The sequence below is a fragment of the Populus alba genome, chromosome 17 (assembly GCF_005239225.2).
Source record: "Populus alba chromosome 17, ASM523922v2, whole genome shotgun sequence".
Taxonomy (NCBI): domain Eukaryota; kingdom Viridiplantae; phylum Streptophyta; class Magnoliopsida; order Malpighiales; family Salicaceae; genus Populus; species Populus alba.
Genome location: NC_133300.1, coordinates 19425873 through 19565382, shown reverse-complemented (window position 1 = coordinate 19565382; position 139510 = coordinate 19425873). Strand labels below are relative to the sequence as shown.

General features: G+C 33.6%; 15 protein-coding genes, 1 long non-coding RNA gene, 2 other non-coding genes and 1 pseudogene across 24 annotated transcripts; 11 read left to right on the top strand and 8 right to left on the bottom strand.

Annotated features, from left to right (window-relative positions):
* Positions 1-3706: 3706 nt before the first annotated feature.
* On the bottom strand, positions 3707-5635 carry LOC118031778 (putative disease resistance protein RGA3). The gene is made up of 3 exons (XM_073405571.1): positions 5363-5635; positions 3869-5268; positions 3707-3758 (listed from the first exon to the last, which is right to left on the bottom strand). Exons 1-3 carry the CDS (start codon positions 5633-5635, stop codon positions 3707-3709), a joined length of 1725 nt encoding a protein of 574 aa, XP_073261672.1.
* Positions 5636-7619: 1984 nt separating this feature from the next.
* On the bottom strand, positions 7620-8404 carry LOC118031770 (uncharacterized). Its single transcript, XR_004684572.2, has 2 exons — positions 7896-8404; positions 7620-7787 (listed from the first exon to the last, which is right to left on the bottom strand). It is a non-coding gene; the product is annotated as an uncharacterized lncRNA (long non-coding RNA).
* Positions 8405-9051: 647 nt separating this feature from the next.
* On the bottom strand, positions 9052-10722 carry LOC118031764 (putative disease resistance protein RGA1). Its single transcript, XM_035036258.1, has 3 exons — positions 10702-10722; positions 9463-10443; positions 9052-9399 (listed from the first exon to the last, which is right to left on the bottom strand). Exons 1-3 carry the CDS (start codon positions 10720-10722, stop codon positions 9052-9054), a joined length of 1350 nt encoding a protein of 449 aa, XP_034892149.1.
* Positions 10723-18709: 7987 nt separating this feature from the next.
* LOC118031766 (expansin-A13) lies at positions 18710-21172 on the top strand. The gene is made up of 2 exons (XM_035036259.2): positions 18710-19330; positions 20478-21172. Exons 1-2 carry the CDS (start codon positions 18816-18818, stop codon positions 20785-20787), a joined length of 825 nt encoding a protein of 274 aa, XP_034892150.2. The 5' UTR covers positions 18710-18815; the 3' UTR covers positions 20788-21172.
* Positions 21173-24359: 3187 nt separating this feature from the next.
* LOC118031773 (protein ALTERED XYLOGLUCAN 9) lies at positions 24360-26104 on the bottom strand. Its single transcript, XM_035036266.2, has one exon. The coding sequence runs from the start codon at positions 25800-25802 to the stop codon at positions 24690-24692; it is 1113 nt and encodes a 370-aa protein (XP_034892157.1). The 5' UTR covers positions 25803-26104; the 3' UTR covers positions 24360-24689.
* Positions 26105-26660: 556 nt separating this feature from the next.
* Positions 26661-31608, top strand: LOC118031776 (autophagy protein 5). The gene is made up of 7 exons (XM_035036270.2): positions 26661-27005; positions 27345-27411; positions 28391-28480; positions 29312-29399; positions 29657-29749; positions 30391-30519; positions 31111-31608. Exons 1-7 carry the CDS (start codon positions 26779-26781, stop codon positions 31452-31454), a joined length of 1038 nt encoding a protein of 345 aa, XP_034892161.1. The 5' UTR covers positions 26661-26778; the 3' UTR covers positions 31455-31608.
* Positions 31609-43884: 12276 nt separating this feature from the next.
* Positions 43885-50545, top strand: LOC118031771 (PH, RCC1 and FYVE domains-containing protein 1). Of its 2 annotated transcripts, XM_035036264.2 has the most exons (10): positions 43885-44033; positions 44144-44362; positions 45097-45183; positions 45456-45545; positions 45666-45746; positions 45841-46035; positions 46602-48662; positions 49429-49575; positions 49650-50065; positions 50159-50545. In XM_035036264.2, the coding sequence occupies exons 2-10, from the start codon at positions 44312-44314 to the stop codon at positions 50277-50279; spliced, it is 3249 nt and encodes a 1082-aa protein (XP_034892155.1). In that variant the 5' UTR covers positions 43885-44033; positions 44144-44311; the 3' UTR covers positions 50280-50545. The 2 variants fall into 2 exon arrangements, with proteins under 2 accessions (XP_034892155.1, XP_034892154.1); XM_035036263.2 differs by lacking the exon at positions 43885-44033 and having other exon boundaries at positions 44058-44362.
* A 5075-nt stretch (positions 50546-55620) lies between these two features.
* LOC118031777 (NAC domain-containing protein 54) lies at positions 55621-59793 on the top strand. The gene is made up of 7 exons (XM_035036271.2): positions 55621-55728; positions 55899-56193; positions 57270-57547; positions 57662-57991; positions 58180-58641; positions 58748-58826; positions 58935-59793. The coding sequence occupies exons 2-7, from the start codon at positions 56040-56042 to the stop codon at positions 59666-59668; spliced, it is 2037 nt and encodes a 678-aa protein (XP_034892162.1). The 5' UTR covers positions 55621-55728; positions 55899-56039; the 3' UTR covers positions 59669-59793.
* A 1926-nt stretch (positions 59794-61719) lies between these two features.
* LOC118031760 (uncharacterized) lies at positions 61720-66425 on the top strand. Its single transcript, XM_035036247.2, has 11 exons — positions 61720-62121; positions 63870-63972; positions 64117-64130; positions 64419-64637; positions 64812-64883; positions 64981-65070; positions 65383-65421; positions 65495-65599; positions 65703-65868; positions 65968-66077; positions 66165-66425. The coding sequence occupies exons 1-11, from the start codon at positions 61897-61899 to the stop codon at positions 66246-66248; spliced, it is 1227 nt and encodes a 408-aa protein (XP_034892138.1). The 5' UTR covers positions 61720-61896; the 3' UTR covers positions 66249-66425.
* On the bottom strand, positions 66402-70373 carry LOC118031761 (ALA-interacting subunit 3). Its single transcript, XM_035036250.2, has 8 exons — positions 70126-70373; positions 69565-69623; positions 69383-69457; positions 69157-69273; positions 68961-69031; positions 67315-67615; positions 66858-67147; positions 66402-66733 (listed from the first exon to the last, which is right to left on the bottom strand). Exons 1-8 carry the CDS (start codon positions 70208-70210, stop codon positions 66673-66675), a joined length of 1059 nt encoding a protein of 352 aa, XP_034892141.1. The 5' UTR covers positions 70211-70373; the 3' UTR covers positions 66402-66672.
* Positions 70374-71632: 1259 nt separating this feature from the next.
* LOC118031772 (sucrose synthase 5) lies at positions 71633-76013 on the bottom strand. The gene is made up of 14 exons (XM_035036265.2): positions 75707-76013; positions 75145-75299; positions 74868-75060; positions 74669-74787; positions 74379-74595; positions 74195-74290; positions 73941-74114; positions 73557-73840; positions 73192-73416; positions 72537-73103; positions 72313-72451; positions 72113-72192; positions 71960-71989; positions 71633-71879 (listed from the first exon to the last, which is right to left on the bottom strand). Exons 1-14 carry the CDS (start codon positions 75929-75931, stop codon positions 71864-71866), a joined length of 2520 nt encoding a protein of 839 aa, XP_034892156.1. The 5' UTR covers positions 75932-76013; the 3' UTR covers positions 71633-71863.
* A 2457-nt stretch (positions 76014-78470) lies between these two features.
* Positions 78471-78563, top strand: LOC118031779 (small nucleolar RNA Z103). The gene has a single exon (XR_004684573.1). It is a non-coding gene; the product is annotated as a small nucleolar RNA Z103 (small nucleolar RNA).
* A 102-nt stretch (positions 78564-78665) lies between these two features.
* On the top strand, positions 78666-78756 carry LOC118031780 (small nucleolar RNA Z103). Its single transcript, XR_004684574.1, has one exon. It is a non-coding gene; the product is annotated as a small nucleolar RNA Z103 (small nucleolar RNA).
* Positions 78757-79821: 1065 nt separating this feature from the next.
* LOC118031774 (HVA22-like protein a) lies at positions 79822-83742 on the bottom strand. Of its 3 annotated transcripts, XM_073405676.1 has the most exons (9): positions 83598-83742; positions 83473-83499; positions 83186-83302; positions 81649-81895; positions 81430-81492; positions 81074-81160; positions 80849-80935; positions 80481-80615; positions 80243-80406 (listed from the first exon to the last, which is right to left on the bottom strand). In XM_073405676.1, exons 1-9 carry the CDS (start codon positions 83654-83656, stop codon positions 80389-80391), a joined length of 840 nt encoding a protein of 279 aa, XP_073261777.1. In that variant the 5' UTR covers positions 83657-83742; the 3' UTR covers positions 80243-80388. The 3 variants fall into 3 exon arrangements, with proteins under 3 accessions (XP_034892158.1, XP_034892159.1, XP_073261777.1); XM_035036267.2 differs by having other exon boundaries at positions 79822-80615; XM_035036268.2 differs by having other exon boundaries at positions 79822-80615; positions 80849-80926.
* Positions 83743-89571: 5829 nt separating this feature from the next.
* On the top strand, positions 89572-93607 carry LOC118031762 (phytoene synthase 2, chloroplastic). The gene is made up of 7 exons (XM_035036251.2): positions 89572-89904; positions 90002-90710; positions 90826-90876; positions 91420-91592; positions 92067-92302; positions 92554-92746; positions 93287-93607. Exons 2-7 carry the CDS (start codon positions 90239-90241, stop codon positions 93467-93469), a joined length of 1308 nt encoding a protein of 435 aa, XP_034892142.1. The 5' UTR covers positions 89572-89904; positions 90002-90238; the 3' UTR covers positions 93470-93607.
* Positions 93608-94967: 1360 nt separating this feature from the next.
* Positions 94968-96735, top strand: LOC118031769 (glutathione S-transferase F12). Its single transcript, XM_035036262.2, has 3 exons — positions 94968-95181; positions 95546-95594; positions 96086-96735. Exons 1-3 carry the CDS (start codon positions 95035-95037, stop codon positions 96532-96534), a joined length of 645 nt encoding a protein of 214 aa, XP_034892153.1. The 5' UTR covers positions 94968-95034; the 3' UTR covers positions 96535-96735.
* Positions 96736-97127: 392 nt separating this feature from the next.
* Positions 97128-100686, top strand: LOC118031767 (glutathione S-transferase F11-like; annotated as a pseudogene).
* Positions 100687-101800: 1114 nt separating this feature from the next.
* LOC118031768 (probable inactive receptor kinase At1g27190) lies at positions 101801-104111 on the bottom strand. Its single transcript, XM_035036260.2, has one exon. The coding sequence runs from the start codon at positions 103966-103968 to the stop codon at positions 102148-102150; it is 1821 nt and encodes a 606-aa protein (XP_034892151.1). The 5' UTR covers positions 103969-104111; the 3' UTR covers positions 101801-102147.
* A 7160-nt stretch (positions 104112-111271) lies between these two features.
* On the top strand, positions 111272-120674 carry LOC118031763 (SUPPRESSOR OF ABI3-5). 4 transcript variants are annotated; one of them, XR_012168440.1, is made up of 16 exons: positions 111272-111523; positions 112312-112427; positions 112639-112679; positions 112944-113661; positions 113756-113827; positions 113924-114016; positions 114095-114174; positions 114482-114620; positions 115051-115138; positions 115230-115321; positions 115412-115480; positions 116054-116227; positions 117095-117287; positions 118406-119326; positions 119449-119743; positions 120147-120288. XR_012168440.1 is itself a non-coding variant. In XM_035036254.2 (16 exons), the coding sequence occupies exons 2-16, from the start codon at positions 112380-112382 to the stop codon at positions 120321-120323; spliced, it is 3081 nt and encodes a 1026-aa protein (XP_034892145.1). In that variant the 5' UTR covers positions 111288-111523; positions 112312-112379; the 3' UTR covers positions 120324-120674. The 4 variants fall into 4 exon arrangements, 3 of the variants coding, with proteins under 3 accessions (XP_034892145.1, XP_034892146.1, XP_034892144.1); XM_035036254.2 differs by having other exon boundaries at positions 111288-111523; positions 112947-113661; positions 119565-119743; positions 120147-120674; XM_035036255.2 differs by having other exon boundaries at positions 111288-111523; positions 114485-114620; positions 119565-119743; positions 120147-120674.
* Positions 120675-139510: the final 18836 nt, after the last annotated feature.

The following is a 139510-nucleotide window of genomic DNA, read 5'->3' as shown; positions in this document are numbered from 1 at the left end:
TGTATCAGAGATCAAAGATGATCATGACCTATCCTATCTTATGTACTTTCTCAAGAGTTTTTAATAATGATTAGTGATTTGATGCTAATTAATTTTTATTTAGGTTAAAAATTAGATTTAAAAATATGATAAAAAATAGAATAAAAAGTCCTACTATTAATAAAAAAACAATCACGAATTTTGCATTTTAGATCATATAAGAAAAAATAAATAGATTAAATATATATAAAATGTTGCCTTGGTCTACGAGTTTTGGTAGAGTTATTTTTTTTTTAATTGAACTTGACTTTATTAACATTTATTTTTTTCTTACATAGTTAAAAAAAATAGTTTTAGAAAAAAAAATATTATTAAACTTTATAAAAATCTATGGATCTATTCACAATTTTAGTATATTACAGGTTATATGACCCGCACAATGTCGTGGGTCAATTTGTTTTGCATTCAAAATGTATATATAAAAAAAAAAGCTAAGATTTAAAAGTGTTAGGTCTTTTTGTAAATTTATATTCAAGAGTCTTGGGTTTGGCTGTAACGCCTGACCCAAAAGTAATATTTATAATATTAATAATAACATTAAGCTTGCATGACCCAAGTTTTAGTGAGTCTGGCTACAATACCAGATTCAATAGGCTTGGATGTAGGTATGGTTGTAAGGTCGTGTCATAAAAGTGTGATAATTAAATAGATTAATTAAAAAAAAAAAGAAAAAAAAACCAACAACAAGAAAAAAAACTAATGAAGAAAAAGAAAAAAAAATTGAATCAACTGGGTTAACCCTTCAAACCAGGTTAACCCGTCAAACCTAGGATTTGCGTCATGAAAGTTTGATAACTAAATAAGAAAAAAGAATTGACGGGTTAATCCAGAATTAACTAGGTTAACCGTCAAACTAGGTTGACCCATCAAGTCTGGGATACGTGTCATGAAAATCTGATAATTAAATAGAAAAAAATACAACATTAACAAACTAAACTAAATGAAAAAATTAATTAAAAAGAAAAAAAGCAAAAAAAAAAAAAAAAAATCGAGTTAACTTGTTAAACCAGGTTAACCGGTCAAAACTAGAGGTTCGTGTCATGAAAGTCTGATAACTAAATAAAAAAAAACTTAACATTAACAAACTAAATTAAAAAAAAAATCATTAAAATAAAAACAAAAAAAAAGCAAAAAAAAAACCCCATAAAAAACATAGAAAAAACAAATTTTTTTTTTATAAAAGATAGCTCAATTTTTCACTGCGGATTGCACTGTACAATGCATACTGAAACACAGAGCGATTTTAATATATGTTATAATGTAATTTCTTATGCATTTTTTCTATTCTTTTTTCAATTTTTTAAACATATTTGTTTATTGATAGAATAACACGGTTGCATTTAAGTTTTGTTTTTTTTTAATTCAAAATGACAACGTTTTGAATTGCAAAGCAAAATTTCTTTTTTTAAGGGTCCTTAAGTTTGGTGTCTTTTCAAGTTTGGTTCTTGCATATTTAATTGTTTTATTTTTGGCCAATTTCAACCCTTTTTTCTTTATTTTTTTCTCAACTTCATCTTGATTGCATTACATATAGTCCTTAAATATTGATGTGTTTTTCAAATTGGTCCTTAGCTTTCCAATTTTCAATTATTTAACGAATTTCAATCTCCCCACTGATAGTAATTTTTCTCTTTTTTTATTGTTTTTTTTTTGAAATATTTTTTCTCGTTAAAATATATTTTTTTTAAATATTTAAAAAGGGTTAAAAATCGTGTTATAATAACATAAATAAACAAGATTTGGAAAGTGGATGTAAAGAGGTGAATTTATCAACGAAAGAGTAGGAGGTGGTTGTGATGGTCTAGAGAGTGAAGGCGGCAACGTCAATGATTGTTGTTAGTAGTAAGCGGTGGTATTTTTTTTTTTTTTCAGGCGGCGTCAAAGTTTGCAAGAGTGTTGCTTGCCTCAGGTAGAGTAGATATAACAGAGATCTAAAACCCTATTTTTATGACAAAATGTTGAGTTTTAAGTTTACTTTGGCATTAGGAATCCATCAAACTTGAGTCCTCCCTTCTCTCTTGGGTTGCAAGGATAAGTTCCGTTAATTGTCCGAATTGGAATGAAGATGTAATTAGAGTTAGGTTAACTTCAATAATGGGAGATTAATTTGAGAAATATTTTAATAATATGTACAAAGAAATATAAGAAACAGAAATATATCAAGTCATCTATCAGAGGCATCCATGAAGTTTCTAAAAAACTAGAAAAATTTTCTAAACATTATAAAGAAGGTATGGGAAGGGGATGTTTCACATTCATCAGAGAACATCATAGAGATTCTCCTAATGCAATCGTCGACTTTATTGGAAGAATCAAATCACTGAAATATCATAGGTTCAGCATAAGAAGCAAGATAGATCCAACATATCTACATTATACCTAATCCAAAAAATTAGCCTACGAAACAGACATAAATTCTTCAAAATCGAAAATAAACAAACGTGCACAAGCATATAAAAAAATTTGCCTAGCTTTTCACATAAAATCCTTCATTTTTCTACATGATTTCAATACCCTCTTTGCGAATTTAATTAATTAAATTCACTCAAAATCAAAACTTTAATTTATTCACTAAATCACAAATTAACACATAAATTAACAATATTTTAAATAAGATATGTTGAATAAAATAAAGAGGCAAGCCAATAATTCAGAACAACCACATGTTTATCAATTTATTGATGACAAATCATCACACACAGCTAGCCAAGAAAATTACACATAGCAGACACTCTGAGCCTTAAGCTGATCTTCATAAGTGACAAACTGTTGAAGAAGATCTTAGCCGACAGGACCCTCACAGTAGTAAACCTGAAGAAATTAGACAAAAATAGAATTTAATAATAATGTATGAAGCTCAAAGAAATTTAAATTGCTAGATGAATTAGTTAACTTTGCATTTTATCATGACATGACGTGCCTTGTCTTGTTCTTTTGCTCTGGTTAAATCTGATGGAGTTCCACTTGAACCTGTCATTCTAAAACACAAGAGGTTGTGTCAAATAAACATTGAAAAGAATTTAAAAGGAAAAACAGGAATTGAAGAATGGATAAAAATGTGAAACTAAATATGATATATTTAAATACTTATAATTCGTACCTAATCAGATGTTTCTTCACCACTGTCATCATTGGCAACCTTGATTTTAGGGATATGTTTGATCTTGGGCCAATCTTCTCCTGTTCCCCTTCGACATTTTTTGCTCAACGTTGGACAATCACTGATCTCAAGATTTTGAAGTTTTTTTAAATTGCAGATGCACTCCGGCATTTCTTTAATGTTTGCACAGTCTCTGATGATAAATGTTTGTAAGGATTCTGCAGATCCTTGAAGAAACTTTTCTGGTAAAGCAATAGTTGATGGTAAGTTATCAAACATTACAATACGAAGGGAAAGGGAAAGAGGTTGAATTTTTTCCTCATTCTTTTCTTCTATCGTCATCAAATCAAGCTCTTCAGAGTAGTTAGGCATTTTATGCTTCTTGGCAGAGAAATCAAGCTATCACATCCAACAATAACCAAATTTCGAAGACTTCTAAGACCTTGCATATCTTCGCACAAATTTTCTAGATTTTCACACCCAATAATTAATAAAGTTTGAAGAAATTTCAAGCACCCAATCCCTCCTTCTGGCAACTGCTTCTGCTCAGTAACTAGAATTAAAAATCTAAGGCTGATCATGTACCTCACATCTTTGGGCAGCTCTTCTAATGGAACACCTGTAAGCAGAGCTTGCAAGTTTTGCAATTTAAAAATAGATTTTGGGAGTCTTTTTATTTTTGTGTTATTTCCAAAATGAAGATATCTCAAATGTTTCAAGGCGCCAAACATTTTTGGAAAAGCCTCAAATTCAGCATCATCTATTAATTCCAAAGACCGCAAATGCTTAAACTCTAACAAACATTTCTCAAAGTCTGTTTTGCATGTAGGCCCCACTATACTATCTGCAAAGACTATTGACCGCACTTGATGGAAGTTGTTTGGGGACTTGGGGAGAGTTTTATGAAAAAATAAATCAGAGTCAAGAACTGTCACATGACGGGTCATTTTGGAAATTTGGTGGTTTTGAGAGCTTATGATTGAAAACTCATTTTGAGCCAATGATGATGCAAGGTCATGCATTAAATCATGCATCTTAAAGATAGCTCCAACCATCCCATCCTTATAATCTTGGAAGAAACATCTTGAGATCAACTCGCGCACATAACGCAAGCCAACATCTTCCAACTTCTCATTTGGATTTGATGATTGAAGAATGAGCCCATGTGCCATCCAAAATTGCACCAATTCGAGATCTACGAACTCGTAATCTTTCGGAAAAACCGAACAATAAAGAAAGCATCTTTTCAAGTGAGTCGGCAGTCTTTGATAGCTTATTTTCAAGGCAGGTAAAATGCCATCTCCCTCTTCTTCCCACTTCTCACTGTCTCTCACCGATTCCCACTCTTTTTCATCAGTCTTACCATACAGTTGAGTCCCTAAGTTAATCACTGCCAGAGGAACTTGCTTGCATTTCTCCACTATTTCTTTCCCAATTGCAACCAAATTTGAATGCAACTCCATTTGCCCTTCCTTGAATGCACACTTGTTAAACAACGACAGACAGTCCTTCTGACCAAGAAGACTTAGGTTGTACGCAGTAACAGTACCCATAATCTCAGCAACACGTTGACTACGGGTAGTTACTATGATCTTACTTCCACCAGCACCTTTTGATAAAAAAGGCTTCAACAACAACCATTTTTCAGCATCTTCATTCCAAACATCGTCCAAAAGAAGCAAGTATTTCTTACCATTCAAAATTCCTTCAAGTTTTTTTTCAAGTTCACCCTCATCCAAATCCGCACATCTTTCCCCAGTTGCAGATTTAATAATTTTTTGTATCACTTGTTTCAAGGAAAAATCATCTGAAACACATGCCTCCATCTTCAGATCAAAATGACTTTTTACATTTTCAGCATCACACACCGATTTGGCAAGAGATGTCTTCCCCAAGCCTCCCATTCCTACAATCGGAAGGACAAAGGGATGTGCATCATGATCAACCTTAGAAGGTGCTTCTAAAAGGCTGATGATACGTTCTTTGTCTTTGTCTCTTCCGATAAGACCGGAAAAGTTCTCAAAGGATCGGTTCATCTCTGTTTCCTCATCAATAGGCTGCTGCTCGCTGAGGTTGAACTCAGACTTAAGAGATGAAATCTCAGCTAGTCTTTCTATGATGCTCTTTATCTTATGACCCATTCTTAAACGGAATGCAATCCTATTAGAGCTTGAAAAGAAGCGCCGTACCTTTCTGCAGGTGCTCCCTGTTTGTTTTCACCACCTGCCTTCGTAAAGTTTCGCACTCGATTTCATCCAGCACGTCCTCTGCATCATACAAGACTTCTCTGAGCTTATGGAGCCAGAGCCGAATCCTGTCATTCTTTGATTGTTGCTTCTCAGCATCGGACAGCACCGCGTTGATGGCTTTCAATCTCTCTTCAAGACGTGCAAGGTCATCTTCAAGTCCCCATGCCAAACGAAATTCTTGAACAGCACAAGAGCCTAACTTCCCTAAAAGGGATTTTGCAATCTCGGTTGCAAAAGCTTCCGCCATTTTCTTTTTGAGTGGAGAGAGGAGAATTAGTTGATAGGAAAAATGATTGAGATGAGAGTGAAGTTATGTTTTCAGAATGGCAAACCTCTTGATTTCTAGCTACGAGCATGCATGTAAAGGCAACACAAACGCCTGTAATTTTTGTTCCTGACATTCCCTTGCTCTTTCATTTATCTCTTACTTTGGAAACAATCTTCCTAATTAGAATCTATCCCTTACTTGGAACTTCCTAAGCAGTAAGCACAATAGCATAAACAACCTTTGTAGAAAAGCAAGTGATCTCTCTCTCAGAATCTGAGATGATCATGACGTTTTGAAGATGATAGTGATGATGTATTGTTAATTAATTTCAGTTATGTATGTATGTTTGTATATATGATCAAATTACAACCTAATCAATCAAAAAGAATTTTGAGCTACACTTAATTTTTAATTAAATAAGATTATAAAGAATTTAAACAACATACATTTGTGATTTAACATTGAAATGGAAGGATAAACAAGAGTAAAATAATTTTGAATTAAAAAAAAAAAAAAAAAGGAATGTCACGAAAACAAAAAAATTCCCATCCTTGAAATTCCTTAGCCCTTCCTCCTCGAGTTAACCTCTCTTAAATTCCCTCGTCCTAAAAAACCATCAAAAACATTCCTTCAACTTCAATATTCTTTCAATGACAAAAATGGGTGGCTTGATTGGGGGCGGCGGCGCATGTTATCTTTGACTTATTGACGCTGTTTCCTTCATCATATAGTATATCTTGTCTGCTTCTTAATACTTTTTTTTTAGCTGTTATCTTTTTTGCTGAATGGCTTCTGAAGGTAAGAAGAGCTTAAATCTATATCATTACAAAAAAAAAATGGATGACTTGATATGTTATTTGATGTTGTTTCATATAATTTGAGTTAAGATCTCATGGATTTACACTTAGAAAAAAGGAGAATTCAGGGACGCAATTGAAAAGCTAGTTTAATTGGTAATGTTATTTGGCGTTATACCAAGTGTATTTGAGTTTATATCTCATTAGTATTGCATTACAAAAAAAAAAAAAAAATTAGTGTCATTCTTATTTATGTTAATAGTTTTTTTTTCTCTCTTTTTTTGATAGTATATTTATGTTCATAGTTGATCACCACATTCTTGTACTTTCATGATTAGCATTCAAATCCAGCCCCTGTTTGCCCTGTTTGATTGTCATAATTCTTTCTATAAAGAGCTCGACCTCATTTGCAACCAATATCTTCTATTTTCTTCATACACCATGGAGATAATCGCACTATTTGCTCTTCTAGTGAAAAAAAACTTGTGCTCGTCCTACGTTGCACCGGTTAGATTATTAATTATTTAACAAACAAATGATTTGCCTTTGATTGAGAGGCATTTTGGCATTTTCACAAGTCCAAAACGGAAGCACAACTCAGATATCTTGGTCCACAGGCCATGGAAACTTCAATTTATGCGTGGAGTTTTTTCTGAACTTCGTCGGGTAGCATCAACTACAACTTCTGTTAGCTGATTCTTGAATGATAGCAATGAAATATCAGACAGCCCCTGGAGGAACATGAAATATGGATTTAGTAATGGAAGAAGGGGATCAAAGCCTAGGTGGTGAAGGCCAGTTACTTGACATAATGTGGGAAGAACTTGACATCTCAGGTTGCTCTACAAGTCGTTGAATGGACGCTGCAGCTGTCCGACTGAAGAAGGAAGGCATCCTTGCATGTTGCATAATTAACTAGCTATATATTTGGGTGACCATGTCAACCTATGCTAAATCTACTGCTTGTGTTGAGGAATGGTAGTCAAAATTAATGATATGATGTTTTTCCTTTCTCGTATCTTGAATCAACTTGGTGTTGATCCTTGTATTTCAGAAAATATGGAATGGAACCGAAGATGATCATATTCCTCTGATGATTTTTCTAGCTAATTTCGTCGTGTTATTGCAATGCCTGATTTTGTACCAGTATTAGAACAAGCATGAGGTGATAACAACAAGATGTTCATCAATTTATTAATGAAAGAAATTATCACAGACAGCTTGCTGAGGAAATCAAGGCAGGAGGAATTAAACAATAAGGAAGATCAGTCTAGCCTCAGGCTGGTTTTTGCAAGCAACTAAACTGTTTGTAAAAGATCCGAGCTGACGGGACCCTGGTGACAAGAAACCACACCAAAGATCAACAACAAGAGAGAAAAATTGAAGAATCAAATAAAAATATAAAACTAAATATGAGAATGTTAAATTCTCATAATTCTTACCTGATTCGATGTTTCTTCTCAGATGTCATCATCGTCAATCTTGATTTTAGGGATATGAGCGATCTTTGGCCAATCTTCTCCTGTTCCCTTTTGGCACCTTATGCTCAACCTTGGACATGTTCTGATCCGAAGATTTTGAAGTTTCTTTAAATTGCCAAAGCACTCTGGAATTACTCTAATGTTTGGACAGTCTACGATAATAAATATTCCCAAAGAGTTCGTTGATCCTTGAAGAAACTGTGTTGGTAATGCTTCTGTTGCTGGTAATTCTGCCAACAGTACACTTTGAAGGGAAAGTGGTTGGATCTCTTCCTCTTTCTCTTCCTCTATTGTCATCAAATAAAGCTTTTCACAACTGATAATAAGCAATTTCTCCAATGCGGTTAGGCATTTCATGCTTCGTGGTAAGGAAATCAAGTTATTACATTCGCAAATAAACAATTTTCGAAGACTTTTAAGACCTTGTATATCTTCACAAAAATATTCTAGATTTTCACACAAAACAATGAATCAAGGTTTGAAGACACTCCAAACACCAATCCCACCTTCTGGCAACCGCTTCTGCTTGAGTAGTTAAATCTAAAAATCTAAGGCTGATCATGTACCTCACATCTTGGGCAGCTCTTCTAATGCGTCCCTTTACATGTATCCAAAGCTTGCAAGTTTTGCAATTTAAAAATAGATTTTGGGAGTCTTTTTATTTTCACGTTCCTTGTCGAAAATTAAGATATCTCAAATGTTCAAAGCCCCAATTATCTCTTCAAAAAAGCCTCAAATTCAGAATCATCCATTAATTCCAAAGACCGCAAATGCTTAAATTTTGACAAACATTTCTCAAATCTTGTCTTGCATGTAGGCCCCACTGTAGACTATCTGCAAAGGTATTGACCGCACATGGTGGAACTCATTTGAAAACTTGGGAAGAGTTGATGAAAAATGAATCAGAGTGAAGGACTGACAAATGACGACTCGATTTGGAAATTTGGTGGTTTTGAGAGCTTATGATTGAAAACTCATTTTGAGCCAATGATGATGCAAGATCATGCATTAAATCATGCATTTTAAAGGTAGCTAACGCAATCAAATCCTCATAATCTTGGAAGAAACATCTTGAGATCAACTCGTGCACATAACGCAAGCCAACATCTTCCAACTTTCAGTTTGGATTTGAAGATTGATTGAATGAGCCATGCGCCATCCAAAATTGCACCAATACGAGATCTAGGAACACATAATCTTTTGGAAAAACGGAAGAATAAAGAAAGCATCTTTTCAAGTGAGTTGGCAGTCTTTGATAGCTTATTTTCAAGGCAGGTAAAATGCCATCTCCCTCTTCTTCCCACTTCTCACTGTCTCTCACCGATTCCCACTCTGTTTCATCAGTCTTACCATACAGTTGAGTCCCCAAGTTAATCACTGCCAGAGGAACTTGCTTGCATTTCTCCACTATTTCTTTCCCAATTCCAACCAAATTTGGATGCATTTGCCCTTCCTTGAATGCACACTTGTAAAACAACGACAGGCAGTCTCTGACCAAGAAGACTTAAGTTGTACGCAGTAACAGTACCATAATCTCAGCAACACGTTGACTACGGGTAGTTACTATAATCTTACTTCCACCAGCACCTTTTGATAAAAAAGGCTTCAACAACAACCATTTTTCAGCATCTTCATTCCATACATCATCCAAAAGAAGCAAGTATTTCCTGCCGTTCAAAATTGCTTCAAGTTTTTTCTTTAGTTCGCCCTCATCCAAATCTGCACATCTATCCCCAGTTGCAGATTTAAGAATTTTTTGCATCACTTGTTTTAAACCAAAACCATCTGAAACACATGCCTCTATTTTCATTTCAAAATTAGTTTTTACAATCTCATCATCATGCACCGATTTGGCAAGAGCAGTCTTCCCCAATCCTCCCATTCCAACTATCGGAAAGACAAGGGGATGAGCATCACCAACCTTAAAAGTTTCTACTAAAAGGTTGATGATGCGTTCTTTGTCTTTATCTCTTCCGATAAGTCCGGAAAAGCTCTCAAAGGATCGGTTCATCACTGTTTCCTCATGTAAGACATGACTATCGATAGTCTGCTCGCAGAGGTTAAACTGAGACTTAAGAGACTCGATTCTAGCTAGTCTACCGATGATGTTCTTTATTTTATGACCCATTCTTAAACGAAATGCAATCATGTTAGACCTTGAAAAGAAGTGTTGTACCTTTCTGCTGGTGCTCCCTGTAGTTTTCACCACCTTCCTTCGCAAAGTCTCGCACTCAACTTCGTCTAGCACGTCCTCTGCATCGTACAAGACTTCTCGGAGCTTCTGAAGCCACAACCGGATCTTGTCATTTTGTTCCTGTTGCTTCTCGGCATCGTGCAACAGTGCATTGATGGCTGACAATATCTCTTCAAGATGTTCCAGGTCAGCATCAAGTCCCCATGCCAAACAAAATTCTTCAGAGGCAAAAGAGCTTAACTTCCCTAAAAGGGATTTTACGATTTCGGTTGCAAAAGCTTTTCCATTTTCTTTTTGAGTAGAGAGGAGAAGTGGCTGCTAAGAAAAGTGATTGAGTTGAGAGTGAAGTTATGTTTTTAGGAATGAAAACCTCTTGATCTCTAGCCACGAGTATGAATTAATAATTAACATTCATGTAAAGGCAATGCAAACGCCTGTAATTTTTGTTTGTGACTTTCCCCTATTCTTTCCTTCGCTAGCGATTAATGTATCTCTTACTTTGGAAACAAATTTCCTAAGAATCTATCATTTACTTGGAACTCCCTAAGAAGTAAGCACAATAGTATAGACAACCTTTGTACAAAAGAAAGTCATGTCTATCTCAGAATCTGAAGTGCATTTGATCAAAGATGATCATGGCCTACACGCGGAAACATGCTGATTTGTTTACTGTAGAGAGATTTCTTCCATTATAAGCTTGAGTTCCCTTTTGAACTCTGAAATTTCGCCAGACAGGTAGAGAAAATACCAGAATAATTCGTGTCAACAAGTCATTACATGAAGTCATTCATTTCCCCTCTACACGCGGAAACATGTCAACAAGTATAGAATCTCTTCAAATATCTTTTGGGCTGATGTGTTGGACTATCTGCCATTGAAGAAAAAATCTGATGTCATTCTTGTTTATCTTCATACTTCACGACATCATTGTACTTTATTAGCATCCAAATACAGCCTCAATTTGTGTGTCATAATTGTTTCTATATTGAGCCCAACATCATTTGCTACCAATGTATCCTATTTTCTTCTTGCAGCATGAAAAGAATCGTACTATCTGCTCTTTTTGTGAAAATAGTGGTGCTTCCTCTTGAGAAAACAAGAAAGAAGCACAAGAGGTGGTTTGAAAGATGACTTGAAGACAGAGCTCAAATCCAATACTTCAGTTGAAAATGCGCTGGTACAAAGGCAGTGGATTCTTGACATACACTTAACTGGCATGTGCTTGAATCTTTTACCTTTTTTATAAAAAAAAAAAAAAAAAAAACATACTGCTTCATCAACCAAACATCACTTCCACATAGTACAACTAAAAATTCCCAGTTCATCTTTATTTACTTCAAAAGCTCCAATTCTGCCATGGTTAAATACTCGTAAAAGACCAACCTATAGATGGTTTGACTTTACCCAACTCTTCGTGAACTCCTGTGATGTTACGGTTCTGAAACAAAAGGAAAACACTGTATCATAAACCTCATAAAACGAAAGGAATAAAAGATTGATCATTTAGTTCTGGAATGGATGTTGCAGCTGTGTGACAGAAGAAGGAAGTCATCCTTGCATGTTGCATAGCTAGCTATATATATTCTTTGACCATGTCAACCAATGCTAAATCTACTACTCATGTTGAAGAATGCTATAATAGTTAATTTTTTAGTTTTAGAATACACTTCATTAAAAATTGAAGGTTCTCATCATCCAAGAACTCATTAAATTCCTCCAAATTTATTATTTACAAGGCTGAGGGAGGGATGAAGTACTGTGGATAGCAGGAATAGGCGGCGGCTTTCATGGACTCACTTTGTAAAGCACCAGCGAGGTGCATGGAATCCTGAAAATTGAAGGTTGAAAAGAAGTTAACAAATTTGGTTATATGGAAAGCGTTGAGCTTGGAACTAGAAGGGAAGAACACCAAAATTATTAACAAAAGGCTGCAAAGTGATCTCACTATAAGAATTATGATTCTCGTTTTTTTATCAGCATCTCGTATTTGCAATTCCAGCTTTGAAGATGGAAAATTTGTACACTGTGTTCATCCAGTTTTAAAGGACGGTGGAAACTGTACTATCTGCTCTTCTAGTGAAAATAACGGTGCTGCCTTTGCTTGCATAAGGGAAACATTAAAGTCCTTTAATTTAAACAACTCACAAGAAGCTGCGGTTTCAAGTTGTTTTGATACAGAGTATGGCAGACAGGGTTTGGATGCATCAAACGTCAAAGGAACGGGCTAGAGGAGACAGTCACCTTTGAATCCTGCTCTTTCATAAATATATCCCATGGAAAAGAGGATCTGGTTGAACAACAGAGTTTCAAAAATACGTTTGAGACTGCTGCTGTTGCTGATATTCTTGGAATGAATTTTGAAGTCTACATTCAAAGTGTTCTTTTAGTTCTTCTAGGTGCTTGTATAATTATTAAAGATGTGTTTATCCTTTCAAGTCACTTGAATTATCCTTAGACTAGGATACATATTTGTATTGGGAACATAGGAATCCAAGTCAAAGTCCTTGGGACTTCCTCTCCTGGGAGAGTAGTATGATGTGAAAGAGTTTTGTCTTCCACCATACTTCCCTCTCCCTTCAATTATTTCCAACAGATATAGTCAGGAGCCTTTTCAAAGGTTGGTACTAAGAAATATCAGAAGTTTCTGGCATAACATTTGATTTATGGGATTCTTTTGACTTCATTTTGATGTTACAGAAATTAATGGTACTAAGGAGAAGGTTAGCGTGGGTATCATATCACCTTACCAGGCTCAAGTTCATGTAATTCAAGAGAAGATTGGAAAATTCATTTCAAATTCTGACAGAGACTTTTCTGCAAGTGTTGGCACGGTTGACAGTTTTCAGGGTGGAGAGGAGGATTTTATATTTATCTCCACTATTCGAAGCAATGAGAAAGGATCGGTGGGTTTTGTTTCGAATCTTCAACGAGCAAATGTGGCGCTGGCTCGACCAAGGTACTAATTAAGAATTAACATAACATCAGCAGCTCCCAAGTTTGTTTTTTTTTGCCTCCATTCGTATTTGAGACGAGCAAGGTACTAAATAGAATGGACTTCTTTGTTTACTTCTTAAATGAGACGGAAAGGTTGCAGAAAGTCTATCTCGGATGTAAGACAAGTTGACTGGAAGGTAACAGTGGAAAGCAAGTTCCTGTTTTGATTTCACTCCAGATCAAGAGTGAAATGATGACCTTAACTTGGGTAAGCTCATACAGAGAAGAGGTTCACATCCAATCAGAGCTCATAGGGCACAGGGAGCTTACAGGTCAATTTGAACTTGTAAACTTTTTTGTGTGGAGGCATTGTCTTTGGATATTAGGAAACGAAGCAAGCTTAGTGAAGAGATGCTCTATATGGAAGAGGATACAATTCCAAGCAATGACGATGTTTCTATAATGCTGAAGAGGATGAGAGTTTGGCACAGGCTAATATAGCTAGTGTGGAGCTAGCTTCTTTCCCTTTCTGTTGGTAAAAGAATGGAAGCCCATTAATCTCCTCCTGACAAAACAATGGGAAAGCACCGAAACTGGTGCCTAAAGTAAAAATGGTAGGCATATAAATCACACACATATATAACGCAGGCCAACATCTTCGAAGTGTTCATTTGGATTTGATGATTGAATGAGTCCATGTGCCATCCAAAATTATACCAATATGCATGTTCTTATATAATGCTTTCTAGCATTACTGGGTAGAGTAGGTAATTATAATAGAGATCTAAAACACTATTTTTATGACAAAATGTCGAGTTTAAGTTGAATTTGGCATTAGGAATCCATCGATCTTGAGTCCTCCCTTCTCTCTTGGTTTGCCAGGACGAGTTCCAATAGGCTTAACTTTTGAAGAAATAAAAGGCCAGTTGTCATTAACGACTGCTACTTTCATATGAAAAGAATCTGGTTGTTCCCTTGAGATGGTCAGTAGATCCCAGTGGTGCTTCCAAATGCAGGAGTTTAGTCTTTACACATCCTGAAGCTCATCCTTTGAAACTTCTATCATGAACAATGGCTTCACTTGGTACTAGGGATGAAACTGAAGCATCAGCGATGACTAGGTAAACATTGATCAAGGGGAAGAGAACTAATTTAGTTGTCTTTTATTTAGTTGATTTAATACACTATCAGCTACAGCTTACTTCCTGTTTTATCATTGTTAAGAAAATGGGGCTGAGCTGCTGAGGTTTTATCAATATCAGACAGCAGTGGAGGTTCAGGAAGTATGGTAGCTAGGGACCCGGCGGTGGAGCGATCGACGAGATTAAAGGCGAGGTGGTGGCTAGGATTGGCCATGCAATGGTTAAAATTTATGTGCCAACAAATATATATATGGAAAAAATAAATGTAAGATTAATATAGAAGAGGAGATCATTTTATTAGCATATATATAGTAATGAAAATTCAATATTGTGTCATCATATGATTATTGAAAACTAAAAGCGTTCTTTCTTATTCATCAAACTGCTACTAATGTCGGCCGCCGGTAGGGGATCACTCCTGCGTCATTCCTCTTCAAACAAAGAGGAAATAAAATTCTTAACATATAATAAGAAAACTCAACGTGGATATAGTACTGAATGTGTTTCCTTTTTACCAAACTGCTACTAATCCATTAGCTCCATGACCTCCATTCAAGGCGCCGGTGGCGGGGAGCTCCTGCATCGCAACTCTTTTTCACAAGGTCTGCGCCATGGACTCTGAGGCGGTTGTTGACATATGGCAGGATCCTTTTTTGGGTCACATAGTTGACTACCACCTTCCCCCATAGTTGGAGGACTAATGTATGTTTCCAATATGCCAAGGCTTTTGTAGGGAAACTTCACTACAACACTTGTATGATCATCTCTTAATTCCCTTGCCAGAGAGGGGTTCATCGTCATTAAGAGCATGGAAATCCAAAACCCTAAAATAGCCAGCTTTCTGGTGAGGGCCATCGTAAATATTGATGGTAAATCAGAAGGAAAGAATCGTCAAATTTAGATGAAAGATCAGAAGGAAAGGAAGTTTGGTCATACGATATTGAAATGTTTCCTATATATATATATAAAAAAGATGTCATAACCATTATTAGGTCAAAGCTTTCAATAGATATCATAATTAAGGAGTAATTAAAGAATTTAAGGATTTTATTTTTATTTCCGTTTTTAAATCATGCCACGAGTACCAATGTAATTAAAAATTAAATGATTTTATTTTTATTTCCATTTTTAAATCATACCACGAGTACCCTCATTGTATAAATTAAATAATTAGATTTTTAATTATAATTCTTGGGTTCTACAACTTAAACAGTTGAATCTTGAGGATCTCTTCTGATAAAATCACAAATCATTCTCAGTGAGTGGATTCGGAAATTAAACGGTTGAGATTTTTGAATCTCGAGTAATTAATAGTATTTCTACTTTAAATTAATTGATGGATATGACAATTCCATGTGAAACATTTTTTCATAGAAATTATAGCTTAATCTTGAAATATCAAAATTCATAGCTTGAAATATCATTAATATTTTGAAATATTAATATCTTGAAATATATTATATGATATTTATAATTGTTCCATCATTTCTTTATTTTGAATTAATTAACATTAATAACTTGGAATATCATTAATATTTAAAACATCTATTATCATTGATATTAATTTTATAATTAATATTATGAAATGTCTTTAATATTTCAGAATATTAATGATATTTCAAGCTATTAATGATATTTCAAAATACGGGACAGGTTAATTGCCATATTAGTTATGAATTCCATATATGCATTTAAACATGTTTTCCATACACAATAAAAAGTCTTTTGTTTCTTTTTTCTTTTTCTTTTTCTTTTTGCAAAGGCACTAGTTATAACATAACCCGTCAAGTAGAAAAAAAAAAATTTCTTAAACAATTAAAGTGTATATTTTCATTATTTTTATCAAAAAATCATTTCAATCTAATATAGCTTTAATATAAAGTGGGGTCTTAGCATATGATTTATATTATTCTTTAATATATTCCATCAGGTACTTGCATAAATTTACACTACTTTCTGTTTAATTTTTATCAAATAAATGAAGATGATAAGATTTGAACTTGTGACCGCTTAATCATCAAAGTTCTAATAACATGTTCAAAAAATCATATCAACCTAATAGTTTAAGTTATTGAGTGAGATCCAAGATATAATTTATATTATTCTCTAACAATTTTTTTTATTAAAAGAGAAAAAGAAAAATTGCATCCAAATGCAAAATTAAGCTATTAATGTTAATTCAAGATCAGACATGTTTTTCATACACAAAAAATAAAAAAAAAATTAATTTTACAATATATATATATACACATACACACATTACTCATTCTCTCCTAAAATCAAGAAGAAAGCTCAATAAAACACGAGAGGTAACTTAATTGGTCAGATTTTGAATTTTTTTTTTAATAGTCACAAGTTCGAGTCCTTTCAAAAATTCTGGAGGTTTATATAATTGTTAGTTTCAAAACTTATAAGGATTAATCGAGGTACGCGCAAATTAACTTGAATACCTATATTAATCTAAAAAAAAAAGAAAAGAAAGCTCAACAAATATAAATTATATAAAGTTTGAATTCAATATCATCATCATCATTATTGAAAAAAAGAAAACGGATAAAAGATGTCCTTTAAAATAAGTAAACCAAGGTTCGGTCGTGCATTTTGGTGTTATAATACATCTAATCTCTTGCTCGCTTTTGAGGTGGTGGCTTTTCATGAAAAAAGAGAGGGTGAGATGGTAGGCTTTGATTCGACGAGAATGAGTTAGTTAAAGTGAGTTATATAGTGTGTTTATTTTTATATTTTAAAAATATTTTTTTAAAAAAATATTTTTATTTTTATATTATTTTAATGTACTGATATTATATATTATTTTAATATATTTTTAAATAAAAATTACTTTAAAAAACAACTATTTCATAATACAAAACATGTTCTCAGTACACCAATTTTATTCATGTCATTGAGGAAATCCCAAAACTAATTGAAGTGAATAGTTAAGCATGATGTTATACATATGATGCTATTTGATAAAAAAAAAATTTAGTTAAAGAGATATAAATAAAAATATAAAATAAAATTTTCTAGAATAGTTTTGGATTGATTTATATTTTTAAAATAAAAAAAAATATGAAAACATGTCTTTATTTTCTATTTCAAAATAATAACTAAATGTAATTTTAACCTATTTTTTTAATTTTTATGTTTGAATTGATGATAATAAAAAGACAGGAATATATTCCTTTGTAATATTAAATCTAGAATCCAAGGAAACCATCCTGAATAAAGATGTTTCCCATTTTGCCCATACTTTATTTTTGTTTTCCAAAAAAGGGCCTCTTTTTCATCCTTTGCCTTTAACAATGTCTCCATTTCATCGTGCAATTCAATACTCAATGAATGAACACTTGCCCTTTTTTTTTTTTTTTTTTTTTTATTATATCTTTTATAAATGTAAAGGTAAACCCATCTTATGTGTACTTATAAATGAAATAAAAAGGAGAAAAACCTGAATTTTATTACTACTACTCAAATTTCTCTCAAACTAATTGAGTTTATTGATTTTTTTCTATCAAATATTCTCAACTAGATCTTTCCATTTAAAATTAATGTAGTTTTCAACCCAAAAAAATGTAAATTTCTCTTCAAGATTGCATTGCTTCATCTATAGTTATGAAACTCGATGTGGTATTGATCATCAAGTAACTATTTAACTTAATTTTTTTTATCAAAATAATATTGTTTTAATTTTTTTTTTAATCAAATTTTATTAAAAAAATATAACTATTTATTAGAGTTAACTTGTTAATCCATAGGTTACACTATTTAGACCTATGACTTAGGACTTTAAACTAAGTGTTTTTTTGGTAATGCATTGTTGGATGTTTTTGCACAAATATTTTTTTAATTAAAAATATTTAAAAGTAATATTTTTCTAATTATTTTACATAAGCACATCAAAACTATTAAAAAACAACTAAAAATATTTTTTACCTTTTCAAGTAAAAATTAATTTTTAAAAAGTATTTTAAAAAATAAATTAAACCACCAAAACATCTTAGATCATTTGTCGAACCAAATATCTTAACTACGACTTCATCAAATAAATAACAAAAAAAAAAAACTAAGATAAAAAAATATTAAATTTTTAATTTAAAATACCTTATATATTAAAATTACAATTATTAAAGTTTTAATTTAAAAGATTTTTGGATTTGAATTCAACAAATAATTTATATCATCTTATATCCACAATCAATTATTCAACTTCGAATGTGTTTGAAAATAATATCGGCAACACATTTTCAAGAATTTTAATTTTTTTTAATTAATTTTTTATATTTTTAAATTTTTTTAATAAAAAATTAATTTTAAAAAAATAAAAAATAATAATTAGATATATTTTTAAATAAAAAAACAAATATCACGAAATTAACTGCACTTAACGGTATATTTCTACGCTCACCCAATTTCAAATAAAAGATAGATCTTCTTGGGGGCATAAATGTAACAAAAGCAAAAGGAAACTATTAGCAGTTTAAACTTTAAAGCACACTTCAAGTTTCCACTACTCCTGTAATAAAGGAACAGAGACAAAGACAACCTCAACATCATCAAATCTTACTCAACAAATCCTTCTCTTTCATATTCTACCATCAAAAAGACAACAAGATGCCACCACCACTACTTCAAGGCCCTATTCACACTCTCCTGAAACCTCTTCTCCTCCTCTTCCTCCTCACTCTCCCCCCAACCACTACCTCCCACACCTCTTCCACCACCACCCATCCACCTCCGTACACTTACCTATCCCAATGGCAACCCGCACGCGCTACTTACTACGCAGCATCCGATCCCCGGGACACAGTCGGAGGCGCGTGTGGATATGGGGACTTGGTTAAAGCGGGATATGGAATGGCAACTGTAGCATTGAGTGAATCAATGTTTGAACGTGGACAGATCTGTGGCGCGTGTTTTCAAATCAAATGTGTTGATGATTTGAGGTGGTGTATTCCTGGGACTGATACTATTGTTTCTGTTACTAATTTTTGTGCTCCAAATTATGGGTTCCCTTCTGATGCTGGTGGAAAATGTAATATTCCAAATAAGCACTTTGTGCTGCCCATTGAATCTTTTGAAAAGATTGCCATTTGGAAGGCTGCTAATATGCCTATTCAGTACAGAAGGTAAAATCCTGAAAACCCTTTTGGATTTTGTTGTTTTGTAAGTTAAGGTTAAGGTTAAGGTTAAGGTTTCATCCTAGCATAGTTAGGCACGCAGTTTGGAACACATTTAGTGCTTTAAAATTTGAGTTACGCGAGAGAGGATTTTTTGTTTTTTGAAGAAATTTTGAAGATTTGCTTTTCTAATTCTTTCAAGATTAGAAATTTGAGTGTCTAGTTTGTTAGTTTTCAATGACTTTAGCGGCTTTTACTTCCTTCTTTCTTGCTAACATGCGTTTAGCCATTGAAAGGAAGAGTGCCAATGGGCTAGATTTAGCAATTCCATGTTAATTGGTTTGTCTTTGTTCTTCTATTCCTTCTTTCAAAATTTGTTTCTTTCAGCCTCGGTTCCTTTGAGGATGAACTAGACTGACCATTTTGAGTTTATTGTATTTAGGTTCATTTTTTATAGCTTCCATTGAAAGATTAAACATTAGAAGTTGTTAATTTTAATTTTAGAAACAGGAAGTTTTCTTGTCATATCAAAAGAAGAAAATTGTGTAATCTTAGCAACTAAGCAAGTAGACTAGGGATGGACAATCTAAATTTATTGCTTTGTGTGTCCTGATCAGTGCTAATGTGCACCCAGTCTCCTGCAAACTTAGTCATGGCATCACTTGTGGGGATGTAGTCAAGAGCACCCTGTTTTGGCTTTGAAAATTCAAACGAGTTTTTACCCAACACTATTGGTTAATTACTTGATGGAAGATAAATAAATGCATAATGGGAGACAACCTAATGGCTTGTATCAATCCTGCATCAGAAGAAGTAAAATTTTCACTAACCATAGTACGTGTTTTCTTTTGTATATGATAGTGACAATTCCTTTGCCAAAACCCCTTTGTAAGTGTCTGAAAGCTTACAGTTAACTGGCATTAACTTAGAAAATATTTCTGTTCTTTTAATTGCTAGAGCAAAAGTAAGCTCAAGAACACAGCATTTATATATACTTGAATTATTCCAGAAATAAGTAGCCTTTCCTTTCTTTTACTGATGGTACCGGATATATATCATTTAATCTGAAATCTAAATAAAGGTTCTTGAAGTTTGCCATTGTTGTTTTCAAATAATATTTTTTTCCCTTATCCTTAACTTGGCTGCGTTTGAACAGGATTAAGTGCAGAAGGGAAGGAGGGATTCGGTTTACAATCTCTGGGTCCGGTATCTTCCTTTCGGTGCTGATCAGCAATGTTGCAGGTGCAGGAGACGTAACTTCAGTGAGGATTAAAGGTTCAAGAACGGGTTGGCTTGATATGGGTAGGAACTGGGGCCAAAACTGGCATGTTAATGCTAATTTACAGAATCAAGCTCTCTCATTTGAGGTCACCAGCAGTGATAAGATGACTGTTCTTTCTTACACCGTTGCTCCCAAAGATTGGAGATTTGGACAAACCTTTGAAGGCAAGCAATTTGAGACTTGATGTACTGGCAAGAAAATAAAATGATAAATAGATGAGACCATTCTATTCCTTTTCTATTTCTATGTTGTGCTCTCCTGGTTGGGGGTGAAGGTGTATGGAGTGAGGGGTTATATCAATTTTGGTGGAAGATGCATGAATCAGTGGTTTGTCTATGGTCCAAAGGACATAGTTTGAGATGATACTACGTTGTTGTATGGTGGGTACACTAGACCCGATAAACTATGCACTCTAGTGTATGATCGAAGACGAAGACGATGGAGGGCCCAAGCCGGGTTTAAGTCTATGTTCTTGGACTTTAGTTTCAGAAGATACTATATTGTTGTAACCTGCAACTTAAAACAATGTTAAATGATAAAAGTCTGCTGCTTTCTGCTTCTCTGACCAACCCTGCCTATTTCTAGAATTATTGTCATTGTGATGGATTTGCCTTTTTTTTCTTGCTGAATTTGGTTTTATGGAGTAACAAATGGCGAGGTATGGCTAGAATCTGGGGTCTGGTGGGCTGGAAAAGGCCTTGACTTGTAGCGATCAACACTGCGAGGGTGGAGAGCCGAAGACCAGTAGTTTGGTGATGATGCCATTGCAAGTTGGATGACATGTGGTTTGGGTTTGCCTGGGTTGAATAGAAAACAGCTTATGTTATTAAAGGCAAATCTATCTTCGCGTTCCTATGTTTTTAGCAATAGTTGTCTTCCCTCAATGTGTCTTAGATTTGGTCAATTGGCATCAAAATTGAGAAAATGAGTTTACATTTAGACTCTTGATATCCCAGATGAGTTTCATGACTCGTTAGAGCTCTAGGCTTGTGTTTTATGTGGGTGTTGCCTTAAATTATATGACATGAACCATACAGTCGAGTGTGTAGACCCCGACCCATCATATGCCAATTTATTTCTTTAAAAAATTTCTTATGGTGTAAGAAAATATACTATTTAATAGGAGAATGGTCCTCTTCCCAGATGGGAAAAGAAGGAAGATCGTGGCAGTTGTCACATATCTTTATTGTTAGCAATGACAGAGCCAGATGATGTTTCTCAAGGTTATGTGGCTAACGTTACTGCCAACTTTCTTGTGTTTGATGGAATTCCTGATAGATATTTGGTCGTCCAACATGTATATATATGTCCAGGATCAAGAGTTCAATGTTTCATAATTTCCCATTTAAAATATTAAGTGACATATCTTCGTATTCAGATGCAGATCAGATAGACCAGCGATTTCCTAAGACGAAGATGGAATGGGGATTCATTGAATCCCTTTCCCATGACGCTTTTCGTGACCCTTCGAATGGCTTCCTGTTCAATGATCTTTGCATATTCGCAGTGGAGGTTTTTGTTATCAAAAGCTCTGGTAGTGTTGAGTCTTTAGTTCGTCAACGAAGTACGAACCTTAAAATGATACACTTAAGAGTGATAACTTTTCAGCTTTGGATAAGCATGCCTACTACCCTGAGGTTATTACTGTTGAAGGAAGAAATTGGTACATGTAGGACCAGTCATAAGACCTGAGGGCCTTAGGCAATGGGTCAAGTCTGTGTTCCGCCAGCCTAAAACCTAGATGAGGTCGAGTCAGTAGAAAAGACAGGCTTTTTTTTTTTTTTTTTTTTAATGTTGATCTGGTTTTTTAAAGAGCTTAGATAAACCTAGTTCATCCACCGAACTCCCTATCTATTTCCTGGACCGGTCACTGCTAGTGTGATCTTTTAACTATGTGCAAGACTACTGTAATCCTACAGCACTATTCTCTTGCTTAGATCCGTCGTATCGGTCTCCCCTCTCCCTCTAATTTCATACTGAACTTCACCAGGAAGCTGGAGTTATCCCTAGGGAGATTCAAATGCATCAGGGACACACCTTTCTGTTTATCACAGCTTGGATGATTCAGAAACTCTTCGAAACAGGAGAAACTGTACACTAAATGTTTGCTTGCTGATAATTAAGAATTAAACAAACCGCTATCACAATGAAACAACAGATTTCTGGCAATGGTATATTAACTCTCACCACTTCTTTTAACTTTCATGCAGTTGGGAATGAAAATTGGTTTAGTTCCGAACGCAAGGGGTGGGCTATCTAGTCAATGACTGTAAGATAATCGAAACAAAGCGCAATCTTGCATATGTGATAAAAGATTTCTCTCTATATATATAAAAAAATGATCTGCATCAACAGAAGTCACCAAGTCCTGTCAAGCTCTGTTAGAAAAATACCGAAAGGTTTTAGTGCTTTATGCAATCAAAGCAAATTCCTTTTCTTTGGTGTGGACGCATATGGTGCATTTGAGCTCGTATTTGTTCTGTTTTTCTTATTTCTAGTTTTGTGGCATTGATTTTTGGTTCTATGTAACCTGGTAGAACTTCAGCAGCGTATTAGCACTACCCAGAAAGAAAAAAATCAGAGATCAAAACTAAAACAAAAGTTGTTCAAATATGGTTCAATGCTTCTTATTAAAAGAGATGTGTGGTTCGGACTGCAGTAAAACAGAGGCTAGAATAATTTCGAAGAAAAAGTATTTATGAGATGTTGTAACTTCACAAAGTAGATTTCTGGCGTTTTCTACCTGGTTTATAACTTCAGAGGCTAACATATTCCAGTTTCAGCAAACGGGACGTATCATTCATGAATGAACAGGAGATTGAACCTTTCTTCTACAAGCTCATCACTACTACTCTATCGCTGAACTATAAACACTCAAGCACATGCATTGAAATTTAAACTTAAACGCCCAGGTAAACACACTCATCAATTGGGCTAAATCTAAGCTTGAGTTGTAGCAACTCTGCCAAATAGAAATACCTTAACCAGAATTATTCAAGGCATAGGTTGGGAGTTTTAGTGAAACACAAAGCAAAGACAGATCGATATAGAGGATAACCTACATCAAGCATATGCTCCACTAGGAATGCCAAACCAGATTAAACCATATTCAGAACAACCAATAAATGGATAAGATAGAAGATGGATGCATCAAGCATAGACTTGGCTAAGATTGCCAAACAAGATCAACAATAAATTGGAGCAATAAATAATATAATTGTAACAATTAAGTGTTTTGTTTAAATGGTTTTCTTAATAGCAATCGAGAGCATTAAATGCTTTAGGTTGAAATCCGACCCTGAAACAGTTAGGCCTGGCTGTTGAATTCAAATAAGTTATAGAGAGGTTGAATTTAAATAGGTAAGCAATCAAAATCACATATCTGGGAGCTGGAATGGGACAAAACAAGTGAACAAAGTGTAGACTACAAAGCTATACAACAACATTTGTTTATTTATTTTTAGTCACTGCAGACATGGCAGTAAGCAGTAACAACTAGGCTCACATTTGAGTGACCAGATAGGCATTCTTGTAAACTGAAAGCAACTAGTATCTTCTTGTTCTAATTTTAAGAACATTGTCAACTTGTAACGATAAAAATGCTACACAAGGAGGCATTTAGAAAGCCAGCATGAAAGGTTTCTCCAGAGAATTGGTAAATCAATAACAAGGGAACGGAAGAATACCAAATACGTTTATAAGATAGCTCTGAAACCATGTACACAACATTCAACTCCAGTACTAAGAAAAGCACACTCAAATCAAAGAAGACTCGGTTAACAGAGCTTTAATTGCTGGTAGTGCCAAAAAAACCATCTATTACTTTCCATACAAATCTTTCATGTCTGTAATGGCCATAGAATACAAGTATTGTGAATATTCAATATTCATTCACCTTAAAAAGAGAAATAAGAAAAAATGAATCTCAACAAGTAAGGCAAAAGATACAAACCTGGAACAGATTAAAGATGCAATACAGGAAGAAAAATCAGCCTCCTGTGTTTGTTGATCTACTACTCTAGATTAGTTCCGTAAAGTCTTTTTGTCTTTCCAGTGTGGGCTGTTCAGTTTTATTCAAATTCAAAACTATGAAGATCCAAGCTTCTGATGAGATTCAATAAGCAATGCATTTAACAGAATATGAACAGCAGCTTCATAAACAGTTCCATCATAATGCATCCCATCAATTGTACACTGCGGTCCACAATTCCAACTCAACGATTGAATATCCAACAGCAGAAGAGGACCACCATATCTGCGCAAGAGCCTACTATTATGCAGTGCACTATCATAAGCATGACACATTTCATCATTCATCTTCTCCCTCTTCTCCTCTGTATTCAACATCCCATTTATCAAAATTGGCATCCCAAGCCAAAACAGATGAGGAGATCTAACAGACACAGAACCCGTCACAGGCCCATCCGTATCCAATTCTGGTGAAAACGGCAGCAAGGAAACCACTGAACTCCTCAAATTCTCCAATGCAACATCATAATCTGATGCGTTGTTCACATGAAGCATATGCCACAACCCTGCTCCCATCACCAGAACATCAGGGTAAGTTCTATTCTGCTTAAACCCCATCATCAAACTTGTTAAATTAACAACATACGGAGCCCAAACAAAATCCAATTTCATACCAATCTCATCCACAACAATCTCATAATCACTATGCTTCTTATGCAAATCCCCCTTAATCATTCCCATCCTTTTCTCATCTAAAATCAAACTTAACAAAGATTGCACAGTCAACCGCGCTTGCGAGTCCCCTGCCACAACAACCCATGACCCATTAAGCAAATCCTTAACATCTCCCCTCCCCAACTTCTCAAAATCACAACCTTTCACCTTCCCATTTTTAGACCAATCCCATACCTTGTCATAATCAACAGTACCATCACCACTACTACTAATAAGACGAGGTTTAACATCCCAAACAACTTCATTAACTAAATTAATACAAGAATCCTCACGATTATCATAAACAACAACAGATTTAACTGAACTAACAAAATCAGAAACAGAAGGGAAATAAGGAGTCAAATGAACACCTACCGCAAGTGTAATGAAAAGGGCACCACTGAAAAACAACATCCTGTTTCTGCTTAAATGATAACCTGCCATTCCCATTGGCACAAATAACACCACACAAGCTGCCAATACTCCAATTTGTATACCACCTAACATAATTAGCATAAAATTTTGGTCTTTTTACTCTCTCTCTCTCTCTTCTCTCTCTCTCTCTCTTTCCTCTCAGATCTTTGATTCCATGGTTTGCTAATGATTCTTGAATGGAAAAAGAAATGGAGAAGCGGGTTTTTTCTTTATTGTTTAATGGGTTTGTTCTGGTTTTTGTTGCTGTTGTTGGTGCCTTGGTGGTAAAGACCAAGTGGTTTGGTGTGGGAAGATTTGTGAATGGTTAATGAAGGGAAAAGCAATGTTTTCTGGTTTATTGATGTGAATGGGACAACAACAGTTTTGTTTAGTTTTTCAGAAAATTTATTTTGATTGTTATTGATTTTTATCAAGTTATTGAACGTGAAGGAGGAATGGTTTATTATTTTAGAAATATTAAATTTCTAAAATAGTTACAAAAATTTTTATTTTATATTTTCTAAATTAAATATGTTTATAATTTTTCATTATAATCTAGAACATAATTTAATGACTATATTTTATCCAAATTCATTAATCCTTGAATTATGGGAATAATTAGTGTATTTTTTTTATAAAAAAAGGAAATTCATTATACCAACTAATTTAATTATACTGGTCAACATCAACAACTTAGTGTGTATTTAACAATTTCTCTCATTCCTTGTACTATGCATCATTCATGTATAAGCTACTTGTAACAATTAAAGAGTGCCCCAGGCTCTTTTTTTTTTTTTTTTGATTTATCATTAATTATATTTTAACTTGATCCGATCTCATCTGATAAATGTAAAAAATAGTTTAAAATAAATTTTGCATCTTAGATTCTAATATTTTTATATAGTCCAAAATTCGCCAGGCCTCGTGATGTAAAAAAAATATATATATTATATGGCCAAGTTGGGCCTTCAGATAGTTTGAGATAAGAAACGGGCTTTCAAGTTTCAGCTATCTGAAACTTGAAAGAGAAGAACTCGAGTCAGACTCAGAACAACCAAGGAAGCAAGCAGAAATCGAGATGATGGAGGCACAGAAATACGTATGGGAAGGAGCAATTCCATTACAAATTCATCTCCATGAATCAGAAATAACAAGCCTTCCACCACCATCTCCAGCATTAATCTTAGCACCTAGAATTGGTTACTTACCTCTGCTTCTTCCTCTTATTAAGCCTTACTTCTCTTCTACTCTCCCTCCTGGACAAGACACTATTTGGTTTGATTACAAAGGATTGCCTCTAAAATGGTAATTATTATAAGGATTTTGTGTGTTCTTCATTTTTTATTTTATTTTTTGCTTTTTTTGAGTTGTTTGAAGGGTGATAAAGAGACCCTTTTGAGAAAAAAGTTTTTTTTTTTATTGATTTAGTTAATATTAGCTCTAACCCATTATTTTGTTTGCGTCTTTTGTTAATTTAAGTGAAATAAAGAGCCCCTTTTGTGAGAAGTTGGTTTTTCGATTGTAGAGATTATTGTAGCTAATGGGTTTGGGAATTGTTCATTGGACTGAAATAGAAACTCAATTGGCAGAAAGTTGGCTTCTTTTGATTGATTTGGCTAATGGGTGTTTGTGAAATTTTTGCAGGTATATACCAACTGGGGTGCTTTTTGATCTTCTGTGTGCACAACCTGAAAGGCCTTGGAATTTGACGGTATGAGTCTTTTTTTTTTCTTTTTTTTTCACTGTTAGTTTGAGTGGGAAATTAGTATTAGGTTGATTGGATTGGCTTTTGTGCTGTTCGAGTTTTAGAAAGTGTGGAACTTTGAAGTTGGGAGAAGTGACTCATTGGTTATTAGCTTGTTTATGAAGAAAATGGTGTGGTTGATTGAGTTGAGTATTATTGATGGACAATGGGATTTCAACTATAGTACTTTCACTCAAAGGTTTGAAGTCCTTGGGGGAAAAAAAATTAATCTTGCAATTGATTTTCATATATAAATACGTGTTGTTTAGGATTCAGCTTTAGGACCTGCATTGCATTTAGGGGGTTTCAATTATTCTTTGCAATGTGGCCATCCCATGTTGATTCTTGTGTGTTTTCCTCCTTGCTGTCTCTACTATGATTGAATTTTGAAAACTATTTTTTGTTGAGATGCACCATGTTTGGTCAGCATGGCTTTGTTAAGGGGATCACATCATCTACTTGTTGCTTCATAGTTTCTTGCCTTGCTTTAGTGCATCTTATTGCTTGGATTTCTATGAAAAAGATGTTCCTTATTATGTGTGTGCCCTTTGCCTCTCTTCATTTTGCTGTAATCTGGCTTCTTTTTTAACAAATTTGGTTTTCTATATTCCTTTTAAGTGCCACATTTTTGTTCTATGTATCAAATTGTCTGTACATCGTTGGTTGCTTTTGAAGACTTCTTTTGCTGTCATTGGCCCTTATGACTGGTTTAGAATTTATACTCTGGTCTGTTTGTAAGTAGTTTCCTATTGCTAATTGTCTTTGCTATCATAGTTTGGTGTGTGACTAACCGTTCTCTCTTTGACCATTTAGTTCTTGTACTGATTTTCTTAATTAATAATAATGATTTTATTATCAAATAAAAAGAAAAGGTTGCTCTTTTTCCTTTTGTTGTGCGATTATTTTATGAATTATTAATTTTCAGTATTTGGTTCTATTTCTGCAGGTACATTTTAGAGGCTATCCTAGTAATTTGTTGATTCCTTGCGAAGGTGAAGAGTCTGTAAAGTGGAGCTTTATTAATTCACTGAAAGAGGTTAGTATACCACTCCTGTATAATGATATATTTATGAAGCCTGTTATCTATTCATGCAAGTTACAGTGCCTTCTTCCAAGAAAACAATCGTCGTTGGTCACTGAGCACCAATCACATTTCATTTCACTAGTTTTAAAATTGTTGAAATTTGAAACTACCTTATAGTTCGGTTTTTAGCTTCTGCTTTTTTGGGATCTGTACTATTAATTAAAACCAAATTGAATCTATGTCCCTTGTTTGTGTTGAACTAGATACTTCCTTGCATCCTTTTTGTCAAGCTATAGCCATGTTTAAGCTTGGTTTGGTGTCTTCGGAAACTAGTGGAGCTAAACTTATAGACAGGGAGAGCTATAGATTTTTAATAATTATTTTTTAACACTATAATTTGATCCACATGATCACCAACCATTGTTCATGGAGTGCCAAGTGTAAACTATCTGTAAATTGTGTTTTGAACTCCTTATTAACCAAAAGATGAGTAGCGTAAATTAACATGTAACCAAGCAAATCAGAAAAGAAAAGGATTATATTATTTGCTATTACATATGTACTGTTTTCTGCATGCACAAGAACATATCCATCTTCTTTATTAAGTCGAAGACAAGTTATTATCAAGAAGAAAAGATTTGCAAAAGAAACCACTAGTTTTTTAATCTAGCATACCATCTCTATAAAACCTGAGCTGTATTCAGAATCCTCCTTATTGGATGTATATCTGGTAATGTTTTATATATTTTAATTCATGCGCTTTTTTCTTTGATCATAACTGGTAACTTGTTAGATTTAGGGTCTAGAAGTAAAATTCCTCAACTGTATTTGGTTATGCTACAGGCAGATTACATTATCAATGGAAATTGCAAGAATGTTATGCACATGTCTCAATCTGATCAAGTGGAGCTGTGGCATTCTGTCATGGATGGTATGTTGGTCTGTTAAGCAGTTTGTCTTATACTTTGTAATGCTCTGTCAAGTGGAGCTGTGGCACTCTGTTATGCAATGTGTCTTATACTTTGTAATGGAACAAAGTGGACTTTCTATAAGTTTTTTGGGTTCCTATTAGCTTCATCCTTTCACATTAGTCCTTGTTTCTATCTTTTGGCCATTGATTACCAGGGCTGCAATTTCAAGTAGTTATAGCCTTTTGTGTTCTTATCTGAAAGCTGCACTTCTTTGCAGGTAATTTGGAGAAATATATACGTGCATCTTCAAAGCTTAAACTTGGAACAGTCACCACTGATGAGGCAGATATGGTTGGACAAGTGAAGGCAGGTTAGCAAAATCAATACTTAAATTACAGAGTTCAATGTAGGTATCTGAATCGAGTGGAACTAAGAATATGTAAATAAGCTCTTGATTGTTGTTCATTATTAAGCTTGTGGATAAAGGTGCATTGGGAAGTGGATGGGAATATGAATATCTTCTTGCATACATTATTCTGAGAATTATCTTGTCAATTCATCACTTAAATGTAGTGTGCTCTGAAGGCATCTCACCTTGACCATGGCAATTTACTCACATGTAAAATATTTGTATGTTAAAACTTGAAAGAAATGTATTTACAGTCTATTAAACTTACCAGAAAGAAATGAAGCCAGACAATTTTAAGATATGAGAAGAAATGTAGAAGGCAATAACTCATTTGTTATGTAAGCTGCAAAAGAATTTGCACATCCATCCATGCATCACATGCATTCCTGGTTTTAAATTCCCATTTAACTTCAAATCTTGAGACATTTTATAGATGTCGGACAGCAATCTTGATATATTTTTTTAAAATTTCTTTTTTAACCTCTGATTTCACATTATTGGGCTAAAAAGGTTAAAATTTTACTTTCAGTTATGCAAATATATTTCTTGTTTCTCTTGCCTCTATTGAATTTTGATTGTGTTATTGTCATAGCTATTTTCAGGTAAAATTCCAGTTAGATTGTATGTTTGGAGTGTTAATGAGGATTTTGAAGATCTGGAAGATGCACCAGAAGTTGATAACTGGGATCAAATTTCTTATATAAATCGTCCTCTCGAAATTCACAAAGAAGGTAAGCCATGCTCCCTCGTCTGCTCTGATGATTCTGCTAATTTTGAATGTAATGACTTCTGCTGATTTGTCAGACCTTTTTCCCACTGCATCAAGGGATACAACAAGCGTAGAAATATGATGATAGTTAGAATTATTGATGTCCTTGAACAGTAAGCCTAAACATACAATGAATCTGCAAGAATCAAGCATATGTTAACAGTTCGTCTACATTAACTCTTAGATTAGTTTGAGCCCTTATAATCCCATGACTAGTTTCTTGGTTAGTCAACAGCTGAAATAATTTCCAAGATCTGTCATTGTTGATTGAAATGATCAGAAATGACCCCTCTTATAGTGGTCCCTGTATTTCTGTGTGATCACTGTTTCCATATGTTTGGCGGGGAGACATTTCTGAGGTCTAAGAATTTCCTGTAAACCATAATAATGTTTAGAAGCTTCAAGCTTGTAAATCCAACTGTACTGTGTCACTCTGTTGTCATGGTTGCTTATTTTTACAATGACCTTGAATCTTCTATTTCATGTGCTGCAAAGAGATGGTGACTTTCAGTGTCTTCTAGACTACATTTTTTTCATTTTTCTTGCACTGCAGGAAAACATTTCACCCTTCACGATGCACTGAAAAATCTCCTGCCAGAATTTTTTGGGGGCAAATCCTTGATCAATGATGAACCATGCATAGAAGAAGGTGAAGATGCACAGAAGGTTTCATCAGAAGATGTAGGCAGCAGTACAGGAGCTGAAGAGGGGAAAGAAATCTTTAACCAACCTGTGGAGTCTTGCTGCAACGATGCTGAAATCAAACTCGTCCGCATCCAAGGGATTGAACCAAGGATGGAAATACCTTTCTCTTGGGTGGTGAACAGCCTAAAGAATCCTGAGCACTTTCTTCATATCTGTGTTTGTGTCAAAGTTCCAAATCTAAATGCTGCATGATAAGAATCCTTGTTTTTCCATTGAACATTTTTATAGCTTGCAATTTGAGCGAGCTCTACTCTAAATTCAACCTCCAAAGAATGCAGTTGTATATAATTGTACAGGCAGTCACATTGGTAAATACGTTATGTCACATTTGCAATTCTTCTTTTAATTATGCTCTTCATTTCTTTCAAAATTCAATGTCATCGTGGGAGATAAAATCAGAGCTGTGATATATGACAACACACAGAGAAGAATTAATCGAGAGAGAGAGAGATTATGGAAGGGGGTAGTGTCACATATCAGGTCCCTGAGATAAAAAAAAGTTCAAATCGATCTCAATCTTTCCACACATCAGATCCCTGAGAAAAAAAGTTAACATATTTTTAACTAATCAGGCAACAAAAACAATCAATTCTAACATGGCCTTCTAAACAAAAATCTAGTTGTAACGAAAAAATATGAAATTTCTGCATCCAGTATGAGTAACTATTAAACGATACATGACAACGGTGCACGCTAGAAAATGCAGGTGAATCCGTCAAATGAGAGGAGACATTTATGGTAATCAATGCCATGGGCATCGCTTGGGGGTTTGGACATGGAAACAGCATAATTTTTGTAAGGATTTGGATGAGCTAATCCTAGGAATACCCTCTGAGGAAAAGATATCAATGGAGGAAACTTCAATTCAATGAGCACATGGATCCATTAAAAATTGTTTGAGGACCTTCAATCAGCCTTAGCAAAACCTGCTTGGACAAGATGCAAGGACAAGATTGAAGAACCTGGAGAGAGAGAGAAAAGCTGTCTTTTTCAGGTGTGTTTCTCAAAAATGTTAGAAAACCATCACTCTCATTTTTCTCCCAGGAAAAGAAAGCAGCAGCACCAACCACAACCAATGATTATGAACTCAAGACTAATCCATTACCAACTTTGGAGGCCATTCCCTTCGACCCCACAGCATTCACCAACTCAACCTGAACTCATCAGTGAGGTCTGAGTTTAAAACATACATTGACGCAGCCTGAACTTGATAATTAAGATTAAAAGGTAAAAAATAGGAAGACAGAAAAGGAAAAGGGTCTGAGAAACCCTAAACGCTGTCATAAATCTCATTTAAAGAGAACTCAACAGCGAGGTCTGAGTATAATATATAATTTCGCAGGGCAGGTAGGTATAATAACAATTAAAATGGAGTCCTTTGTCCCACTCCATGCAAAGAGCTGTACATACCCCCAACCTGAGAAAATTAAAGGTACCAACAAGGATCGAGCAGAAATACATTGTCAGGCTTGAATTTACAAACAAGAAGCCTGTATAGAGCTCTAGTATCATGTTTCGTCACTCTAACACAGATCATGGAAACAACAGGAAAACAAAAAATAACAAATATAATTAATAACGTTATAAATTTGCAAAGTATCTCAATCATTTACGGAAATTAAATATTTTTTAGTAATATAATATCCCATGTAGCCCAATTCTTGTAATATACATTTTCTTCTCTCTATATTCTCTGATTTCAACTCTTTTGATAGACTGCAAAATATCCTCTGGTAGAGGGAGATAATTGGCATCGAATGGAATAATGGATGATCAAAGTTGGACAGAGTCATATCAAGTGACAAGTATGAGCGAGAGTGATGGTTTTTTCTGACATCTGAAAGCAATTTTTTCAACGTAATGTTACGGAGTCAAGTAGCATTCACTGGTGATAGATTAGTCCTTAAAGCAACTAAATTTGGCTTGGTTAGGGAGGAGACGGTGATCCAGCTTGACGACGTCCGCATTTGGTTGACCAGCTGTATCTATCCATATGTCATCTCTTCCATACATGCTAGGAGCCTGGACTCATTAGAGGAAAGCACTCAGTGCCAGAACGAATTGTCACGTTCAAAGTATAAAGGGATCTAGCTGGTGCTGCTAGTATATATCAGGGGCCAGATAAAATCATGCCATGAAATGAAGAGACAAGCTCCTGGCAATGGTACCCACCATGGAAGTACCCTTCCAAGATTTCTAAGATTTGAGATTAATGGAGGCGTGTATGGTCGTGGATGAAGCAACTTAATTCGTAGCATGCCTATACCTGTTCGTCAGGAAGAGCAATGCGATGTTTTGTAGCATCTTCCATAGGCATGTGGACGTGAAGCTTTTGAAGGATATATATCATCCCTTCTCCTTCACATGCCCATTCTATCTATGATCTTAGGGTTGGGAGAAGTTCCATTGGAGAGACCCACATGTCCCTAGCTAGTCGCCCCCTACTCCAACGTTCAAAAAAAGTCTCCTCCGTTTCTCAGAGAGATCATTCGCTGGGTCCAATAAATGATTCACAGACCAATCCAAAGGTTTTTAGGTTTATGTTCATATCCTGCCTGAATGGCCGAACCCCATGGCAGATTGATTGGTACAGGTCAAGATTTCGAAGCTATTTTATTAAGAATTAATGAAGCGAGCAATAATTGTTTTTTAAAGTTTTTTTTTATTTAAAAATATATTAAAATAATAATATTATTTTTTATATTAATATATTAAAATAATATGAAAATATCTAGAAAAAATAATTTAAAATAGATGACGCTCAAAGAGTGAATTATAAGAGATATAAAATTAATTTCAACCTCTGCTATTTAATTTATCGGTTGCCTTTTGATGCTTAAAGTTGCATCCTTATATAGCACAATTAAACTCGAAGGAGTCATTTAGTGGATAAAGAGATTTACCCCCTTTTTTATTTTATTTTTAATTTAAATTTTAGTATCAATATTTAGTGAGATTTATTTCTTTTAATACACTAAACTGACATGAAAACGCTTAATTTCTGTATAAATTATAATTTAAAGATATCTCTCTAACTGTTAGAAAAAATAAAATAATCATTCAATCAGAAAATGTTACTGTTTGTTTTTTAAGCTAGCCACGCTTTTTTCAAATAAACTAATATTTTTTATTTTATATAAATTTTTAAATGAGTTTTGAATTATTTGGATACATTGATGTAAAAATTAAATTAAAAAAAACATTATTAAATTTAATATATTTTTAAAAGAAAAACAATATCTACGAAACATTATCAAAATCACAATCACAAGATAAAATTACTGTATAAGAATCTTTGTAACCAAATGCATAAAACAATAAAGAGGGAGCACTAGTACAAAAACTAGAAGACAAATGTTCATGTGAAGTTGGAAATTAAGGATAACTTTTGCAATCCACGCATGGATCATAATAAATCTCGAGTGGACATGTTCGGTTCTTGTCATGGTGGACGACTAGCTAATATATATGTTGGTTGGTGTATAGCTTCCATGCACTAACACTCAATAATTGAGCGAGATATATAATGCTTAATTAACAATAATATGAATTAATCCTTATTATCGTTAATTAAGTGTCCAAATTAATTAAGACGTGGCTTTCCATCTTTATGGTTGTTAGAACCTCGCATCACTTTGTTAGGTGAATATATTTGTTTTCTAAACATATAGAATAAAGCTACTAGATTTGGCCTACTACATGAGTACTCCGTGACAAGATTTAAGTCAAGAGTTGTTAGTTAAATTAATCGTTACTTTAATATTTATTTTTTAAAATTAAATTAAATTAAATTAATATTATTTTTTTAAAAAAATTAAATCAATTAAATTATAATTAGATAAATTTTTATCAAGATTTAATTAAAAACCTTGCATGGTCTAGGTTTTAGATTGATTGGTTGACTTTTTTTATGCCGAGTTTAATAACTCCTTTAGCATGGATAAGCCATCCACATTAAATTAAATTTGATGTATCCATTAAAAACAAATAAAAACTTTTTCATGATCTCGTATATTCAAGTTACCCCAGATGAAAATCTGGAAAGTATAATTCATTTACTTATTAAACTAAATCTTTTGAAAGGTTAAAAAAAATATCAATGAAATTCCAAGAGGTAGCTCAACTAATTAGATCTTGGGTTTATTTTTCCAATGATCATGAGTTTGAATCTCTTTAATCTATTAGAAATTTACATAGTTAATTTTAAAATTTATAAAATTAATTAAGAATACAAATATTTAGAATATCCATAATAATAAAAATAAAAAAAAGTGCCATTGAATGTTGTATTGGATCAATCATGAGAATTAACAAAAGAAAAAAAAAAAAAAAAAAAAAAAAGGAGGAATCATCACCTCACTCTTCTCCAATGTGAAGTGTGAAGAACAGACAGACAGAGGAAGAAAGAACACAAGATTGACAACTGGGAATTGAGGAGGGGAAGACCCTCAGCCATAAATCCCATGATCCATCCACCGCCCACGGAGGACTAAAGACAAAATGGTAGCCAGAGGCCAAGCAGTAGCTCTTGTTCCTCAAGTTTGCTTGTCAATGAAAGGTACACAGCCAATTACTTGGGCCTACATCACTTTACTACTCAGATTTCTAAACCTTTTGAGATATTCAATAAAGCCCATCTCCTCCATCATTGTCCTCCTGTGCTACAAGACACTCTTCCTTTTTTACCCTTACATCAAAGTAGACCAAAAAAAGGGGGGAAATAAAAAAATAATAATAGTAAAAACTCCACTTTAACCTTTGTCATTAAAGATGAGTTAAAAAAATTAAAAAATAAATTAAATTAAGAAAATTAAAAAGAAATAACCGAAAAAACCAAACCATAAAAAAAACTGATTGAACCAATTAAAATTTTGAAAAAACAAACAGGTTCAGTTCGGTTTTGATTCTTTAAACCTGAAATCGAAAAAAACCAAACCGAATCCAAATCAGAAAAAAAATCGAGTCAAATCAACCCAAAACCGAACTGAAACTGGCCGGTTTGAACTGGTTTTGGTTTGATTTCAATTTTTTTTAAATCGAATTTAATTATATATATATTTTTTTATAAAAAAAATCTGAAACAAAAAATAATTACCTCTAATTCCCATATATACTCATAGATTCAATGCTTGCTTTGGGCAGGACTCTTGCTGGCAGTACATGACACTCTCGAATCATAGATTGTAAAAAGATTGTGGCCTCGTAAAATTTATAGGGTAATTGTGTTTGTACTTGGCATGGCCTTGGCTGAATATAGACTAAAGTCTTTCACCTGTACAATAGAACGAGACTAATGAAAATAATTAAACAAGTTAAGGGGAAAAAAAAGCACCTCAAGAAAAATATTGTCTCATTTCAGTATGTGATTGGTATTATGATACGGTGTGTTTTTAAAAAATAAAATTACTTAAAAATATATTAAAATAATTTTTTTCAGATTTTTTTTTAATTTTTGATACTAAAATCATATTTATTTGCTGGAAAATAGTTTTTTTAAAAAAAGTGAATTCCGGAAAAGTGAATTATCTTCTGATATTTGGCAATGTAATAGAAAATAAGTTGAAAAACACTTTCTAGTGTTTAGTTATGTAATGAAAAATAAGCTAAAAAATAACTTATTAATGTTTTATTTTTTTCAAGTTTATTAAAATAATGAGGAACAAATCTTTCAAATTAAAAATTTCAATAAGAATGAAATTGAAAAAAAAATTCATAAATTATCTCAAATAAAATGAATAATAATCAAAATAATATAGATCAAATCTAAAAAATAAAAAAATTGAAAGATGAAAAAATTAAAATTAAAATAATTAACATTTCATAAATTATTTCAAATAAAATAAGTAACAATTAAAAAAATGGGGATCAGATTTGATAAATAAAAATTTTTAATTAAAAAATAATAAGAAAAAAGTAAATAATAATTATAAAAATGAGAACTAAAGTTAATATAAAAATTAAATTCTAAGGGATGAAATTAAAAAACAAATATTCAAACAAAATATATATAACAATCAAAAGTTTGAGAACCATATTTGATATAATCAACAAATAATATAACATTTCTAAATTTTTCACAACTTACAGAAAATGTTTTCCGCCCAAAATAAAAGAAAAACACTTTTCTGAAAATCAAGCTAAATTTTTCTTTGACTGGAAAGTGTTTTTTGTTGATCAATTTTTCTATTGGCAAACAAACACAAAAAAGTTTGGAGAATGATTTTTCAAAAATCATTTTCCGATAAACAAACGCACTCTAATATATCAAAATCATAGGAAAACATAAAAAAAAAAGTAACATTTTAATATATTTCAAAGATAGAAAAGTCAAGGATAATAAAAATAAAAAAATACATGTTTATATTTTTAAAAAATAAAAATTCATTCCAAGCAATGACAAATTTAGTTTATATATTTATCTATGATACTTTAACGAAATAGTTTTTACCCCTTTTACATCTATTCGTTTTATTCGAAGACATTAACCCGACATAATCTAGAGGATTTTGTTTCATTGCATGAACATACATGTGTTCATAAAAAAACTAAATCTTAGTTAAATAAATTGACCTAATTTAATCCAACTTTAAATTTGACATCCCATCACCAATCTCTTCTTGATTGAAATGATTAAACCCAGGTGCACTTTGCCTGTCGAGAAGCTAAATTGTCATTATTTTCTAGTAATATAATCTTGGACGCTTGTTTTAGCTTAGACCCACAAACATTTTTAGGGTAAAATCACAGCATGAAAAGGCTAATCATCCATTTTTTTATGTTAATTATTATAACTAAAAGCCAACTAACTTTGATCGGACATAAAAGGTCTCCTTCTTAAAAAAAAATAAAATAAAAATAAAATAAAAAAACCCTTCAACTACATGTTTGGAATGAAGTCTTTAAGATTCTTGTTGACCATGCTATATATGAAAGCATCCAAAGCTCAAATGTACATCGTCTGCATGTATGGGAAATATATTCATAGGATTTATTCTATTTAGAATATGAAATTAACCTTATATAATCTTGTACCGATTCTCTTTTAATATTTAGATGGTATAAAACAGAAATATAATTATTTTTTAAAGTAATTTTTTTTATTTTTTTAATATCAATTTATCAAAACAATACAAAATACTTAAAAAACTAATTGAAAGTAGTTTTTTTTTTAAAAAAATATATCTAGGTGTAATTACCAAGTTCGTGTAGTGAGATTGAATTTTTAATGTCTTTAGAAATATTAGAAATCCTTTACCATTGAAAGTTCAAGTTTATAATTAGGTATGTAAATTAAGGTGCTTTGCCGTGTAATAGAGAGTAGTGCTCCCTGCCATAGACTTCTAAACATACGTGTCAAACTCAGCAGGGGCCTCACCGGCAAAGAGTCTTATCATTGAGTCACTTTGCAAAGTTAAATTGCATCGATTTTTTATTAAAATATTTTCATTTTATTTTTTTTTAAAAATTTTTTATGTAATCATTGTATCGGATAATCAAGTTATTAAATTATTATTATTATTATTATTATTATTTATAAACTTTCAAATTTATTTAGGATGATATTGCATAACGTATAATTCACCAAATTAATCATTATTATTTATGAACTTTCAAATTATTTTTGGAGGATATGCATAACGTATTGAGTCACGTCACTTTGCTATTATAATATCTTTGATATTAATTATTTTTTAAAATATTTTTTATTTTAAAATATTTTAAAATAATATTTTTTTATTTTTTAAATTTATTTTGATATCATCGTATCAAAACAATCTAAAAATATACATATCAAAATTAATTTTTAAAAATCAATATTTTTCAAAACAAATATTTTCAATACAATAATAAACATGTTCTTAGATAACCGCGGTAGCCAAGTAGGGTTCTTGTTTTACTAGGTATATTTTTTTTAATTTTTAAAATATTAAAATATTTTTTTAAATATTTTTAATTTTAATTTTTAATTTTTTTTTAATATTAACACATTAAAAATATTTTAAAAAGTATAACTTATTTTGGTAAAGAAAGTGATGGATTTGAGAAAGAAAATTGAGAAAAAAATAAACATTTTATATTGATTGGTTATGTTGTTGGAAGCCGTAACCCTCTGGCAATGCTATTTTTTTAAAAAATATATATAAATTTACTGGGGCTATTTTCTCAATTTTTTTTAAGAAATTACCATTTTTCAAAAACTCCAAACGATTTATGTAATAATAATAAAAAAAAAAAGAGTTTTTTTTAACGAATAGGCAGGAGAGTATCTACCAGGTGGAATCTCAAAGACTTCTTGTCTTCTCTGGATCGAGAAAATACTAAAGTGAACAGTGACCTAAAAGAAGCAAAAAAAAAAAAAAAAAAAACATCTGCTTTTGATGAGACGAAATGATTAACTTCACATGGCAATGCTTTAGGTTCACTAATATCAAGAAACTTCTTTTTATAGAAGCTGTGTCTCTTTCTATGTTGGAGCAGCGGACGAATGGCTGCTTCTGCGGCTGCGTTTTGCAGCTTTCCATTGAATTAGCTCAAACGTGAGAAGGCAGTGTCTCCTCAAAGTGATGAAATTCGATCCACAGGAGCCATGCGAGCCTCTCAGTGCTCTCTCTTTCTTCGAGAGCCATGCCATGAGGCTATAAATATAGGCCATGGAAACGTCATCTCTGGGGTTTGATTCCTTGTCACATTGAATTGAATGCTCACTTTTGTTTCAAATATTTCGAGGAGGGAATTTCAAAATATAAATAATTAAGATTATGAGCAAGTAAATCCCTTTTACTATCCTGCTGCCATTTTATATAAATAATTAGGAAAAGCTAATTATGAGCAAGTAATTTGGTTAATTAACTGTTTGTGTTTGATGGATTCATGAAACGAAACAAAATCTAAATTTAATCATTAAGATTTCTTAGTTAAAGTTTATGTAATGGGATAAGATTAATTCTTATTATACATATAAATCAAGATTCGTTAAGCTTTTCATTAAATATTAATTTAAATATTCAATAAAACCGTTTTGTTTTTTTTATTTTAATAGTGGAGATTGTTTTTATTAATCTTCACATATAAAAATTAAATTCTTTTTTACTCGTAATTTTCTAATAAAGATGCCTAAAGAAAAATGTCCATAATAAGGCTTGGAAATGTCACGTGGGGAATTAGAGGCTTTGGAAAGATCCTTCAATTTATTTATCCTGATTAAATAGAGTATTGATAAACGATATTAATGTTGTTTTATTTATTTATCAATATTACAAAACACAAGAAGCACTTCCAAAAATATCTCAAAATTTTTTGTTTCAATATTTAGATTTTTTTTATATATTTTTGTGTTTGAACTATGTTTTAAAAGTGCATAACTTCAAAAATATCAATATGTTAATATTTTTTTTAATATACTGATATAAAAAATTTAAAATAATTATTTTAATAAAAAAACCTTTATTATAACATCAAGCCTACACTTCAAAATCCTAATAGACAAAAGATAATAGAGCCATGTTTCATAGCCTTTAATTTATTTGGAAACATGCGTATGTAGCATACCTTCGGGGAGTCATTTCCATGGCAGTTGTAAGCATTACAATAATATGATGTGCTAGGCACATGCAATTTCTCTTAAAGTTTGCATTATTAAATTGAGAAGCCCTAACCCCTAGCTAGCTAGATGCAAAGTGCAACATCGACTATACTATAGTTTGATTAATTATTTTGGCCTATATACTTAGCCCACAATCTTAATTAATAAATAAATAGAAACCACTCCCAATCGTGGAGGTGTGATTATTTTTAATTTCTTCATATATTAAATGTCACATTGTGGGTTATATATAGCCTACAAATTAAGTTATTTTTTGTAGTGCTCTCCACCCCCTCTTTTTATTTAATTAGTAATGTAGATATTGTCTGCTATAGCCTATACTATGCTTAATCATGTTGATTGTCATTGGAATATTGGTTTGGATAACTTAATTATATTAAATTATCCCAATAACAAACATAATTCCACGTCAATTGGATAACTCTAATATATTGTTCAAAGAAATATAAAATAAATATATTTTTAAAATATGCTTCAAAATTATTATTTTTATCTCTACACTCTCTCTGTTTCTTTTATCTTAGAACAGTAACTAAATACTATTATGATATTTATTTATTTTTGTTGATCTCTGCGAATCTAAATATTTACTTTTTCCTAGCTATTGATAATCTCCACAGGCATTGGTTAACACAAGGTCTCTTTCAAGTATTTTTCTTGCTTCAAACAAAACATCACAAAATGAGAGATGCTTTCCAGGCATGGATGATTATCTTATTATTATTGTCGTCTTCGTCCAGAGTAGATCTCAAACGACACTCTCCCAACTTTTCGGTGCCTACATTCATAGGGCATGGCCATGGTCTTCTGGAGATCTGAAGGTGGAAAAGTTCGGAGATTCATTTCGAGAAAACGAGAGGCTTTCAAGTAGGTAGGGGCCGTAAGGGCTGGCTATCTTTATTTTTCATGATAGAGGAGGAGGAGGAGGAGGAGAAGAAAAAACGCAGCAGACAATTATTTAAATGCTGCCGTTTTATTTGAAAATTAAACAAGGCAGGCAGGGAGGAAGACCATGTGCAATGCTGCATTGTTTTGAAAGAAGCAAACAAAACAATAAGTAAAACTAAGGCCACTGTGTTGCCATCGGCATCTTCTGATAGAACCTGTGGCTCAGGGCTCCAAGCTGTTGCACACCCATAGAAAATTTGTTTATGTAATTTTACCTTACCTTAGCTATGTTTCTTTCTTTCTTTTTTATTTTTTTTTTATTTACTGCTTTTTTTCTTTCACCTATGAACAGAGCTTTTACCATTTGGTGCCCCCAATTTCTTCAATTTTTGTTGAAATAATTTCTGAATAATATAAATTAGTAACGAGGCAAAAAATTTATTACAAAAACTATTATTAGATTGTTAAGGTTTTGTTTTTTTTTTTAATTTGTTTTTCGACTTTATTTTTGCAAAACTATACTTGATTGTCAAGTAATGTTCTATATGTTATGCAAGGAATATAATAATAGTGTAGATATTAAACTCGGTCCGACATACTAGTTGATCTATATATTAAAAAAAAAAAATATATATATATATATTAAAAAAATATATTATTGGATTAATTTATTGGATCAACTAACAATCTGATTTGATTATTTTTTAAAAGAAAATGTGTAGTAAAAAAAATACTAAGGTTTGTTTTTTTTATTTTTTTCAAATATGTTTTTGCAAAATTAATTATACATGATTTATCAAGTTGAGATATTAAACCTGATTAGACATGCTAGCCAACCTATCGTCAATTTATAACTTGATTTGATTATTTTTTTTTAAAAAAATATATATATATATATATATGTTAAATAACATTTTATTAAATTAACATGTTGAGTGAACTAACAACCCAATTTGATTATTTCTTAAAAGAAACATATGTAGTGAAAAAATACAACATTAAATTAACCCAACAATATTTGATAGTATCAATACTAGAAAAACCTTAAAATGAGCACTCCTGTGTGCTGAAATCACCTGTTCGTAGCTCATTCAGTAAGATTTTGGGGACCAATTTCTTAGTAAACATCGGATTGGATCAAGAAGAGCACAAAGAGTCAAGAAGCAGTAAATGGTCCTACGTACATGGAAGTTACAGCACAGGCGTCAGAGTGTCCAGAGAATAGCTGACCTCGTTGTACAACAAACCTTGAAAGTCAGGGACGGGAGAACAGGAAGAGTACACAGTCGTTTTTCTTCAGAAATCCCGTAGAGAATTCGTTGACATCACGAGCAAATCCCTGGTTTCTCTCTACTTGGGCTGGCTGTCTCTCTAACCTCAGCAACAATGGCTGCCTTTCTCCAGCTAATTTTGGTGCCTATCTCTCCAGTCTCCATGTGACACTGTTCTAGCTGGTGACTTTTGGCCATAACATATGTGCATGTATATATTCTCAACGCTTTCATTAGTTATGTTGGAAATAATAATGGGAATAATAAAGATTTTACCTCTTTAATCGCTACATTGAATGCCAATTAATTAACCAGAACATAATTTCATGTTAAATCGAAATTTGACCTAAACCAATGCAATTTCCATAAAAAGTAGATAAAGAATTGTTCTTCGTCTTCTTTTTCGTTTCCTTTCTTTTCACCACTTGGTTTACATGCTCCTAGTCCTAAAGAAGACAGAGAATTGAAAGGCACAAAAAAAAAGCTGAGAGAAAAGGTCAAAAGAGCATATACATTTGTGCTAATATCGATAATAAAAAGAATTAATTTTTATTTTTATTTTTATTACTCTAATTAAACACGGTTATATCATTTTCGTATCTATTTTGTTTTTATGTGTAGTAAGATACTAATCAAAGACAGAGCATACTCCATCATGACTTCGAATTTAGGATTTAATTAAAAAAACATAAAAATAATTAAGAATTTACAAAGCGAAAAGAGCAAGGGAAGAAAGAAAATAGAAAGTGCAAGTGTTACGGTGTACACGTGCAATTAGCATATATTAAGATATTAAGACCCCATCTTTCTCTCTCTCTGTCTCCGTTTCTGTCTCTCTGCACGACTTACAAAGTGAACAAAAACAGTAATGGAAGAAAGAAACAACTGATTGACAGACACTGTAACAAAGCAAAGCAAAGTAGCAAACTACACTAATATTATTATTATTATTATTATTATTATTTTCTGCTACAGAACAAGAACATCCTTGTGGCATTATCTCTTTGTGTATGTCTCTCTTCTTACATTTTCTTACACACAGAGAGAGAAGCATTCCTCCCTCCCTTCTTTCTTTTTATAATAGTTTAAGTTGCTGACAGTGGTGTCTGTGAGTGCAGGCCAGCCAGCCAGTGTTATAGGGACATTCTTCTTCTTGTTCACCCTGTAGTATCTGCTACTGCTTGCTCTTGTCTCTCACTCTGCTTCTCCTGTCTCTTTCTTGATTATTATTCTTCCTCTCCGTGTGTTTCTGTGGTTTAGTAGTGCATGAAATTCTCTGCCTGAAAATGGGGGAAGAATCCTTAACTACAGTCCCTTTTGACAGAACTGTTGAGCAGGTCTTTCTCTTCTCTATCTATCTTTCTAGGTTTTGTTTGGTTTGGTTACATTTTCTTGATTTTGTGTTTCATGTATTTTCTGTTACATTCTATGGTGATTTCCTAAATGGGGTATCATAAAGGAGGCTATTTATGTGTAATTCTTCTGTTATAGATGGAAAAGAGACTAATTTTTGCCTATTTGGCATTCATGTCATTTGTTCTTCTTCTCCTCTTTCTCTGTGTTAGTCACTGTATAATTTTAAGCAGACACATTGTTTAGATACAAATATTTTTGCAGTTTCTGCAGTGTTTGGCCTTAAGGCTCTCAATGGATTTTGATTATTCACCCTCATTTTCTTTTTTCCACTCAATTCTTGATTTGAATTTTTTTTAATGTGGAGTTGTTGATGGCTTATAATCAATCACCTTGCTATAAAGTTTCAATATTTGTTTTAATTTTGCTCTTTAGCTCTTTATCAGTGTAAGAATTAGAATTTAGAATCATATATTTCTTTGAACTCACCAAATTATGCAAAAAGGGTGATGCCAAAATAATTTTTTTTAAAGATTTCCGATACATTATTGAACCGTGTACTTATGAATTTGATAGACACTGACTCGGACTGTAGTGGTTGGTTTCATCCTTTTTCTTTATTTTTTTTGTAACTTTCCTTTCTTTCTTTCTTCTTTTTTTTTTTTCTTTTTTTTATTGGGATTCAAGATCGTTAATGATTCCATGCAATGACGTGCAGGCAATCCTGGCTATGAAGAAGGGTGCACATCTCCTGAAGTGTGGAAGAAGAGGGAAACTCAAATTCTGTCCGTTCAGGCTTTCCACGGTATGTAAGCTTTATATGGAATAAAGTTGGCAATTAGTGGGAGAATTCGATCAGCTGTATGGATGCATAAATCCAGCATAATTGGTTATTTTTACTGAATAATTTTGGTTCAGTGGATCTCTCTACTTGATCAAACAAATATTCGTCCTTCCTGGTGTTAGAATAACCAATATTCGATTATTATTTCGTTACATGTTGAGGTGCATTGCTGTTTCTGCTCTGGTTTTTTATGATAAAATGATCGAAAGAATTGTTTTGATTTTGCGTTTCAGGACGAGAAGTATTTGATTTGGTATTCTGGACAGGAGGAGAAACAATTGAGATTAAGCTTAGTTGTAAAGATTGTTACTGGGCAGAGGACTGTACGTATCCAAGGATGCTCTGATATCAAGCTGTATCCCTTTATCTGTATCTAGTTGAAGTTGATGCCCTTTTACTGTTTCTATGGATGGTGATTTCACTTCTCACATTTCTATTTTCAGAGGCAGCTTCAACCAGATAAGGAGAATCAATCGTTTTCACTTATCTATACAAATGGTGATCGCGCACGCTCGCTTGATCTGGTAACTCCTGAGTTTGAGTTTTGTTATGAACAGATCACTTCTGGTTAAGATTCATGGGTTCATTAATTGTTTTTATCCATTATTTTTCACATAGATATGTAAGGACAAAGCGCAGGCTGATTCTTGGTTTATAGGCTTAAGGGCAGTGATATCCAGGTGTCACCGTTCTAGGCCTATTTGTGTCCTGAAGAACCACAGAGGAGCACAAAGTTGTGTAAATAGCCCAGCTGGGTTTATCAGAAGAAAGCACAATCTAGGAATTCTGGAGGATGACACTGAATTGTCACAGGTTTTAACATCCCTTTTTCTTGTGGTTTCTTACACAAATAAAAGAGCTTTTTTATCTTCCAAAATGTTGGTTTCATGAAAACGTCACTAGTGCTCAGAGGATATTGACGATGTTAAATTGCCTAATCAATTGAGCTTCTGTTCTGAAATGTAAGAAAGTTGCAGTGGCCTATTCTGTCGTTTTGGGGTAATTAATGAAAACAAAACTCTCAATGTGAAACAATTGAGATTTGAACATAGACTAGTAATTCTCTGAAGTACTTGATTGCTTTTGTCTGTAGGTGGTAATTACTTTGCTTATTGTGTGTTAACCTGTTCTTGTGTCCCCTGCAGTTTCCAAACTCCAAATTTATCATGATATAAAAACCTAATTATGATGCTAATTATATGGTGCTGAAAATTGATTTGGTCTATCCTATTATGACGGCTAAATACTGCTCTTTCTTTGGAGAAGTTTCATACTCTTGTTTTCCTCCTCGTTACAATTGCAACTGAAAATATGAAAATATTACAGTCTTTACTGACAAGTTTCATTTTTGCTTGTGTTTTATGTAAAATATATTGCAGGTGCGTAGCTTAAGCGGAAGTCCTACGCCGTCACTTTCAGATAGGGGTATTTCCGATGGATTGTCTCTTTCTTCTGATAGCCTTTCTTTCTCAGGATCAAGTCTTCCCCAGATGCAAAATGTGGAGGATTTGTTAGTTTCGTACATACCAAATGTTGAACCACAAAATCTCAAGAAGAATGGATCTGAGACTGCTTTCTCAGAGTTCCCAAAGAATACATGTCATAGACTTATTGGTTTGAATCATGGATCTCCACGAACAGAGAAAAAAGACATCCTAAAGGATGTTCTAATCTGGGGAGAAGGAGTAGAAGTAGGAAATATAGGGTGTGTGGACAACCAGTTCGGTTACCACAATACAAAGCAAGTGGATGCTTTATTGCCAAAATTGTTGGAATCCACCGTGATGTTAGACGTAACAAATATATCTTTAGGTAGGAAACATGCTGCCTTAATCACCAAACGAGGGGAAGTTTTCTGCTGGGGTGAAGGAAGTCGCGGGAAGCTTGGGCATAAAGTTGACATGGATGTGAGCTCTCCAAAAATGGTTGAATCCTTAGATGGTGTCCATGTGAAATCTGTTGCTTGTGGTGAATATCAAACTTGTGCTTTGACAGATTCCGGTGAACTGTATGCATGGGGTGAGAATAAATATGGTGCAAATTTGTGGTGCGAGGAGAGAAGTAGAAGCCAGTGGTTACCACGTCGAATTTCAGGTCCATTGACTGGTGTCTGTATACTGAATGTTGCTTGTGGGGACTGGCATACAGCGATTGTGTCCTCATCAGGGCAGTTATTTACATATGGGGATGGATCTTTTGGGGTTCTTGGTCATGGGAATCTTCTAAGTTTTTCTCAACCCAAAGAAGTTGAATCTCTTAAAGGTTTGTTGGTAAAATCCGTTGCATGTGGATCATGGCACACTGCTGCTATTGTGGACATAATTGTTGACCGGTTCAAGTTTAATGGTGTTGGTGGGAAATTATTTACGTGGGGAGATGGTGATAAAGGGAGGCTGGGGCATGCTGACCTGGAGAAAAAGCTTCTACCAACATGTGTCGCACAGCTTGTGGAACTTGATTTTGCTCAAGTTTCTTGTGGAAGAATGCTGACCGTTGCACTTACCAATACAGGGAAGGTCTATACAATGGGAAGCTCAGTGCATGGACAGTTGGGGAATCCACAGGCCAAGGATAAATCGATTGCAATTGTTGAAGGAAAGCTTAAAGAGGAGTTTGTTAAGGAGATATCGTCAGGGTCATACCATGTTGCTGCATTGACATCGAGTGGAAGTTTATATACATGGGGGAAGGGGACAAATGGACAATTAGGATTAGGCAATGTAGAAGATAGAAACTCTCCAACTTTGGTTGAGGCTCTGAGAGATATGCAAGTTCAAAGCATAGCTTGCGGGTCAAATTTAACTGCTGCAATCTGCTTGCACAAATCTATCTCTGTTAGTGATCAATCAGCTTGTAAAGGCTGTAGAATGCCCTTTGGTTTCACAAGGAAGAAGCATAACTGTTATAATTGTGGTCTTCTGTTCTGCCGAGGTTGTAGCAGCAAGAAGGTCATGAATGCATCTTTGGCACCTAACAAAAGCAAGCCTTCTAGAGTCTGTGATTCTTGTTTTTACAGCATGCAGAATATCACACATCCAGGTGGAGTGTCAAAACTAGAAAATCTTGGTTCCAAGAAGCTGCTGTCCCAACAGAAGAAGGCCTTATCAGATGAAAAGGAAGAAAGGGGCAGAGCAACCCCTCCAGGGCATCGTTTACAGTTAATGAGCCAGCCATCTCTGGAAATCCGACCTGGTGAAAGGAACACCCCGAGAAACCAAGGGGAAAAGCAGCAACATTTAGAAACTGCCTATTCTATTTCAGCTGGATTGCCACAATGGGGACAAGTGTCATGTCCTGCTATATTTGAATCATGCTACATAAAGAATTCTGAACTTCCTCTGGAATCAAAATCTTCCATTTCCAGTTCCTTGAATCTAGAAGAAGAATTGAGTGATTCAAAAAAGATGTTAATTGAAGAAGTTAAGAGGCTAAGAGCACAGGTAATGACTCCATTTTAGCTTTAAAATTTAATTGCTTATCTTGATGATGTTTTTTTGCCCCTCATTTGGCCACACTAACTTTCTTCATCACACACATGCATGGAAGCATTCGCGCTTCAACTGGTCTACACATCATTGGATGTGATTGAACTGTTAAGCAAAAATGTTAGCCTTTGCCATCAGCATTACTCCATTTCTTCTTTCCTTGCTGACTGTTTTTGTTTCAGTTAGCAAATGCCTTGAGTTTCTTATCACTTCTTCATGTAAGCATTACCTGTGGTGTGTATCAATATTCGATGTATATATGAATTAGGTTAGGAGCTTTCCTTCGTACTCGAGAGTGCTATGCTGCTTATGTTCTCAATATCATGATGGCTAAACTGATTTTATTGGTGAAGCAAAAGACTTTTCTGTACGGTCATTTCTATATGTGAACTTCCATAGCATCGATCTTATTATGAAGTAAAATGCTGTCAAAATTGCCTCTACTTCAGTACCATACCTGTGACATGGGACTCATCAAATGCTTAAGCATTTGTTCCTACTTACAGTAAAAACGATTTTTAGAGGCTTCTCCATGGATTTTGAGAGAGGAGAGGTTAGGGGAGAAGCAATTACAATTGAATCGTTTTGTTTTCTGTCATGAGCAAACCAGAAGCAGTATTGTTTTAGCAGAATTCCATATATAACTTAAGCTGATTCTGTAAAATGCTTTTGGCTTGAATATACTATGTTCATCTCTTCAGAGTTCTTTTGTTTTTAATAGGCTAGGAGCCTCGAGATGCAATGTCAAACTGGAAGCCAGAAGATTGAAGAATGTCAACTAACTATAGAGAAAACTTGGTTACTGGCCAGGGAGGAAGCAGCTAAGCGTAAAGCAGCAAATGAGATAATAAAAGCTTTGGCATTAAGGGTAATTCTCTTTAAGTTGCGGTTGGTCCCTTTTAAGTGTTAAACTAAACAAATGAATGATAATTATTGGTGCAGCTTCATGCAATGTCAGATAAAGTCTCAGTTAGGAAAGAAGCAAAAGATGGTGTGGATCCGTACCAGCCTCAGACTAGACCTGACTATACCGATACCCCTACACTTTCTGGTGGATTTGCCGTGTTTCCGTCAACTCATTTGCCTCTTGAAGTTAGATTTCCAAAAGACAGCAAGGTAGACAGCTTATCTAACTCTCCTACTGTGTTTTCCAATACGTTAAAGTCCATGGATGGAAGAGAGTTGTGCCATGAAGATAGCAGACCAGAGGAAGATTTACATGACACGACGACTGAACCTCGACGAAATGGAACTAAAGCGTCGAAGCATGAATGGGTCGAACAATATGAACCTGGTGTATATATAACATTTACATTTTTGCCGAGTGGAGTGAAGGGTCTGAAGCGAGTCAGGTTTAGGTGATTTTTCTGTCAACTTAATCATTAACAACATCACCATTGATTAGATACAAGATTTCTTACTAATCATTTATGCTTGATCATGTTTTGCAGCCGTAAACGTTTCGCCGAGAAAGAAGCAGAACGATGGTGGGAGGAGAATCAAGCTATTGTATACCAGAAATACGGCATTGAAGGATACAATAAATCAAACCAAAATCTGACAAAGAGCTAATCTTTGCTTACTCTTTATTATATGTTTACTTTACATTGGTTCTCACAATGAAAAGGGCAGAACTTGTATGATTTCGCCAAGGATCCTTCTCTGTGAGCTCTGTACAGATCCTAGAGTGGGTATGTTGTCAAGTTATTTTGCAAGATGAAGTTTTTGCACAAGAGGTGGAAATTTTCATGTAGTTAAAGCTCCATATAGTCTTTAAGAACTCTCTTGTCTAAGCCATCCTCTGTACAGTCATCAATAAAAAGCTTCTCTCACACTTCTATAGGGATGTTGGTACAAGCTTGATCTTTAGGTTTCATTTTCCTAGTGTTTCAGAACTCAAAAAACAAATATATAGGGCAAAAAACATGCATTTTCAAAGTGATTTTTAATCGTTTCAAAACAAAAAGCACAAAGAACATGTCTTCTTCTCTATCCCAATTATCTTTGTGTCATCACGACAACCAAACATCACATTAGAGTTCCTATTTTACATAGAATGGCCAAGGTTAGACACCATTTGAACACAGACAACATATAGTTTGCGGAGTTTCATCTTCAACGGTTACATTATTCTCTTGAATTTCCTTTCATCATATTCAAAATTATGCTTCCTGTAAGAGAATTAGTATGGCATAACCATTTTCCTTGTCCAATAGTTTGAGCTCTAGGTGGAGTGATTCTTTTCCAATTATAACTAAAAGTAAAATTAAAACGTGTGCGAAAAATAATATGAATAGTCGACAATGTTTCCCCAATCAAATGCCTAGCTATTGATAGTATTTTTGTAAATTTATAGGATCCATTTATCATTACCACGTGTTGTATTTGTCTTTACACATATATTATGTATAGTGAAACGATTTCTTTACCCTTGGAATCAAGATTTTAAAGGTGGTTCTAAGGGGTGTTTTGTCTTTATTTATTTATTTATAAATTACTCCTAAAAATTTATCATATTCACTGCTGGATAAAGGTATTTTGATATTTTCACAATGATTTTTTTTTATAATAATTAGCTTTATTAAGATTTTATTTTTTGATGTACAAAAAATTACATGAATAACCTTGAGATAAGAAAAACATAAAGCTTTTTTTTAAGGAAATTTTTGGTCGTTTTATCTTGGTTATTTTGTTGATTTCATGAGAGATAAGGAGCTCTTTTTTTTTATATATATATATATATATATATATATATATAAAAAAATAAAAAAGGGTTGTTGGCACATGCTAAACATACGCTAGCTAACGAGTGAATGCCTAGCATCTTTTAACATATATATATTTTTTTGAAATTGATTTTCATGTTTTTTTTTACTTTTTTATTTATGATTTTATTTTAATTATATGCTCATGATCACAGAGTTAGTAAGTTAACATACGTTAACTAATATATAATTTTTTTTATTTTTTTTAATTTTCATTTAATAGTGATTTGTTTGATTGTTGAGTTCATAATTTTATTCAATTTATTTTTATTAATGACTTTTTTTTTTAAACTTTTTATTGGCTTTGATAATCATTTAATTGAACAAAAATAATTATTCTAAAAAATAAAATTGCTAGACATAGTTGAGTGAATAGCCCATGTTGCAAGTTTAGATATTTTAATTTTAGTTATATTTTGATAAAAATCAATTTATTTAATTAGATATGTGTATAAATATTTTGATTTGTGATTACAATTTTTTTTATATTCAAAAACACATTGAAAAAAACCTAAATATTCAATTTTTCTTTTGTTAAAAAATTATCGGAAGCTAGTGTACTACAACATGTAACTTTAAGATCTTTTTGTAAATCTTAATTTAATACAATTCATTAGAAAGATTTATCGAGCTAAATTAATGATTAGATTGTTTAACTAAACAAGACCAAATTTCACCTAATATGGCTTACCAAAAATTTAATTCAACCGCAAATTAAGTTTTGAATGTTTGAATAAATAAGAATTTTAGTCTAATAAAAATGTTTATTCCTTTTTTCTTTCTTCTTCTTTTGGAGATTGGTCCAAGAAACAACAGATTGCTTTCCCACTTGAGAAATAAACACATATAATATATTAAATAATTTATTTTTTCCTTTCCACTTTCCGGCTCTTGATTCATGTGAAGTGAGAGAGAACGAGAGACCGAAAAAGAGAGCATAGTGCTGTTTCCTTTCGGCAATAGTAATTTATTACAGAATTCATTTTTTTTTTAAATTGCATTAATTATAAAAGAAATTAATTATTTATGGACCATTTCTTCTTTAGCAATAGATTAATGATAAATTTCCGGATCATTCTATATTGATATATATATGAATGTTTTCATACCTCTTTTTTTCTTTTTCTTTTTTTAAATCATAGACGACATTTCTTTCCACCCAATAATTGTTCAATTAAAAATACTTTAAAATCCAATTTATTATTATTATGAATCAACTTACACATATCTCAATTAATTTTATAAATTTTAAAATTAATAATCCTTCAAGCCATCAAAATCTAATTTATTATAATAACTATAACCAGCTTCTATGGAAGAAAAGAATAAAGAATAATCAGGTAATAAATTCATCAAGTCTTGAGATATTTGGACTCATGTTCTTTTTCTTTCTCTCTCTTTTCCTCTTTCTTTACTCAGCTTTGATGGAAGAGCTACCCGATATTGACTCCTTTTTTAAGAGCTTGACTGGATATATATTTCTATAGGTTGATTGATTGTGTTGATTTTTTTTAATTTATTAGATGATTTAGTGACTCTTGGGTCGTCTTTCCTTAATTTGTAGTTTCTAATGCTAAATTAAGGGGAAAAACTACATCCTTCTTTTATTAATTTTTCTTTTTTCTTTATAAGAAACAAAATTAAAGGAAAAAATAAAATAAAAAAAAACTTATTTTTGAAGAAGAAACAAGTAAATGAAAAAGACAAGGAAGAAGAGTAAATCATAAATAATTAAAGCCCAAAAAGGAGGAAAAGAACCAAAAGAATGATTGGTGTGAAGGAAAAGAAAGCATGCATGGGAGAGGAGAATCATTTGTCAACACTTGCAAAAAAGAATCAGGAAGGCTACAAGTGATCCCATTTTGCCACGTGGATCCTTTTCTTCACGTGGCAAAGGCTGGCCCCACATGACCCCCTTCTGGACCCCAGCCAATCGGTCATATGGGACCAGTCTAAATTTTCTGCAAGCTTGGCAGCTAGGGAATGGCCTGCAGGTGGTAAAGTTCCAGCTTCGATCCTCAAGCTAATCCAAGAAAAAAGCTACATATTTATGTTCTGTCTATTTATTATCTTGAGATTAAAGAGATGAAGATACTTAAGAGATAAAAAAATATATATGTTTCTGAATCATTTTTATTTTAATATGACAAAAATTCTTTCCAAAACTATTTTAAAAATAAATTTATTTTTATTTTTATTTCTTTTTCTTCATCTTTCTCATTTATTATGATTAAAGCATTTCAATCTACTTGATTAACTATTTTTTTATATTAAATAAATGCTCTTTATTGATATATAGTCATTGTTGTGATTTTTCAATTTGATTGATGTGTGTACTCTAATTAAACATAATGCATTATCTAATGTAGGGTTGTTGGAAGAAATCTAAGTATTTATTTATATTATTGAACAAGATCCAACATGTTAAAGTAGTTAATATAATATTATAAATGACAATGAATAATTTTTTTTAATAAATTGATATCACGGATTTGGTGTGGGTTGGGACGTTTGAAACCTGCTTAACTTGATCCAATTCATATAATAAGCAACATTAGAAAATTCTTGATATAAATAATATTTTTCTCAGTAACTAACTAAAAATATTAATAAAAAATTAGAGAACTTTGCATTAATTTTATTTTTTATATACATAGTAACTTCTTTTTTTATCACTGGATTGATTTTGCTTTCTTGTGATGGAGATTGCATGTGGGAATATAACTAGTAAAGTATCAAAGAATAAATAATTTTATATGTCTAACTCAATGAATATTTGTAATATTCATAAAAAAAAAATTATTCCAGCTCACTCGGGTCCACTTTTTTTGAATAAATTAGATAAATAATTTATAAAATATTAGAAATTAAGTTGGTTATAATTATAAATCTAAACCCAAATCAACTATATATATCCTTCCTAGAAGTAATAATGCATATTGTGAAAGTGATATTATATTCAAGAGGGTCTCTCGAACGAATAATTACTTGTAAGATGTGTTATTTTGAAGGTGTTGGAGACCAGCAGATTGAAGCCATCAATCTCCCATTTTTTAAAAACACATAACACAATAAAATAAAATAAAAACACATCTTACATAGAAGATACACCTCGAATAACAAAAAACAAAATAACATTTAATTAGTGTATTTAATTCATTGAAAACTCTTAACAAAGAGATGTTTTAGATGCTACTTGGCTGGTAATCTCTCTCTTTCTTGGTGACTTTTTTTACCAACTTTATTACTGTCTCGTCTTTTATATCTTGAGATATTAATAAAAAACTACTCTATAAATTACTAATAGCCTAATTTATTTGCTAGAGCATTCGTTTGCTTGCTCGTCTTTTAAAAATAAATATATACCAATCGATTTACAAGTAAATGTAGTCATTTGTTTCGGCTAGTAATTAAGTTTGCTACAAATTAATTAATACTCTTCCTTCCTGACAGATCAGAGGTGGTCCGAAAAGGGAACGTGGATGAACAAGTTGCATGTCTGCTTATATATGAATCCATCTCGTCAAGATCAGTGTCTTAAATCTCCATTAAAAGAGTAATATCACCTTCCTTTAATTGTGCTGTGGATTTCTTGTACAACAATCTGAATGGAGAAGACAGAAAGAGGAGAAACCCCACCATGCATGTCCCTTTTCACAAAGGGAGATTACATCACAAACTTTAACACAACTTTTCGTCGACAAGAATTGATTCTAGCAATTTACGAAGCACATTGGATCATGAAGTAGTTTAATTAAAGAGGTAATACAGCGTGGCACATTTTACAAGGACCTAACAAGGAAATAAGCATGTGAAACCAGACAACATTTTCAGTCAAGAAATGTAGCCGAAATTCGATTGGGACAGTTTTTCGTTAAGGTATAACAGTAGATACTTATCCAACATGAAAAGGGTGGCAATGCATCAAACTATAGGTATACTGTCATGTGGAGTTGAGATTCCGAGAAAGGACAAGGACGAAGCATGGGATAATTGGAGAGATTGAGAGAGTTGAATTAGCTTGAATTGAAAGATAACAAGAATCATTTGATAGGAAAAAACAATTGAAAAGGGTTTGATGTGGCAAAACAGCACCTCCTTTTGCTTTTTCTTCTCCTCTTTTTGTTCTTATATCAAACCCCCATCCAGTTCCCTCATTTTCGCTCTCCCTCCAGCTTGTGGTGATCTTAGCTCTCTAGCTAGATAGCTAGCCATCTTCTCTGGCTTGCCTTTAGGTCTTCTTCTGCCTAGTTAAGGTCACATCTCCCTCCCTCCCATGTGTGTCTTGATCATGCACAGTACTTTAGAGTACATGATCATGACATCTAAATTATTAACGATCCTCGATTTTTCTTCTACTGTTCAATTGTTTACTTAAGAGTAGATTTCAAGACTAACTTTGTGTCTTACATTTGATTGCGTGCAGAGACTTGCTGTACAGTCGTTGATTATATTTCCAACAAGAGCTGGTCTCATTTTTTGAGAAGGAGACTGGTAGTATTTTTCACATCCATATAGATATTTCTTAATCAAGGTCAGAATAAGTTTTAAAGGAAATCAAAGAGAGATGGCTCCTGTTTTGCCTCCCGGTTTTCGTTTCCACCCTACCGACGAAGAACTTGTTGCTTACTACCTCAAAAGAAAGATCAATGGACACAAGATTGAATTAGAGATCATCCCTGAAGTTGATCTCTACAAGTGTGAGCCATGGGATTTACCAGGTATTATATCCTCCCCTCTCCATCTCATCACTCCTTTTCTGGCATCACACTTCTATATAATTTGAGTCCTCAAAAACACACACACAAAAAAAAAAACCCTAGCTCCCTCATTAGCAAGGTTGCTTCTTCATGAATTTGACAGTTTCAAAGAATGATCCATTAATTACATGAACCAAATAAAGATTGAGTGAACAGAAGGGTAAAGAATATTGAGAGAAAAGAAAATATATAAACAGTAGTTTTTTGTTATCTCTTTCTTTGTATGGTAACCTTGGCACATATATATGAGTACTGTTGTAATTAACTCTTTATTGTCTTTGATTGCTACTAGGGCAGACCATTATGAAAACATCCTAGTTTAATTTTCAGGCTTTCTTGAACTTACCTCATTCCATGTCGAAAAAAAAACCCAGCAATTTGGATAGTATGAGAATCAATTTGTTGATCTTTCATCCATCAAAACATACTGATTTTTTCATGCAAGGAAAAGAAAGTGAGTGCAAGAAGCTAACCCAAATACCTTTTCCAAAGGAAGAGACAGGGAATGAGTTCAAACACTCTTTAGGGATTCTTCTTCTTCTTTTTGTATGTTTATAAATCCATTGATCATGCTTTATTGGTAAAAGTATTTTATTAACATAAAATATACACGAAACAAATATATATTTTTAGTAGGAAAAGGAAGTGTACTTGGGACTATAAGCCATATGGTCCCTCCATCTTTAGGGTTCCTATTGTGAACAGGAAGTTGTTTTACCAAAAGATTTCCAAGTCAAAAAGCTCTTGAAGAAAGGAACATAATGCATTGGCAAGAGATATTTCTAAGTTTCCATGCATGTAATGCTTTGTTTGCATTACTTTAAAGGAATATTTCCTAGTTTTCTACCATTATCTTTTTCAATCTTCCATCTAGATGCTTATATCATTAAAAAGAAAATGTGTTTTAACATGTGTGTAAGTAGAACATGTTTAAACAGTATAATCAACATGCTTAATCCTTCAGTAATTATTGTTCACTTGACATAATTTCCATCTAAATGTGATGAATTTAACTTGATTATTGAAACAAATCGTAGGAAAATCATTGTTACCTAGCAAAGATCTAGAGTGGTACTTCTTTAGTCCTCGAGACCGCAAGTATCCGAATGGATCAAGGACTAATCGAGCTACTAAAGCTGGGTACTGGAAGGCCACAGGGAAGGATAGAAAAGTGAACTCCCAAATGCGTGCTGTGGGCATGAAGAAAACCCTAGTTTACTACAGAGGTAGAGCCCCCCATGGAGCTCGAACAGGTTGGGTTATGCATGAATATCGCCTGGACGAACGCGAATGCGAAACTAATTCCGGCTTGCAGGTGCACCTCATCTCCTCATCACCCTTCTCTTCATTTTTTTATATTTATATTTAAATTGAATGAAAATCGGAATATGATTTGATTGGTGAACTTCTCCTATTATAACTTATGCAGGATGCGTATGCACTTTGTCGTGTGTCGAAAAAGACCACAACCATCCCAAAGATCGGAGAGCATTATGTGTCTACAACATACAGAATGCCTTGTGAACATTCTTCTAGCATTGAGCTATATTCTGATCATGGAAGATCTGAAGAATTTGAGAGCTCAAATTATCCTATGCATAAGAATATAGATACTTGCTCAACCAGCTATCGTCCCATTGGATCCCCTCTTGACATCAGTGAATCAAGGAATGGAAAATGGGCACCATCCATGGATGGATTTGGCATGTCACCTTCACAATTTCCAAGTTATTCAACGATTCCTTACCCACCATCAAAGGTAAGAAATTATTCAATGTGATTTTCATAGACATAAACTAGCAAATTTGGCAGATGGACCGTGGTGAAAAAATGTTAAAATGTGCTGCAAAGATTCAATCTTTTTTCCCTTTAGAGTAGTTTAAAAGAAATCAAAAATTTTTCTCTCTTATCTTGCTGTGTTTACGTGCATTTCATTGGTTTTGGCAGGTTAATATGGCACTAGAATGTGCAAGGTTGCAACACAGATTCACATTGCCTCCATTGGAAGTGGAGGATTTCCCTCAAGTTGGACTCGCCGACATGAAAGTGACGCAACAACCTTCCATGCCAGAAAGCACAAGCACTCATCGGACTGATATTTTGCAAGAAATTCGTTCAGTAGCTCATGCATCCCAAGAATTGATAAATCAGTCTAGTTTCCAAGACACATGGGGTGGAAACTACGCCGCTACCGATCATGATTTCACTTTCATGGATGGGAAGAATGTTCAACATAATATGTTGAGTGACATGATGATGAACTCCACTAGATGGGCAGACAAATATTGGATGGACCCCAGTACAAGCAGTAGGTCTATAGAGATTGGTGACCTAGATGAAACTTTCAAGACACAGAGGATGGTAGAAAACTTGAGATGGTTTGGAATGTCAAACAATGACTTGGATAAGGTATTTACTTTTTTTTTTTTTTTTTTTATCTTTGCATAAAATTAGCATAGCATTTTCACTCCTAGCTAAAGAAATATGACCCAGTCCTTCTCTCCATCTTGGACAGAGTTTTATGGAGGAAACCAAGATTGTGCCAATAGAAAATATTTCAAGTTTCAGAGGTAGGGAAGAGCATGAAGTCCAAGGTAATTTTCCCATGCCCTTAATCTAATCATTGCTCTACTTAGTTTTTTGTTTTTTTCCCTCTCGTTTTACTGATCTTTTATTTTTATGATAACTTTCTTTACTTGCAGGAGAAAATGGACATGCTGATGACTGCATGGGATTCAATGACACTGATGATTTTTCACTTGGATTCATCAATGATGAACCTAATGATGATACCTACATAGATGAGAGTAATGTGGATGATTTGACTAGTTCACCGAGCTTTGAGGTTGTGGAGGATATCAAAGTTAATCATGGACTTTTCGTTTCAACTCGCCAAGCAACTGAGACATTCTTCCACCAATTAGTCCCTTCACAGACTGTTAAGATCTACCTGAATCCAGCGGTGGTGACCGGTAACTTCTCCATAGAGAAAGCAGACAGTACAAAAAGTTATGGAAAAGAAACAACCATCAGTGCTGCAAAGGAAACCTTCGTTGGAAGCAAATCATCAGTTCAATATCCTTGGAGGAACTTAGCAAGAAATGTTGTTTGTTTGATTGTCATTATCTTGATGCATTGTTTCTACCTAGGAGAAAATGTGGAAAATGGGAAATTAATGGATGGCTTCATGGGAAGTGGATGTGTAGGAGATGAAGGTTGTTGCCCTAGCAAAAATATCAAGCCAATGATGAAGCCTGCAGGAAGACTAATCAAGTGGGATGACAATAAGAAGGAAAAAGATTTGCTGGTTACCATAAGAGGTGGTGGAGGGAGTAAATTTGGTGTGTTTTTGAAGAAGCTAGGGCTATTTCTAACCATTTCTTTTGCTCTCTGTACCATATTGGTAAACCATATATTCCATGGCCCCTTGACTTGATTCCTGATCTTATTTTACCATCTAACAGTTGTTGATTTGGGTAAGGCATTAAATTTTGCCTTCTCTAATGTTGGAGTCTAATGTATTCTATATAATACATAAATATATACACATATACCTTTGTATTCTGTAATCTATACTTAAACTTATAGCTAGTGATTGAACAATTGTAACTGAATTTAGATTAATGGAAAATTTCTAATCTTTTCTGTCAAGTTTGATCTTATGTATATATGTCATCTCTATAGTTATTTTTGGTTGATTAATATTCCAAGACAAAAAATAATTTAAAAACAAACCCAAATATAAAAGAATGAATCTCTATATTTTCAAACTTTCAAAACATGAGACATAATAGGACATCTATTCTTTTTCTTTATTGTTTCAATTTTTTCTGTCTTGAAACTGTAAGCACCAGCTAACAATGTTACAGCTAATTCTTAGCTTATACTTCTGCAATATTCCTCTTTATGTCAAATTTAGCCTGTAATATGAAATTTGGATGCACTCATTTCACTTTCTTATGCGACTGGAATCTTTAGGACCATCAAACATTAAGGACAAAAGAAATTAAAAGTAAAAAAATGTTAAATCTGCAGACACTGTTTCTACAATTGACAGGAAAAAAAAAGAAGACTCGTCTCATTGTTTAATTGGTTCAAGAACATGAGAACTTTGTCGCTGGATCAGTGCAATGGAAAATCAAGATACATAAATGAAACACATCTATACTGCCCTTGGTGATCACATCGAGCATTCAACACCAATAAATCAACCTGTCCCGTGTATGAAGCACATGACAGAGTCATCTTGACAAGACACAAGAAGTCAGAGAGGAAAAAAAAAAAGAAAAAGGATCGAGGTTCACGCTTGTGAATGAGTGGGAGCGTACTGTGTATGGAGCCAAATAATATTCTAATAGATTTAGGCGACCAATCTATACCTAAGTCTTGAATAGAAAAAACTAATTAAGAAAGCAAGTATTAATGTCACATTACTGTATGCGGGGCTGGAGGCCTTCGACTTTAATTAATCTATTTGATCCTTCCCGTCTATGGCACCATAGCTAGCTATGGTGACCTTAGCTCATTTCATCATCAATTATTCAACCTTACATGCCATGAGAGACCCCAACAAGCTTTGAATTTGAGTGTTTAGTAGGTGAACTGTAAATGGTGTTTTTCCTTTTCTTTTGGGATCGGAGTTGCAAGTGGTGGTGAACCGTAAATGGTGTTTTTCCTTTTCTTTTGGAATCGGAGTTGCAAGTGGTGGTGGACAGCACATGGGAAGGGAACGGATCATGTCAAGATAGAAAGAGCCCACAAGTTACAAAGCAGAAGGCTTGAAAACAAGATGACAAATAGCCGATCAAGGCAAAATGGGTTCACGGGGTGACCGACTGTTTGTATTTAATTAATAAACAATAATCTATTCTTTAGTCCCTAGGCTTTAAACATGACTATAACTCAGTCCTTCATGTTCGAAAATATACAATCTGGTCCCTTCACTCCTTTTGATTGTCCTCTTGTTAAACCTTGTGTTGGTTGGCTCGGCCTGACTGGACAAACCAATAATTCATTGAATTTAGAGCTTGATGTAAGCTAGGTTTATGCCAAATCAACTTATTATATCAAAATAATATTATTTTAGTATTTTTTTTCTTAGAGAAAAACATTCAAATTGCATCATTAATTTCAAGTGTTTTTTGAAATCAAAACCCAAATCAAGACTGAGATAGATCTTATAATTCCATGAAAAAAATGCGTGTACCATTTATCAATTTAGATTAATTATTTGAGAAAAAACCAACACAGTGAGAGTTCAACACCTGTTTTAAAAAGGATGGCTGTCAACGAGAGTCGAGGAACTGGTTTATAGGTTTTCAAGCATGAAGGACTAAGTTATAACTTCATTCAAAAACCAATGACTAAAGAATAATTCACCGCTAGCAAATCCACTAACCACACATCACATGCCACGAGTTTCTCATCAAATAATTCACCTCCTTTGTTCAACTCTACTGTCGCCCACTCGCCCCCACAGCCATTAGCCCCGTGCCGTTCCAAAAGCTGCAAAACTTTTCTCTCACACAGACACAGACACCTAGGTCTGGTACATAGCCCACAATACATTATTTTTCTAATTGCTAATATACTACGAGCTAGCTAGAGCTCAACTGTTGTAGATAGAAACAGGGTTTTGTTTCTTCTTCACTGATCAATCACATCATGTCTTCTTCTTCTTCTTCGTCTTCTTCTTCTTCTTTCAGGGTCCAAATTATCTCTGTGTTGTTCCTTTGTGGATATCTTCAAGGTGCAAATGCTGCAAGCTCCGCAGTCACTGTAAGGAACATATCGAAGACAGAGGATGCTGTGAACTTCCATATATATTATGGACAGACCTTCAAAGTCATCAAGAATGTTGTCGATGGCAAGAGCTACCTTCTCATTCAGGTAAATATATAATTAACGTCTAATCTTTTTTTTTTTTTTGCTCCTCCATTAGTAACTACATAAAATTCCAAACTGCTTTTGGTGGTAAGATATCGATAGTGCTGAAGCAGCTCTTGCCACAAGTTCTTCTTTGGATTAAAATATTGGTAAAATGTATTTTGAGTTTTTCAAATTACGTTAGGTAGGATATGCAAAGGAAAGAAAGATTAACTTGTAAATTTCAGGAAGGCATAGATTCTTGTATATATCTTAGATAACTCAAGGGGTAGATTCTTGATTTTGCAATGTTATGTCTTGATAAGTATTGATGTTTTAATTATATCAATGAAATTTATCTATTTGAAAAATAAAATATTATATGAATATTCATGATCATGGTTATTAAACTTGTCCGGGTTAATTTGATTTAAAAAAAATGACAATTGACTAAATTTATTGACTTTTGAAAGAAATTCTTTTTTTTATATATAAATTAATATGATTTAAAAAAAATAGATAAATTTACTCAACTTGTAAATTAAATCTTATCTCGAATCTATATTCATATTAAATTTAATAATTATAGTTATGATACTAAAACTCTACGAATAATAAGAGCACAGGTAATTTGTTTTTAAACATTCAAAAGGATGTTTAAGTAATGGGGTAAAAGCAATCCTAATTCTTAGAGCAAGTATTATTACCTAGTTATCCCATGGTGAGTGATTCATAGGTAGGTTAATTAAACCCTAATCAAATAGTACTTTCAAATTGATTATTGAAAAATAAAATATTGGTTAGTAGTTAATTTAATTAATTAATTTAGTTAGTATGAATACCAAACAGGGACTTTAGTGTGGACCTAATTAATAAGATATAACCCTAGATTATCTAGTTAGGTTCAAATTAAGCCTTTTTTTTTTTTTTTTTATTCAGGTACACTAAAAGACTGCTGCAACTAACCCTCCAAAAAGACCACCTAGGCCTAACTCAAATTAAAAAACATGCAATAAAATAAAATAAAATATGTGCCTAAAAATTTAATTATAGTAAAGCTACATTTATGTTCTTATTTTTGGAGTCACATGGCTCCTCCACCCTTCTTTTTTTTTTTTCAAGTGAAAAAAGCACATTTAATCAATTTTAGTAATATATAAATAGCATTTGATTATTATTTTAGTATAGAAAAAATAAAGACAAATAAAATAAGTAGGACATGTTCCACACCCTTTTTGTTTTTAAAAAACACAAAAAATTATTTTATTGATGCCTTGAAGACTATTTATTTTTTTGTCCCGGTGTTTGCTCATCCTCCTAAGCATATTTTTGTTTTATATATATATATATATATATTCTTGTTTCTCGAAACACGGTCATTTTAATAATAAAAATTTATTTGAAAGTGTGATAAATATTAAGTTTTAAAGTATTCTTAGTTTAAAAATGTATTAAAATAATATTTTTAAAAAATTTTATTTTTAATATCAGCATATTAAAATAATTTAAAAACACTAAAAATTAATTTTAAGTAAAAATAAATTTAAGTTTTAAACAAATGATATTTTAGCTGCACTGTTAAACACTGTCTAAATGTTAAATTTAACATGTAGAGAATGTCACATGTCATTTGATTTTATTAAGCTTTTAGCTTATATATTATTGATCCAAAAATAAAAACAAGCCTATAAAAATATATATATATATATATATAGTAGATGATGATATGCAAATCCCTGAATCCCTTACGTACTTTCATTTGCAATTAACAGAATAATTCAAGGATGGCAACAAGAACAAAATATTGCACCTCAAGGATCGAATCATTTGTCATCCCTTTGTCAAATTATTCAGCTGATACCTATTCCTTTCCAGGTACATTCTGTTATATATTTAAAAGAAAAAGCTAGAACAGCAAGAAAAAGTGAAGAAATATACTTGGTATATTTTTTTTCATTTTTTATGCTATTTATTCAGCTCATTTTTCTTCTCATGCCATTTCTTTTTCCTGTTTTACAGTGTCCTTCTTGGAGGTGAGGATCATTGGCTTCTGTAAGTTGTAGTTATCTCATGGTCTTGATTAGGAGTTCCATAACAAGAGGTCTATATATATATATCAAGTTGTACTTCGTTGTTGTTCATGATAAAAGAGACATAAATATATTTGGTTGAAGAGATAAAGATAGAGAAATAAAATAAAATATATTTATGAAATATTTTAAAGTAAATTTTTGTTCTTAGAAGAAATCGGGTGGCGAATTGGCATTAATTTTTTGTTTTTTATTTTGCTATTTTTATTTGATCTTTTTATCTTTCAACAGCTGCTAGGCTTGCTAGGGAGCATGAAGGGCATTACATCAGATTCCATGGCTTCTGAATGTGCATTAAAGTTGTATGAAACAGGAGAAATAGAGATGATGAACAGGAGTGAGCCTCAACAATTCTCAGAATTTGGTGCTCATTTTATCAGTGTAACAGACCAACCACAAGCATGCAATTTTGCCAACTTTGTTCCTTTAGTAGAGGATTACCCTCTCCAGGTAATAAATGCATAATTCCTCTTCTGAGAAATGTTTTATTTATACATGTAAATTTCATTCTAGCCATTCCAAATTTTGAACCAAAGACTCCCACATTAGAATTCTCAAATTCAACTTATCAAGGCAAAGTTTGTATAGAAACTGCTGATCTAATACTTGTACTATACATGGCAGAGAGCAGAGTGGATAAAGTTCTTGGGAGTTTTTGTAAACCTTGAGACAAGAGCCAACAAAGTATATGATGCAGTAAGTATGGCAGACCACCATTGTTTTATTGATGGGAGAAAAGTATTATTGCTTCTTTTATATTTGATTTGATGAGTAAATTTTTTTCCCTCTGCAGATAAAAGAGAATTACTTGTGCCTGACTAAGGTTGCAGCAAGCAAAAAGGGTTCCTTTAAACCCATTGTAGCTTGGATGCAGTATGATAGTGTTAGTATAGCACAAGACCTGAACATGCATTTCTTTTTGTATTTTTAAGTCAATTGCGGAGGTTGTGTTTGGTGATTGTTTTATAATATAAAAGACAGAATAAAAAAAACAAAAACGTATTTGATTTGAGAAATGAAAACATGAATCTTTCTTGGTCAATTTTAAAGTGTTTTTTTTTTTTTCAAAACACAAGGTATAAGAAAGCATGCTTTTTATCTTTATTTTTTCGAGGAAATAATCAAACACTATTTCAAGGTTTTTTTGGTTATGATTGACTTAACCCTAATGAAATTGTTTTCTCTTGCTTTTCAGGGCATATGGTCTTTTACAAAGGAAACATGCAAGTTGAAGGTAACAGAGAACACAAATAATTCACCATTTAATGCTCTTTAATGTGGATGAGATGTATTAAACTTTAAAACAGTATGTAGAGGATGCAGGTGGAGAAAATATTGACAACTCTATCAATAAGATCACTTACAACACCTCAAATCCTGATGACTCCGAAGAATTACATGCAATTCTGTGTGTAAGTTCTTCTTGCTAAAAATTATATTTTCTGCTGGTTTCTAGCAATTATCAAGTCTTTCTAATTTGTCTCTGACAAGTTTTCCAAATTCATTTTCTTGTAGACTGTGGATGTAGTGATTGATGAAACGTATACTCCTGACCCTGCCGGCTACAATCAGTCAAGTTTCCTTCAAAACATAGGTGTTGATGACAATTCTTGTTTTGCTTTTATAGCAAATCAAAGCTTGTGGAGATATGATAAAAGAGTCCAAAACTTGACCACTCTTGGTAAGTGCTACGTTTTTACTTCTTCCTGTACTGTATATGTGTTTTGACTGCCCCATCTGAGCCATCTGGTGCCCACCTTGATGAATTATCAATATGAAGACTGGAATGATGGAGCAGTGTCCCAACCTCAATTGGTTTTGGCAGATCTCATCGAAGTTTTGTTCCCTGATGGAAATTATTCAACAACATACTTTAGGAACATTGCAAAGGTAATATACTTCTTCCACTATGAAACATACAAAAGCTGCACAAGAGTTTTATAATTCTGTATCAACAATTTTACTCTCAACATGCAGGGAGAAGGGATTGTAAGCATTGTTGCCACTATGTGTGAAAGAGATATCTCCACTCCCTTGGAGCCCACGATACTTTCTTGCTGATGCCTAATGCCCCCAACAGCAAACAAGACATTGATTCACTCTTTTATAATATTTGTATCAAGCATTAAATGCTACTGATAATCTTTTTATAGCTCAGCAAATAATGTTATTTAACTTGATGATTATTATGAAAGCAGAAAAAAGGCGTGGGTAGGAGCTTCAATCTACTACATAAAATGGATTTATCAAACCAGTGTCTCATCTCAATGTCAAAAGACCAAGCAAAAGGACAAAATGCAACAACGAAAATCAGCCTAACATATAATAAGTTAACAGCGTTATGTTGTTGCATTTATCAGAAAACGAGGCTCTAGATTCCTGCATGGAATTGTTAATTTGAGGCGAGGGAAATGAAACCGGTGCAGGAGAATGGCAAGGAAGTGTTTCAATGAACTTGTGAATGGACAGAACATGGCTTCAGGTTTTAATTCATTTGTCCTGATGGATTCCTGTTCCAAGATAAGTACGATGGATCACCAAGGGGCCTGCATAAAGCACATAAACCATCTCAAACACTCACGATGAATATTTCCATCAAAGCTAGAAATATTTACTGTTGTTGGCACAGAAAAAATCGAGCAATTAATAGGATTTTTGAACCATTCTCACCTTGGCTTGAACACATATACAAATACAAAGCATACTGCCAAAAACAAGCACAAGCCTCCAATAGCGATATAAGCTCTGCCCAGGAAACTATTTTTTCCACCTATCCAACTCGTGGTTGAAAGAACCAGCTTCTTTTTGCCTCCAAAACTGTAAGTATTATAATTATTCTCAATGGTAACCGCAATTGTAGTGTTAGCTTGAAGGTCCTTCTCTATTTTTCCATAAAGTTTTCTGAAGTTTGGCAGCGCTGCAGTACGCATCCATACAATAAGATCTACTTGTTCACTCAACTGTTTCAAGAAAAACCAGCAACTAGATAGATTTAGAAAGGGGAGAAGGAAAAGAATTACTTATGGAATGAAAAAAAAAGAAGAAGAAGAGGAAAACCAAGTATAATTTAATTGACAAATTATACAAAAAGACTCGAACATGCAGGGAAGAAGAGGGAGATACTTACAGGTATGCTTGGATTGAGTTTTCCACCTCCAATCAAGCTTCCACTCTGGAAATTTTTAGGATAGACATCGGAACCAAATTTATGCTCCTGGTCACTTTTCCAAGCGATGTTCTTTTTGCTGACATCTAAAACCTCTTTTTTTACCGAAAACCTGTATGTATCATTGAACAAACTCCACGCAACAAGGCCACAAGGAACAATTGGTTGCCCATTTGATGTGACAGCTTCCGGTTTGCAGGTTTCTGTGACACCTTCACTGGCCTTGCTTCGTAACTGTTTATCACTTCGACTTTTTACATATCTGTCAGCAAAATTTTCACATTTCAAATTGCAGAAGCATGTCAAAAGAACCCTAGCACAAGAAGATTCCTAAGCAGTACATTAATTACATGTGAAAAGCAAATTCAACTATGAGGAGGTTTCCACAATTAATGCAAAAATATCAGTAACTTGAAAATTTTGTTCAGGAAAAAAATTCATATCATAGCAAAGTCAGAAAACCCAACATGTTTTAAAATTTCCAAGTGAAACTTTAATTCAAACTCCTACAAATTGCATATTACCAAAAATGGAAATGGGACTATGGGCATAGATCAACAGAACAATCCAGACTCTCAAATGAAAAGAAGCAACCAATATAATGGTACAACTACTTTTTTATCGTAAAATGGTCTACTTATGTACAAGTACGCAATGCAACCCATATAAACATAGTTTAATTGCTACTCCAACTTTTACCTTGGTAATTTTTCTACTTTCCTTGCCATTCTGACAAATACAAATTCTGGGTTCTGGGATTTGTCTAAAAGAAATTTTCTGTGGTGATTTGCCATATAGCAAATTTCTAGCACCAAATTGAGGACTGAGATCTACCTTTTATAGAGAATAGCGAATGAACGATCAAGCAGAAAAAAATATAATCAAAGAGTGGTCTGTATTACTGGCAGACCATATCAACTACTGAGCTAAATTCAAATTTCAAAATCCATAAACAGCACAAGTGTGATTTGCAGGGGAATTCTTTGTGCATTCCATGTACCAGCCTAGAAACAGATGAAACATGGAAAAAGCATTTGGTTAGCAACCTTAGTTATGCTTTTGTACTTTTATTATCTTTTCTAAGTTGAGCAATCAATGGAACACTTTTGCTCTTACAAATTCCCAGTTTCATCATCCGACTTGACAATCCGCACTTTTAACGGTTTTGTATTTTTTGTTCTTTTCATAACTCAAACCTAGATAGCAGCACCAGATGTTAATAGAACATGCCAAATGGAAAAAATTAAAGACCACAACAGGTAGCTGCTCTTCAATGAAAAGCCTTGGTGATATCACGAATGACAATAGTCTTTATAGATACATATTTATGATCACAATGAAGTCAATTTTCTAAAGGTGTTAAAAGTATGTACCACATTTGAAGGTCTTTAAAGGTCCAAATCAGACAAATTAATTCAACATATATGCAATTAGCAGTTGTAACATCATATTTTCTGAGAATTGACAATTTGCTAAGAAAAAAGAGGAAAATAACATTTAAAAATATAATACCTTATATGAATAAGAAAAGTTATTGCCGAACATATACCTCACATCTTATAAGGATACACAAAAACCACACAGCAGTAAATATTTCTTCTACTCACCGACGGTGGTTCTGGTAAAAGTTATCAAGCTCATAATAGATGAAAACAGGACTTTTCATGTGCTTTGGAACCTGAAATAATCTTCAGTCAAGGCATCTTTGAAAAACAATGCAGCTTAGATTAAAAGAAGACAGACACAAATAAAAGAAGGAAGCCAAATTTCTTTAAGCACATCAAGTAAGGAAATTGGACTAACATTAATGGTCATTGTACAAGTCTTGTTAATTTCGCTGGTTTGGATATAATGTAGGCTGTTATTTCTATAATCAGGGGGAATACAATCTTTGTCATATCGCTCCACAATTTCCACCACCTACATGATGCCAGATGAGGGGGAAAAAAAAAGAGAGAGCTTCATGTTAGAGCCATCTACAAAACAAGGCAATTAGCAATATAGTCAAACAAGATTAAAATAGACTTACATGTTCTGATGCATACAAGGAAGCAAGGCCTATAGGGATAAACACAACTCCAACAACAATGAATGATGTAATGACCTGAAAACATTAAAAATAACAGTCCAAGTAATTAAAAAAACAAAGAACAGTACTACACTGAAGCAGAAGTCAAACAGAAATCAGTCGTGAAATATTCTAAACCATACCCATCCCGGCGTTAAAATAGGTTTACAAGCAGGAAGCTCTTGCTGTGTGAATCTAGAATCTGCATCCACCAAGGCCAAACAACCATATGCTCAGAAAATTCTCCACTCGTAAAACTCATTGAATAAAACAACACAATTCAGCCCATAATTTGATTTTCAAAATCCAGCACCCCAGATTAAAATTAAAACACCAGCATTTCAACAGGTGATCAACAGGTGAAAACATCAAATTTACCAGATTAAAAAGGCAATGCAGGTAATTATATATGTAAGGGACGAAAATTTTAACAAAAACCATTTGTTATTTACCCAAAAAAAAAAAACTATATCCCAGATTTGCCACCAAAAACACAATCACAACCTCCCTAAAGCAATCACCTTTACATAAACAAACAAAAACCCATTTCAAGAAAATAAAAAAGATTCAGACCTTCCCAAATACCAACAAGAATTACATAAAGGGTAGTGATAATTCAAACCAAGTCAATACAGAAACCACACAAATCATAAATTGGAACACATCGAATTATAAAAAAGAAAAGAAAGATGGGTTTTTCATACAGTTGGGTTTCTTGTTCTTTCTGGCAGAAACAGCAGCAGAATCATCCTTGCCTCCACCGCCAGAGCTTGTGGCTTCTCCTATCATGGTTTTGCGTTTTTTTAGTCTCACCAAACGAAGCCTCAACGTAAAAATAAAATATCAGTTAATATATTGATTGATATTTTTGACAAAGTGAAAGCAAAAGGACATCTTGAATTTATTTTTTTTTTCTTTTTCTTTCTCTTTCTATTTCTCCCCCAATATTTTATGATTAATTATTTTAAATTTTAGCTATTTTTTAAGGTTATTTTAGTTGTCTCTTTGCTTTTTAAATAGAAAAAAAAAATCCATTTTCAAAAATAAAAGAAAGAAAAAGAAAAGGAATAATCCTCTTTTTTCACCAAAAGAAAAGAGTTAGGTGACATGAGTAGAACCACGGTTGGATGACTTTTGGATTTTTGTTGATGTGGGCCAATTGACAGAATAATTAGACTTAGATCCAATCATGAGCCCAAGCCCAAGCCCATCAGATATATTACAATTCATGGAATTCTGTTGAGAATATTGATGCACCAAATATTTCAGTTAAATGTTGACTCAGCAATCAAACTCCAGTAAGAAGTCTTTTACTTTTATACTATTCTAGCTTCTTCTTTTTTGTGTTTGGAATAAAATTTGATTATGTTTTGAAAATATGTTTACCTTGAAAAAATATTAAATTAATATTTTTTAGTATTTTTTTATAGTTTTAATACTTTAATTTCTAAAATAAAAAAATCTAAAAAATTATTTTAATATATTTTTAAACAAAAAAATACTTTAACAAATCAACTTACACGCTATATTTTTTATTTGCAGCATGTTCGAAGACCTCTGCTATCATTTGGTCCCAAAGCTTCCATGAAGCTGAGAGCATTTCCAATCAATGCTTGCAAGGTATTTGGTGATTGTAATTACAGTTGTCCTGAATCTGATAACATTCAGAATTAGTCTTCTTCTTTTTAATGCAAACCCGTTTCTGTTTCCTGTTTCCTTGTTGCAGGGATTAAGATTATGTTCTCATTTGATTAGTGAATTTGGCTCTGAAAGCTCCACAATGACACCTGATGGTGCTTTTAGTTCAACAAGGCTCAACAATCCGTCAAAATCAATGGATTCAGCATTGTTGTCCCATGAGAATGGATCCCGAAACAGTAAGTGCTGATAGATTTAGCTAGCCTGGAAGTAAGCTATCTTGTTTTTTCAAGATGGTGGAAAACTTCTGTAAGATGTTATTGTTGAACTTGGCTCCCTACACCTCTCCTAAATGAAGAGGGAAAAGGAGGCAAAACACAGCCTGTAAGCTTGTTCCACAAGCATGCTCGACGATGAAATGGAAATATTAGACAGGGGACCTATGAAGGGCCATTGAATTTCTTGACACTGACTTGGTCAATCTTGCTGCGATTTTTTATTTCCCCTGACATTGATGAACGTGGACATACTTTATCATTTGAATGTATATCCGTAGGTATAGCTTTCGACAAGTAGGTAAACTTCTTGCTTCTGTTAAAGCACTATTATTAATCAATTGAAAACTATCTCACACTGAATTTATGAGTTGTACATATTCCCATTTATTTATTTTCTTTTCAGTGATAGACTGAAGTTGAATTGTGAAAGTAGAGGATCAAACAGAAAGAAAAAACATAACAGTTAACAACAATATCAGGGGCCACAGGATGCCTGCTATGCTGATCCATGCTTCCTTGTTACAGCTTAAGCTCCGAAAAACCTGAAAGTAGGACAAAGATGATATGAGTTCCTTTATTGCAGGATCCAAAGAAATTAGCTATTCGGGTTTGTAGTTCATACTTCTGCCATCGCGACTGAGTTCGTTTCACGCTGCATGAGTCAAAATATGCAAGTTAGCTTGCATAAAATGTTAGAAAAGTGAAAAACTTATTTTGTATAATAAAAAAAAGTACTCAGAAAATGATTGTACTTGTAGAGAATCAACTTCCCTACCTTGCACTGGACTGTGTTCTGGCTGGTGGCTCTGAGACTGGTGTTTGACCTTCTTCGGTTGGGATAGGCACGCTCTGTACCTGGAAGTTTCACGTGAGGAACAAGTGAAAATTTTCAATAGTTATTATTACTGATTGTAAGACTGTAGGCAGAGACTAGAGAGTGCTCGCCATGGTAGCATGTAAGGAGAGAGCGCATACCAGTTCCCTGAATTTAAGATTAAAGAACAACTGGATGTATCTCTGCTTTGCTAGTTTCTGCTCCTTGTTGAGCTGCCTCCAGAAACTATACATGTTACCCATGTTCAACAATTTGTTTGCATAGATCTTCCATGTATAGCTACAAAACAAAGTGAATGAGGTTTCGGTTAGTAAACATAAGCGCGCAAGAACACGAGGATGTTGTCTGCGACGAGTGTAGTTACCATTCATTTATCCGTTTCAACCCCTCCACTGAATACTTATTCCAGTGTCCGGGATCCACCTTGCACTTCTCAAAGAAATCAGCGATAATGTTGCTCGACTCATCTCCATTTTTTGGATCAATATGAAATCCTGAGATCCCATCGACGATGATTTCAGACGGGCCTCCTTGATTGGTTGCGAAGGTGGGCAATCCGCAGTTCATAGCCTCGATGACGGTGAGTCCAAATGCTTCATAGAGAGCAGGCTGCACGAAAGCTCCCTTTGTATCAGCGATACAACGGTACAGTTCTCCATTGCGCTTCCTATCGGTCTGAGCTGCTATCCATCTGATCTGACCCTTGAGTTGGTACTTCTCTATCAATTCATGCATCTTCTTTATTTCAGCCATTTCTTCTCTGTCTTTAGATTTGTTTGGATCAAAGAATCCACCAACTATAACAAGATTAACTAAACCTCTGAGTCTCTTGTTCTTCCCGTACCACTCGGTTAGTCCAGTAAGGTTCTTCACCGTATCGAGCCTTGCCATGGAGAAGATAATAGGCTTCTTCTTGTCCTCTAGATATCCGCTGTTATTTAAATAAGCTCATATAAGATGCTGGGTAGTTTTAATTGCTCTCAATGACAATCTAAAGTAAATGATTTCTGAGTACTTACATGTGTTCGTCATTGACCACTTTGCTATACAACAATTCTTCAATGTCAGGATTAAACTGCGTGAATCGACTCTGTTTCTCTGTGTGAGGGAAATACACAGATTGGTCAGCCCCGGGTGCAGCAATGTTAAACTTTGGATCAAAGACATTGACACCGGAAACAACTCTACACAGCCCTGGCAATGTGAATGCAGCATGGCTCTCATACTGTCCAGGTCTATCTTTGCTGCAATAATATAACATAGGGTTTCAATACATTTGTATAGGATAGTTTTGCTCTGATAATTAGCGGAAGAAATTTGGAATCACTTGACAAGCTACGGTTTAATATAGAATCATTCAGAGAAGTGTGGACAATTTTCTAACCTTCCTGCAATCTCTTGATATGTACTTGCTATGACGAAATCTGTCGCATTCATTGCAACTATATCAGCCATAAACTGGCATGGGAAGTGATACTTAGATTGTAATTCCTTCCACTTGACATCAGAATTTTCGTACTTTGTCTTCTCCAAAGCATGTGCAATAGTTGCCTGAGTTACCCCAAGTTTACCAGCCATGAGAGTTGCTGCTAAATTCCCATCAGAGTAGTTCCCGATGATGAGATCTGGGTTTCCTTCCATGAGGTCTAAGATCTTGGTCGTAACTTCCTGATATAAAAACAGACAAGTGCATTCAGTAATAACAGGAATCCCCAGAACATGAATGAAGAAAGATTTAAAATGAATCATCTGACGGTTCAAAATATGCCTGGGTAAACTTCTCGATATAGGGATAGACATCGAAACGTGAAACCCACTGGCGGAGGACCCTATTCTCTACCCTAAATGGCACCCTGAGGATGTTTGAATACTTGGTGCCATCAATTGCTTCGAATTCCAGGTTGCACTTTGTTCCCCGAGCATCAGGAATGAGTCGCGTGGCCTGTTTAGGCAAGAACATGATTAGACAGACTCCTGCAACCCTGATTGGATTAGTAACTCCTTGAGGGCTGGTGAACTTACCACAACAATTTGAGGTTTCACATTTAGGCCTTGTTGCTTAATCCTAAGAAGCAATTCCTCTTCCAAGGCTTTCACTTGATCTAGAATGTAGACCACCTGTTTAGAGTAGTTGCACAGGTTTGTGATCAAGAATATCAAGTACCAGTAAACTTGTTTTACTGCATTAGGGAATTGAAATTCATACCTGTCCGCCTGTATCTGGCAAACCGAGGACATCTGCTTGACCGAAGTAGCCATGAGGAGAGAAAATGACAACATTAAATACTGTTGGTAGCCTGCTAAGAAATTTCTCCATGTTCATTGGATCCGGTGCTTGGAGTACTTCTGAGAGACATCTCATTGTCTCCTTCACTCTTTCTGCAGTATCACCCCACCCCTTCTCGAAGCCCCATTCTTTGAAGCTGTGAAACGAAGAACATCAATTTCCAGGGTCTACATTGTGAAATTTCAGTGTCTGATGGCAAAAATATTCACCTTATCTCAAAATCCTGAAATGGGGTGTCCTTGGCAAGTCCTGAGAGGTAGACTTCAGCAATTATCAATGCCATCTGCAGCTTTCCGACGGTGCCGAGGGTCTCATTTATCATAAGTTTCTGCAAATTCAGAGGCATTAGAAAATCAAATATTCATGCATTGCAATCCTGAATAGAAAATGAAATTGTTTCTCTCGTACTTCTCCTTGACGATTCAGAGATAGCAAGTAATCCACCAGAGGCTGAGCATTCTCCAGGCGGCCGCTTAGCTTTGAAGTTACAAACTTTGAAACAAAATCAAGCCCATTTCCAATGGAAGAACTTAAGGTCAAGTGAGGCACAGAGAAATCAAATGCACCGAAATCGACTTCCAAAGCATTAGCATCCTTCGCCCTGCAATGACAGCAGGTTTTTTAGTAGAAATCTACAAGGAAAACCCGGTGTGAAACTGACTAGACAGAAGAGTGCATAGCATACCAGTTCTCATCATATATCATTTCTTTGAATTTCAAGTAGTCTGTAACAGTGATGCCCTCTACTGAAAGATTAGCAGAGTTCACCTTCACATATTCCCAAAATCCGGGGCTTGGTCTAATGGAAAAAGCTACATATGGTGGATTAACAACTGCTTCCTGCAAATTACATGTGATTTCTCTTAGAAAATAAAATTTCTGAAGCTGCTTGTATAGAGATGAGACTCAAACTCGAGCCCTCACTTTTATTTTACAAGAGTACCAATGAGCTACAAGCTACACATTAGTTTAGACAATATAGGAGGATGGATACAGAAACATAAAATAAATTTGTCTTTGAAATAGTTTTAGAGTAAATTTTTGTCGTTTCAAAACAATTAAGAAGAACATGGAAACATGTCTTCGTTGTCTCGGTTTTTTTTTTTTTTGTTTCTAAACAATAAACAAACTCTACATAAGAATAACATTGTACGAATTTCTTAATTTCAAGGGTAAAAAATGAAACCCATGAATGTTAAAGGATGAAGTTGTCTCTTACCAAGAAGAAAGGACCAGAGAATACAAACCTGAATGGAAAACCAAATGTCCCCTAGTAAACCTTCCAAGACCCTAGTTCTTTCAACCTGATCATCAATAACATTCTCCATCTCATCAAGTAATTGTTGAAGCTTCATTGTTCTCCTTCCCTTCTCTATGTACTTGGCAAAACATTTCTTCATGTGATACCTGCTTTGTTTCAAGGCTTCTGGCATGTTGTCAGCTATGGAGTCTGACCTCTTCAAGGTTGCCATTATGTAACAACACTTATTTTTTGTAGCAGCACAAGGTTTTGAAGGAAAGAAGATGATCACGAAAGGCTTTTTGATCAACTCTTCTTTAAGACAACCAATATATAGAGCAATGGCAGTTGTTTGATTGGTGCATGAAAATGGGTTTGCTTCGGTTGTAATCAAATGATTGGGTTTGAGACTTACTCTTTTTTTTTTTTTTAAGGAAATCGGTCGATAAAGGATAGGTGATAGAAGGGGAAAAGGAACATTCTTAGTAAAGAAAAGGAGAAGGAAAAGAAAGGAATTTTAAGAGGTGCATAGAGAGATTCTTGGTTATAAAAGAGATTAATCAAAGCAATCCTCAATATTCTTTTCTTTTCGAGTTCCTAAGATAGGAACAGGGAATTCATAGAAAAAGAAAGAGAAGGAAGGAAGGAAGGAAAGGTAGCTAAGGTCTTTCTTAGCTACATCCTCCAAGCATCATTATGGAGGATCGAGTTGGAACATAATACAAGATCAGGTATTATTCTACTGAAGATTTAGTGACAATCCAATCATCTCTAAAAATGGGGTTTTAGAATTTTGTAGGTTAATTAAATTTTTTAAATTGTATTTGACTAGTGCCTTGGATAAAAAGAAACATGTAAAAGAGACGAAAATGTATTTAGTTAAGAAAATGGAAATTAATATATAAAAATAAATATGTTTTTAGAATCATAATAAAATAATTTTTATCATTATAAAAGAAGAAGTATATAAAGAATTAGAACAAGAAATAATGAATATCAATGAAATATTGATCGGCATTATTATATTTATGTAAGAGTAAAAACACAAGTAATATTCAGGATACATACGAATCCTGAACGAGACTAGTTTTATTTTTTAAAAAATATAAAAATACTTGGATTAAAAAAAAAAAACAAGAAATAATCGATGCATCAGACACAAGTCTTATCATTTGCCAATTGCAATTAACATGTGATGATTTATTGAGACATGATGTTGGAAAACAATGGGGTTTGATATTTATTTAATTTTTGTTGGGGATTTTTCTACAAAGCAAAAGCAATGGTAACTGAGAGAAAAATAAAATAAAATGAAAAAGTTTGGGTTTAGCAAGCATATTGGTTTTCCCCTTTTTTTTTCTGCTTTTGTTATTTGATAATAAAAGTATATTAATTATTATTATTTTTTTTTTAAAAAAAAAGGAGAGAACTAGCTAGCAGCATGCACATACGAATTTTGATTATGGATTATGGATGAAGCATTGTCGCCATTAAAAGAGCTAAATCAAAATGACTGGGCTGTGAGAAATATGGAAGGTTAAAAAATAAAAATAAAAATAAAAATGAATTGAAAGAGATGAAGATTGGAAACTGGAAACTGGAATTGCAATAGTTCACAATATGATGATATCAGTGAAAGGATGTAAGCTATCTTTGGCCATTTTTATGGAGATACATTACTGGAGATAATCAATTATTTTTATTAATCACAATGAATATTTTTGCTAGGTAATAAATTAATTTAAATTAAATTGTTTTTACAGGATAATCTCTAGATTTTATGTTAATAATAATAAAATACTCATCCAATATTTATCTATGTAATACTTATTTATGCATTTAACTATCTGGATTTAAAAATTAAAAAATTTACTTTAAAATTAAACAAAATTCTAATAAACAAATTCTTGATCCTCCCCCAAAGATTCATTCGTTTCCATGGCTATAAAATCTAATGCGACCACAAAGATTTTTTTTTTAAAAAAATATTAATTCAATTAATTTGATAAGTGAGTTTGTAAACTAGTTATCTTGATTTAAATTTAATTTAGTATTTTTTTTAAAAAAATAGAATAATATTATTTTATTAAAAAAAAAATGAATCAATTAATTTGATTAGTGAGTTTTTAATCTAGCTAAACTAATCAGAATTAAATTTAATATCTTTTTAAAAAAATTAAAATAATATTATTTTATTTAAAAAAATTAATCAACTTGATTTTATTTATCCAACACATCCAAGATTCAAGTCTTAAACAGGTCGAATAACTTCTCCTTAGGTCATTCTTCTTTGGTGTGATAAGAGGCCACACGGCCCAAATTCTACTCGGTCAGTACATATGGAAAAAGCCCACTTGATCTAGGGTTTTAGCAACAGCAGCAAACCCTCCCTTCCTTTGCCTTTATAAACCACTCTTCCCTGACCTCAATTATCATTGTGCTCTCGTGTACCCCGATCCACTCTGCAGCTTCCTCAATTTCTTCAACTTCTCTTGCGCTTGCTGGTTTTTCAATTTCTTCACCTTTCATAAACTATCAAGAAATCTAATTTTTTTTCCTTGCGTCATATACTGATTACCAGCGTTTTTTACAGAGTAAACGTTGTGTATGAGCTGACGCTATATCTAATTTTCCGTTTCTGCAAAATCCCAATTAGGAGTTGATTAGATCTTTACACCACACTCTCTGTTTGATGCAGATTTGGAGATATTTTTGTGTCTTTATTAGATCTTTATTGTGAAAGGCTTTTTTTTTTTTAAATGAAGGAGAAGATGGAGGTGATGATTATTTCCCCAGATGATCGAAGCTGAACAAACTGAGCGATTTTTCTCTTTCGAGAGATCCAAGCCAGATTTCTGATCCATCTTCAACTTGATTTTTTAAAATATTTTTTAAAAATTTTATTTTTTATGTTAAATTATTGCGATTTGTAGGATTAATTAATGATAAATAATAGGATTGAACAGATGGAGATGATGATTATTTCCCCAAATGATCGAAGCTGAATAAACTGAGCGATTTTTCTCTTTTGAGAACCAAGCCAGGATTCTGATCCATCTTAAATTTCCTGATTTATATTTTTCAAAGTTTCTGGATTTTGAAAAGTTCATTACTTTTCTTACTGTTTTTCTTTTGAATAAGAAAATTCAAAGCTTTCTCAACATCTATCAATAAAAATTCCCAATTTTTTTTAAATTGCGCAGCAGTTATTTTCCTGTTGTTTGAAGCTGAATTTGAGAAATAAAGCCATGGATTTTTAGATTGAAATAAAATCAATAATGCTTTAAAATTGCAAATTGAATATAGTCTAGGTAAAAGTAATTCAGACAAGAATAATAAAAGCTGTGCTGGAGATGAGAAATGGATTGCCTTTGTAAATAAGTTCTTAGGGATTCTATCATAAGCCAGTTCTTGCACTACATTAGCAGAAATCTGAATTATCTCTAGTGCACAGCATCTGTCAGATCGAAAATGCATTGCTCTTCCAAAGACCTTTTATTGAAGTTTTCTTCATCACTGAAACGGCACACAAGAAAAAGTCAGATATTGGATACGAGAATGGCACAAACCTACGGGTAGGTGAAATTAATATACTCCAAGAAATCGTTTCCCATGTTGAATGTTCCTCTGAAAATCTGCTTGTGATAGTTACATAGGAGTTCATTATGCTTTTTCTGGCATCCAAATTCCTTGATCCAAAACCAAATTACACGTTATTCAATTGGTATTTGACTGGAGAGATTTGATAATCTGGCATGTTTCAAGTGTTCAAGAAATAAGATATGGTGATGGTATTTTTGTTCTGAGCAAGCTACAGCCAAAAGAATTATAAACCTTTCGACATAATAGGAATATCAAGGAATAAATTTGATAAGATATTTAATATTTCTGATATTTATCCTTCCAATGATAATGAGCCTAAAAGTCGAGTTTTTATAAAATTTTAGTTATCGTCCCCTTTTTTTCAAAGTCACTGAGTCAAAGGAATTCGACGAGGAGTCCACAAAGGTTCATTCATTATTCATATGCAATATGCAAAAGGACCTGACAAGAAACAAAATCTTTTGTTCTTTGTAAGCAGTGGCTATTTCTCTCATTATTTTTCTTGTAATCGTGCCTGAATTCTTGTTTTTGTAGCAGGATAAACTCTACTTTTTTCCTTTGGATCAAAGAGACTTCGTTCATTAATTACAAAAAAACAAAAGGCCGCCATTTCAAAGGCTTGCTTACATAATATCCGCCTTTTAAGTTTTTGCCTTCCGAAGCCATTTAATTTGTTTTTGTCCGGCAACAAGACACGCCATTTAATCTACAGGTACCTTGGATGATCACCGCCACCTTGGCCTCCAGATTAGAACATCTTCTGCAATAGTTGTATGAACATATTCAGTGACTCAAGCATGCCTATTTGCTCCAAGACCATCCAATGCTTGCAACGAAGCCCTGTGCCTTTTCCCTTTAAGGTGACTTTGCTTGCCATGTACACTGCTTGCATTGCAGATTGTACAAAACCAATGAGAACCTATCATCTCAATACATCGGCTCTTCATCAGGTTCCTTCCCACTGAAGCAGGGGAAACATTGCTGTTTGATGCCTGGTTCTTGAAGTTCAGAGGTTCACAAGCTTTCTTGCGTCTTTTTCCTTGAAGATGTGATTTAACATCTGTATGATTCTTGACATTTAGCTGTTCACAAGTGGCCTTGTGTCTATTCCCATGGAGATGTGAAATTAGAGCTGTCTCACTTTGGGCTGTTACTTGACATATAACACAAGTCCATACCTTTTGGACTTTCTCGGGAGGTACAATCCCACAAAGATCTCCGCCTCCTACTGTTGTTGTTGCAGTGTTTATGCTCTCCAGAGGTGGAAATGTTCTGTTTTCTGTCTGGCTGATGTTAGATTCTACCTGTCTAGCCTGCTGCCTGTCTTCCTTTCGCACAGGACCAATGGTTAAGAGAACATTGACTAACAAGAAACCAATAAAGAAATCACAGGGGGAAGGGAATTTGTGGTACTCATAAAGGGAATTTTTGAAAATCTTATCAAATAACACAAGTTCTAAAGAGAAGTTTTAGATTGTTTGGGTTGAAGCACATGCAGCTATTTTCTTTAAAAGTTCTGAAAATTTCATCTGCTGAATAAAATAACCTGCATGGTCGATGCAACTTCTTGCTTCTCTGTTACTTCCACAGCATTACCGTCTTTGAATCGAATTGGAAGCTTAGGCTGTTCCAGCTTCAGCAGCGTGAATCAAAAGATATTCAAATTTCTCATCAGGCAGTAACATTTCACAGTTCATAGTATTATTTCCAAAAGAACAGGTAGACTTTTCCTTTAAGGGTGCCCAAATTTCCAACCGTTGAATAAAATTACCTGCTTGGTTGATGCAACTTCTATCTTCTCTGTTATCTCCGCATCATTGCTGTCTTCATATCGAACCAGAAGTTGTTCGAACTTGGGCTGCATGAATCAAAAGCTTGATCAGCTGAAATAAAACCCTGTACAGCGTCACACTTAAAAACCACTATTCTACAAGAACACTGAATTACTTCATAAGTAGGACTTCTTTTCAAAAAAGGGAAAAAATCAATCAATAATAAGGAAACATGAGTTTATAAAGACCGCTCCTGCTACCATTGGTTGGTGGGTGTTTCTGCATTCCTGATCTGGCTTTGAACAAGTCACATAATGAGCCATAAACAATATGGAACTGAAATTAGCGATCTTACCAAATCCTCTGCTTCAACCGCCCTGATCTCCTTCACATCAACATCAGGCTTTGCACTCTTTTTCTGGAAGAAAGAGACAGATGTTTGGGAGGGAAGCAATGGTGAGAAAGCATGCTTTATGCACATGATAAGAACGTCAAAATTAGATTAATTCAATTGATTTCAGGTGCATGTCAAAAGATTTCCATAGGACTTGTTGCCACGAAGAAGAATATATACCGTGGAAGCAATGAGATCCTCCAAAGCATCAGGGCCATTTTCCTTCATATACCTCTTCATCTCAACAACAAAATCATCTTTCTTGAAAAACAACTCCTCCTGCTTGTTGAACTGGCAGATGATAATTGCAGGGCTCATGGATAGACACGGATTAATAAGGTGTTTATAGACATACAGAGAACCATCGAAGTAAGGCAGAACCAAGCAGCCGACGATCATTAGCTTAATGTATGGCCAGAAGGCTAGCCTGCATATAGAGAGATGCGAAAATAGAGATTGACTTGAGAGATTCAACAGTCCTCTTGTCCTCATCAAATAGCACACAGCATATTTCCCTATACCAACAATTTGAACAGATGTCCAAAATCATCTTGAAGACATCAACTTTCATTAACTGATCATTCTCAACTGTATTTATATATATCAATAAATATTAAAAAAAATTGTTAAAACTAACTAGAGATTCAATAAAACAACTAAGAGAAAAATGTATATTAAAATATTTAATTTAGTGTAGTGAGAAACTCTTCAAATTGTTTTTTATTATATGGTAATAAATTTTTTATAATACGGGTTAATAATTTAAATTCAATTAAAACATAATAATTTTCTAGTAGAGTTTCTCCTTTTTCTTATTAATTATTTTTAAAAATTAGATTTCCAAACCATGGTGTTTATTTAATAAAAATTGAAAGAAATCAGAATAAACAAAAAAATTGAAGAATTTAAAATAAGAATAAAAAAAGTATTTCTTTAATTAAAACTCCTTCATCTTGTTAATGCGTTTCTTTTTCTTTTTTTTACATTTCTTTATCAAAATAGTATTTTTGTAAGTAATAACTTATTTGAAGCATAAAATAAAGTTTTCATAAAAAAAATAATGTTTTGATAATTTTGATGTGAATAAATTAAAAAAATAATAATATAATGCTCACATGTTGGGAAATTGGAATTGGAGTTAAGTAAAATATCACAAAATATACATCTAATTTATTTGTTTTAATAAACTTCAATTTAAATGGAAAGAAAAAGATGTAGTCATTTGAATTTTTTTAAAAAAATATTGATATAATGATATTTTGAAATAGTTCAATTCATTTAAATATATGTTAAACTAGGAAACTCATGACTCAGTTTATAAAAAATATTGATATAGCGAATTGAGCATAATTAATAGGATAAATCGAGAATTATATATATCAATAACAAATATTAAAAAAAATTTTTTGTTAAAACTAACTAGAGATTCAATAAAACAACTAAGAGAAAAATGCATATTAAAATATTTAATCTAGTATAGTAAGAAACTCTTCAAATTGTTTTTTATTATATGGTAATATTTTTTTCATAATACGGGTAATAATTTAAATTCAATCAAAAAATAATAATTTTCTACTAGAATTTCTCCTTTTTCTGAAGCTGGAAAACGCAATTGAAATTCACTACTCTAATCCACAGTGAGAAGTGCAGAGTGAAAAATGCAGCAGGAAAACGGGACGCATTTTAGTTTTTCTTAAATTTCATTTCATTTAATTACCATTCAAGCTGAAACGAATGTTCAAGGAGCAAGACCACAGAAATGGAGACCCAGTATGACATCAGCTTCTGGGTGTCGGAGTTCGAATTAGTCTCGATCGCTTGAATGGAAGCACATCTGTTAGACACTCAGAAACAAGCACGAGTAAGATTCATCACTTCTTGGCTAAACAAACACCGACTTGACATTCCGAATAACATAATCTAAATTAACACCATGAGAGATTAATTGTCGAGTCATTAACATGAACAAACACGCTCAAAGTAAAACAAAGAGAGGAGACTTACAGAGGATAACCCAAACCAAAAACAGGCCTGCAACCATGGAGCAGAAACAACTGATCATCACAGACATGAAAACACAAAGCAAAGGAAAAACACGAAGTAAAGTTACACGCAGACATTGTGCATACCATGCAAGAACACCGAGGCATTTCACTGCAATTTTTAAAAGAAACACAAAAGCCATCATGAACTCAGACCTCTTTGAAATTATTCGCCACTAAGCTTACTTTTGCTCAGATTATAGCTAATAAAGAACCGTCGTGAAAGCAAGGAGTGGAAGCTTGAAGGGCGTTTTAAAGGAAAGGGAAAGTGATGTACCGGTAGATTTACGGAATGACAAATATGTCCTTACTTTGTGTGCTGTAGTTAGTCGCTTGAGTAGGTAACACTCTATACTCGACTTATTTAACTGAAACGTGTCCTTTGATAAAATATTCTTATTGATTTTGGCGAGTATCTGTAAATGATTACTCGCAGCGGGACCTCTAAGATTCCTCGAAGCATATCTATGCATGTCAAGCTACTTTTACGTCCGGAAGTTAGAGACGAGAAAATTTATTAAACTAATTAAAAAAGCAAGTATTTTTTTAAAAAAATAATTAAATTCAATTTAATCTCAGATTTTAAAAGGCAAACTAATGGATTTGAGTTTTTCATAACGGATGTGTCGCTAACGTGTCCAGGCTTTCTCATTTCATGTTTTCTTACCGAACAAGTTTTTTTTATGTAGATAAAGGAATTCCTAATGTTTAAAAGCGTGTTTGGAAGTGTGGTTGTTGTTATTTTTTAAAGTATTTTTTATTTAAAAAAGTATGTTAATAATATTTTTTTATTTTTAAAAAATAATTTTTGAGATTAAAACATCAAAATAATTTGAAAACATCAAAAATATATTAATTTAAAGCAAAAAAAAAAATTTTAATTTTTTAAAAAGTACTTTTCCACCACAATGTCAAACACCCTCTAAATTACTAAAATAAGAAAAGAGAGTGTGAGTCAGAAAAGAAAACAACAATTCTAACATGAATTGAAATATTAGATAAATTTTTTTTGAAATATTCTTGAATTATTTTTTAATTTTTTATATAAAATATTTTTAAATATTTTTTCAATTTTATTCCTGATAATATTTTACCTAATTTTATTGAATGCTTAAAAAATCATGAAAACTGTAGTTTTTGTCGAATAAATTTTGTACGTAATGAAATTGTAATTTTAAAAAAAAAAAAATTGAGTTTTAGTTGAAAAACTAGTATTTAATATTATTTAATAACACTACATAAATTAGAAGGATATAGCATGATAACGTAGCATTTGTGGAATTTGATCGCAATTCCAATTATGTTTTTGCCGTGTCAGACCCAGTTAAAAAAAATTCATTTTTTTATTTTTATTTTAATTCTGTTTTATTTAAAAAAATTAGAAGGAGATCACTTGATGAAGTAATAAAAAATTCAGTTTTTTATTGTTGTGTGTTTAAGAAATCATAAAAAATATAGTTATTTATTTCATGATGTAATAATAGTAGTTAAATCTACAATATTTAAATTAAAAGTATTTTTTAATTATTTTATAATCTCAATTTGAAAAGCATTTTTTTAACCAAACACATTAAACTACTTTTTGTCTAACCTCAATTTCAATCACAGTTTTAACCAAACATATATTTTTTCAAACCAACCTCAACTAAAAGTACTTTTTATAAAACAATTTTTTTAAAACCACAATTACAACAGCAACCACAATACCAAACACACCCGTAGGAGAGAAAATACATTGTGTGGCACGCCATTCCTTTTCTGCCTAGCTAGGCCTTTGGATGGAGTCTTTATTTGGTTGGGCTTTTAGGCCCGACAAGTTGCTCGGTTGCTAAATTAGACTAGGCCCAAAGTTGTGAATAGACAATAGCTGTCCAATCTTTGTTGTTTAGGTTGTGGCCCAACAACGACGATTGAAAAACAATTGTCCAATCTTGGTTGTGGCTTAATAGTTGTGAATGGAGAACAGTTGTCCGCCGGTTCTTCTTGGTTGTTTGGGTTGCGGCCCAAACAGTAAATAAAAAATTATTTACTGTATAAATTTGAACACGAAGATCTATGGAGTCAGAGGACACTTACTGTTGTTTTGTTTGATTTTATATTTTAAACAAATTTAACTTTTTTTTTTATTTTAAATTAATTTTTTATATATTTTTATATTATTTTGATATGTTCATATTAAAAATAATTTTTTTAGAATAAAAAAAATATTATTTTAATTTATTTTCAAATAAAAAACACTTTAAAAAAATACCCACAACCACACTTTCAAATATTCCAAAATATTTTACATGCCTTCAGGAAGTTAATAAATTTTGCGTGCCTTCAACTTTACCCTTACAGAGGCAAAAAATCCCTCCATCCTTGCCTTTATTCGAGTGAATGAAAACAAAATTTATAAATTGATTCTAAATATGATTTCATCACATTTATATTTATAGTTTTTAATCACATAAACTATAAACATGTTACTTTAAGATCGTTTATTAACTTGTTTTAACAACTATAAGGTATTAAAGAAATAAAAACAATGATTCTAATTAAAAATCTGGTGCTAGCTAAAATAAACAATAAATATATTACTAGAAAAAAGTTATTTTAATAAAATAATTAAAACGACTGCATTTTCAAATTTAATTATAACACTAAAGAATCTTATGAGAATTAAGTTTTTTTTTTATGTTTAAAAAATTCATAACCCCACAGCATAGCATGTAGATGTAAATTAGTATATTCTAAAGGAAAATACAAGTCATTCAAGAGAATGAAAGGACGAAAATAGTAATTAAAAAAAAGGTGGTCGGCTACGTGTCTAAAAGAAAATACCTCTAACCCCATGAACAATAAGGGTGGACACGTCCACAAATTCCAACAATTGTTGTCTTCATGTCCCCCAAACAGTTTTCTTTTCCTCCACAACAAGACAAAAACCTATTTAGGTTGTCTCTCATAATTTTTTGTTTTTAATTTTAAATGTTAACTTAAAAAAATATTAAATTAATATTTAGAAAAAAAATTGAAAGAAAAAGAAGAAATAATTTCAACCAACCCATTTTCATTGATATTTTTTTTAATTAATATAGGTATACGGACCAGCTTATATAAATATCATTTAATTTTTTAAATTTTATAATAATTATATAAATTTTTAGTAACTAAAAAATTAAATTTATAATTATTAAAAAATAAATTAATTGTATAAGAATTATTATTATTATTATTATTTATTTTCTTTGGAGGAGTAGTGGTAGCCTGGTAGGTATGCATAATAATATCCTCAAAGGATCTTGGGGCTGCTTTAATTGTGCATTCATCGTTTGCAACGTGTACATCTGCCCCCCATGGCCTTTTCTGCCACCCTCTTGATAACGTTATCTTCCATTGATTGGTGGATGTGTCTACGTGTCAATCTCATTTAGATTTCATTGCTCTTTTTATAGTACCTTTTTTGACCCACCAAAAAAAAAAGGTCCAAATTCAAAGTTGGGTTATTAATTTATTGGGTCAATCGGGTCAATGGTCCTCCACCCACAGCAGTAAACATCACTAAAAGCCCTACATCAAGTCAAACAGCCGTATACAATACATTATTTAAGCATATATAACAGTATTTGGATTGATCTTGTAAATATCTTTGATAATATTATTTTGGTATTTTAATTAATATTTTTGATTTTTTTTTCTATAAATAACACGATTCAGGATAATAATGACGAGATATGAATGTCTCATTTCCAAATCAAAACAAATACAAATTATATTATAATATCAGCATGTTTTTTTTTTTTTATTTCGGAACCTTTCCTACTTTTTTTTTTCCTTCAATTTTAATCAAATTTAATTATAATTAAATAATGAAAATTTTGTTTGAGGTATTTGTTTGAGATTGCATGAGTTAACCTCTTAACTTGTAATATTTATTTGAGATTAGAATAACTCTATAAAAAATAAATTGAGATAAATTATAAATATTAATTCAAAATTAATTAAATATCTAAAAATAAAATTGAAATGAAAAATAATAAATTCAATAAATTTTCTATTCATAATTTGTTAACTTGAATTCACATTAATAATGCTTAAGACATCACATGTGTAAACGAAAAAGAGTGAACATATCATAAACTAATTAAGCGAGTCTTTCTCTATTTAATTCAAAATCTTTGTTGTCACTCAATATTGATAGATCAGGTACCTGTTTTATATTGTAGAGGATTCGACAAACATTAGGGTTCCAACATGCGGGGGAAGCTCAAGAAATTTTAAATCCAATATTTTAACCACTCAAAAACATGCACTTGGTTACGCCAAGTTTTATTTTAAACATGATCATTTATTTTTGTAGAGAAAAATTTGCCCGACGCAACGTTTTTGGTCGAAAAAGACACATCGTTTAGAATCTAGTTATTATTGGTTACTGGAAAATCAAGAAAAATAGTTTTTAAATTTAAAAATCTATTTTCAACCCATTTTACTTAAAAATAACCAAACAATACCATCTCTTTCTATGCCACGTAATAACTCTTGAAAACCCAAAAATAGATTTAAAACAAAATTTTAATCCAAATTTAAAAAACTTTTCAAGTCTAGATCTAATATAACTCTCATAATCCGTTAAAGATTAAACAAAACTTACTGTTTATTGTCCAATGAAAAAGACAACAATGAGGCGTGTGTATATATATATATGTATTATATGTATATGTATATATGTATATGTATATATGTATGTATATAGAGTTGTAGTAGCCAAGTTGAAGAAGAAACACTTCCTTGATCAAACCCTAATACAACCAGCAAGTTACCCTGTCATTGGCCATGTATATTCCACGGGAAAAATACAGGCATTCAAGAAAACGAAAAGGATGAGAATAGTAATTAAAAAAAGGTGGCGGGCTACGTGTCTCAGAGAATACCTCTAACCCCATGAAGAACAAGTGTGAACACATCCACAAATCCCAACAATCGTGGTCCACACGTCACACAATCAGTTTACTTTTCCTTTACAACAAAACAAAAACCTAATTAGGGGTGCTCGATGCAGATTCTGTTTTTATTTTTGGATTTTTTTGAAATAATTTTTGGTCTGAAAATAACATTAAATTGATGTTTGTTTTAATGTTTCTTTTATGCGATTGATGTAAAGGGTAAAAATAAAAATTTTAAAAAATTATTTTAATATATTTTCAAGAAAAAATTATTTTACACCACATTTAAAATATTAAAAAATAATATAAATTATATATTAAGACTTTACTTTACAATTTAAATCATATCTTGAGATTTCTGATCTAATAAATTAAGTTTTAATGTTAAATTAGTTTTTTGATATGTTATTAAAGTTTTGATAACTAAATGATCATGAATTTAAATCTCATTATTTTTATTTATTTAAAAGAAATTAAACATAAAAGTAGTGTGTAGGTCCATGAAAATTTTAAATCTAAATAATTATTATTTGAAAAATTATATTAAAAAAATAATATAAATTATATTTTCAAAACTTATTTTAAATTATTGAATTAATTTTATTTTTAATTTTTTTTTTGACACGAAAACTCCTGGAAGGAAGAGAAAAGAAAACAATAAGAATTTCGACCTAACCCATTTCCATTGCTGGAGAAGGTGCCCCCCACCAATCAATCTTTTTTCTTTCTTTGCAGGAGCACTGGTATCTATAATAATATCCTCAGAGGATCTTCCTGGGGCTACTTTAACTGTTCATTCATCGTTCGCCACGTGTACATCTGCCCCCTCAATGGCCCAGGCCTTTTCTGCCACCCTTTTGATAACGTTATCCTCCATCGATTGGTGGATACGTCGACGTGTCCATCTCATTGAGATTTCATTGCTCTTTTCATAATTCCCTTTTTTGACCCACCAAAAAAAAATGTCCAAGTTCAAAGTTGGGTCAATGCTCCACCCGCAGCAGTAAACATCACTCAAATCGTTATACACATTAGTTCTTTGTTGCTTATGAAATGGCGATAAATTAGACTTATGTAATGCCGTCTTTTTTTTCATTTAATGGAGTTTTTGACAAGTCCATCCTTAATTGAACATATATTTTTTAAAATAAATTATTCATTAAATTCAAATCTGAGATAATATTACAAGCGACAAATACACTGCGCTTTCAAACTCAAAAGGTTTGGGTCACCAGCTTGAAACCAAATCCGGATACAAACGGGTTTATAGCCGGACAAGAACAAGAACAAAACAAAAACGTTGTCATTTTTTGTAGGAGCCTCTGGAAGGGTGGAGAGTTTGTTTAGTGGGCCGTTGTTAGTTTTTCAATTCATGAGAGGTCGGTACTTGTAAAAGAGTTGTTGTCTTAATTTATTGGTGAAAGTTCTTTGTTGTCAAGGGAGTGGTGCAAAAAAAAACAGCGAAAGAGGTTAGCTTTTTATCATCAGTTTATCATCACATAACATAATCTTTATCATCCTCGTTTTATATAGTTTATGGCTATGATTTCTTTTTTAATGTTTCAGTTACAGATAAGCTTAAACAAAGCTTCACTTGCTGGTGGTCTATAATGGGTTCATTTTGAAAAAGTTGGTTTGCTTTTCATGTGTAAGGGAAGTCAGCTAGCTACTTTTTATGAACCTCGCTTGTAAAGTTGAAGTGGGTTTATCTTGAAAAGAAGAAAACTTGTGTGTTTTGAGTGAATTGGGATTGTTGAAGGAGGTTCCCAGGAGAGTTTGGTAACAAAAAGACTAGTTTTTGAAATGACTGTAGCATTGTTTTGGGTTGGTAGTGCCAATCCAAGCACAGATGTTACCAATTGTCTTCGATTCCTGGATTCTGTCAGGGTTCTGGATTCAACGAAGTTTGGTAATTCTAGAGATCGGAGTTTGTTTTTTAAGCTTGGAGAAAAAAAGGGTAGGAAACAGGAATGGAAGTCATGCTCTGCCAATCCAGATTTGGGGTATTTAGGTGGTAGAAGTAATGGAAGCAAACTGCCTGTGATATCAAGCATGGTAGCAAGCCATGCTGGAGAAATGGCTGTTTTGTCATCCGAGGAGATGGTTTACAATGTGGTGCTGAAGCAGGCAGCTCTGGTTAAGAAAGAACTGAAGTCCAGAGGTGATCTGGATGTGAAACCAGATGCTGTTCTTCCAGGGACTTTGAGCTTGTTGAGTGAAGCTTATGATCGGTGTGGAGAAGTTTGTGCTGAGTATGCCAAGACTTTTTACCTGGGTTAGCTTCCTGTTGTTCAGTTAATGGAATTTTGATTTTTGGCTCTTGCTGGCTTTTGAATCTGTTATACGTTGTACTTGTGATTGGTTTTCTCATTTGCCTTTTGCTTTCTCAGGAACTCTGCTCATGACCCCTGAACGGAGAAGGGCTATTTGGGCCATATATGGTGAGTGATTTTCTCTTTTCACCTTGGAATATTCAGAGAATTTAGAAGTTGGAGGAGAGTGATTTCAATCCTATACAGCATACATGTGTTCTGATGGGATTTGATAATCAAATGATGAGCAAAGTATTCTGAAATAAAAAAGAGATGTTATTTTTGGGAGCTTATGAAATCATGGTGCTAATTGTGCAGCTAATTGTATATTATGTGAACCATAAGAACTTATCTTTTCCTGTCTAGGATATATGTCAAGCCTTAAGTGCTCTTTTCATGGAATTTATTTTTAAAATGTGATAATCATGTACTTGGAATTTTGAAGACAATATTTCTCGAAGAGAAATCAAGCATGCTGTGAACTGGTTACACTATCTAACACCTGATGCTTACCCTTAATATTATTCTTCCGATTCATGATTGAAATCAAGTTTGATCAGTTCTATATGGTATATGATATTCGAAGGTTATTGTCTATGAATGTAAGAGACGAAGACTCTCAAGACAGGGAATGAACCTTTTCCTTTCTTACAATGTTTTCTGCACATGTAGTGTGGTGTAGGAGGACCGATGAGCTTGTCGACGGGCCTAATGCTTCACACATTACACCAACAGCTTTAGATAGGTGGGAGGCAAGGTTGGAAGATCTTTTCCAAGGGCGTCCATTTGATATGATGGATGCTGCTCTAGCAGACACAGTTGGAAAATTTCCTGTTGATATTCAGGTTAGGCAGTACTTTCAAAATCAAAGTACTTCTCAATTGAAAAATAGTTACTCTGTTACCAATCAAAAATAATTTTGGCATTGCAAAATATCGTGCTTGCTGGCGACTTTAGTTTATTTCTATATGCAATGTGCAAGTAGCAGGCAGCTTGTATTTGAACTGTAATTTCCTTTGTAGCTGTAGATAATTCTGAGATTACTTTCCAACATGAATGTGGAGTGCCATTTCTGTGTTTATTGGGTACTCTCAGCGGTCATACTTTTCCGACTTGTTCTAGTAGCTATTGGAAACGGTTTTTTTTTTTAATCTGCAGTCATGTCCTAAAACTAGAATCTTAATTTGTTCACTTCACATGAATTCCATTACTATTTAATGTTAGTCACTTTAATGCAATGATACTATAAAAGCATTTCCAGTGATGTTGTGTCTAAGCGAGATTCATGTCTGATTTTTTTGTATGATACCTTGTTTCAGCCATTCAAAGATATGATTCAAGGAATGAGGATGGACTTGAGGAAATCAAGATACCAAAACTTTGATGAGCTCTATCTTTACTGTTATTATGTTGCTGGGACTGTTGGATTAATGAGTGTTCCAGTCATGGGCATTGCACCTGAATCACAGGCTTCGACTGAGAGTGTTTATAATGCTGCCTTGGCATTGGGGATAGCTAATCAGCTCACTAACATACTTAGGGATGTTGGAGAAGAGTAAGTGCAGAGTGTTGTCTGCTGCAAACTTGGAGTCACAATAAAAAAAAAAATACTTTGCACAAGCTGTCTAGAGCCTTCACTTTCTTTTTAGGGAGTCAATTGAGAAATAATCTAGAATTAAATGCTGCATTGAATAGTATCTTATGAACTAATTCTTGTCATGTATTTTTTTTTTTTTTTTTTCTTTGGTATGGTGAATCATCTTTTTGTATCCTTAGCTTTTCCTTTTCTGTTGACTTTGTTTGCAGTGCAAGAAGAGGAAGGGTTTATCTACCACAAGATGAGCTGACACAGGCAGGGCTTTCTGATGATGACATATTTGCTGGAAAGGTGACAGATAAGTGGAGAAACTTTATGAAGAATCAAATTAAGAGAGCAAGGATGTTCTTTGATGAGGCTGAGAAAGGAGTGACAGAATTGAGTGCTGCAAGTCGATGGCCGGTAAACAATCAAGAACTTCTATCGATATCTCAATAGCAAAATAATGAATCTTAACCTTTAGTGAACAATGGAAAAATGAATTAAAAATTAAAAAAAATGGAAATCATGAAACTAATTGAAGATCAAAAATCATCATTTGATTTTCTTTGAACACATGCACCTTAATCGACACAAAACCAGCTGTTTTCTGGTCTTTCGATGGCAATCACACACAAGAGAAGCCTGGCCAGGGAAGGTCATGGCTATTGTCCTCATTTATGGTTTTGCCCTTTTGTTTTGTTTTCGATATTTCTGTTGCGGTAAATAGGACCATGCTAAGCTTTATATATCCTACAATGTTCTCATGATTACCAAGATCAGAAATTCATCTTTTCAGCAATCGAACGATTTAGCATTGTGATCACGCCAAACTAACGGAAGGATCAGCATTTCCGACTGAGAAATTTAGAATCGTAGCTAGGATGTTCTTTCGATAATCATCGATAGTATCTTTTCCGCCTACTCTTGCTTATGATTGCGCAATGTTTTCGGATGTTGCAGGTTTGGGCATCCTTGCTGCTATATCGCCAAATACTAGACGAGATAGAGGCTAACGATTACAACAGCTTCACAAAGAGGGCATATGTGAGAAAAGCCAAGAAGATAGTTGCTTTGCCAGTTGCATATGCAAAATCCCTCATTAGTCCATCATCGCTAGTGCCATCTCCTCTGGCAAAAACATAAACTGCAATATGAACTTGAAACTCGAGTATTTTATACCTAGTGGATAAAATGGTTTAAATATTGTATTGTATACCAGCATGCAAGTATTACATTGAAAGTTAGAATGAAATTCAATTACATTTGAAGGCTTGAACCCTACAGTGAATTGCAAAGAGCGAAACAAGATCACTTGGTTAGGCATTTTGCATTTCTAGCAACAGATTGGATGGCCTTCCTCTAGTGTTTCCAGAGTAATGTGGCCTTTGCTTTTAGGTCCATGTAGAGCTAACAAGATTTGAAGATCAACACAAGACAAGTCACCAAGTGAAAGAACAAGAGAAGAAGAAGAGTGTAAAATATATCATTACCAAATTCTAAATGGTTGATCCACGCAGTACTTTTTCCTCCCTGTAGATTCCACATTTGAAACAAACGCCAGGAAATGGATTCGGGAATGTTCATCAGAAATTACTTGAATGCAATGAAGGGAAGATAATCATTCAAGATGAAAGAATTGTAATTAATATATGCTGTGTCCAAATCGGGCAAAAAGACCTTGCGTGCTGCAACGCTTACGGAAAGAGACTTCAGGTGACCTTGACCTCGGGTGTGTTTTGAAGCGCTTTGCTTATGTTTTTAGAAGTTTTTTTTAATAATTTAAATGTGTTAATATTAAAATATAAATATTAAAAAAAAATTATTTGGATATATTTTAAATAAAAGATTATTTTAAAAAGTATCTTGTATCATAATCTTAAACACACACTTTATAATATAAATAAAATCAAAATTAATATTATAAATTTGGTTCCGTCTATAACCTCAACTTTGAGTGGTGTCATGGATTGAACATTTTAATTCAGGTTGATGTGTCATAACTTAAAACATTATAATTTGAACTTTGTTTTGATGGAATTTATTTATTAAGTGTATTGGATTTGACAATTAAATTTCAGAAACTCAACCTGAAGTAGGTATAATCAAATTTAATAACATTCAATCAAATATATAAAAAAGTATTTTATATGTTTTTTTTTTATAATCTTGAACTAAGGATAATTAAAATCATTAAAAATACATTTTCATCTTTAAAAGAAAATCAATTTTACTCACGTTATAATTACTAGCTACTTATATAAAGTAGGTGTGATATCGTTTAGTAGACGATAATTTTCAAAATATATTTGGATATAAAAAAGATACCATTAATATTTTTATTAAAAAAAAAACTTTCAACTAAATACTATACATTAATGATTATGTACAATATTCATCCACGTGAACCGAAATAATTTAAAGTTCCCAAAGTTTGGCCTCCACCAACCGGTTGTTCTTGCATGTGACAACCCCCATAACCATAAAATGGGAAGAATTCATTCGATGTTGCTTTGACTTGCTTGGCAAGCCTCGAGTTCTTGTGGCAGAGCTCACGTGACAACCCCCGGCTTGTAACCAACGATATTCTTCTATAAATATGACCATATTGGGATCTGTACTGAAAATTATCTATCCTTCTTAATTTGGGAAAGCTCAAGATTCTCTTTGTTTTATTTAGTGAGTGGTAAGTTTCAGAGAATTCATCGATCATGGTTGTTAAAGTGTATGGTCCTGCCATGGCTGTTTGCCCACAAAGGGTCATGGCTTGCCTCTTAGAGAAAGGAGTGGAATTTGATCTTGTACATGTTGATCTTGATTCCGGTGAGCAGAAGCTACCTGAATTCCTCCTCAAACAGGTAGAGAGAACGTTATTGCAAGCTACTTTGGCTTGCCTCTCTCTCATGATTATTTTTTTATGAAACGATATCTTCTTATAAAAATATTTATTTATAAAAAATGGTTAAAGATGTCTTCGAACCAATTCATATGAAACGAAGTTGTGTTTCCTGATGGTATCATATATATAAAAATAAGGTTATTAATTTGGTGTATTTTTAAAAATTGAGAGAAAGGGAGGAGAATATTCGCAATGATTATTAGTTTTGTTTGTATGCTGAAATAATTAAATCATGAAAATTGTATAACTCTGTTTTTTAGAGCACATATAACTCCTTATTCGATGAATTATTGATGTAATTATTTGCATATTTTCTTTTCCAGCCTTTTGGGCAAGTTCCTGTTGTTGAAGATGGTGATTTCAAGCTTTTTGGTAAGAGTGACGGTATCATCTTTTTGTTTTTATTCTCATAAAATAATCTTTTTTTTCTTTTTATTATTTTCATCTCTAGTTTTTTATTTATTCTAGAAAATACTTTTTATGGGAATTAAGTAAACAAGTTTATTAAATATTTTTTTTTTAAAAAGGGCCATTTTTTTACTTAAATTTAAAATTATATAGAAGGAATATTACTATCACGTGAATAAAAAAATCCTTATTTTTAAATGAAGAACTTGAAAATAAAAGAAAAGAAAAAACTAATTTGGTATTCTTTTAGTTTTCTAGAAAAACTAGAAAACACGTGTTTTGAATAAAACAATTTTCATTTTCAATTAATAAATATTTCTTAATGTTTTGTTTCTGAGAATAACTTTCTGAAAAACTGAATGAATTTCCAATTTCGTTTTTCATAATTGGTAAACATCATTTAATGAATCTATAATCTTTTTTTTCTGTGGGTGTTTTCTCAAATTTTCCTTCAGAGTCCAGAGCAATCATAAGATACTATGCAACAAAGTATGAAGACCGTGGACCTAATCTGCTTGGAAATACACTAGAAGAGAAAGCTCTGGTAGATCAATGGCTAGAAATTGAAGCCCACAACTTCAATGATCTGGTGTTCAACATAGTCTTCCAAGTTCTAATCCTGCCCAGAATTGGGCAGCAAGGTGACTCCGAGCTGGTCAAGACTTGCGAGGAAAAGCTAGAGAAGGTGTTGGATGTGTATGAGCAAAGGTTGTCCAAGAGCAAATATTTAGCCGGAGATAGCTTCACTCTTGCTGATTTAAGCCACCTGCCGGCCACCAGATACCTAGTCAACGAAGCTGGATTAGGGCACTTGGTGAAGGACAGAAAGAAATTGAATGCTTGGTGGGAGGACATTTCAAGCAGGCCTGCTTGGAAGAAACTGATGAATCTTGCTGGCTTCTAGCGACCAACTTGTCGACGTTTGTTGAGCAATTTGCTTATATAATGTGTTTTTCGTTTTCGTTTTCTTTTTTAATTTGTCCTGCTTTGGTGTGAATAAAGTCATGCAAACGATGCAAGTATCGACAAAGTAAACGTCATTGAAATTAAGGATGTTTGGGCCCTATTATATCACATAAAATATAAGAAATATTGGCAAAATGAAGCTCACCTCTTCCTTCTACGCATTTGTCAATTTGTTTTTATTTGTTTTTTAAATTATGCATGCAGATTGCCAGTTATCGATATCATCTGATGCAAGTACACGCACCAAATCTGAAACCTGCCATGTTTTTCTTATACCCTGCATCCTGGCTATAAATAATCTTACAAGCTATTACCATGGCTGACTCCTGCGTACGTAGGTGAAGAGAGTATTCTCTTAAAAAACCACTGACGTCGTCCACACCATGCATGTAAACGAAGTAAAGAAATATCCCTATCACCCTTACCACGATTTACATATCACGACAACATCTCCCTTACCATTTTATTAGACTCTCTCTGCGCTTCTTTTGGTTGATCCTTCTCCTTCATTACGCTAACTTAACTACTGAAATGTCCTCTAAGAACATACGAGGGCTTGCTTTGCAGGTAACCCTCAGCTCATTAATCCATTATCGGTCGGGAAATGCCCATACCCACTTGAACTTTCCGGCAGCTTCATTAACAATAAAGCATAACAGCAATACAGTGGTCGGTTGAATTGAAATAAAAAGAGGTCAATGGTTGAGGGTGGGGTCAAGAACATGTGCTCATGCAATCAAAGGACATGAGTGGTGCCCTAAGAAGAGCCCACTGGTAGACGGTGGCCGGCCCTAGTTCTTGTGGTAGAAGTGTACGTCCGTTTTTAGACTAGCATATATCTATATATTTAACCAAAGATATTTTACTATAAATTGTATAGGCTAGGCTTGCCTTCTTAAGAAAGGAGTGGAATTTGATCATGAACATGTTGATCTTGATTCTGGTGAGCAGAAGCTACCTGAATTCCTCCTCAAACAGGTAGAGAGAAAGTTAGTGCAAGAATGCCTATACATGTAAGAGAATTATATTTATTTAATTGATAAAGATATTTTTGAACCAACTTACATGTCAATTGCAACGAAATCAAGGAAATTTTATTTCATAATTATGTTATATAAAAAATAAGATCATTTGATATATTTCTAAATTAAGAGGAAAAAAAAGGAGGAAAATGAAACAGAATTAATGATTTTAATTTTGTTTTGCAGATAATATTTAATGATTGCTTGTGCTTGTACACTGAAATAATTAAATCATGAAAATTGTAGGACTCCTTTTTTAGGGGTTAAGGCACATGAATTGTTGGTATAATTTAATATTTTTTCTACCCTTTTGGGCAAGCTCTCGTTGTTGAAGATGGAGCTTACAAACTTTTTGCTACACTATCAGATTTAATAGTTTATAATTATAATTAAGTTTATTGGCTAAGAAATAATTTAATATTTTAATAAATATAAAATATATTAAAAAAATTAGAATTAATTGGTGCGTTTCAAAGTATATGCCAAAGATTAGGGGATGCCATAAAATACGTCATATAGCAACTATATATATATATATATATATTTTTTTTTTTGATATGTCATTGGAATCGTTGCAATGTTTTCTTCTTGTTGGGGCGGTATGTGGCGTCATTGGTAAGATGGTTTGTCGTCAAAGGTGTTTTCTTTTTATTTTTTATTTTCTCTCTCTCATCCTTTTAAAAGTCATACTGGTTATTTAAAATTTCAAAGCTATTTTTTTATTTATTGAGATTTTAACTTTGATTTTTATTCTTTTAATTTTTAATTTTTGTTCTTAGCTTCTTTTTTTTTTTAATTTCAGTCTATTTTCAATTTCATCCTTCAATCCTAATTTATTACATGTTATTTTTTCCAATTTGATTTTCATTCTTTTAATTGTTTTTTATCCTTTTATTAAAAAAATTATTAGTTTTCCTCTAATTTATTTTTTTATTTCAATTTTGATCCTTATTCTTTTAATTACTATTTTTTGTTTTGAATCTTTTTATATAATGGATTTTTTCCTTCTATTTCATCCTTCAATATCTAATTGGTTGGAAATTAGACTTCATGGTTTTTCCAAGTTAACGATCCGAGTCACAAGTTTGAAAATTTGACGTGAGTTGATTTTTTTATTATTATTATTAAAAAAATTTTATTTCATCATTTGACATTAGTTTTTTTTTTTTAAATAGACTTTGTGATTTTTTTTTTATTTTTTTTATTAAGTTATTCTGATTTCATGATCTAGGCCACATGTTTGGTGGGTTAACTCGAGTTGGTTGATCCTGTTTATGGGGACGCTTTTTTTAAAAGAAATTTTAATCTTCTTTTGGTTTCATCCTTCAAATTTTATTATTTTTTTAAATTAATCTTCATCATTTTTCCTATTTAGGCTTTTATTAGTTATCCCATTACCATGATCCAGGTCGCGGGGTTTGATCATTTTACCTGGTTTTGATTGTTTTTTATGTCCTTTGCCTTTGATTTTTTTTTTTCCAGTCTCATTCTTCTATAATTGGTTTGTTGGGAATTAAGTTTTGCGATTTTTTTTTCTATTCTTTCTATATATCGGGTTATCCAACCTTTATTACCCGAGCTACAGTTTTGTCAAGCTAACTCGGGTTGACTCGAGTTTTTTTATTTTCTTTATTCAATTTTATGCTTCCATATTTATTTAGCTAAGAATAGAGCTACATCATTTTTTCCCCTTTGATTTTTTTTTTCAGTGATCATTTTTTTATTTGATTAATTTATTGTAATTTCTTTTTTATATATATTATTTAATTAAAATAAAACCATTTCCCCCCTTCTTTACAACGCAGTTGTTGCTCTTGAACATCATTTATTTATTTTTTACAAACAAAATAATTAGGCCTCCTGGTGGAGCATGGATCCACCGTCCACGGATCTAGTAAGATTCTAGGCAACCCAGTATGCAGACCGTGGTCCAAATCTACATGGAACTACACTAGAAGAGAAAGCTCTGGTAGATCAATGGCTAGAGGTTGAAGCCCACAATTTCAATGATCTGGTCTTCAATATATATATGTATATATATATGTATATGTTGTATGTATGTATATGTTTGTATGTATGTATGTGTTTGTATGTATGTATGTATGTATATGTATTCTTTCAAGCTGTGATCCTCCCAAGAAGGGGGTCCGAAAGGTGACTCCAAGCTGGCCGAAACTTAAAAAGGAAAAGCTAGAGAAAGTTTTGGATGTGTATGAGCGAAGGTTGTCTAAGAGCAAATATTTTGCTGGAGATAACTTCAGGCTTGCTGATTTAAGCCGTCTTCCTGCCACTAGATACCTAGTCAGTGAACCTGGATTAGGGCACTTGATGAAGGAGAAGAGAGAAAGTGAATGCTTGGTGGCCGGAAGACATTTCAAGCAGGCCTGCATGGAAGAAATTGATTAAACTTGCTGTTGCCAGTTATCGGTCATCTAACGCAAGTTCACATGCTAAATCTGAAACTTGCCATGTTTTTCTATCTTCTATATCCTGGCCTGTGAATGAATTTCACCATTGGAGCTTCCCTGCCCTTCTTCTACAATAAAGCATAACAGCAGCAGCGTGGTTGGTTGAATTGAAATCTACCTCAGAAGAGGTCACTGGTAGAGGATGGGGTCAAGAACATGTGCTCATGCACCAAGGACACGAGCAATGCCCCTAATCCAGGCACAGAAGAGACATATACTACTTGCATAGAAGGACGTACAGGATGTATGCATAAAGTTTGCTCAGCCCCACATGCTCGTTTGGGTTCAAAAGGCACCATTCATGGTCCCAACCAAAAAAGCCAGGTCAAAATCAATGCATATGATCCAGACAATCTTGACTTTCGAACTCACTCTTTTTCGGACAAGTATAAATGTTATCACGAGAAGGTTGTGCTTCTGAGATGTAAAAGAATCTTCTTCATCTCTGTTGAGGATTTATGAGCTTAATAAAATGAGCAGGACCACGAAGTTGGAGACGCCAGTGGAAGATTAATACGGTCACGGATTAGGGATGCAATTACTGCTGCCAAAGGTTGGTTCCAGAGGAGTTGTTGCTCCACCTCTCCAGAAGCTCACTGACACTAATGTGTTTGTGGTAGTTTTTGCAGTTGTGGTTTGAGAACAAATTGTAATTTTTCGTATCAAGATTTCAAGAGAGTTTACCTATATAACCATGGTTAGAACAAAACATAGATTCAAACACATCAGCAACCTCTAGAGGTAACATACTCCTAATTTCGAGCTTGAAGGGATTCACTTTCCATCTCCTTGTGGTTGTAAATAAATAAATCTACTGCATTGCTGCATAGTTACTGAAATAATCCAGAACCAGAACATTCAAGGCATTTTAGGAGATAGCCTGTATGGATCAGTTAAAGGTACTGGGTGTCTACATCTCCAGCTGCAGTGGAAGACTAATTTTGGGGCGACATCATCATAGCTTGAGGCAGACATTAAGGACAAGTGATATCTTAGCTCTACGATTTTTGAAGGAAACTTATCTTTTGGGATCAGTTGGTACTACGAGCAGTTGTTTCAACACAGAATCTTAAAAGGCAAGCAATAATGAGCTATTTCATTCAATAACAGTGAAACAGAGAAGGCATATCAATGGCATCAGTTTAGTACTGGAGAACTTGCTCCATTTTCCCTCGAGATCATTAAACCTTTTTGATGATATTAGAGAGTAATGGAGACACACCTTCATGATGGTTTTATCTAGAAGCCCTAATACTGAGAATTAGAAACAAAATGCAGTTCGTAAGTCTTTCGAAGCTGAAGTTTCAACTGGAAACTTGCACTAAAACTTTCAACCTCCTTCAAATCAAGCTTCTTCGTCGCAATTGCAACACCTTGTTCATTGTACTAGAGAGAAACATGATGATCGATTACATTGAGTATACCCTCTAGTCCTATTACGCAGGCATCTAGAATTCTTAAACTATGCAGGTGAATCTTCATTTGATTTGCACACGCATAATCCAAGCATTGCAAAATCATGCAAGGTGAAAATGAAAACTTTTAAGTTCATTGAACAATAAATATCAGAAATCTTGGGACATCAAGAAACAACGGATCTGATCAGACTGATCATGGATAGAACGCTTCTCAGATATGCAGACATATCAGATCCTCAACTTCTCACGATTTGGCAAAATATTAGCGTAAAAGATAACCACCCACACAAAAAAAATCAGCAAATACATGAAAATAGAATATAGAATACAGGCCATCCCTTATGTCACATGAACATAGCAACATCTTCAATAATTATGATAAAACGCTTTCCCAGTAGAAACATTCTACAAATGACAGATCAATTCAGAAGTTTTGCAGGGGGGAAATGAGAAATTTCCTAGGCTACATAGAAGGTACGGTGCCTGATGCCTCATGTAATGTACATAATTATCCAATAATCAAGCACAATGACGAGGAGCATACCAAAGTCTTCCAAAACATAGCATGAATGCAAAGATGCCAATATCCTACTATTTTTCTTCACAAGGATAAATTTTTTTTGTTCTTCTTGTTCTGCCTATGCTACTCCTTGTAATCAGGATCTTGTTTGCCAAAGATCAGTGGGAATTCATCGTATTGATCAGAGAAACCATGTTTCTCAGCCAAACCCTTCAGAGACTCGTAGACTTGGTACATTGAAGGCCTGTCCTTGGGCCTGGAAACAACACAGCTCCAAGCAACCCTCAAGAACTGCATAATCTCATCATCATGACCTTTCCCAGTTAGAGCTTTATCAATGGCATCCTTGCTTCGACCAGTGCTCACCAATTGATTAACCCAATCCACCAAATTCCCTTTGAATCCTTCCTCTTCATTATTGACATCTAAAGCTTTCTGTCCAGTTACCAACTCCAAAAGCACAACACCAAAGCCATAAACATCACCTTTCAATGAGGCAACCATTGTGCTGGAATACTCAGGAGCAATGTACCCAAACTCCCCAAGATCTCCATTAACATAAGAACTATCATTAGAATCAGGAGAACTAATCAACCTTGCCAACCCAAAATCAGTAATCCTTGCATCAAAATCATCATCAAGAAGTATCACGTTGGAACTAATATACTGGTGAATATAAGGTGGATCGCACCCATGGTGAAGCCAGGCAAGTCCTCTTGTTGCGCCAACACCAACCCTCACCCTCGTAGGCCAATCCAAAACACTAGACTGACTAATACCAAACCCACTCCCATGCAATTGAGAATATAAAGTCCCATTAGGCATATGCTTATACACCAAGAGCTTTTCCACTTCAACAGCACAATAACCCAACAATGGCACCAAATTCGGATGCCTAAGCTCCCCTAACCTATTCATCTCACCCCTAAATTGCTTCTCACCAAGTTTGCAAGCATTAAGCCTCTTAATAGCGAGACTAGATCCATCAGGCAAATCCGCCTTATACGAATCCCCAGTTCTCGTTGAAATCACAATATTCTCAAAATCAAAACTATTAGTAGCAGCCAAAATATCAGCCAGCTTGATCTTAACAATAGGTTTTTGAAACAACGTCACCTGTACTAGCTTATGTGACCTAAGCAACTCGATCCAACTAGGATCAGCACCCTTAACGCCGCCGACACCAGAACCTCTCTTTCTCTTACCTCCCCTAACAAACAGCCACCACCAAATTACAAACCCCAAAATCAATGAACCACCAGCCCCAACAACCCCAGCAACAATGATAATGCCAAGACTCTTACTACTCAACCCACCACACTTCGCTAGCGGCTTACCGCACAATCCATCATTCCCATCAAAATCATCCTTCGGAAAAGCCCCCAATTCATCCGGTATCGAACCAGACAGTTTATTAGACGCCACTGAAAACGTTTTCAACCGATCAAGGCGACCAAGACCAAAAGGAATCGAACCAGTCAACTGATTTCCACTCAAAATCAAATTATTCAAGAACTTACAATTCACAATCTCCGGCGGGATCGGACCGGAAAATTTGTTCCCGGAGAGATCAAGAGAGACTATATAAGGCAACCAGTTACAAATCTCAGGTGGGATCGGCCCTGAAAGATCATTGTTTGAAAGATCCAGTGTTGTTAAGCTATGACAGTACTTGAGAGACTCCGGTAACTTGCCTGAAAGCTGGAAAGACGATAGCTGAAGACTGATGATTCGGTTCTCCTTCTCGTTCCAGCAAGAAACACCATTGAGTTTACAAACGAAAGCAACTGAGTTGTTGTTGAAAGTCCAGGAAGTGAGTCGACTCAGTGGGTCAGTAAAGGACTTCTTGACCCCTTCAAGACAGGTGATATCATCTTCTATGGAGAAAGATAAGGCGAAGAGGGAGAGTAGTAGAGAGAGGGAAATGAGGGTCTTCTTCTTCATTTCTTAAAGCTGAGATCTTGAGGTGTTTCTAGAGAGAGATTTAGGGCTCGTTAGTAAGAGAAGGAAGAGGAAAAAAATGGATGGCCATTGATTGAGTTAGAGGGGGTTCCTATGGACATGGTGTTTGCTTTTTTAGAAGACAACCTAAGCGGTTAAAAAAGGGGGAGACTGCAAGTAATCAAACGAAATTATTTTTTGCATTGAGCGACTAAAGTCCTTGTATTTTGAACATTAGTCTAACTTAGTCCTTTATATTAAAACACCTATAACATAGTCCTTTGACTCATTTTTACCATTGATATAATAAGGGGGCGCCGTGCTGCGGTCTATATTTTGCTTTAAATATAAATTTAAAAGTATTTAATTAATTAATATATACCACGGCAGAAGTAGAAGATAAGAATTTTAGTTAGAGGTACCTAATTAGAGAAAAAATTCCAGGATGAGATAAAATTTAAAACTTTCTAGTTTTAGGGTTAAAATTAAAAATTATTGAAAGGGGTTGAAATTTTTTTTTCTTTGATCGCCGAGGATCCTGCCAGTCCTCTGGTTTGCATGGATTATACTAAAAAAAATTCTCTTAAAATCTTGATTAAAAAAAATTATATTTTTTTTATATATTATTTTTAAATTTATTTTTTAAAAATTACAACTATAAAAATATCACAATATTAAATCAAGTCAATTTTTGAATAATAATACTAAGTTAATCTCTTAAATTTAGCACCAGATTTAAGACTAAATATGAAATATATCACTTTGAATATCAGGAAAATCTTTTCTTAAAATTTGATCATTTTATTTTATTAAATTTCTCTCCTAATTTTGATGTTTCACTAGAAAGTTAATTCACCAAAAAGGTACGTGCGGGGTTAAGTGAAAGAACCAACAAATGTTATATAAAGATAATGGTAATAAGAAATCAAGGGATCAAGTTATAGATTTTCGAAACTGAAGAACCAAAGTTATAATCAAGTTTCCGCTAAGAAAACAAATAAAGTTAAAATCTAGGGTCTAAAGAATAATTTATCATTTTATTTTATCCATAGTACCATAATGTCATGACTTGTAGACAAAGTTATTAAAACCAACTCTATTTAAGGCTCCGATAACGAATTAAACAAATTAATTTAAGTTGGTATGAATAAATTTAAAATAATAATATGGCACTATTTAAAAAAAAAATTAAATTTTGACCAAATTATTAATTTATCTATTTAGCATAACGAATTTTACTCAGTTAATTATATATAATTTAATTTAAATTAAATCTAGAATTAAGGATATATCATATGATTTGTTATATTGGTTAATTTATATATTTTTTTAATAAAGTTTGTGCTTAGAAAAGAAACAAAGTTAAAATTCCTTTATCATTTTTAAATCCAGAGAATAATTTATCATTTTTAAATCCATAATACTATAGCATCATGACTTCTAGATTGACTAGGCTCTCTATAATTTTGAAGAAAAAAAATCAACAAATCAAATAAGAGGCCTTGTTTGTTTTTCGAAAAGTAGTTTTCGAGAAACCATTTTCCAAACTTTCCTGTGTTTGGTTTGTCATTATGAAAGTTGGTCAACGGAAAACAATTTCTGAGCGGAAAATAATTTCGGCCAGCGGAAAACACTTTCCGGTCAACTTTCCAGTCAATTTTAGTAAAAAAAAAAATTGACTTGGTTTTCAGGAAAGTGTTTTCCTTTTAGCTGTGTTTGTTTTCCGGAAAGTGGTTTCCGGGAAAGCACTTTCCAAACTAGTAGGAAAGCTGGTCAATTTTCCAGTAAAAGAAAAATTTGGCTTGGTTTTCAGGAAAGTGTTTTCCTGAAAAATTGAGGGGAAAACATTTTCCCGCACAATTATTTTTATAATTTATTTGCTTTTTTATCATTTTTTATTGAAATTTTTTATTTATCAAATTTGATCCTCATTCTTTTGATTGTTACTTATTTTATTTGAAATAATTTATGAAATGTTGATTATTATTATTTTAATTTCTTCATTTTTCATTTTTTTTTAATTTTTTAGATTTGATCCCTATTATTTTGATTATTATTTATTTTATTTGAGATAAAATTTCATTCTCATTCAACTTGTAAGATTTGATTATTTTAAAAACTTGAGAAAAATAAAATATAATAAGTTATTTTCCAGCTCATTTTCCATGACATGTGTTTTCCAGTAAAATACAAACATTAAAAATTTTTTTTTTCCAAAAATCTTTCCTGCAGAGAATGAATAGAAATTTTTATTTTTTGACAAATGTAATTAATATATAAAATTTTATTAAATCAAATGAATTGACTAGTCAAATTAAACTATTCAAATAAAATTAAATTGAATTATATTCAATCTCGCCAAATTTAGTAATAGTGATTTGATGTATAATGTTTTTTTTTTATTTAACTATGCAAAATAATTTCATATTGGCTTATATATCAACCAAGACATGTTTTTTTTTTTTCTTTTTATAATCTTAAAATCATATGATTTCCTAAATAGAATAACTTTATAAAATCTTATGATCATCCAATGTAACCTCGCCACCTCCTCTCCCCGTGTGTAACAACAATGATCACAACTCTATTATCTACACATACACTTAGTTTATGGCAAGTGGGAATGTCCAGACAAATAAATTAATTTCTACATCAAACAGCTGAGGTTGTGGCTAAGATCAAAAATTGATTTTAGGGGAGCTCTGTGGACTTTTAAAAGGGAAGACTTGTTGTGGGCTCATCGGTCTTGGTCGTCTTGGAGTATGGCTTACGGAGGAGGAAGAAATTGCTGCCATTTTTTCTGGTTATTTCCTAATTTGTTTTCATCTTCCAACCGGGACAAATTGATCATGAAATGAACTATATGCTGACTTGACCCCATGAAAAGGAGGACGACTTTTCTTTTTTCTTTTTTCTTTCATTAATTAGAAGCATTCTTTTCAAACATGTTTCACTTATCCGATTTGGGGGTTTGACTTGGTAAAAAGCTTGTATTATTAGGTTGTTGGATCAATTTTTATATCATCAAATCAATCTAAATTTATTTATTTTAATAAGATAATGCTTTTTATTTAAAAAACTTTTTTTTATTTTGGCCTGAGTTTAATTTGAATTTAATTAGATTAATTAAGTTACGGTTAACATGCTGATTCATTTCAATTTTCTGAGGTATTATCAAAATCAATTCAGATTAAAATTGCATTTGAAAATGCAGACCAACCCATATTTCTAACAAATTTATTTTTTATAAAAAAATTTAATTTTTTTAATATGTTTTGAATTATTTTAATACATTGATCTCTAAAATAATTTTTTTAAAATAAAAAAATAATTTTATTATTATCTTAAAAAATAATTTTAAAAATTAACTACAGTTAAACTCTAGATGAACCAAAAACTGAAATCGAGTAAACTCCCATGTTATGTTGACGCGCTTTTTTCATGGTTTTGAGTGTTGTTTTGTTGCGAAGTGTGCTCGACGAGGTTGCTGATACAAGTTCTATTGATCATACTTTTATAACCTAATCCTAAAACTTAAAAGCCCTGAATCGTGTGCTCGTCTTCAACCCATCAGGGCTCTGCAATGGTGTTTTCAAAATTATTTCTAAGACTATTGCAAATAGACTTGAAACCATTAATTCTTCATGAGATTATTCATGTGCATGCCTTTATTCATGGCCGGTTAATTACTGATAAAACCACTGGGAATCAAGTTTATCTGGGTTAGTCTTGAAACTCTACTTTCTCCTATTCTATCATCATTAATGGCGAGCCTGGTCAACCCGTCTTCTCCAGGGTATCTTTATCTTTTTATATGCTATGTTCAGAAGGCCTCCTTCGAAAAGTAGAAATGGAGGGTATCCATGGCTTGGTGCAAACGAACTGCTTTAGCACTCGCCTTTACTCCCAATTTCTGTGTAGATACACGCGCACCATTTTTTCCATCACACAAACTTATTTTCTACGCAAAGACACGACACCACGTTTTTACACAAATGCCATCGTCTCCACCAATGGTGCATGCCACCGTGGTTAACCAGTAGATTATCAGCTCCACAATTAATGTTCATCGCCTATTTCTCTGCTAATTGTATGTCTAAAGACATATAATAGTCACCACGCAAAATGGAGGAGAGATGGAGGCCACACAACCACACAGACAGAGACACACAAATCAGATTCTAGAGTCACAAAGGCATAAGAACCACACAGATACTCTTTCTCTAGAACCTCATTTGATTTTTCTTCCAATTCATTATTCTCTCTACATCTCCTGATTTAAGCGATGAAGTTTCAAAAATTCAACTAACCTAGGAATATAACTCAGATGTTAGATGATCGGTTAATTAATTAGTCATAACAATTATATCTATTTTTCCTAGTCAAGATAGTTAATAACTTATACTTGGTGCTTGGTAAACCAATGTAGCTTGTAACTAGTACCTATAAAATATCATTTTTAGTGAAGGTGAAGATTTTTTAATGCTTAAAAAAATGTATTTTTAGAGAGAGAAAATACAAGAATATTCTAAAGAAAAATGCTTTAAAAATATATATAAAATAGAGAATGAATATTGTGAATTTTTGTTCTGAAAGTCTAATGTTGTATTTATATCCATAAGTCTTGTCCATTTGTGAAGAGAATGGTTTGAAGTGTAATCTTATCCTGATAGCATTTAATGATAGATAAATATCCCTTATATTTATATTAATTTTTGATGGGAATATAGTGAGTTTTTGAAGGATTTTTATATACCTAGAAGGTGTAAGGAGATTAAGGTCCAAGATGTCAGATATAACCAAGTCCATGGAAGCTGAGTTCTTCTCCGATGATAGACCTAGGGGAGGTTAGGTCATTCTCTTAGGGCGTGCCAAGGAAATATGATTGTTACCTTAGACTCGATTGATTGTCAAGTCTAAGTAACTTGAGTCTGACAGGTTTATCAGACCCATGTTGTCTTGGACATGGCTAACAATTAGGTCTAAGTTCCCTGAGTTTGACTTGTTTGCCAGATACACGGTACTTTAAACTTAGCTAATTGCTAAATTAAAATACTTTGGGTCTAGCATATTTGCTAAATACACATTATCTTGGACTAGGCTAACTTTGAAGTCCAAGTGCGCAATGAAATTGACTGATTACCAAGTTCAAGTGCAATGAAATTAGTTGATTGCTAAGTCCAAATGTCTTGGGTATGACATGTTTATTATACCCACATTACCTCATTTTCTTGAACGTGTCTAAAAGGAATGATAACTCTGTTGGACGTTCTAAAGGAGGATGTGCATTCTCATGAACATACTAGTGACTTTGCACACTACCAAGCTCATTAATGTATAGGTGTGACTAACGCCAGATCTAGCGTGTTGGGGCTTGGCACACTACTAAATATAATTGCGATTGAGTTTGACTAGTGTTAGACCCATCGTTTCTAAAGCTTAGTACACTGTCAAGCTCCCACTCAGGGCATGCTCATTTCCGTAAGTGTGTCTAAATGAGAAGGGTGATAAGAGTTTTTTAAACTCGTTAAAATAAATTTATCACCATGTTTCCAGAGAAAATTGGTTTTCAAGAATAACTCAACACATGCATTCAATCAGAAAATCAATTTCTTATAAGTATTTTTAGGAGTTGATCAATAATCTTCTCTTTGCTGTGCTTAGACTGCGGAGGCATTGAGGATTATGAGAATGCATTGGCTCAAAGAATCAGCCTAGATAAATTGGAGTTCTTTTTTAGCCAAAATATGCAAACTTAGGTTCTCTTTAAACTATAAATAATTAAGGTAAATATTATCTATCATTTTAAAATCAATAAAAAGAAATCAAGGAATTGAACAACTCCATACCATCAAAAAATTGTTTCAATCATCTAATCAAAGAAGATGTTTTATTATTTATTCTATTCTATTTTTTTATGTATCTTGCTATATGAATATATAAACTCTACATGAGTTGAATGTAATTTATATATCAAATTATCAAGTCGTATACCTAGTTCTGCCAGCTTCTGTTTCTAACTTCTAATTGAACTCTGCTGTGATTTTGGAAATTAATCCTTGGTTCTCATTAGCCTCCCGAGACTCGATGCTTGAAGATTAGTGTTGATGCAGCAATAGGAGTTAATGCTGGCCTATGCCAAGATATGCTCTCTTTCGAGTTTAATGTTGTCCAGTATTCCCAAAAAAAAGATAAATGAAGAATGCAAAATATAATTAGGGATGAGGATGGGTGTTCACACTTGGATTTGAGTACCACTTGTGCTATGCTTGTGTTAGATAAAAATCCAAGTCTTTGGAGGAATCCTTTGTTAAAATGAATTTGTGAAAGACTAATTTATTATAATTTTTATTTAATTAAATAGATAGATTACGAGTTCGAACAAGATTGTTAAAGTTGTAATCTTTGTATCAATATATAAAAAATTTTAATAGTGTGAATTAATCAAGTTAGGTTTATTCGAACAATTACGTGTTCTATTTCCAATAATTAAATATAATGTATTCAATAAGTCTTAATAATAATATATGAAGAATCCAATATGATTTCATCTTCTAACAGCTGAAGTATTATGGTTATCAAAAGGTGCTATAGAGTTTGGATTATTCTAAAAATAAAAGAATAATTAAATTTAATTAACTTTTTACTAATAGAGAGATATACAAGAGATCAATAATAATAAAAAAAAATTTATAAGCATGTTTTTAAGTTTGATTCAGGAGTTATTTCATAGTATTCAAAAAAATAATTCAATATCATTTTATTTACAACAAAAGCTGAATTTATAGTTACAACTTCGTGAATGTCAAGTGATATGGTTGAAGAAAATTCTTGAAGAGTTTAATTTCAAGAGACAAGGTTTAAGGTAATTTTTTTTTCCGCTACAATAACTCAATAATTAAACTCTTTAAAGATTGGATAAAAGTAATCATATTGATTTGAAGTTTTACTTCTTAAAAGATCTTACAAGGGTAAGGCCATTAAAATTATTTATTGCAAAAGTGAAGAGCAAATAGTTGATATATTCATAAAGTTTTTCAAATTAGAATCGTATGTGAAGTTCAGCTTCATTATTTGGTACATGCATTCAAAAATATCTTGATTAGAAAAGTGTTCTTCATTGTTAAATTAAGTGTTAAAAATATCAATTTAAGAGAGGAATTGTTATATAAAAATCCTAGCTTAAGTAGGAATCTTTTATGAAAAAAAGATTTGTGTTAGAGTGATTTTTTAGAATCTTTATAATTAGATAATAAAATTTCAAGTTAGATTATGATAGTTAAAGAAAGATATAATTTTCTTATAAATATACATTAAGTACCAATGTAAGATAAATTTAAAAGAGTGAGAATTAATTAATAAAGCTTGGAGGCCGATTCAAATTATTCGATTTTTCTATACCTACCAATTTGAACTAAAAACTTTTAAATACCCAAGAAAATAAAAACCACACACTGATACGAGAACCGGACTTGGTACGAGAAAGAAGAAACGACGAGTCCCATCGTCGAAGAAGAAACATTTTTTTTCTGATCAAATCGCATCCACGGTTTGCCTGGTATGGACTGATCTTATTCAGCTTCAAAAATTACTATTTTTTTTTTTTTTTGCAATCTGAACTGTACTAGAGAGACACGCACATGTGTTTAGCTGATGGGTTTCTGTTATCTTAAGATTTTTTTTTATTGATACAGAGATTTTTGCAATGCAAGTTGACAGTTTTGAATTTCTTTAATTATGATGTTTAGCTGATCTGTCTGTGATAATCAATGACAAATAATGCTGCTTTCTCAATGTTTTGTTGTGTTTCGAGGGAGATTTTGGTGGTGATATGTACAATGTTTTTAAGATCGTTGCTTTTATATTTGTTGAGATGATTTTGGAGAAATGGCAAAATGGGTTTTGTTTGTTTCTTGGTTTTGTGTTGGAGTTTTGGTTTTTGTTTGAGGATTTTGTCTTTTTTGAATTTTGCAAAGTGAACTGTAATAGAAAGATTTTGAGACTTTTTTAGCTGATCACTATCTGTAATTCAAATTCAAGGAGTTTTTTTTTCTTTTATATTTGTTTTGTTTGTATAATTTTATTTGGTTGAATTTGGATGTGAGGTTTGGTTTCTGCTAATTAAGGATCATTGCTGTTATACTTGTTTTGTTGTTTTTGAGAGAATTTTGGAGGAATGGCCAAGCGGGTCATGGTTATATCATGGTTTGTGAAGTGGGTTTGATTTCATTGAAGATTTACGAAGGTCAAGGCTAATAAGAACTCGGTGTGTTGGGGGAATTATTGATTTAAGGTTGACTCATGGGTGTGACTGTTGTGTCTGTTTCATTTGTGCATATATTACAGGGAATAAAAGGAATTAGATCATTCAATCATCGAGAAAGAGCATTGCAGGGTGGTTTTGCATCTGAGAAATGGATCCTGGTCGCTATGGTCTTCAGCAAGGATGGGATAATAACAGCGTAATTGTGGTTTCCTCCTTAAAAATACTGATAAAAATGCAAGAATTTTTTAGGACTGTCCATTAGTTTTTGGGCATCATCTATCTCATCCTTAAAAGAAAAATAAGAGAAAGCTGTTGGGGGCAGTGAGGATGTGGAATGGGTTTGCCTAATCTTCTGCTACTTGATTGGTATTTGTTGCTGACATAAGCCTATTCTCTTGAATCCACAGGCTCTGGAGGGGTATGGTGCTGTCCATGAGCCTAACTACCGGTAAGTACTGCCTGATGCTTCCTGTCAGGGTATTCATGGTAAAACATTTTATTTGAAAATTTATGCAACATTTTCCTTTTTGAGTTTCATTGGTTATGATATTATTTCATGCAAGACCTTTCAAAAGCCTCTTATGCTTAGATATTTTCTAATTGTCTGCTTTGTTGTGGTTGCTGTAATCTTATTGTCGTTTATTTCTTTTTCAAGCTTTGGCTCATGATGTTATTTTCATGTCTATTCTTCCATTGAATTATTTTATTTTAGCAGGGTTGGTGGTTCATATAATAATAGGAGGTTTATCAATGACCGGTATTCAAGGGATAATGTCTACCCAAGAAATGCCTTCCACAGGGACATTCTAGAGAGGGAGAATTACCCCCCTCCTGCTGTTGATGTTTGGCCCCAATCGAGAAGGAGAAGTTATGAAGAAGAATACCCCATCGAGAAGGAGTCTAGGAGACATGAGAGACCATACTTTGATTCTTATCATGATATGGATGCTGTTCATGATCGGGATGGCTACCATAGCATCGACAGCTACCGTGATCATAAATTTGACAGGGCTTCTAGGTTTGGGGAACATGACCGTGATGATTATGCATATGATGATTATGACTATAAGTCACATACTTCCTATCAGAAACGGGGGGATAGCCATGAGAGGGATTATGAATATGGTCGCCTTAGTTATGATTCTGATTATGAAAGAGGCAGCAGGAGAGATGGCAATTGGAGGAGGCGTGAATCCCATGATCGAGAATGTGATAAGAGAGCTTTGATTCAGGGAAAATCTCAGAGTCCACATAGATGGCATGAACGATCTCGGTCTTGTGGATATGATGATCGTCCTAGATCTAGGTCCCCTCGAAGTCGAAGTCATAGCCGAAGTCAACGGGAGGACAGCTATGATGATGGCAGACATGAGAGGAATGAAAGGAGGAGGGACCGTGAAGACAAGCGTCACCCTGGTCATTATGACATGGTATGTTTTGTACAGTCTTCATGATTATTGTTTTTTACTGCCTGGTTTCATCTGTGTTGAGTGACTGGGCTTTAACAAGACCTGTCTCCCATAGGCTCCATCTGCAACTGTTGTTGTGAAAGGTCTCTCACAGAAGACGACTGATGAAGATCTTTACCAGATACTTGTAATGCTTCACTTTGCATTCTTTATCTGAAACTGTTGATTTTCCTCATTAGATATTTTCCTAACATTTAATTGCTTTTTTTTTTTGCGCCATCAGGCTGAGTGGGGGCCACTTCGCCATGTTCGTGTGATCAAAGAGAGGAATTCTGGCATCTCCCGTGGATTTGCCTTTATTGATTTTCCTTCTGTGGTATCTGTCCACCTCATCTGACAATGTTGCATCTGCTTTCATGAATGGCATTCAAGTATTGTTTTTGTTCTGAAACAGGGAGCAGCATGTGCAATGATGGATAGGATTGGGGATGATGGTCTTGTTGTTGATGGCAGAAAGCTTTTCTTTGAGTACAGGTATTTCTCTTTCCTCACAACCATGATTGTGGTACCATTATAATCAATTGTGATTTTTTATTCCATGCTAGTATCTGTGTACATTGAGCTAGTATGTTTGGTCTCACATACTGGTGAAATCCAGATAAATTCTTACTTTGGCTGTCACTGGCTTCCTTAAAACTTTTCTCCATCAATAACTGACTGATTGTAGCATTTTTTGATGAAAAGGCTATGCTAATGCCTTTGTACATATATATGGTGGCCCTGTGGTTTATTTTTGGCTTCAAGCATAACCATTATCACTTTGGATTCTGTTTTCTTTCAGCAGTAAGCCAACTGGGGGGGTAGGTGGGCCTTTTGGTCAAGATAAATCTGGTCAGCACAGAAAAATCACTGTGCCATCTGATTGGATGTGCACCATTTGTGGCTGTATCAATTTTGCAAGGCGTACATCCTGCTTTCAGGTTTTTTTTCCACCTTTTTTCCATTTGATTTTTGATAAGTTGAGAGATTATAAAGTTCTATGAATACACAATCCACTGGCTATTAGTTTCATTTGTAAGCACTATTACAGCAAGAACAATGCCCCTCAGGTGCTGAGCATGCATGTGAAGTGTTGAAATGACAAACATTATTATTTCTTGTGCTGTTTTGGAGGTTAACATGTATGTTGGAAGTCACATTGGCAGCTTTGACATGCTGCTACTTTTTGGTTTGCCTTAGTTAAATAGTGTGGACTTGTAGTTCTTTTCTGTAGAGTTTTTGATCAATGATTTTTCAGCAAATGGAAAAGAAAAAAAATTACCCAGGTATACTAGTGGATTCTATAATGGTTTAAGAAATAAGATCCATGAGAACAGATCATTGAATGGCTGCTTTTATTCTATGTTGCAGTGCAATGAGCCACGAGCTGATGATGCACCACCAGCAGATATAGCTTTATCAAATCCACCATCCTTAGGAAAGAAAGGGTTTGAGGCAGGTTGGTTTGATATGTTACTTTTTTCCTGACTAGTTTTAATACACACACACACACACACACAACTATACCTTGCTAATTTCAACTTTATCAGGTCCAACTCATGTTTTGGTAGTTCGTGGATTGGATGAAAATGCGGATGAGGAGATGCTTCGCTATGAATTTTCCAAACATGCTCCAATAAAGGTACAAAATGCTATAAAATTCAATTGGTTTTATTAGAGAATTTCTCCCTTTTCAGGAATCTTCAGATTTTTAATTGATCTTAATTTTCAGGATCTTCGACTGGTTAGAGATAAGTTTACTCATGTTTCAAGGGGATTTGCGTTTGTACATTTCCATTCGGTAAATCAATGTCATTGGTGATTGGATTTATTGACTATTTTATTCCTCTTATTTTGCTTTCCAATTTTTCTTAGTCCAAGTAATCTTTGATGGTTGTTGTGCAATTCAAATGATGAAGTACAAATTTGTTATAAACAATACATAATGACATATACATGTAAGCTTTATTAGGAGTTTTGTAAACTTATTAACAATGATTCAGAAGTATCTTGTAATAAAACTATGGAAATTATACAGCAAACTGTGATTTGGTGATGCTGTTTTTTTTTCCACCTTCCAGTCAAGGCTATCAAAATTAACCAAATTTAGTGGTACCATGGAGACTCTCAAAATTTGTATGTTGCTGATATCAACAGCTTAGCTACATAATGAATTCCCCTTTCAAGCACTTTATGCTCCTTCAAGCTTTTCTTTTTGAAAATTTAGCTGTTTGGCCTTTGTTCCCTGCAAGACCCCTGTTCTCCTTATGGAGGATTTTATTTGCTCTTTATAGAATTAGAGAAGCAATAGAAAAGAGTTGCATGAAGAAATAATAGATGCACTCTTTGTAATAATATGGTTCTTGTCTTGTAGGTTGAGGATGCTACTAAAGCCCTTGATGCGACCAATGGAACCACTCTTGAGAAGAATGGGCTGATCTTACGAGTGGCTTATGCAAAGAGCATTCTTGGCCCAGGGGCATCAGGACCGTCACAGTCAAGCAGCTTAGCAGCAGCTGCAATTGAGGCAGCGGCATTTTCCCAACAGGTATTTCATGGAACCTTTCCTTCAATTATTGCAACTTCTTTTTGGTTAAGAACTTTAATTATTGACATACTTTCAGACTTAAGAATTTGAAGGAGCAGGGAAAATCCACTCTTTTTTTTAGCAAGAAAATCTACACTGTCCGTAAACTACTTTGATATTCTGTTATTTGAAGTCACTGAAAGCTTTTTGTGAAGTGATTGTTGGTGGGAAAGTAGGAGAAAGTTGACATTTCTCGTGTTTTGTACCTTAGAAATGTAACAGATACCCCAAAGACAAGGGCCTCACTCTTCTTGGAGAAATGGTTTTGTAAAGTGAATGTTGATGAACAGAACAGAGGAAAATGATATTCTGATATGATACATCCATTTCATACCTCAGATTAACCAGTTTAGGCATTTTTTTTTTTAATCTTTGAGGCCATAGGCATTTCTTTTGATCGAAGAATAAATCTCAGTCAGATTATCAACATGTAATTTGTCATGGCAATCAGGCGTTGACAAGGAATCCACTCCATGAACTTCAGATAAATGTGGTTGGGTGTTTGTCAAGGTCCTACTTCCACCTTAATGGATTTGTGCTCAAACCTTTTGATGTTGATCTTAATGTGATTTCATTCATGCATTAGACAGTGCAGGTTTTGGTATGGTTTGTTGAATGGAGAAATACCTCCTAAGGATTCTTTTCTTGTCCCTACCAATTTTATTTGTCACTTGGAATATTACTAACTATAACTTGATATTGTTATATTTTTAGTTGCATTACTACCACCCTTTATCTTAATTCCATGTGCTTCCTTTGTGGCTTATGAATATGCTGATTTTATACATGATGATTGAATTTTTAAAATTTTATCTTTTCATATTCTAGTATGATGCTGTTGGATGGGCACCCAAGGAATATAACCCAGATGACAATCAATCTGCTGGTGGGCAGGAGCAAGCCGGTGGGGAGATTACAGTTCAAAAGGATGGTTCTGCACCACAATCTGGTTTTGTGTGGGATGAAGCATCTGGTTATTACTATGATGCTGCTTCGGGCTTCTACTTTGATGGAAATACAGGTTCCTTCTACATTTCTTGTTTGGTTTGTTTCAAGTGGAAGTGAAAGATAACATTTTGTACATGTTGTGGATCTGAGCTGTTGTTACAATGCATGTATTCAGTTGTAATTTGATCTAGGTCTCAATTACATGATGACATGTTTATAATCCTTGTCTTTATGTTAAAAGAATTCCTGGAAAGGCAATGTTTTCATTTTTTTAGTATAATTGGATAGGTAGTTGGCATGTTTCACTCATTGTAAATGCTTTGTTACAGGTTCTCTCTGGTACAAGCTGACATATATTTCATCTATGAAGTATTATAAATATATATTTTCATTTTATACCTACGAACAAGTTTTATCTGATGATACAGTTATATAGAGAAAGAGGTGGGAACAACATTCCTGTGTGGAACTTGGAAATCACGTTCATGGTTAACTGTCTTTCTGGGCATTTCAGCCTTTTTGGTAATTCAAAAGTAACAAGTTATAAGTGAGTCTCTGAGATTGTGAGAGAAAATGTACATAGCACTTCCTGCAGATCTTGCACAAGTGCTTACCATGAAGAATACTTTGGGAACAGATGGCCTGCTTTTCTGTTGTGTTATTATTGTTATAGTTAGTGGAGGCTTTTGACTTTTATTTTAATCTGGGAGCTTGAAGTCCGTTACCACTTCTAATAACTGCTTAATGACTATTTGTATACTTTGTGAATAATGTATTAGGAAAATTATGCATGTGAGTTTTAGGAAAAAGAATAAGGTATCTAGTTCTCTGCATATATGGTGCATGTGCTTGTAATTTACTCTGTTGCCTTCCTTGAATTGACTGGAGTTGCTTATCTGTAAGCCTGTGTTTACTCTCATGGCTCTCAATTGTGCAATCCATAACTTCATCACTTAAATTTCTCTTAGGAATCATTTTGATCCTCCGCTTTTATTTTTCTTAAGATTCAATTTTTGCTTGTTTCCTTGGAAAAGTTAGGGATTTGGCAATATGCACATGGACCAAGAACTTTTGAACTTAGAATAGTTGTAACTAGCATCCGACATGTGTCATCTTTAGAGCTTAATCTAAAATCATAATTCCTTTTCAAGTTGGTTCTTTGATTGTGTGATATGCTCCTGTTCTGTGCAGGTCTTTATTATGATGGCAATCAAGGGGTTTGGTACTCTTATGACCAGCAAACTCAGCAGTACATCCCTTTCACAGATAACAATGACAATAAAGCATCTAGTAATCAGTCTGAGAATTCCAAGTCATCTGACGGTTCCAGTAACAGAAAAGTAGTAATTTCTGCTCCAGCTGCTACAATTACATCCACAGAGAAGGCTGCCTCCTTACCTGATGCTGTCCAGGCTGCTGCTTCAGCAGCATTAGCTGCAGAGAAAAAAGAGAAGGAGAAAGCAAAAGAGATAAAACTTGCTTCAAAGAGCAGTATTTTGGCTAACAAGAAGAAAATGAACAATGTATTAACAATGTGGAAGCAAAGGAGTCATGAAGGACAGACTACCCGTGTGGCCCTTGATGATAGTCATCCATCTACTCCAGCTGATGACAGGTCGTTTTCAGCTGGGCAATCCACAAAGAAGAGCTCTATGTCCAGTTCAGGAGTAGTCACAACTCCATCTGCCCAAACTAATGGTTTGGAGTCTTCAGTCAAGCCAAGACCTGTGAGCAACAGCACAGGAGGGACTTTGATGGGGGTTATAAGGGGTTCTGGACGAGGTGTTGTGAAGTCTGATACTTCATATTCTGGACCATCTGCTGGTGTTTCTACATCCAATGCTGCTGTACCTCTAACCATGCCAGGTTCATCAACAAATGCAGATACATCTTCAGTTGCAACTCCTTTTAGGACAGATGTATCTGCATTGGGCTCTTACACACCACCTGTGGCTGCTGGGAGTGGCAAGAGGAGATTTTCTGAAATGCCTCTACCTTCTGCTTCTACTCACAAGGAGCAACCACAAAATTCCTACAGGGATCGTGCAGCTGAAAGGAGGAGCTTGTATGGTTCTTCTTCTGTTGGAGACGATCTGCCTGATGCGGATCCACGTAAGCTTTAACAATATGTTTTTCAGTATACCTTTATTCTATTTTTACAAGGTCATATTTTGTTAGGTAAATTGAACTTGGTGCCTTTTACATCTGCCTGTTAACCCCTGGATGTCTATCAGATCTTAGTTTTCCCAAACTTCTCAGTGATTCGAGTGAATGGGTTCCCATGTTTTACTTCATAGAAATATTAACTTGTGAGGAATCCTTTGTGTTTGCCATTCATGATCTCTTAAAGATCGGGATTCTGCATTCAAAAGGAGTACTTTGGATCCAATGCCTTTCCCCCCTGGTGTTGGAGGAGGACGTGTGATTGGAGATGCTCAGAGTTATGAGGTGATTACAGCAGACAGGGCACTTGGCGAGAGCAATGTAGGCAATCGAATGCTTCGCAATATGGGCTGGCAAGAAGGCTCGGTATCATTTTCTTCTCTTGCACTTGTAGTTTTAACTGTGCTAATTTATGGTCCACTGTTCATAGCTATGCTGATTATCCTTTTGAAATGGGTTCGTGGCTAGTAAATCATCAGTTACTGCCGATAACCATGCTGATTATCCTTCTGAAATGGGTTTTAGTTAGTACAGCCCTTTCTTTTGTCTAAAAAATGCTCTAAAAAACTTCATATATCATTAGAGTTTTGCTAATATATGAAATAATTACTTCAATGGATGTTCCTCTCATCTCTTTTCTGTTACATGCTTGTGCTAGAGTCCAATCGTATATACTGGTGATCAATGCTTTTGCAGTAATCATGCTACTAGATTCTAACTCGTATCCATTGTGGGGATTGTCTTCTCTGGTTTTTGTTATGAATTGCAGGGACTGGGGAAGGATGGCGGTGGAATGATTGAACCAGTTCAAGCACAAGCCATAGATAGGAGAGCTGGACTTGGGAGTCAGCAGAAGAAGTTGGATCCTAGTCTTGAGGTGCAGGCTGGGGATAGTTACAAAACACTGATTCAAAAGAAGGCTCTTGCTAGGTTCCGGGAGATGTAGATTAGGGCTTAAGCTATGAGGCTGTGGTTGTAGATAAGGGCAATAAGCCATGGCGCTGAGGGTGGAAATGTGGTATTTTGGCGGGGCAAGACAGGTGCTTTTTAGTGATTTTCTGCAAACTCAAATCTCTTCTGCAATAGCCAGTCTTATGTAGATTTGTAAAAATTCATTCATGGAAGCTCCGGAATTTTGTCCAAATTGTTTCCTTTTCTTCCCCAATGACCAGAGTTGCAATCCTACTACACCTGCTGTCAAAGATGCTACAATATCAAATATCAACACGCCATTGTAATGACCAAGGGAAAAACCAGTGAAATGGATGAATAAAGTTTATGTTCAAGTTAAAAAGAATTTGTTGTGCGCTATTTCCCTTATTGAATTGACCTTTGTTAATGAATTGCTTTCAACAACAGGTTGCTATAATATGGGCAGAGTCCTCTGCAAAATGACTCCATTCGAATAATCACTTCTAGTTTGATAAAAGATATTGGAGGTTGTTGGCTGTAATCAACCTTAAGAATTAAGGTAGTGTTTGGAGAATGAAGAAATACACATGTTTTTAGTTTTGTGAAGGTAAAATTTATTTCAAAATTATTACAATCAATTAAATCAAACTCATTTTTGTACCTTTCTATTTAAGGTTTTGTGTTTGTTTTCATGGTTGGATAATGTTTTTGCAAAAAATTAATTTTTCTTTGTTTTAAATTAATCTTTTAGGGATGTTTTTAAATTATTTTAATGTGTTTGATATAAAAAAATAATAAAATATTATATTGATGCATTTCTAAACGAAATATATTTTAAAAAATAATTGTCAATATAATGCCAAACATTCTTATAAGATATTATCCAAACGCAACTTAAAAGATTATAAGACATTGTTTTTACAACGTGCTTGAAACCATGTTTTTTAAGAATTTAATTTTTTTTGTTTATTTTTTTTTTCAGATTGTTTTGATGTGCTGATATCAAAATGATTTAAATAATAATAATAAAATATTATTTTAATATATTTTTGAGCAAAAAATACTTTAAACCATAACCACCACCACACTTTTAAACACCCCCTAAATTATTATTTTTTGTTTTAGAATCGTTTTAATACGCGGAATGTAAAAAAATAAAATTTTTATTTTAATATATTTTTTAAGTAAAAAATAATTTAAACCACAATTACTATCATATATCCTGTACATTTCTAAATTGGATATTCACGGGATTTTTGGTTTTATTTATTTATTTATTATTTTTTCCCTATTACGGAAAATACGTGAATCTCTTCAGCCTTCAACAACTAGTCCTTCGTGGCTTAGTTTTCTAGATCAAGCAGCTATCAAGCGGTATTCACATTTTTACTTGCTTTTAAGATATATCGGTTTCAGGTATCTTCCTTGAAGGAAAAAATTAAAAAAAGGTTTTAGGGTTTGCAAAATTGAGTGCTCTTTGTCAGGCTTACAGTCTAAGATAACAAATAACAGTAAAGCCTACTACAACCAAGTAAACCATCTACAACATGCATGGCGTTTTGCATTGTGATTTTATTAATGACAACACTAAAGTCAACATGACAACATAGATATCATCTTCAAGAAAACTCACCTACTCGTTCGATGTACCAAACCTATAACTCACACAATTATCAGCAATTGCGTTAATTTTTTTTTTAAACAAATGACACTTAATAAAAAAAAAAAAACTTTTTTTGATTAATTCCAAGTAGAAACTCATCTACTTTGGATGATAGTTGACCATGTGATATCTGCTTAGAGTCTCTAGAACACAAGAATTTATAGCATGGAGACATGAAGCTATATATGTATATATTTTGTTTCTGTAGTATTTATCCTAGTTATGTAGTTTTTCTTGGTTCAATATATCTGCAGGCCATAGATTTTTTAAATTAATTTTTGTTTCTTTTTCGCCTCTTTTTGGTGTTTTAATATAATTTAGGTAAGCGAACATGCCTAACTTTCTTCATTTTCACATGTTTCCTGCATATTTAAATTAATGACCATTGAATAAATCGGCAGCTTACCAAACTAGTAACAAATGCAATTTATTGATTAGTAATCCATCCAAACTTATTGTAAATGTAATATACTTGGTCATTAATAGCCTATGATCTAAAGAGTAGAGGAGTAGCTGTGGTGGTCATGATCTCCATGTAAACTTGAAAGAGGTAAATGAAGCCTTCCCGTCAGTTTTTGATGATGTCTAGGGATGATAATTATACCTGTTTTTATTTATTTGAATAAAAACGAGCATGAAAGGATTTTTATCTTTATAAAATCATGTAAAAATACTCGACTTGTTAAGTATGGAAGGGTCATTAATTCTATGACTCGATGATCTCTATATCAGAATTTATATATATTAATAATTTATTATGTTTATAATTCCTAAATTTACACTAAAATAATTTATATAATTTTTTTTAAAAATATTTTTAAAAAAAACATTGATATGAATATTGAGGTTTTTAAGGAAGCTATCGCCTACTGCTTATAGCTTAATTAAATTGCATAGTAATTGTCGTTGTTGTTTTGGTCGAATTGTTGCCGTCGTGTGGTTATAATAGCTTAATCAAAAAGTCGTCTTTCCACGATTTAGAAAGTTTTAGGAGCATGATAGTTGTTTCTTTTCAAATAACTTTTCATACTAAAATATATGTCAATGATATTTTTTTATTTTTTTAAAATTATTTTTAACATCAGTACATCAAAACAATCCAAAATATACAAACCGTATTAAATTTTAGAAAAACAAAATTTAAATTTTGTGGGGACGCGGTTTGCACCGCGTTACCAAACGCCCTCTTAAATGTGTAGCTGGATTGATAGGACAAGGTTCCGAGAAAACTCTCGTCTTAACCATAGTTATTAAACCCGGTTCGAAATTGACCCAGCCAATAAGCTAGGTTTCAAGTTTCATGGATCAACCCAAAAAAATTAAAAATATATATATATTTAAAATTTTAATATTTCATATGAAAAAAATTAAAAAAAAAATCCATGTAAATATAGTCTATATATATTGTAATTAATGAAATTTAAAAGAATATTTTAAAAAGTTTTTTTTATCTTACATTGAAAATATATTATGTTATTTTTTTAAGTTGAAGTATTTAAACAAATTTTTTTTTTATCTCACATTGAAAAAAACATAAATTTTTTTTTTGGAATATATAGTATATATATTAATGAGTTTCAAATCCCACATTGAAAAAAACACACATATTTTTTTGAAATATAAAGTATATATACGAAAGAGCTTCAAATCTCACATTGAAAAGATATTATGTTATCCTTTTAAGTTGAAGTGTTTAAACCAAAAGGTTTTTTTATCCCACATCGAAAAAACATAATTTTTTTTTAGGAACATAGAGTATATATACTAATGGGTTTCAGATCGCACATTGAAAAAACATGATTTTTTTCTTGGAAACATAGAGCATATATACGAAACGGCTTTAAATCTTACATTGAAAAGATAACATGTTATCATTTAAGTTGAAGTATTTAAACCAAAATGTTTTTTATTCCATATTGAAAAAACATATTTTTTTTTCTTGGAAACATAGAGTATATATACTAATGTGTTTTCAAATCCTACATTTAAAAAATAACTTTTTTTTTTGGGAACATAGAGTATATATATTAAAGAGTTTCAAATCCCATATTGAAAAAATAAAATATATTTTTAATATTTATATAGTGAAGTTTAAAAAAATGTTAATAACCAACTAAAAAAATATGAAAAAAGAGGGGTATAGGAAAAAAATCACATTTAAAAAAAAAACACTTGGTTTATTCGGGTTCACTCGGGTCATGGGTCGACATGCTAGGTAGACTGGTTTCCAGGCTGTTGCCTCGGCTAATCTTTTACTAAACACGAACAGGTCCAGCATCGGGTTGATCATTGGATTCTGGGTCGACCCGCCGGGCCGGACCGAGTTTAATAATCAGGCTTTGAACTCATAAAATTATGGATGATATAAGTAGACTTTAAAAAATATTATTTTAATATATTTTTAAATAAAAAATATTTTAAAAAATAATGCGAATACTCCTTTAATTTAATGTCGTGAGTCGTGACCACCACTGTCATATTCCCAGATGAAGAATGCCTGATTGCTAGGGGAAGGGTTAATTTCCTTTGACTTTGCGTGTTGGCTTCAGCAAGAAGAGCACATGCATTCCTCGTATTTCACATATGCACGCACAGCTACAGATGCATATCTTCAACTTTTTAAAATATCTTTTGAATTGCATATTAAATTAATGTTATAAAAATTCTAAAATAATCTTATTTTAATATATTTTTAATTTACTTTTATATCACTATACTAAACACGATTTAAATGCTGAGTTCTTGTAACTAAATAATAGTATTCAAGAAAAAAATATCAAAGCAATGAACTTTCATAGATTAAATTAGAAAATCTTAATCCTTAGTTATATTCTCCGGTTGTTGATGTATCTTGGATTTGAATCTATAAGAGCTCTGACAATAAAGAAATTAGGGGGCTAATTACGTTAGTTCTCCTTTTATTTTTTTTAATATTAAAGGATAAAATTAGTACAAAAATAACAATTACTAAAATAAAAATTAAATAAACTCAAGTTAACCAAATAAACTCGTGACGCAAGTTATGCATATTTTTTAGAATCAATAAAAAAAATTTATCCCAAAATTTATTTTTATTTCATTATACAATAAAGCGCATGATAATGTTTGGAGAATGAAAAAAATATACATGTTTTTTAAATTTTGTGGAGGTAAAAATTTATTTTAAAATTATAATAAGTTAAATCAAACATAATTTTGTACCTTTTTATTTAAGATATTGTTTGTTTTTATGGTTGGAAAGTATTTTTGTAAAAAAAAATATTTTTTCTTTATTTCAAATTAGTTTTTTTGGATATTTTTAAATTTTGTTGATACGCTAATATAAAAAAATATAATAAAATATTATTTTAATGTATTTCTAAGCGAAATATATTTTGAAAAGCAACCATCAATACAATGCCAAACATGCACATAGTATACTACCCAAATGCAACTTAAAGGATTATAATAAGGCATTGTTTGAGAACGTGGTTGAAACCGTGTTTTTTTAAAATTTTAATTTTTTTTGCTTAATTTTTTTTTAAATTGTTTTGATGTGCTGATATGAAAACGATTTAAAAAATAAAAAAAAATATTATTTTGATGTATTTTTAAGCAAAAACACACTTTAACTGCAACCATCACCAATCTCCTAAACACTCCCTAAATTATTATTTTTTGGTTTTTAAATCATTTTGATGTGCTGATATAAAAAAATAATTAAAAATAATAATAAAATATTATTTTGATGTGTTTCCGAGCAAAAAACACTTTAAACCACAACCATTACCACATTTCTAAACACCCTCTAAATTATTAATTTTTTATTGTCAGATTGTTTTGATGTATTGATGTTAAAAATAATTAAAAAAAATAAAAATATATATTATTTTGATATATTTTTAAATAAAAAAAACTTTGAATTGTCACCATCGATACACTTCTAAATACGCTTTAAAATCGGGTCTTCACGGGATTTTTTGTTTTTTCCCCTGTTATATTCATATCTGAATCTCTTCGGTCTTCAACAACTAGTCCTTCATGGCTTAGTTTTCTAGATAAGCAGCTATAAAGCGGTATTAACATTTCTACTTGCTTTTAAGATATATCGGTTTCAAGTCTCTCCCTTGAAGGAAAAAATTAAAAAAAGGTTTTAGGGTTTGCAAAATTGAGTGCTCTTTGTCAGGCTTACAGTCTAAGATAACAAAGTATTTTCTTTTTCTCTATAAATACGTAAGCTTTTCTTCCTTCCAAGTTCCTTCTCCATTTGCTCGGTTCTTCCTCCTCAATTTCCATGTGGCTCCACCACATGGTCTTGTTAATTTACGACTGAATTCTAACGGTTTATGACTTCGACCACCACAGGCTTTGGTTTCCAACATTGACCTTAAAATACTACATAAAGCATGACCTTTACAACAACTCGGCTGTTTCTCCGAGGAATAGAACTAAATTATGAAATTAAGTGAAAGTCTTCGCCATTTAGGTCAAATTAGTGAAATTCTGTGGAAAATGCTACCAAAGGAATTGAGAGGTGTTTTTCCAAAATCTAAACCATTCCATTGTTAACTTGTTGCAAAAGCGAAAGGATTCCGTTTATACTCTAAATCTGCCTTGACTTCTTCCTTGCCAAGAGGTAGAGAATGGACATTTGGCATAACAACAAGAATGGTGGTTAGTGGTTATAATATTTCTTAATTCAGTAGTGGGACGACACCAAGTTTGATGATAGACATTTCCACATAAACAAAAGTTCGTAATCAGAGAATTATTAATTATAAATAAAAATATTAATTAACGGAACATAATATCCAAGTTTTTGTTGGTTTTTATCAATGAAAAATTTCTATCCGTAAATATCGAGAGAATTATAAGTGGAAATCGGTAACTAGAAAAAAAGACTAGATATTAATTGCATTTATCAACCCTTAACACATTAATTAATATCTAAATTAAATCTGCAAAAAAAAAAAAAAACACTAAAACCTACTAATTAATTCGATCAATACGAAGACTTTATCTAAAAAAAACAACCAAGTAAACCATCTACAACATGCATGGCGTTTTGCATTGTGATTCTATTAATTACAACACTAAAGTCAACATAGATATCATCTTCAAGAAAACTCATCCACTCGTTCGATGCACCAAACTGAAAACTTACACAATTATCAACAATTAAGTTATTTTTTTTTTTTAAACAAATGACACTTAATAAAAAAAAAAAAACCTTTTTTGATTAATTCCAAGTAGAAACTCATTTACTTTGGATGATAGGTGACCATGTAATATATGCTTAGAATCTCTAGAACACAAGAATTTATTATAGCATGGAGACATGAAGCTAATTTTTTTTGTTTCTGTAGTATCCTGGTTATATATGTAGTTTTTCTTGGTTCAATATACCTGCAGGCCATAGATTTTGGAAATTCATTTTTGTTTCTCTTTCGCCTCTCTTTTTGGTGTTTTAATATAATTTAGGTAAGCAAATATGCCTAACTTTCTTCATTTTCACAAGTTACCTGCATATTTAAATCAGTGACCACTGAATAAATCGATAGTTTATCAAATTAGTAACAACTTCAATTTATTGATTAGTAATCCATCCAAACTTATTGTAAATGTAATGTACTAATGCAAGTGAGCTAGCTAGTGGCTCAACTAACAATAAGCGAGTGATAATGAGTTAACTAGGGAGAGATAACATCTCTAATTTGAATTTTACTGTTTATATCTTTTAATTCACATGTAAATATATGATTGTTGGAGATCTCAAGTTGGCGGACTTTTTCTTGTGGTTTAGCTCTTGCAAGTGACCATTTACTTGTGAATATATATATATATATATATATATCTATATATATATATATATTCACAAGTAAATGGTCACTTGCAAGAGCTAAACCACAAGAAAAAGTGTGTGTGTGTGTGTGTGTGTATATATATATATATAAAGAAGTAATATACTAAATAATATTACAAAACAACCATAAAATTTTAATCACTAATTCCTGTTTGAATACATAGACTCCCGCTTCGAATTCAGATTAATAGCCTATGATCTAAAGAGTAGAGGAGTAGCTGTGGTGGACAAGATCTCCAGGTAAACTTGAAAAAGGTAAATGAAGCCTTCCCGTCAGTTTTTGATGATGTCTAGGGATGATAATTATACCTGTTTCTATTTATTTTATTTATTTGAATAAAGACGAGTATGAAAGGATTTTTATCTTTATAAAAATATGTAAAAATACTCAACTTATTAAGTATGGAAGTGTCCTTAATTCTATGACTCGATGACCTCTATATCATAATTTATATATAAAAATAATTTACTATGTTTATAATTCCTAAATGTATACTAAAATAATTTATATTGTTTTTTTAAAAAAATATTTTGATTAAGTTTTTTTTTTTTTTATAAATATAAAATATTTTAATTTTTTTATGTTCTTTTACTATATTTAATAAAGAATAATCATGAAAAAAAAACTATATAAACCTCTAATTTTTTTTTTGAATTCGAGGAAACCCCACCCTCCTCGGAAAGCGCACTTTGTGGGCCCAGATAAGTGAGTAAAATCCTGGCTGTCCCAGGCTCTTACAAGAGGTGCACATCCTGACTCGAATTTGAAACCTGTTGTGTAGTTCTTAAACCTTTTGTCACCACGCTACATCACTTGGGGACTATATAAACCTCTAATGAAGATTAAGAATTTACATCTCATAGAAATTAATACAACTATAGAGGTATTTTTTAGGTTCTTTATCTAGCTACTTCAATTATTTGACGACAACTATGTGATTTTTTTTTTAATTTGTTCTTGATTTGATTAAAACCACGAGTTGAAAATCCTTGAAAAAAAAACGTTGATGAATATTGAGGTTTTCAAGGAACCGGCCTACTGGCCTACTAGTTTCCAACCTACATGTTATCTTACGAGATTACAAATCTATTTGATAAATTAGTTTTGAAAAACTTGTAAAGTTAGTTGAATTGTATAGTAATTATCGTTGTTGTTTTGTTGAATTGATGCTGTCGTGTGTCTCTTGCTTCCGTCGAATTGTTATTTTCGAAATTTATTGATTGACATCTCAAACAGCACTCTTTCCACGATTGACTCCATCGAGAGAACAAGGGTCCGAGGAAACTCTCCTTTTAACTCACGAAATTGAGGATGATGTAAGTCGACTTGACGGCCCTAGTCCAGGTGGTACGAGCTAGCACCATCATAGTTTTGAAACCGGCTTCATGCGGTGAATTGATTAGAAAACTGATGATTGTGGTTATTATTATTTTTTAAAGTATTTTTTATTTAAAAAAAATATATTAATAATATTATTTTATTTTTTAAAAATTATTTTTTTTTGATTAACATATCAAAATGATTTGAAAACATTAAAAATATATTAATTTAAAATAAAAAAAATTCAATTTTTTGGAAAAGCGCTTTTCCACCGCAATGTCAAATGCCCTCTTAGGGTTGAAATTGGATCGAGTTTAAGAAAAATAGAAAAAGAAAAAATTCGGGGTAACCTAGCAGGTTGACCCGACAAGATTAACTTAAAAACCTGGTTGCAACTCGTTGATTTTTTTTTATTATAAAACGACATCGTTTTTATTTTTTTAAAAACAATTGACCCGGAGTGACCCGTCAAAACCCGGAATCTGAGCCTTGGACCGGGCCCGGTTTAAAAACTATGCGGCATCAAGATTTAATTTAATGTTGTAACCACCACCTTTATGTTAAAATCTGTTTATTTATGTTTTAAAAATATTTTTTTTAAAAAAAATTAATTTTTTATATTTTTTTTTCTTTGTTTTAAATTAATATTTTTTGATATTTTAAATTATTTTGATGTTCTGATGTCAAAAATAATTTTTTTAAAAATAAAAAAAATATATTATTTTAATATATTTTCGAGTGAAAAACACTTTAAAAAACAATCACAACCACACTTCCAAACACATTATCCTGATTGCTAAGGGAAGGGCCGCCATCTTTAGACTCAATTGGATTCAATGGTTTTTTTATCAATTTTTTTAACGCAAATATGAAATTGTATTTTTTAAAAAATTGAGGGAAAAAAAAAGCATAAAAAAATAGTTTTGATGTTGTGAATTAACTTGTTAAACTTACGACCAAACTCTTAGACTCAATTAGATTTGATGGTTTTTTTTTTTATCAATTTTTTGACCCAAATATAAAATAGCAAAAAAACCAAAACAAAGAATAGCTTAGGCACGTGTACCAATCACAATCAGTCTAAACACTAAGCAAAGAGTTGGAATTTACACAAACTTAAACCTTGACTCAAGTCATAAGGCAAGTTGCTAGTTCCCCACTTAACTTAAAGTTACATGTGTGTGCCCTCAAAAACATAATAATAATAATAAAGTGATGCATGACTATACCATGTATGATAGAATGTAAAGATGCATGCTAAAGCTTTTAAACAAAGTATTATTCATATAAGAAAACAAAAACCAATAACACATAGCATAAACAAACAAATTATCAAGCTTAGTCCTAAGTCCCCAGCGGAGTCGCCATCCTGTCGCACCCTCGCGGCGGAGCGCGGCATCGCGGCGACCATTCGATTGAATTTCAGGGTTTTTTTTCTTTTTGTGTAAAGGAGTCGCCACCTAGTATTATGGTCACTAGGAACCCTAACTGGTCTTTCAGAGATTCTAAGGCAAGGGACTGGTTGCGTAAAGGGAAGGTATTAGCACCCATAGTACGCCCTATCTAAGGTAAGTTGCTTGGTGTTTAGTTTGCTCTATAATTGCTATGGTGTTGGTGTTTTCTAATCCCATCAGTTTTCCTATGTTTGATTCAAATAAAATTTATTTGGATAGAAATCCAATGAGATTCCATGTGCTTTGAAAGCTCATTTTTCCCTTAGTATTTCAAGAGTTTGCGACTCATAAATCGCAAAGAAGAGGGACCAAAAAAATTTAGAAATCTATGGCGCTAAAAAAAACCTATTTTTTTGTATTTTATACTATCATGGCTCGTAAACCGTGGAGCAAAAACAAATAAATTGAAATGTCCTCGATTATAATCAAGGCTTTTTTCAAGGATGTGTGCGGATTTATTACTCCCAATAATATTTTGGATATTCGTCCTTTAAGGATTTCTTTATCCAAACATTAGCGGTGAATAATAGATGAAATCCTTCAAAAATAGGATTTTTATATTTTTTTGAAATATTGGCCAATACCCTTTGGAGTTTTACAAACATGTTGTAAAATCCATAAATGCAAGAAAATAATTTTTTGTTGTGTTTACGAAATCCATGCGAAAACACCTTTTTAAAACTTCCAATATTTTTTGTATATAAAAAAACGTTTAAAACATGTTAGGGTATTGGCCGTATGCAATACACAAGAAAACATTTTTTGATATATATGTATATTTGCCGCCGTTGCGTCGAAAACCGAGTATTCTAAATACTGGATTTGTATTCTCTATGTTTGTTTTTGTACTATGTTCTCCTCTGCTTCCCTTTTCCTTCTGCTCCCAACTGTGCTGTTGTCGACTAGGAAGACCGTGGCAGCTGGTGGTGATGGCGTGGGGAGTAGCTTGGGCGGTGGTCTGTGGCTGGGGAGCCCGGTGACATCAACTGTTCTTTCCTCTCTGCAGCGGCTCTTTCTCTTTTGTTTTTGGCCCTCTCCTCTGTCTCCGCTCAAAAACTTCACCTCCCGTCCTCTGTTTTGGTTTCTCTCTTCTCTATACTCTCACAATACCTCTTTTCGTTTCAAACTTCCCTCTCCTTTCAGTTTCCAAAGGCCCTTTCTCGTCCAAAAAAATCCCCCCTCACTGCTGGTGTTAAGAGCAGTATTTATAGGCTAGAAGGGAGCGGGCTGTTGTTGTGCATGGGGAGCAGGGGAGCGGGCTGCTGTCGGGCGGCTTTGTAGGGCATGCTTGTGCTGTTTTCCAATCATGTGGCGCGGGGCTCTAGCAGCATGCGGGAAGACACTGTTCAGTTTTTAATTATTATTTATTTTATTTTATTTGTGGGGTGTACCCAAAAATAGGTTACAACAGATGCCCCCTCTTTATAATGCTTACGGAGCAGGGGTTTTGCGCAGTAAGTTTTATAAAGATAAACCAAAACTGATCTGGTCGAAGCTTAATCGATCTGAAACTTTGTCTTTACAACCCTCCTTCTGAAATCCCATCTGGCGATTTCCCTTAGCCAATGCTAACTGTTGTAACCCATTTTTGGGTCCCCGCAAAAAAAAAAATAAAAAATAAAAAATAAAAAAATATAAAATAAATAGCCAAAGAAGGTTAGAAAAATGACAAGAGGCAGAAGCGCTCGGAAAATGGTCAGAAAATTGGTCAAGGAGTATAAAGATACAAAGATTGGATTTTTGACAAAATATTCTTGAAGGACGAGAACCCTATTGAGAAGAAAATTTTGAATTTTTGAGGAGAGAAGCCCAAATTTGGATGTTTATGGGTTTAATTGATTTTTTATTGGATTTATAGGGGATTTGATTGCAAGAAAATTGATTTTTTAAGTCAATTTGGGCTTTAAATTGAAGAAATTAAAGTTCTGGGGCCAAATTATGATTTTTAGGAATTTATTAAGTCAAATCAGGGGCTTAATTGCATAAATATTGAAGTTTAATGGCCAATTAGGGGTTTAATTGTGAAAATCCGAAACCAGGGACCAATTTGGAAAAGGCGCAAAGATAGGGGGCTGTTTGGAGCTGATTGAGGGGCCTAATTGAAGAAATTGGAAGTTTATTGATCAATTGAGGGCTAAATTGCATAATTTAGAGGCCAAGGACTAAAGTGGAAAAGGCGGCCAACTTGGCGGACAAGACCGAAATTGTCAGGGACGCAATTGAAAGGAATAAAAATAATTGGGGGACTGATGTGAACGTTGGCGCATTTCTGGCGCCAAATTTAAATGAAACGGCGCGTTTTCTCCAAAACGACGCCGTTTCATGCGTTTTTTTTTAAAAAAAAAAAAAAAAAAAAAAGACCAAACGGTGCCGTTTTGAACGGCACTGTTTCTCTTCTTCTTCCCCCCGCAGGCGTAGCAGAGGAGAGGAAAACCGGGGTTTTTGTCCCCGCCTCTCTCCTCACGTGCCATGGCCCGACGCCCCACACTTTGGGACCCCCGAAGCCGAAGCCGATGGCCGACCACCCGCCGCGCCACCGAACCCGAGAGAAGCACCTTGGCAGCGGCGCCTGCCGACCGACCGACCAGCACGCCTTGTTCCCCCATGCATGCCCCGATATTGCCTATAAATAGAGAAGAAGCAGAATGAAAAAGGGGGAGGAACAAAAGGGGGGGAACCGGAAAGAAAACAAAAAAAACGAAGAGAGAGAGGAAGAGAGAGAAACACCCAACCGAGGAGAGAGAGAGCCAACGAGAATCCAAAGAAACAAGAGAAGATTGAAAAGTTGGAAGCTGGGGAAATTTAGAAGAGAAAACCAAGCAAAAAGCAGGAGGACGCCGCCGGTTTACTTGGAAACCACCGTGAGCTAAGCCGCTGCCACCGCCTCCACCGCAGCCCCACCAGTAAGCTGTCGCCTCCACTGCGCCAGGTACACTATCCTTTTCCCCGTGCATTTTTTTTCTTCTGAAGCTGAGTCCGGTTGGCCTCCTGCATGCAGAATCGTTCTGCATGCAGGAGGCGCGCGGGGGGAAAATAATTCCCCCCGTGCTGTAATTTTTTTTCTTCTCTGGGCCAGATGGTTTCTGGCCCAGAAATATGTGGGGCGGGCCAGAAGGATTCTGGCCCAACCCGGCGGTCTGGGCCGGTGTTGGCCCAGACCCATGTAGTTTTTTTTTTTGGGCCGAATTCGGCCCAATCCCTTTCGGGCCGAGTTCGGCCCAACGACTTTCAGGCTGGGGTAGGCCCATTTAGTTGGGCCGGCCCAGCCCAGTTAGTATATTAATATATTATATTATATTTGTTATATTATTATATTATGCATGTGGATGTATATATATATATATTTTTTAAAAAAATATATAAAAAATAAAAAAAAAATAAAAATTTCTGAAAAGTAAAAAAAAAAAATATATTGTTGTTTTATATACATTGATTTTTTTTATAACATGGGGATATAATTTCAGTATTTAAAAACACCTGTTTTTCGTTAAAAAAAAAAAAAAGAGTTTTAAAAAAAAAAATGTTTTGTTTTCATGCATACGGCCAATACACTAGCATGTTTTGAATGTTCTTTTTACATATATAAAAAATATTGGAAGTTTTGAAAATGTGTTTTTGCATAGATTTCTTAAACACAAAATCATTTTTCTGCATTTGTGGATTTTACAACCTGTTTGTAAAACTCCAAAGGGTATTGGCCAATATTCCAAAAACTATAAAAATCTTATTTTGGGAGGAGATGTTGTGGTTATTGTTCACCGTTAATGTTTGGATGAAGAAATCCTTAAAAGGACGAACATCCAAAATATTATCGGGAGTAATAAATCAACGCACATGTTTGAAAGAAGCTTTGGTTGTGATCGAGAACATTTCAAAAATTAATTTTTTTTTTCCACGGTTTACGAGTCGTGAAGAGTAAATTTTTTAGGAATTGTGAAATTTTCTTCGTTCTTTTTATTCTCTTTTCCTTGCGATTTACGAGTTGACGGGATTAGAAAACACCAACACCATAGACTATAGAGCAAACCAAACACCAAGCAGCTTACCTTAGGTAGGGCGTATTAGGGGTGCTAGTACCTTCCCTTTACGCAACCAGTCCCTTGCCTTAGAATTTCTGAAAGACCAGTTAGGGTTCCTAGTGACCAAATACTAGGTGGCGACTCCAAAGAACCAAATCCTTAGAACACAACGAAAATCGCCAGCCGATGTCGTGCCTTTACAAATTTTTTGTGGGGGGTGTGACAGAATGGCGACTCCACTGGGGATGTTAGGACTAAGCTTGATTTGTTTGTTTTTGTTTGTTTGTTTATGTTATATGTTATTGGTTTCTTATGATGTTTTGTTTAAAAGCTTTAGCATATATCTTTACATTCTATAATACATGCCATAGTCATGCATCACTTTATTATTATTATTATGTTTTGGAGGGCACACACATGTAACTCTAAGTTTAAGTGGGGGACTAGCAGCTTGCCTTATGACTTGAGTCAAGGCTTAAGTTTGTGTAAACCCCAACTCTTTGCTGAGTGTTTAGACTGATAGTGATTGGTACACGTGCCATCCCACTATCTGCTGGACCTCCATATCGCCTTTACGAGGGTGATCACTGGAACAGCAAGAGACCCTCTTTTAGAGACCTAGTAGTAAACCTACCCTATGTCTCACGTAAAAGAACTAGAACCTATCCTTAGGGTGTATGCTCCGATATAAATCTTTTGCATCGAAACAAGACTAACCCCCCATGCATTTTGAATTGCAGGATTTGTGAACGAAATGACCATCACCAAATCTTCCATAGAGTATGGAAAGAATTCTGAACTGTCACAATTGATTGAAGGAGACTGCCTTAGAAGCGATGCTAAGAAGATGTCGCCAATCAAGAACCTGAATTTGCATATTGAATGAGGGTGAACAAGTTAACGACTCATTTTCAGAATGTGGATAAAGATGCATTTTTTAGGAAATACGGACGTTTGATGGAAATCGCAAAGGTAGAAGTTTTAAGCCCAGCTGTGCGAGCCTTAGTTCATTTTTTTGGGATCCAGAATACCGATGTTTCTCCTTTGGAAGCGTAGACTTGTGCCCCACGATTGAGGAATATGGATTGTTGACCGAGTTTCCGAATGACCTGTATCGGATTTATTCTCCTTTGAGATCCGACAAGATCATCCCTGAGCTGTCAAAACTGCTCAGAATCTCCAACTTGGAAAAGTTTCTGGAAAAGAATGGCACCGGTTTGAAATGGAGGATGCTAGAGTTGGAAAAGGAGTCAAAAATAGAAAAAGAGAGATTGATTGCCTTAGGTATATTTGGCCTTGTGTTGTTCCCAAGTCAGACTGGTTTAGTAAGCTTGGAGGCCGCCGCAGCTTATGTGGAGTATGAGAACACACAGATCAATCCAGTGGTTGCTATCTTAGCCGAAACATTTTTGACACTTAACCATTGTAGAAAAGCTGGAAAAGGAGCAATGAGATGCTGCACGCAACTGTTGTATATTTGGATGGTGAGCCATATCGAAACAAAGAAACCTGTCTTCAATAATTTTTGGTGGTGGTTCACTCAAAAACCCCTAAAGATTGTGGAAGAAGAAGAATGGGGAGATCTAGACAACCAGGGTTGGGTTGATAAATTGGAAGGATTACCTAATAGCGATTTTAAATGGAGAGCACCATGGGTAACAACAACGAAGGTCCTAATGAGTTGTGGACAAAGGCATTGGTACCATTGGTGGGGATTACGGGTTATGTGAGTTATGCTCCGACTTTAGTGGTAAGACGATTCGGGGGCATACAGTTTGTTCCCAGAACTATGGGAATTGCTCAATTCTTTGGTCTGTTCAAAGATCCCATGGCAAAAGAAGTTTTGGAGATCATCAAACAAAGATTGGAAGCATCTAGTGTTGGTGGAAATAGAAAGGTTTGAGAGATCCAAGTGTGAGCGAAGGATATGTAAAATGGAGAGCCTCAGCTGCTTCAGCCATGCCTTGCGCTATAGAGGAGCCTATTAAGGGAAAAGAGGTTAATATTGAAGATGATTTAGCTGCTTCAGCCATGCCTCGTGTAGAAGTCAAATCTCCTCAAACCATAGAGGAACCCCTCAAAAAGAAAGAGGGTTAACGGTGAATTGAGAAGGCAAGTGGACAAACTAAGGATAGAGTTGAGCAAGAGCAGAAAGGACAAGGCGACGTTGGAAGGAATGATGCTAGAAGATGATAAAAGGAGAACATTTCTAGATGAGCAAATACAGTCTAGAGATGCGAAAATAACCAAGCTTGAGTTAAAGTTGGTTTGAGGAGAAGATTGCTAGGGAAAGGAGTGAGAAGGAGCTTAAAGGGTTGAGTTTGGATTGGATGCAAAGTTGTTCTGAACTTGAAGCAATGGAGATGGACTTTTAGCGATTGCCAAGAAAGTGCAAAATATTACCAAGAAAAATTTGTGCAAGTGCAATTCGAACTAATGGATAGGATTAAGAGGTATAAGGATTTGAATAAGAAATATATAGAGTTGGAAAGCAAAAGGGGAGGATTCGAGGATGATAAAGCGGAGTTAGCAGCCAAGAGGAGTGAGATAAAAGTTGCAAGGATAAAGCTCGACAAAGAACGCGAAAAGTCGAAGTATTTGGACGAGAAGCTAGTAGCAACGGAAAAGCACAAGGATCGAATCGACGCCAACAACATTGCTTTGAACAGAACAAACATGTTGCTCATAGAAAAAAATGACCAAAACCGATGAGCAAATGGATGAAGCTGCTGCACATGCTCGAATTATTAGAATCAATGCACGGAATGTGGGAGGAGACATCATTCGCTATCGCCGAAGCCTAGCCGAAACCGATGCCTTTTTAGGGAAGATTGAGAACCGCGGCTTTGCTTTCTTACCTTTGGCTAAGGAGTTTATGGAGGAAAGAGATTAGCATGTTGTATTTTTTTTAAAAAAATGTATTTTTATCCAAGCATTAATGAAAAGGGCGTTGACCCATCTTCTTATGCAAAATCTGTCTCTTGGTGAACATGATTCTAGCAAAACGACTCGAAAGACAGAACTTCTATCAAAGCAATGTGACAAGAGAATGCTTATAATGGGATGGTTATTTTTCGTTCACAATAAAACATGCATGCATCCATCACAATCATACATTTTCTCATACATCTATGCATGCATCTCCAGATCGTGAAACATAGGTCCCACATCCAGAGTCCACCAAACCCGGTCCAGATCAAGAATGGAAAACGAAGAAAGAGCTCAGTTAGAGTCACACTACCAGACCGAGTTGGAATCCGTGAAAAATGAAGTTTCCCGGTTGACCAATCTGCTTGAGCAACTTTTAAAAGCCAAGAATGGGGAGGGAACATCCACCCAACCACCTATAGGAGCACCGTCGGCCCCTGTCCCGGGGGTATCTCAGAATATGGGGGCAGATTCAGCAACGGGGCAGCACTTTACACCTGTTATTCCCATTCAGCCCCCTCAAGCTCATATCACTGTAGATTTAACAGCCGAGGGGCCTTCCGATAAAAGGTCCACGGGTTTTGTGAATGATGACAAGATATCAGCATTAGAAGAAAGGTTAAGAGCAGTCGAGGGAAATGATTGGTTTGACCCCCTGCGAACGTCGGAAATATGCTTGGTACCTAACCTCACGGTACCAAAAGATTTTAGGATACCAGAGTTTATAAGGTATACTGGGTTGGAATGCCCAAACACTCACCTTCGATCTTATTGCAACAAGATGGCTGAAGTAATTCATGACGATAAGTTAATGATCTACTTTTTCCAAGACAGTCTATCGGGATCTGCGCTAAGTTGGTACATGAGGCTGGATAATGTCAAGATTAAGAAATGGAAGGACTTAGTGGAGGCTTTCCTAAAGCAATACAAGTTCAATTTGGAAATTGCTCCAGATCGAACGAGCCTCATGTCGATGGAAAAGAGAAGCCAAGAGTCAGTGAGGGCTTATGCACAAAGATGGAGGGACGAGGCCACGCACGTGCAACCCCCTTTGATAGAAACGGAGATGGTGACTTTGTTCGCCAATACATTCAAGGCACCTTACTATGAGCATTTAATGGGTAGCTCATCTCAACATTTCTATGATGTTGTACGTGTGGCGGAAAGAATCGAGCAAGGAATTAAAGCAGGGCGCATAGCAGAGCCTTTAGAGAAGAAAGGTTTTATGGGAAGGAAAAGAGAAGGGGACGTTAACAATTTGGAAGGCGGATATAAAGGCAAGAATATCAATGTGGGCAATGGTCAGCTCAGGAAAGAGTTGAAAATAGGTACCTTAATTACTTCTGAACAAAGGATAAAACTGATCACCCTATTACAAGAATATTCGGATGTCTTTGCTTGGTCATATGAAGATATGCCCGGTTTGGATACAAGTATTGTAGAACACAAGATACCGTTGGAAGAAGGGTATAAGCCAGTCAAGCAGAAACTGAGGAGGGCCCACCCGGACGTCTGGATCAAGGTCAAGGCAGAACTCGAAAAGCAATGGGATGCTGGCTTTCTAGAAGTAGTTAGATATCCGCAATGGGTATCTAACATTGTTGTGGTGCCTAAGAAGGAAGGGAAGATTAGAGTTTTGTGTAGATTTTCGGAAATTTGAATAGAGCTAGTCCTAAGGATGATTTTCCTCTACCACACATAGATGTTTTAGTGGATAAACGCTGCCCGAAGTTCCACTTATTCCTTTATGGACGGTTTTTCAGGAATACAATCAAATAAAAAATGGCTCCCGAGGATAAGGCGAAAAACAACTTTTATCAACACCTTGGGGGACCTACTGCTACAAGGTCATGCCATTTGGGTTAAAGAATACGGGTGCAACATATCAAAGAGCAATGGTGACTCTATTCCACGACATGATGCACAAAGAAATTGAGGTGTATGTAGATGATATGATTGCCAAGTCTAAAAAGGGACAGGATCATGTGGAAGTT

What these genes read in the sequence shown, in the direction of transcription:
- LOC118031771 (XM_035036264.2), top strand. Translation starts at nt 44,312, where the DNA reads ATGGGGGAAGAATCCTTAACTACAGTCCCTTTTGACAGAACTGTTGAG. An exon ending in TTGTTACTGGGCAGAGGACT is followed by an intron (nt 45,546 to 45,665) that starts GTACGTATCCAA and finishes TTCTATTTTCAG; the next exon opens with AGGCAGCTTCAACCAGATAA. An exon ending in ATGACACTGAATTGTCACAG is followed by an intron (nt 46,036 to 46,601) that starts GTTTTAACATCC and finishes AATATATTGCAG; the next exon opens with GTGCGTAGCTTAAGCGGAAG.
- LOC118031774 (XM_035036267.2), bottom strand. Translation starts at nt 83,656, where the DNA reads ATGATGGCTTTTGTGTTTCTTTTAAAAATTGCAGTGAAATGCCTCGGT. An exon ending in TGCCTCGGTGTTCTTGCATG is followed by an intron (nt 83,500 to 83,597) that starts GTATGCACAATG and finishes CCATGGTTGCAG; the next exon opens with GCCTGTTTTTGGTTTGGGTT. An exon ending in AGGATCTCATTGCTTCCACG is followed by an intron (nt 81,493 to 81,648) that starts GTATATATTCTT and finishes TCTTTCTTCCAG; the next exon opens with AAAAAGAGTGCAAAGCCTGA.
- LOC118031760 (XM_035036247.2), top strand. Translation starts at nt 61,897, where the DNA reads ATGTCTTCTTCTTCTTCTTCGTCTTCTTCTTCTTCTTTCAGGGTCCAA. An exon ending in AGGAAACATGCAAGTTGAAG is followed by an intron (nt 65,422 to 65,494) that starts GTAACAGAGAAC and finishes ACTTTAAAACAG; the next exon opens with TATGTAGAGGATGCAGGTGG. An exon ending in ACTTTAGGAACATTGCAAAG is followed by an intron (nt 66,078 to 66,164) that starts GTAATATACTTC and finishes CTCAACATGCAG; the next exon opens with GGAGAAGGGATTGTAAGCAT.
- LOC118031769 (XM_035036262.2), top strand. Translation starts at nt 95,035, where the DNA reads ATGGTTGTTAAAGTGTATGGTCCTGCCATGGCTGTTTGCCCACAAAGG. An exon ending in CTGAATTCCTCCTCAAACAG is followed by an intron (nt 95,182 to 95,545) that starts GTAGAGAGAACG and finishes TTTCTTTTCCAG; the next exon opens with CCTTTTGGGCAAGTTCCTGT. An exon ending in TGGTGATTTCAAGCTTTTTG is followed by an intron (nt 95,595 to 96,085) that starts GTAAGAGTGACG and finishes ATTTTCCTTCAG; the next exon opens with AGTCCAGAGCAATCATAAGA.
- LOC118031764 (XM_035036258.1), bottom strand. Translation starts at nt 10,722, where the DNA reads ATGACTTTCTTTTGTACAAAG. An exon ending in TGACTTTCTTTTGTACAAAG is followed by an intron (nt 10,444 to 10,701) that starts GTTGTCTATACT and finishes TTTTCTTAGCAG; the next exon opens with CCACTTCTCCTCTCTACTCA. An exon ending in AACGTGTTGCTGAGATTATG is followed by an intron (nt 9,400 to 9,462) that starts GTACTGTTACTG and finishes TTGTTTTACAAG; the next exon opens with TGTGCATTCAAGGAAGGGCA.
- LOC118031772 (XM_035036265.2), bottom strand. Translation starts at nt 75,931, where the DNA reads ATGGCAACCTTGAAGAGGTCAGACTCCATAGCTGACAACATGCCAGAA. An exon ending in TGCCAGATACAGGCGGACAG is followed by an intron (nt 74,291 to 74,378) that starts GTATGAATTTCA and finishes TACTCTAAACAG; the next exon opens with GTGGTCTACATTCTAGATCA. An exon ending in GTGGTCAATGACGAACACAT is followed by an intron (nt 73,104 to 73,191) that starts GTAAGTACTCAG and finishes TTTAAATAACAG; the next exon opens with CGGATATCTAGAGGACAAGA.
- LOC118031777 (XM_035036271.2), top strand. Translation starts at nt 56,040, where the DNA reads ATGGCTCCTGTTTTGCCTCCCGGTTTTCGTTTCCACCCTACCGACGAA. An exon ending in AAACTAATTCCGGCTTGCAG is followed by an intron (nt 57,548 to 57,661) that starts GTGCACCTCATC and finishes TAACTTATGCAG; the next exon opens with GATGCGTATGCACTTTGTCG. An exon ending in TTCCTTACCCACCATCAAAG is followed by an intron (nt 57,992 to 58,179) that starts GTAAGAAATTAT and finishes TGGTTTTGGCAG; the next exon opens with GTTAATATGGCACTAGAATG.
- LOC118031766 (XM_035036259.2), top strand. Translation starts at nt 18,816, where the DNA reads ATGCCACCACCACTACTTCAAGGCCCTATTCACACTCTCCTGAAACCT. An exon ending in ATGCCTATTCAGTACAGAAG is followed by an intron (nt 19,331 to 20,477) that starts GTAAAATCCTGA and finishes GCGTTTGAACAG; the next exon opens with GATTAAGTGCAGAAGGGAAG.
- LOC118031762 (XM_035036251.2), top strand. Translation starts at nt 90,239, where the DNA reads ATGACTGTAGCATTGTTTTGGGTTGGTAGTGCCAATCCAAGCACAGAT. An exon ending in CTTAGGGATGTTGGAGAAGA is followed by an intron (nt 92,303 to 92,553) that starts GTAAGTGCAGAG and finishes CTTTGTTTGCAG; the next exon opens with TGCAAGAAGAGGAAGGGTTT. An exon ending in GTGCTGCAAGTCGATGGCCG is followed by an intron (nt 92,747 to 93,286) that starts GTAAACAATCAA and finishes CGGATGTTGCAG; the next exon opens with GTTTGGGCATCCTTGCTGCT.
- LOC118031773 (XM_035036266.2), bottom strand. Translation starts at nt 25,802, where the DNA reads ATGCTAATTATGTTAGGTGGTATACAAATTGGAGTATTGGCAGCTTGT.
- LOC118031761 (XM_035036250.2), bottom strand. Translation starts at nt 70,210, where the DNA reads ATGATAGGAGAAGCCACAAGCTCTGGCGGTGGAGGCAAGGATGATTCT. An exon ending in CTTGTACAATGACCATTAAT is followed by an intron (nt 69,032 to 69,156) that starts GTTAGTCCAATT and finishes AGATTATTTCAG; the next exon opens with GTTCCAAAGCACATGAAAAG. An exon ending in TTTTACCAGAACCACCGTCG is followed by an intron (nt 67,616 to 68,960) that starts GTGAGTAGAAGA and finishes TTTTGCTGACAG; the next exon opens with ATATGTAAAAAGTCGAAGTG.
- LOC118031768 (XM_035036260.2), bottom strand. Translation starts at nt 103,968, where the DNA reads ATGAAGAAGAAGACCCTCATTTCCCTCTCTCTACTACTCTCCCTCTTC.
- LOC118031763 (XM_035036253.2), top strand. Translation starts at nt 112,380, where the DNA reads ATGGATCCTGGTCGCTATGGTCTTCAGCAAGGATGGGATAATAACAGC. An exon ending in AAGATCTTTACCAGATACTT is followed by an intron (nt 113,828 to 113,923) that starts GTAATGCTTCAC and finishes TTGCGCCATCAG; the next exon opens with GCTGAGTGGGGGCCACTTCG. An exon ending in AAGCTTTTCTTTGAGTACAG is followed by an intron (nt 114,175 to 114,481) that starts GTATTTCTCTTT and finishes GTTTTCTTTCAG; the next exon opens with CAGTAAGCCAACTGGGGGGG.
- LOC118031778 (XM_073405571.1), bottom strand. Translation starts at nt 5,635, where the DNA reads ATGGCGGAAGCTTTTGCAACCGAGATTGCAAAATCCCTTTTAGGGAAG. An exon ending in GCGAAACTTTACGAAGGCAG is followed by an intron (nt 5,269 to 5,362) that starts GTGGTGAAAACA and finishes ATGGGTCATAAG; the next exon opens with ATAAAGAGCATCATAGAAAG. An exon ending in TTTGAGGCTTTTCCAAAAAT is followed by an intron (nt 3,759 to 3,868) that starts GTTTGGCGCCTT and finishes CTCTGCTTACAG; the next exon opens with GTGTTCCATTAGAAGAGCTG.
- LOC118031776 (XM_035036270.2), top strand. Translation starts at nt 26,779, where the DNA reads ATGATGGAGGCACAGAAATACGTATGGGAAGGAGCAATTCCATTACAA. An exon ending in TTATTAATTCACTGAAAGAG is followed by an intron (nt 28,481 to 29,311) that starts GTTAGTATACCA and finishes GTTATGCTACAG; the next exon opens with GCAGATTACATTATCAATGG. An exon ending in GGTTGGACAAGTGAAGGCAG is followed by an intron (nt 29,750 to 30,390) that starts GTTAGCAAAATC and finishes AGCTATTTTCAG; the next exon opens with GTAAAATTCCAGTTAGATTG.